The following is a 130,263-nucleotide window of genomic DNA, read 5'->3' as shown; positions in this document are numbered from 1 at the left end:
AAAGGATATTTTCCCGCTGTGAATTATGGGTGTATTAACAGGAGAAAGGCTGTGCAGCAGCTCTGCAAGCGTGGCACTAATGGGGCTGAGGCAAACAGAGCATTTACAGCTGGCGGTGAGCAACGCCAGGGCAAAGCGAGCCCACGCTTTGCACCGTGGGGTCAGGACAGACGAACGGAGCCGCTCTGCTGGCAAAGCCACCAAGCAGCGAGCGTTGCCGGTCCCCTGGTCTGGTCAAGGAGCACCAACACCCCACGAGTGGGCGGGTAAGGTCCCATCCACTGAGCAGACGTGTGCGGACCAGGCAGACGGGCGATGAACTTCACTGGAGACTGCGAAATGTTTCCAACCGAGCTGGAATCCAGGTGGGAGTCCTTCCCGGGGAGGCAGAGGAGGACCTGCTGCTAATTCCCAGCTCGCACCCTGGTTTGGCAGCTTAGTGGAGCCTCACAAGGCTTTGAGACAACCTGGTTCCCGTTTCACACCTGAAAAGCCCACGTCCCCACGCACAGAGCTGTGCTGCCTTGTCCCAGAAGGGCAGCTCACACCGGACCAGCGAGGAACCAGCTCATCCTCCGAGCTCAGGAGACAGCTGCCCACCCTCGAAATGCCCCGGGGCTCAGCCCAGGCTGTCGGGTGCAGCCTCCCCATAGCGTGGTGGGTTCCTGGGGCTTGCACTCACTTTGCTCCTCTGCCCTATCTACTGCAGGGATGCGGTGAGCAGCCTGACCTCTCCAGCCCCTCTCACCTGGCAGAGACCCCGCTGTCACTGAAGAAGGCAGCGTTTGGGCAGGAGCCCCCGCCTGCAGAAATAAATGCACAAAGTAGTGCCAAAAGGCAGGTGCTGGACTGTCACAGGGGATCGTTATTGCTGCTGCTGTTAGAAAAAGCCACAACCATGAGCGATCCTGTGGGACCCAGAGCAATGGAGACAAATCCCAGCAAATGGAAAAAGCCACCACATAAAGTGCTGTGGAGATTCTGCTCATTGCTTCTTTCCTGGTTTCCACTGAAACATCCACTGTAAGTCACTCCAGGCCATTTTCTGGGGTCCCTCTTCTACTTCCCAAATATTCCTGGGGATGTCAGGACAAAGCCTATCAGGGCATACCCATAGCTTGTCATCTGGGGTGCAGAGAGGAAAAACGTAGAGATTTTTAGCTACAGAAAAACTTCTTCGGGCAAAAAAAAAACCATAAAAATTAAAGCAAATCTGCTTTTCCATGTGAATCTGCTCCGCAAAGCAGCTGAGCTCAGCTCTGCCAGTGGCTGGGAGGGGTGGCTGTACCGAGCGTGCAGGCACAGCTTCCGAGGACCAAATTCCTAGTGCTGCCCTTTGCTTGGGGTCCAAGCTCTTTGTGTCACGGGAGAAGGGCAGTGTCACATACGAACCACCCCGGGGGGCTCAGTGCACTTTCTCTCTGCAGTTTGAAATGTTCACGCCGTCAAGTATTGACGGGCATGGAGGAGCAGAGCAGCACTCCTGCAAGCGGCGTACACATCGCCAGCACGGCTCTGGGAGCATGGCAGGAGCCTTGGACCGGCAGGAAGGTTGTACAGGGGTGCGATGGAAGAGCTGCCAAGCCTCCCCACTACAGGCAGTTCTGGTGTGCCAGGGGCACCGACCAGCCCAGCTGTGGGTGGAAGAAAAAGGCTTCTCTCACTACCGTGGCGCGAAGGAAGGGGACTGTGTTGGGTTTATCAGGGCCTCTAGCCACCTTACAGAGGTATTTGTGCAGCCAGTGTGGAGTCAGCAGAGGCAAACAAGGTAAATGAGGATTTTTTGGGGGGTAGGACAGTAAGGGACAGCCAGAAGAGATGTGGGACAAGCAAAGCCCACTTGGGACACAGGGATTATTGCTGAGAGCAGAGGACATCCACCATCTCAGCAAAATAGAGACCCATTTTACCCCCACCCATCTGCCTTCTCCCAGAGGTGACTTTGGGGCTGGCTGAAGCAGCCCACATGGTGACACCAGCGCCCCAGGAGGAGCGATTCTGGCTCCCAGCCTGAGCCCATGCTGACCTCCAGCCAGGCACGTGCATCCTCCTTATCCACAGGGTCAAGGAATGATGTGAAAATGGTGCTGTAAAGCGCAGAAGAGGTGAAGGGCAGGCACAGCCGTACCAGCGGGTGGGGAGGGGACCCCAAGCAGCAGCACCGGAGCACGGCAGGGTCTGAGCAGCAGCATGTTGGAGCGAGTACTGCTTCAGGGCTGTTTGCTCAGCCATCTCGTCACTTGCTTTTCAAGACTCTCAACCCCACTACCACCATCCTGCTTTACACCAGCTCTCCCGGGGAGGACTTCAGTCCACCCCCATGTTAGGCTGAATGGCATTGCCTTGAATGGGGGGGGGGTCTTCTTCAGCCCCTCGAACACTCTGCTGTTTGCCAGGATGGACCAAGCAGAGCAAGAAACAAGAAGTCTCCTTTCTCCTAAACCCCACTGCCCCTTTTCAAAGGTGTTTTTTCACCCCAGTCTTTCGGGTTTGCTTGTTTGCTACCCTGCTGGCCCTGGAAGTTGGCAGCCTGCAAATGTCTGACAGAGAACTGAGTTGCTGCGGCCGTGCTCTGCGGAGCCTCCCGAAACAGTGAGCCACCAGCACCAGGCAGTCTTCCTCCAGAAGGGCTCACTTTGGGCCCTGGAAATGGGTGAGAAAATGCCCCAAACCTCCCCAAGTCTCTCCTGAGAGAGAAGCGGGCTCTGAGAAAGCAAAGTCTGGCAGAGAAGAGGCGTAACATGCTCCCCCTGCATCACTGCAGCTGCGGCTCTGCACGCTGCTGTACCGTGTGTTTTGCCATGCTTACCTTCAATTTTGGTTTAGAGGGAAGGAAAAGATGATGGACAGATAAAAAGTAATGCAATAGAGATCTGCCAGGGGATTTTAAACACCATAGCCCAAAAGGCAAGAACCCGCACCCAGCTCATTGCTGAGAAGGAGAAGCGCTCATCCTGGGTCTGACACTCAAAAATATTTTCTGTTGGCAGCTGCCGGAGACAGGGACTCACCTAGGTGGGCTTTGGTCCGTTGTGGCCTTTCATATGCTTACATTAGACCTCCTCTTCCTCAGCTGGAGCTGCCAGCAGAACATCCACACTCACTTCTCAGCCAGCCATAATGGCTGCAGGGCTGCCTGCCTGCCATCACTGGGAGCGGGCTGAGGCACAGCCAAAGCCCTTCTGAACATCACGAGGCACACGAGAGGAGTATCACCAGCTGCTTAAGAAGTCCAAGGCACGGCACCGATACTAGAAAACAAGGACATTTCTTTACGGAGTAGGGTACCTACAACCTTCCTGCTCCCACACCAGAACGAATCATTTCGCACTCAGCCGGGGTCCTGGCTTAGGTACTAGCTGCTTTCAATTTCTGTATAAAGTATCCCCCAAAAAAGGCATTTTCAAAAAACAAGGCCTGAAAGAACTGAATGGGTTTGGCTTAAAAAGAGAAGAAAGAGGGAACAAAGGTCTCCTGATACATGGAGGACCATCCCAGGAGGATGGATTGGCTGTGCTCCCAAGCTATTGGGAAAACAAAGAAATTGCTGCAAATTGCAGGGAAGATCTGAGTTAGGTCCTAGGAAAGACCCTTAAACCTTCTGCGAGGCAGGAGAAGTACTGGAGCAGGCTGGACAAGCCAGAGATGACTCAGACCGAAATCTGTTAGGGGCGATCCAGGCACACTTGGTCCTGCCTTCAAACCTTTAACAATGAATATCATTTTTTCGTTGACTTCACAAGTCATATCTCGAGCGTATCTCAGCTGTTGACTAGCCAAGTCTAGTGAACTTCAGACCCTTCTGAAAACTTCTGCCCCAGAATCCTTTTGTTTATTGAATGTAATAAGCAATGATACATTTGCATTTCCATCAAATTTTTCTTGCTAAACATCAGCTAAATAGTCTGACATCACTGTGCTGAAACTTACTACTCATAAGTAATTGCTGAGAGAAGGGAAATTATTGCATCTTTTCTTTTGTGTTTAGGTGGGTTTTACCCACTAACTTCCAACTGCAGGATCAGGCTTTTGTGACCAGCACTTTGTTTCAATACCAGAAGGTGACATTACACAGCAGCATTTTCCTCTCCAGTTTGCCCCGATCCTACCCAAGAAAATCCTGCCGTGGTGCCCCCTCATCTCGCCAGCATTCCCACTGCGAGCTGTACTTACGGCAGTGCAACACCACAAATATTGTTCACTGACAGCAGCTGGTGTTCATCAGCATTAATAACTCCTCCGCAAAACTGGACGAGACTGACAGGAGGGGAGCAGCTTCTGTGAGTGAGCACTGGCAGGAGTGGAGGTGAGCACCCTTAGTGTTAGACTGGAAATTAAGACAAGTTTAGAGAATTGCACCCTCCCAGCCGGTGGTTCCAGCGCAGGCGGTGACACGATTACACGCTCGCTACTCCAACGATTTGCATCGGTGTTCGGCCGGGGAGGATTACAAGATGGACAGGGAGAGGGGCTTTGGGAGCGGCTCGGTCGCTGTGCAGGCAGGCATCCCAGTGAAACCAGCAGAGCCCAGCTCAGTACAGCTTGCAGGCACGTGTGTGGGAGCTGAGCGTGACCCTGACGTGGTGAGAAGCGCGGTGTCATTGCAGCTGCTGGAACCAGTTACAACGACATAAAAATCGGTTTAGCTGAGTTTAAGCACTAAGTGAAAATAGAAGTCAATCACCCGACTCGCACTGCTTGTTTTGGTTTTTTTTTAGGAACAGCTTCTGATGTTCACAGAAGCAGAGTCATACCAAATCTTGTTCTTGTGATGATGTTTTACTCCAGCTCAGCAGCTGAGGTAAATGGTTCTTTTTAGCTACCTGCAATAACAGAGTAGGAAATCATAAATAACCTCGATTATGCACAAAAGACTCCAAACCTGATTGCAGTTCCAGACACCCAACAGACACATTAACTGTAAGTGCAAAACTTTCTTTGCAGTCCTGTGAAGATGTACTCAGACCATGCTGCCAAAGTCCTGAAATACAAATTGATTTGCTTTCTGTTCTGTTTTCAGCCAGTGCAGGAGCACGTTTGTTTCCCAGGGACAGAGCACAGCCCACCCTGCAGAGCACCGCCGGGACGAGCCAGCTCCGCACCTCCGCGGTCCCGCTCGCAGTGGCTGTGCCCAGCGACAGACCCCGGGGACAGCCCGGCTGGCAGGGACGAGCGCTCAGCACAGCAGTGACACGCTCTCTGTGTGTCGATGCATGGCCTTGACTTTTCTTCCTTTTTCAGATTTTACACACTACGTAAAAACTTATACCAGGCTGCGAAGAAGGCAGTTTGCTGTGAGGAAATGCATAAGATGGCACAAGCTATACAAGAAACTAAAAAATAGCCTGACTCTGCTATTATCCAAAACACACGATCTCAATTTTCATACGCCGGTTGCGCTCTGTTGTTGGCACAGCTATGTAAAAAGCACTCCATGATGTTTAATTCCAAGAGATGACTTTGAGACATGAGAAAGCGACTTATACAGATAAAGAAAGCCTTGTGACTGTACCGAGGCAAAGGAGCACAGATGCCTCCAAAGACTGAGGCGTCTCAGCATTCAGTCAGTTCTAGCTAGGGACTTGCATCCCACTACATCTACGTAGCAGCACAAAGCACAGGACTTGCATATGCTGCCCTTCATTTGTTTCAAGCATGAACTGCTCCTGGTCCACTTGCACCTCCCCACGCCAACAAGATGAAATTACTGCGAGCTTACCCGCCAGCCACCAGTCCTGCGGCGAGGGCTCCGGATTCCCAGGCTCTCTGCCCTCACGAGCGCTGCCAGGACAGCAAACCAACCAGCCCCCTCCCTCCGGCTCTCCGTGAGTCACGTGCAGATCTTTCGCAGGTTATGCCCCAAGGGAAAAACCACAGACCCCATGTACCACACCGCAGAAATCTGGCTGATGGGTGGGCAGCGCCTGCTTGTCTGCTCACGCAGCTCCAGCAACAGAGACCTGCGAGACTAGAAGAAGCAGCAGCAATTCTTCAGAGGGGAAATTAAAGGCCAGGATGGTGAAAACCTTTACTGAGCATCATCAGGAGGGATCCTACGGCCACAGGCTGAGATTGAGGACGCTGACAAATTGAGTCTGCAATGCTGGGTGGAAAGACTGAATCCTGGTGGGAAGGATGGAGTTCTAAGGAACTATATTGCTTATTTTCATGACAGATGTGGTTTCCCTCTTGGCTCAAGACAACTAGGTCTGGTTGAGTAAGCCTTGATTACATCTAGCAAAGAAATGTACATGTTCTCCAGGTGCCTCCAGGGCCAATAGATCAATGGATCAGACCCATCTCACCATATGGGTCTTGATCCTGAGTTTGTTAACATGTTTCCCTCTCAGGTAGCCTCTCTTCCCTCACTCCCTGCTTTTCCTTTTATTCTTCCTCAAAAGACCATTATCACACTTTCGTCCTACCAAGGCCCACCAAATTGCAGGTATATAGCTCAAAGCGGAGCTGAAGTTGTGTCAAAGCCATTCTTCATAGCAGAAAGCGGAGGACGATAGAGCAGCATCCATCTGAAGCCAGGAGCCTGGTGATTTTGTAGTGATCAAAGGTAACACTTGTCTCACGGTTGCTCTTCCAGGGCCTTCTGGCAGATGGTGGTAGCTACAAGGCAGATGTGTTTCAAAGAACAGGAAATGTTCCTACATCACGACTGGCCCAAGGTTCCAGGGATACGTTCAGAAAACCTTTCTAAATTCTTAATTTAGGCCCCAAGATGAAACATTTTGGGTGGTCTGAGATACTGTACTGACAGCTAACAGAGGAACAGCTTAGCTGAAAGGGAAGGAACACAGCTGGACTCCGAAGTACTTCTAACCACCGCCTGGCACTGGACAGGCCCTGAAGCTACAAGTATTCTTCTAACCTATTAAAAAACCACATCTGCATTATTGGGATTAGATATAGGCCATTTGGCAAGGCTGTGCTAATTCCTGGAGCATCGAATGGAAACCAGTGCCAAGCTCAGTAATGGCTGCAGTCGCACCCAACGTACAGAGGCGGGCACTGTACGCACCACACACGCTCCTTCCTCCAGCAACGGTTGTCCAACGCCGCCTCTGCAAACTCGCCACCACCTCCGCGCAGCTGCAGCTGGCTCCAGCACTCCAGCCATGCTCTGCCATGAGAAGCTTTCCATTCTCCAGCATAAACCAGCTCTGCTGAAAATTCAGTGTATTTCTTCTCGTTTTCCCACAGCAGCCATGCTGTTGCTGATTACACAATCCTTATTAACTCGCTTTTAAGAAAAAGCGTCAGGATGAACCAAGAGCTGATGATTGATCATCCTATCTGTCAGTTCCCAAAAGGTTAAGTAGCCCCTACGGAATGTCACAAACAGCAAATATATTTTCTCTTTTCTGGGCTGACCAGATAATTTAAATCTAAGGTCAAGGCAGATCTTCTAAGGACATAAAACCGGATGAACTAGCCAGCCTGGAGGCGGGCAAAAAGGGGAAAAAAGGTTAAATTTCCCAGAAAGCTGACTGTCTGTCTGGTTTACTGAGTTGCAGCCATTCATCAATTATACCTTTTAGTAGAAGCATAAGAAGTCTAAGTCTGAACCAGCTACATTATAGTGTCACAAATGTATGAAGATAATAAAGCTTTTCGTAAATCTCAGAAAATTTTAACTTTGTTTTCTAAGTTCTAGAGCATTTATTTATTTATTTATGTACATGGATGCAGTCCAGTTTCAAAATTATTCTACAGTGCTGGTGCATCTGATTCCAGGTAAGTCCAAGCACCTCCCCACCTCAACGCAGCCTTCCCCATCGTGCCCCCGGGAGGGAAGTGCTACGATTACCATCTTTCTTTGGAGGCAAGAACAACTGAGGTCACCCAGTAACCGGCAGCGTCTCGGAGTCTCAGATCCCACGCCAGCCTAGTCACTGGAAATATGATTTGGAAGAAGTAAGCTGCTGTCAGAAAGCTGTCACAGCACGCTCAGACGGAACCAACAGAACCCCAGGGAGCACGGACACAGCTTGAACCAAACATAAACAGCAAAGGCTGCCCATCGGTGAATATTTTGCAGGTTCCTGCAACGTGAGAGACTCATCCCCATCAATTATTGCTGTTATTGCTCCGGACTTTTTGGAGTGACTTGACGAGAACCTCAGCTTCAAAAAAGAGCACCAGAAGCATGATTCCATACTAAACACAGTTTCCATAGAGAACAATAAGTTTAATCCCCTACAATCTCGTCACCGAACTGTACCACCGCTGCCAGCCAAGCTATTGAAAGCTCGATGCTGCCCTCAGCAGAGCCAACGAACTGCTACAGGTAGGCGATGACCTTCGGATGGAACAACGCTGCTGCCGAGTTACAGCTGGAAGTTTGTCTTCTCTGCTCCTCGCAGCTGTATTGACCAGGCACGGATAAAAGTGGCTACTTAAAAGCCACATCATTTCCCTTTTGCAGAGTGCAGGGCCACCTCATCTCTTGACAGAGCTCGCCCGCAGCTCCGGTAGCTCCACGCACGCTTCCTCCGGCTGCCAGTAAGCGAGCGGTGACTCACGGAGCGACCGAAGCGTCTACCAGCAAACCGAGCTACCAGGACTGCTGACTTTTCAGCAGAGATAACTTAAACAGGTCAACATATATTGTTTCAGAACCCGTATGTCATTATAATTAAGACCAGACACTTCCACCCAGCTTCAAGCTGTAATTACAGCCGAGCCTACCGGGCAGATAACCCAGTGTACAGCTCGATGCGAGGTGTGGCCGGCAGCCCACCCCCACAGACACCCCGTGTACTTCCTCCTAGGGCTGTCCCGGGCGCAGGGTTCCTGCGGCTGGTGCCAGGCTGCAAGGCCCAGCTCTGCCCTCATCAGCAGCTCAATTACGTGGCACCCGTGCTACGTGGGGAGTGGGGTGGGGAAGAGTCCTCCAGCCCCTGCTGCGGTTAGCTCCTGCTCTCCAAGCACGCTGAGCAGACATGCCCGTCCTCTGACTGCACAGGGGACACGGGGCACCGGGGAGCCCGCTGCACAGCCTGTGCGCTTTCATAGCGGCAACCAAAGAAAGAGCTGCCCATAAAGTCCTATCTGTACAGCCCCCGAAAACAGCTGCCCCGGGTTTAATGCGACACGACCCTGTCACACCTGTTCTACAAAGGACATAACCATTTGTACAGCATCAGCTGAGTTCACTCTCAGCACCGAGACTTTTGAAAGATAATGGACTTAACGTAAGCCTTAGGTGCTTGCTGAAACCCCCCATCCCAGACTAGGCTGCACCGTCACTCTGACTCAACCCGGCGGTGTAAAGTCAGAGGGCCTCGCTGGCTGTACACGCTCACCGCCCAGCCTCCGAGTGGGAGCAGGAAGCAGCTTGATGCATTACACCGAGTGCCACAAGGAATATCATGGCTGTTACAACTTCTCTTAAACCGCATGAGAAATCAGACTCAGACAGTGACCAACCCACTCGTAGCAGACTGGTCCCGACGCGTCACCTACCACACTCACCAACTGCAGTCAGATCGGGACACGCTCCACGCCCAGCCTCCCAGCGAGGTGAAGGGAAGCATACATCTCATCCAGTATCACCGACAAGGTGAGCCTGCCCTTCTTTGCTCTTTTCCTCTCAAGACGGAACCTACTCCTCCATCTCTGTGAAGGAAGCGTGCACAGGAAGAGGAGAACAGCACAGAAACCTGCCTGCAAGACAAGGCTAGCGCTGTTTCAGCTGGAGGAGGGGGGGTAAGTATGCTAGGTGGTTTTACCTGCTGACTGAAGGTACTACAGTAGCAAGTTTCCCTACAGTTTAAATCACATTTTACATTAACACACGGCTCTAGTTACAAATGCAATATTAAAGGTCAGTACCAAGACGGTAAGTACTGAGGAGGATGCCCTTCTTGTTACAGGGCCCAGATGGCAACCATTGACTGGGCAAACTCAAGGCTTTTACTGAGCATTTCAGCCAATTGTTACCAGACAGCTTTGGGCACTCTCAGCTGGAAGGTTTGAGAAAAGTATTCTGCCTCTCCTGCAGCAGAACTCCAAGAGCACTTGCTTTGCTGGTGTGGTGGAAAGATGCCAGTCCTGGACTACCATGGTGGAGAGCAGCTACAGAGACACTGTGAGATGTCAGGACTCAGCCATCTTCACACACACAAAAGCCTACACGAAAAATCAGACCATGAAAGTCTCGACAAGACAAAACACAGGCACTTCTTCTGAACGAAGCTTCACCACGCTGGCCTGTGAGCAGAGGCACCATCGCGGCTTCAGCCAGGCTTTCCCAGCTCACAGGGCAGTCCTGCCTCGCACAGGAAGGTGACGCACAGGCCTCGGTCCCCCTCCTCTCTACGCAGAGCACCTGAGCGCGCGAGCTTTACAGGCAGTCTGGGCACAGCTGTACACCCTGCTTCCCCGAGCCGGAAGGAGGCATTCAGGACAACTCGGATGTGGTTACTGAGTTCAGAATAACCAGGACCTTAAAAAAAAAAAAAAAAAAGCTGCTTGTCAGTTTTGTCAGTTCAGCCCACTTCAGAAGCAGAAATTGAACACAGACGTCACCTCAGTTTGGTAATACAGGTATCTATTTTATTAAAAAAGTTACAAACAGGTGGACTGTAGGGTTGTCTTACAAAATGACAAGAATGAATTCTACTGGAAAAAACTTTTTACAAAGCATTATAGGTAATTGTTCCATTTTTGCACTTGTTATTCCAGATTTCACCTATCACTGATAAAGATACAGTACATTAGATACATGATGTTAGGTTACATTTTTATTTGTAGAGCCCTACTGCAGTGATTTGAACAACTCCTAAACAGATGCCATAGTAAAGACAATACATATTGCATTTATTATTATCCTCAGTCTAATAAGCAACTTCACATGCAATCTATTGAGGAAGCCTAAATTAACTTTTGGTCCCTTTTTCCCCCCCAAGGTGTGCTGAAGAAACCATCTCTCATTTTCCCAGTCCTGCCACTCTAAGCTAGTTCAAGTTTTTAAGGGTTTTTTGTTTTTGTTTTTGTTTCTTTTTTCTGTTTTTTTTTTTTTTTTTTTTCCCTTTTTTTTTTGCGCTGAGGTCAATGAAAATGAACACTGGTTTGGTAACTACCCATAGGAATGAACCACTGATTAATATTAACCAACTTTTTTCCCCCCTTAGACAAAGGAAAACTAAGATCTTTATGAATTATTTTTATTTCCTATCACTTCCTTACAACCTACAAAAAAGATCAGCAAGCACCACTTGAAAGAAAAGAATCTACTTTGAATACAAGGTTTGGCTTAATTCTGATATTAAAGTGCAAACCTAAGTATTAGCCTCAGCCTGTTCCTAAGGTTTGTACAAACGGGGCGGCGGGGGGGAATTTCAAGTAACCCCACTAGAAAAAAAAAAGATAAATCAGGTGTTTTGATACCCAAGCAGAAAACCTGGTGTCCTCTTCTTTTCAGGATTCAAATTCAACATTGGATGTAGACTCAGAATCTTTATTTCTGCTAACACTGTAAAGTCCGCCTGCAGTATTACCAATAAGACACATTAATGTTGAGATACTGTACCGGTGATCTTTTATTGTTTCAAATGCCATCATCCACAATACAATTCGTGAGTTTAAAACTGCTTAACCTCATATATCCATCACTGCTTTTACTGGAGCTTTTCTCAAAGTTACTTAGCTATTACAGGGCAAAAATGTACATTTCTAGAAGCATGTTCAAATGACTAAAGCTGGGCTCCTAAAAACCTAGAACTTTGGTGCAGTAGGTGAGCTGCAGTTATTAAATTTCTGCAAAAAAAATTACACATTTTAAACCACTGCTAGAAAAAGCTCTCATGTATGCAACATGTTAATAAAACTGAACAAAAAGATTTCATCTGTTCTTTGTACATTTTCATTCTGCTCTTTATACCTGTGTTATTGTTAAAATTTTCAAGTATTCAGAGAAAATGTTGATCAGGTAAACAATAAGGAAGGTAATGGCTGTTTAAAGCACACTTGCAGTTAGTATCACTGAAACCTGATGCTTTTCCCCTTGTTACACCAACTTGTCTCTAACATTAAACTTGTTTATTGGGAAAAAAACAACAACTAAAAAGCAATTTGTGACAGTGCAAGAAAAACTTTAACAAATATTGCTTTAAAACATTATTCAGAAAGACAAATATTAGGAATTATAAAATGTGAAGTGATCTTATTTGCATTAGATTTACATGTGCAGAGGTCTACTAGATGTCTCAATGTGCCAGGCAAAGCTGAGCTGACTGACTAGCATTGCAGCCCATTCTGAAGGATACATTATCCCTTTTCAAAGGCATAGAGAAGCTATTTGTAAACAAGCAAGTTCAGAATCTCAGTAGAAGGAAAAGTGTGCTGCCATTTTTCAATGCTACAATTGTCATTTTTGATTAAAGGAGTTTAAGAAACCCATGATTGCAAGAAAAGAGACTTTACACCCCATTCCAAGTAATCCCTGTTGTCAAATCAGACCAGTTACAAACACAATACCACAGCTGCATTTGCCGAGAAAAGGGATACTACATCCACACAACAGAGGTGCCGTCAGTATCTTTTCATGACACTGTCACACGTAAACAAAAAGTCTCAAAGAATGACCAACTACATTGTAGGAGAAAACTTTGCAAATAGAAATAAGCACTGATGCGAGGTAATATACAGAAGTAACCATTTGTTTAAGGCTCAATTTATTCTCCATTAAAACTCTCTTCTTTTAAAAGGCATTGAGTAGGTAATACTGAGTTTAAGTATTTAATAAATACAAGTTCAGAAATTGATTAAAGAAATCAATTAAAATATTAAAAATGAACTCTTGCATATTAGCCATTATATGAACTTAGAAAGCTATAAAAGGACTGACAGATAAAGAACAGATTTTTAAACTTATGGTAAACATGCTAAGCATTCTGATTAAGGTGTGTGGATCCTGGAGGCCACCAACCTTACGCACTTAGATGTATGGCAATGTGCTGTAATAGAGACAGGTTTACCAAGGCTCAGCTCTGCAACCTGGGCTGAAAGTTCTCCAAAGCAGCATCTGTGCAAGTTTCCTCTGAGTTTTATCTGCAATTTAAACAAAATAACTAATGAAAGCCATATTCAATACACATTCAAAGTGAACTCAGCCTCTCCCACAGTGTGGAACAGCTGGTTTTCCATACTGAGCTCCAAACCACTGCTTGACACGGCAGCATTCTTGAAGCTCTCCACTAATTCTGGTAATATAGGAGGCAAGCAGGTAACAACTTACTGCTATGAACTTTGTAACAGCTGCACCTGTGGGACACTAAACTGCTTCTAAAGATCTGAAACAGGCAGGAATTTTAAGTTCTCCTGTACAGAGACACAAGCACCAGGCTTTGCACTGGTGGTGAGGAGGCACTACACTGCCCAGTAACATGAAGCAACAGCATTCTGCACAAGTTCTGGGAACTGGCAGATGAGCCAACTAATTCAGTTTTGACATTACAGTTCTCAGCATTTAGACCCTCTAAAATGCTACTTAAAAAAACCCTTAGCAATCATCAGACAGCCTCAGCAGGGACAGAACTGTGTGGCACTGCTCTCAATCAAACACGCAGAGCCAAGCAGTGTTACCAATGTGACCCATACATCTTTGTATTTCTGATAACTTGCTGGCACTTCATCAGATTTATCTGCAGAGACATCCTAAAAGCCTCAGTGGAAGCTCAAAGTCTGTAGCAACCTGTCCTCCACATGCAGACGCACACTCTTCACTGTGGCTTGATGCTTGGCGTTTCTGATGAGTCTTCTCTATTCTTGAAGTCATCTCGTCCTAGGAGTCAGGACTTTGTTTCCTACTGTATCACTCCTTTTCAGCTGTCGATTTGCTCTCAATTAACAGTTTGTCACTACAGAGTGCTCTGACAAAGTCAGGGTTCCCCTTCTTGCCTAACGGCTGGCCACCCCCAGCATTCAGGAGCAGTACTCCTGTAACTAACGGGAGCAAACAGCCAGGTTCTGCTTGCTTGCCTGTTTTCCAGCTAACAGTATCTCTCACCCGGTCTGGTGAGCGCGTGTCCCTCCACACACTGCTGCTGGTCCGCAGGTTTTAGATGGGGACAGTCCCTGTACTGTCCAAACAGCAAACACATATTTAGCTTTTAATGGGGATGGATTAGACCCACTTAATAGGTGTTGTTGCTCAGAGCAAGGCAGCGGCAAAACACTTGCAGTGCAGCTCCTCATCCTACAAGAGTTAAGACACAAAACTTCACCTAATCCAAGCATCCAGTGCTATGGCCAGCAAAGAATTGCTGGGGTTAACAAGAAGAGAGAAAACAGCTAATGGTATTTTCCTCCACATGCTCTTTCAGCATTTGCAGGTTAGGGACCTCCCAACTCAGATTTCTCATCTTTCCATTTAACTTGCACTTAGTTACTACAATTAGCACCAAATAGTACCCTGTCTGGCTTCACTTGCACATAAAATTTCTATAGCACTCTTATTTTCTTCTGCGAGCATGCAGGAGAGAAGAGGGTGTTAGACAATCTAGTAGGATAAATTTGTCTGTGCTGCGTAGCCACACAGACCAGAAAACAGTATGCTTTCAGTTTTTACCCCTAGAGCAGAGTACTCCTCCTTCAGTGCTTGCTAGTATCAGTTACTCATGAATGGAGGGGAGAGAAATCACCAAGCAGCACCAGTCTTTCACTGGTGTGATTATATTATGTCATATTAAGGTGTTTCCAATCCGATTAGTACCTCTACCAAAAACCTTTAACGCACCAGCACTGTAACAGGTGCCATATTTTAAAGAAGATTTAAAATACAAAACACTGTCATACTGAAAATTCAAGAGAAATACTAAAGCAAGGAACAGAGAGCGCTACTGGAAATCTCACATCTCTGAATGCACTAATGAAATGACAGAAGACTGCTGCAGAAGCAGGAAAGGGGAGGAGGGGGAAAACAGGATACAAGCACAAGGCATATTTTAAAAGGAACTATGGGTTATCCCGATTACATAGCTCTGTTCCATCCTCCATCTCACCCAAGGTAGCTGACTGGAATTGTACTTTAAACACGCGCCACTCAAAAACTTTGTGAAAAAAACCCCCTCCCCATCATACTTGACAGATAGGTTGAGGTATCAGTACCAAAGAGAGGCAAGTGGTACCTGCTACTTAAAACCGACACTGAAACAGTCTTAGATAAAACCAGGTCCAGCACATACTCCACCCCCCGCCCCTCCCATTCCTGTCTCCATCAGAACTGTAGAGACACAAAGCGTTTCCACGTACTTCAGTCTGCGCTAACTGATCCAGACCTAAGACTCCTCCTGGACATGGACAGGTCACACAACTCAGAGATGATGAAGATTACGCCAGGACAGAGCTACAGCTCAAGCCCACTTCCTACACACAGGTTTTCACACGGCCGGTTCCACTTCCTCAGTTTCACTTTACCTAGGAGGGGTCACTGCTAAAGCAGATGCTTGAGAAGCAGCAATTGTTTCCTGGATCACAGATAAGCAGAAGAAATAGAAAGCTGATTACAGCTCTCACAAGACACCAGAGCACATCAGACAGAAATTATCAGGCAGCAAAGGCTTATCATAAAGTTAATGAAATCCCACACCTACCCAAAGAACAAGGACAGAGTGGGAGCCAAGACAAGTGACAAGCAAAGAGGTTCCAGACTTGGTGAGCTCTGGACTGAACAGGAAGCTGCTCAGGAAGGAAAGACTTACTTGTTTGGCACAGGAGACTACACTGCGCATCTCCTAGAAGCAAGGAAGTATTTTGCTGCTAGAGGCTTGATGTGACACTAAGAGCCGTGCAGAACAAAGGAGAGGAAATCTGTATTACAAAAGCTTAGGAGCCTCTAACTCGTGAGATCACAAAGACATAAGAATGCAGATATTTCTTCTGAAACAAGAGCATGCTGAGGAAACTCATCAAATCCAGGCATATGTTCTGATTCAAAGAATAAGATACGGCCCTGCCCCCCACCTCAATTTCACCTTTAAGATTAAACTTGATGTTTAATGCTAAATCCAAGTTACAAGGAAGCCTCCCTTAAAAGTAACCAATTGTGGAAGTATAAATTTCATGGACAAAGGGCCTGATTTTGTCAGAGTTGAATACAGAAACCTGCACAAGATGAACCACTAGTAACCGAGGACACTGCCATAACCTTTGGCATGATACTTCAAGTCCACGTACTCTTGTTTGTGAAGCTGCCTTAGAAATGGCTGAAACACTGCATTACTATATGCGATTCAAAATATTAACCTTGCAGCACACTGTTAAAAAAAGCGGTAATTCCTTTGATTTGCTCCTTCCTATAACCCTAATAAGGCTCTGCATTTGTTAGGAATTAGCATACAAGGAAAGACTTCGTTTGTATTTCTCTCTGCTTCAATACAAGCAGTTTGCTTGCCTTTCAGCAATCAAAACTTGAACTTAAACACACCTCTTACATGGTGACAGCAGCCTTTGCTTATTTCACAGAACTGGAGATAAAAACATAGAGTATTATCTGTAGTATGACAGTGCTAGGGTCATGAGTATCTGAAATTTTACAATCTCAAAGACAAGCTTCGAGACTTCACTCTCTGACCTTGCACTCAAGATTAAAGAGGATACATAGTCCAAAGCTTCCAGTAATAACCCATTTTTCTTCTTGCCACTCAGACACAATAAGCTCCCTTGACTCAAGCAAGAGTTACTAACAGGGCAGTGAGAGCCCAAGCCTCAATCAGCACGGCTGCCAAGAGGGGCAGTTCTCTCCCCTGAATTTTCCTGTCCTCCCTCAGGCCTGCGCTTGCCCTCAGAGACTACATCGAGCTGTTCGCCAAGACAGGCCCAACAGACAACTGCAGGTCTGATGGACCAGCTAGATGCACGCAGAGCATACCAATGATGTAGAAGGGCATTTGGCAACATGGATTCAAGCTGATGGTGAAACTAGACCTGCAAGGGCTACAAGAAAAAAATGAGAGCAGGGAGAGCACAAAACCACCTTGCACAGGAATGACAGCGCTGCTGCGTGCAGGGGAGAAGCCGATCCACCTACACAATCAGGTGAAAAAGGTACTGAAAAAGACCACCAAGTGTCTGAAGGGCCAAGAGCAGCTATCCTTGCAGGAAAAAAAAACAAAAAACCAAGCAATACCCAAGACGTGGGAAGCTTTCTAGAGGCCCCTCTGAACACTGCACTCTTGCCACTCCTCTTATGAGTCACCGGGAAAGGAAAGTGTCATGCATTGGGAAGCCATTTTATAGCATGTTCTCTGCTCTGGAGATTTCAGATGAAGAGCACTTTGCACATGTCCTTGTCTAGTACATGTGGGCTTCAAGCCGCTCCTCACAACTCAGGGTGGTTCTCTTACGCTTATTCCACTGATAAGGCAGAATGTATGTTCTAAGTACATTCAGTTTCTGTATCACACTTTTTTTTTTTTTTTTGAAAACAAGCTCAACGTCTCAGCAAAACTATTGGGAAACTTAGAAACTTAGTCACAATAATCCCACTGAACTCCAAGGTAATTCCCATTACTTGAAAATAATTCATATACCAACTATAACCAATAACGAAACCCACAGCAAGTTCACAAAACATTACTAAGGATAATGAAAGTATAGCACTGACAGTCAAAATAGGTGCAGATGAGATCATGTAATTTGTCTCATTGTAAAATTACTGCAAGTAAACACAGTGTTCCCTGACTAACCCTACTGAAGTAACACAAGAAGTCCATTTGACTCAAGTAATCATGTGCAACCAAAGGCCCCCCAAGCTTCCATCTCCTTCGGAGGAAGGCTACCTCCAGGCTAGACTACTTAGTTTCAGACTGCCCGTCACACTTTATCTCCTTACTTAAACAGCATCCTTATGCACCTCAATTAGTTATGACTGTTCCACCAACCTGCTCTGTATGGCCATGATTGAGGTTTTTCTTAATTTCTCTCACTGGACGATGCAAGTTGTACAACACTGATCTTGTTTTTCAGGCAGGGAGGCATAGTTCATTTGCCTGACGATCTCAGCAAACAGTTCATCCACCATCGTTTTGCTCTTGGCCGACGTCTCCATGAAGGGACAGCCCCACTCCTGAGCCAGGGCTCTGCCTTCTGCAGATAACACCTCCCTCTCCGACTCCAGATCCACTTTATTCCCCACTAGGATCAGAGGAACTTTCTCGTATCTCTTCACCCGGACAATCTGGTCCCTCATCGGCTTGATGTCCTGATCAAACAATCCAGCTGGTTAGTACGTGCGAGTAGTCATGCGAAACTGCTATATAACCACTACAGAAGCACACTTTAATAACGCTCACAGGCAACCGAACATTCAAAATACATCAGGAGCCTTCTTAAACTCATGTGGATCTAGAACTCGAAGGAAGTTTGCTACCCATCTTTAATAAAAGTTATTTTTTCTTTTATATAAATGCATACAGATTTCATAAAATGTATGCATATATACAAACAGAAAGTGACTGCTCTAAGAGCGACTTTTGGTTCAGCCAGAGGAAGATACACTATAGCTGTTTTGAAAGTTGATTTCAGTTTTCTGAAAAAATTGTCTCAAGTCTAATGACCTGTAACATCAGCAGTAGCATGCCATTACACAATCATTTAGGAAGCCTGTGTTTAGTTTACAGCTTGAGAAAGCTAGTAATTTAAATGAAGTCTTCTCACTTCTGGAATGTTTAGAATAAATTATTGTGAACACATTTAATCACATGTAAATAACCAAATTCGATGCTGTAAAGAGATTTTATTACCTAGAAATGTATTTATTCAACTCTGAGCTAAGATTGGGAGCTTATACTTGAAAGCCTGAGTCGGCCTCCTCTGCCCCCTGAGTGTTCTAAGTTACTGTCAGTCCTACTAAGTTCTACAAACTCTTGCATAGTTCTGAAACAAAGCAATTAAGTGTTTGAAGTTACCACTGTGTAAAAACTGTAGAGAGTGGTATAGACCTACAGGCTTCGGAGTAAATACGCTACAGACAGACAAGAATAATTAACTATTAACTGGATGGATTATTAACAGCATGCCCTTTCCTCGAATAATGGGGACTCACTGGTCCCCAAAATCAGCAAAAATGAAAGGAGAAGCATCCCAATGTCATTGCTGTTGTTTTCTAAAGAAAGTATGTCTTCAGCTTGTACCCAGGCTATTTCGAGGCCTCTGCTAAGATAAAGTTTAGCCTTCAGCAGAAGCAAACATACTGCTTCAGTGGGGGTGGGCGGACTTTTGCCAAGCAGCTGGAATACGCCCAACTTGGCAAATGAAGCCAACGCAGAAGCTGCAAACCCCTGCACTGCATGCAGCGCCACTAAATCCACTTCTTCCCCACAAATAAAGCTTCATTTCTAGAGGCAGCTTAGACCAGTTACTGGCTGAGATATTTCCATTTTTTGGAGAGTTTTATAAATAGAAACGAAATCCAGACCCACAAATTATCGCATACGGCTCGCTTCTCCTCTCCAGCACACCACCTACGCTGTGAAAGCACTGAGCCTGTGCCGGACAGGAATACATTTTGGGGGGGGGGGGGGGGGGGTGGGGGGGTGTCTACTTCAGAAGTCACAACTGCAGAACAAGTAAGACTCTCTGCAAGACCAGCTGACAAACATGCCTTTTAAGAGGAAGTCTCGATTTTAATATCGAGTGATTGCTTCATAAAAGGGGATTGCCGAAAGATTTCTGCTGGGGAAGTGGGAGCGGGTCATTGTTCTCCAACACTGCGTGGGATTTAACAATGGTGGCACCCTGATAAGTACCTGCAAAGCAAGCAGTTTTCCATCAGGAAGCAGCGGCTGCTAAAGGCACTGCCGAGAGGGGCATTCTCACTTCTGGCCCCTTGGGAGGTACAGGGCTTGCGGGCACACGTGGCTACCCTAAAACCTCCTCCCGGGCCCAGCGCCTTCCCCGGGGCCGGGCCGGCCACCTCCCCCCGCCCCGGGCCCGCTCACCTGGAAGGACTGCTGGTTGACCAGGCTGTAGACGAGGATGAAGCCCTGCCCGTTTTTGATGTAGAGGTCGCGCATGGAGGCGAACTGCTCGGTGCCCGCCGTGTCGAGGATCTCTAGCACCGAGGGGGACGAGTCCACCTCGATCTCCTTGCGGTAGAAGTCCTCGATGGTGGGGTCGTACTTCTCGATGAAGGTCCCGGTGACGAACTGCACCGTCAGGGCGGACTTCCCCACCCCCCCGCTGCCCAGCACCACCACCTTGTACTCCCGCATCGGGCCCCGCAGCCGCTCGCCGCTCCCCCGCCGGGCCCGCCGCCGCGGCCCGGGCCTAGGGCAGGCGGTAGCGCGGCCCTCGCATAGCCCCGGCCCGCCTGAGGAGAAGGGCGAGGCCCCGCTGCTCCCGCGTCGTCCTGAGGGGGAAGAGACAGCCGTTAGGGCCCGGCCCGGGCCCGACCCCGCCGCCGCCCCGCTCCTTACCGCCTCACCTCACTCCATCCCAGCCGCGGGAACCGCCCGGCAGCGGCCGCCCCCGCCCGGAAGGGTTATGCTGCGGCACCCGGCCGCGCGCCCCGCCCCTCCCCGCCGCCTCCGCCGGGCACTTCCGGCGCCGCTCCCCGGCAGCGCGGGCTGGGCACCGCCCCGCGCCGTGCTGCGTCACCGCCCCGCGCCGTGCTGCGTCACCGCCCGCGCCAACGGCGCCCGGACGCTTTATGCGGCGACACGCGCCGCGGGGGGATGGGTTTGCGTGTGGCACCGAGGCGTGGCCGCGCCCTCTCCTGTGGCGGGGGACGGGTTTGCGTGTGGCACCGAGGCGCCGCCCCCCGCGCGGCCTGACGCGGGGCCCGCCCCTCCATGGCGGCCGCCGGCAGCCCCGGGCGCGGAGCCCTGCCCGGGCGGGTCCCGCACGCCGCCCCGGTGTACCCTCACGCCAGGCCCGGGCGTCCACGCGGGCGATCGCGGCGGGCTGCGGTGAGGCCGAGCCGCGCCGGGGCCTCGCTGGAGCCTCCCTGCAGACGAGCCGTCCCCGGCACGGCAGGGGCTCCACGGAGAGGCCGTTTCCTGAGGGCCGCGGTGGCCAGCTCCCGCCGGGCGCTCGCTGACCTGGGGAAAAGCCGGCCCTGGGCTGGACCCGCGGGGGCCCGGGAGGCGGCCTGCGGCCCAGGCAGGGAGGAGCTGCGGCGGGGTCGTGGCGTTACCTGCCCGCCGGCGTGCTGGAGATGGAGCTGTGGACACAGCCGAGCTGTAACGGATGTTCTCTCGACTGACAGGCGTTGTCCGGTGTCCTTGCGCAGCGGAAGGCGCCGGAGCGCGCAGCTGGACCCTCACGGCCGTTGGCGGGGGCCTGGCTGCTCCCCCCGTTCGCGCTCCCTCGGAGCCCGTTGCCTGAAGAGCCTCCCGCAGCCGGCTCTTGACCCCGCCGGGCTCCCCGCCGCTCTGCCGGCCGACGGCAGGGGTCAGCAAGGGGCCGCACGCCCGAGCGGAGCTGCCGGGGTGGCCGCTCCCGCCGTGCTCGGCCTCCCGCTGCGTCCCCGGGCGCTTTCGAGTCATAGAATCACAGGTTGGAAAAGACCTCTAAAATCATCAAGTCCAACCATCCGCCCAACACCACCATGCCTGCTAAACCGTGTCCCGAAGTGCCACATCTACACGTTTTTTGAATGCCTCCAGGGATAGGGACTGAACCACCTCCCTGGGCAGCCCATTCTGATGGGGAACCGACCCTGGCGTTTCTCCCATCAGTGAATTTCCCCCGTTGTTAAGACAAAGTAACTCAAAGAAATAAACAGCTGTTTTCCTTCTAAAATAAAATCCCTCCATCACTTTGGACCTGACTCAGTCGTTTGCACAAAGCATTCCCACCCGGAGGAGAAGCTGCCCTTTAATACAGCCCAGTTGGTCTCTGGGCACCAGGCTGCTGCTCCTCACGGCCTGCAGAACTGCAGCAGACACGTGTGAGACGCCGGAGTTGTCCCTTTCCTCTCTGCGCTGCTTGTTTGATTGCAAGGCCGAGGCTGGCACCGCCGTCTGTCTGTGCTGTGTCCATCCCGCGCTTCCGGCGGGCCCTGGAGAGCTGCCTGCTTGAGGCCGAGCATAGTCCCAGGCCACAGATGAGGCACTGCAGAGGTGGCTCTGCTTGTGGCTGTGCTCGCAAACAGCATTACTTTATTCACCTTATTTCCATCAAGAGAGTATGTCCATGATGGGGAAAGCTCAGTGAGGACTTCCGGCCACCAGAACAAGTCTTACATAGGTTACACCAAATTCGAGTCGCTCTTCTTTACTACATGTCAGTAATAACCCCTCTCCTTCCTTCGCCGTTGCCCCCACAGTTGTTTTGTGAATTGCTGGCAGGAGGCAGACCTCCCTGGATGGGAGATGCTCATGTGGCTGGCAAATCAGCTCCAAAGTGTAAAAAAGGTGAGCACTAAAACAGGCCACCCTCTACTTCAACCCTGTTACAAACCACGAGGGGTTGCAGAGTACCTAGTGCACTCCAGGCGCTCGGGATGAGGAAAGCTGCAGTCGCTCGCCAGGAGCTTCCCATCTAATTTTAGCCATGACACAATCGGTGACAGTGACAAATGGGGGGGAGGGAGACAAGGGGCAAGGGAGAATGAGGGTGACAATAATAAGATTACACGGTCACTTAGGTTCATTATGCGCATGTCTTTGTGGCGCTGCTGGTCCATTACGTTTGCAATGGGTGGAGGAATGACTAAGGGAGAGGAATCGGGGCAAAGAGCGCAGCGACGGGGCAAGCAGAAGAACAAACAAATACGTTTTTGTGCAATTTGACTTCACCAGCAGCGCCTCACGCTCCGGCTGAGTGGGCAGCCCGAGCCAGCGGGCGCGGGACTGGGAACCTGGGGGGTTTTCTTCCACTGGGTCCTTGGTGTATGCTCAGTATTGGTTTGAATTCCTGGAGATTTATTTCCCAAATCACAGCACTTTATATCTGGCCATACACATCTACAGCTGAAAAAAAAAAGGCCGATCTCAAATTGCGCTCCATGTTCGCTATCCTTCAGACAAGTCGTTGCCTTTGTTAAACAGTTTGCACAGCTCTTTCACCACCTTGTAAGCTACCATGTATTTGGAGCCACAAAAATAGCTGGTAGTATCAAAGGTTTCGAAACTCTTTTTTCTCTGCAAAGAGCTGCTTTGGCCATGAACGGCCGAGCCCGAGCCAGCCACGCAGGGCACCTCCCGCCGACAGGGCTCCTTGGCCGCTCCCTGGCTCCCACCGCCTCCATCCCGGCGAGGTGCGGCACGTCCCAGGTCAAAGGCCTGGTTTAATCTCTGCTGCCACTTTCTCCCCGGCTCCTGCCAAGGAGAACGGCGCAGGGCTCGGCCCTCGGCGCTGCCCTAGCAGGGTTTGCCCTCTCTCGGCAAAACAAACCTCCCAAAGGAGCATCTGGGCAGGGTTTGATTGCTGCCAGAGTGGCTCTGCGCTGTTGATGGACTCAGCTGCTCTATGCCATGCCCGCAGCCAGCAACAATAAAGCAGGCTCTTATTAAATCAACCTGCTAAGACACAGATCCTGCAGGGATGTTCGGGGAAGGGACAGATGGCACAAGCAGAGGCCAGGAATAATTGCAATCCCCATCCACCAACGTGAGAGACGGATCCTGCCCGATGCTGTGTCCGACAGGGAGGGAGGAGGCAGCCCCGAGAGGTGGCGGAGGAGCGTCCCCAAGCTCTGGAGGGAGCGAGGCGTCTGGAGCATCTCCTACGGATGCCAGTGTGGGCCTGCACCACCTCCCCACCCCCGCCACGGCGTGGATGCTGCCCGGCTGCTGCCGCTCGCTGCCTCTGGCAGGCTGTCCGCGCTGCCATGATCGACCGGCTCGCTGCTGTGACTCACGGTGCCTGCCCGAGCTATACAGGAGGCCCTGCTCCACCACGAAGCCTGAGAAAGCGGCTGCTGAGTAGATACGCAGCGGGGATAGCCTGGATTTCACCGAAGTTACCGTCTAGCTGGGCACATCATTTGCGTAAACACATGCAAAACCAGCTTAAGACCCAGTGTCATTTCTTCTCCGCCTCTTCCAGCGGTTTTGCTAATCCACTTATTGTGCCTTATGGTGTTCAGCATGTAAGCTGTGGGGTAAGGACCGGCTCCTCGGGGCTTGTGCGGCTGCCGGAGCACTGGGGGTTGCTCTCACATGCGGCTCTTTCAAGGAGGTCCTGTGGTAGCAGGGTCATAACCGTAACGACAGCTTTCGATGTCAGCTCTGTCAGATTACAGTGAAATGTGTCTTAGGGGTTGGATGTGTTCACCTGGCCCAGACTCCTAATTCTGAGGCTGCTCCAGGCAGTACGACCTGCAGAGATACTGCTCTTCTTCGCCAGCTTTTCTTGCCAACACAGAGATGATTCAGAGGCAAATTCTGAGGACCTTTCTCAGAAATTTCTTATTTTCTGCCATCCGTCAGCTTTTCGCCATTACTTCAGTAGCAACAAAAGGGATGCTGGCACTTAAAAAAAGGTAAAGGACATTTTCCAAAGCAATTACTGATTCTGGAACACACAGATTCTGGGGCTGCACTGAATTACAATTGATACAACAAGGAGGTCATTGGGATTTCTGGGAGGAGAAGCATCTCTGTGGTCCCCGGGCACGGTACCAGATCACCAGGCATTTAGAAAAGCTTGGCCCAGGAGCTGGTGGTTGGTGGCGAGCAGCACTGCAGGGGAAGAGGCTGTTGCTACACCCTGCCACGCTCACAGCCTGCAGCCCCCACCTCCGCCCCAGCCCTCTCTCCTGGGTATCCCGTCCGATGCTGCGTCTCCTGCCTGCAGGATCAGCATCCCGCGCCAGCGCCGGAAAGCGAGTCTCCGGGCAGCGACACATCACCGCTCCGTGCGAGGACGTGGTGCTGCAGCCAGAAAGCTGGTTTCACGGGTCGCTCCTCTTCCTATTTTCTCCAGATGCAGAGCTCTCTCCTCATTGCCCTTCACGGTCCGAGATATGAAATCTGTACCGCAGTGCCTGGGAAGTGCCTCCAGCTATGTCTCACCGTATCCACGTCAGGCTCACGCCGAGCCGCAGCTTCATGGCTCCCAGAAACTGGCCTGTCCTCCACGCGCATGACATGATGCCAGCACGGCACGGTCTCCGTGGGTACCAGCTTCCTCGAATTTCTGCAGAGTTGAGGGGGTGGGTGATTCTGCCTTGTCAAATCCCCAACACTGTGACAGCCTCTCCCTAGAAATATATATATACATACATATTTTAAAGTTTCTAGCCAACATTGTAGTAGAGTAGAACTGAAAATACAGCTCCTTAAGGCTCAAAAGCCAGAAGGCAACAGTAAACACAGAAACAAAACCTGTTGCTTTAAACCTCAAATAAAAATAAAGGAGGGGGGAAGGTAAATACACTGTCAAGATATATTTTTGAGATTTGTGAAAATAAAGCAATTTTAAACTGACATCTAAGAGAAGAGTTTCCATTCGCTTTTAGAATTCCATGGGTTTTCCTTTTTTTATCAGATTCTTGCAGCATTTGCAGTTCAAATGCTACAGAAATGTGCAAACTTGTGCATGAAATGCGTTAGCAAAATGAAGCAGCCAACAATTAATTAGAGTAAAACCCTCTGCTTTACTCCCATTAGAGAGAAAGAGAGAGAGAACACGTAAAATTCAACCCAAATGGAGTACTGAGAAAATACTTTAATATGATGTTGATCTTAATAAGCAAAAAATTTGCTTTCTTCTTTTTAATAAATTACTTTTCACTTGACAATTTCCTCATAACAAAGTGACAAGTATTATCCCGAATCGTTAATTCCCCTGTGCAGGCTGCAGCGCTGAGCTCATTAAAGCACAGTGAATCCCCGGGCAGGAGCTGCCAGGCTGTGCTCCCATCCACTGCGGTGAGCTGAGACCATTACAGCCCCTGTGCGGCCTCGTCACCGGCCCTGGGACAGGCAGCGTCACCGGGATGGCCCAGCGCCTCGCCTTGCAGGACCTGGGTACCTTGGTCTGGTGACGTGGGGACATTTCTGCCGAAATAGCAGTGCCTGTTCCCCAGGGCAACCCAGAACATCCCTCCTGGCTGGGATGGGATGCACATGCACACGAAAACCGCGTCCTGGCAGCGCTCATGGCACGTAGGAGCGACGTGTCCCAGGTGGGCGATGCCGCCGTCACCAGCTGCTGCAGGGTGGCACTTCTGCGTGGCACGGCCTCGCTCGCCCGCTGACGGCACTCGCCTTCCCACCCATTGCTTTCCCCAGCCGCTGCTGAGGACGCACAGACACAGCAAAGTCCCCAGAGCCCATGTGCCAGGCACTGTCCCCAGACGGCCACGCTGCCCGTGGCTCTCGCGAGGGTGGAGGCAGGTCCTGGGCTGAGATGCTTCTGGAGCAGATCAACCCAAGGCCGGAGGAAAAGGATTTCCAGACAAGCGCATCTGCAGAGCTGCAAGCAACAGCCAGCCAGGCAGAGCTTCTCCCCAGACTGCATGTGCAAAAAGCTAACAAAACTGTCTGCGAAGCGAGAACATGGGCGAGCTCATTATGAGACACTTTATCAGCCTTCCTGGCAAGGGAGGCCGACGGTGCAAAGCTGCATGTCCTCCATGCCAGAGCCTGTCACCTCCCCTGGAAACGACACCTGGCTGCTTGGAGGCAATCCAGGCACCAGCGAGGGTCTTCACAACACCCCGCAAAGCTGCAGCCTGGGTAACGTGCGACATCCATCATCAGCACCCGAGGGAGCCGAACCAGCAGAGCTCAGAGGCTGGCTGCTCCAGGGGCCCAGCACCGGAGCCGAGGGGTTAAAGTGCTCAGCTGGGGAAGGTCCTTGAAAAGCCCCAAAAATGCTTAATTAGAGCATTTAAATCGGATGGGGTTGCAAAGCAGTTAATTTCTCAACTTGGAAAACACAGAATTAATATTTGCCAGGCAGGATGAGAAGCAGCGGGGGCCATCAACAGCCTTGCTGGGGCTCCCCGTGCTGGGGGGGACTCCAGAGGTCTCCGCTGTCATTGCCTGGGGCTTTTAGCACTTTGTTCTGCAGTTTAAGAACTTGCTCAAGTTCGTTTTGTGGATAAAAGCCGGTGATGCAAACCCCCGCTGTATCTCTGCCTTCAGCAGCAAGGGGCTGCTGGCTGGCTGGTTTTTGCAGAGCGGCGCTTCGGTGTTTCAAAGAATTTCCTCACTTGTGCAGTCTGGAGAGGATCAATCCCGTGGCTGGTGAAAGCCAGCGTGGCTTGCCAGCCGCCTCGCCGTCCCTGCACAGAGGGACAAACAGACAGAGCCCAGCACGGGTCTGCTGCCTCGCTCACCCACAGCCACGGGCACCTCGGCCCCAGCAGCCCCGGGGAGCCCAGCTGTGCCATGCTGGGGAGCGGATGCTCTCGCCTCTGCCTGTGCCGCAGCCGACCCGGAGGCAGGTCCGGTGTGGGGGTGTGGAGTGGGCATGCTGGGGGGAGAGAGCTGAGGCTCGTCCCTGGGCTAGTCCTCATCCGCGGGCTGGCAGCTCTCCTTGAGCTGGTCCATCTGCCTCATCCCGCAGGCTTCTCTCATCTCCTACTTCTCGCTTTTCTCATCTTTTCCCCAATATTTAATCCCATGCCAAATTCGTCCCCATCCTCTTAGAATTCTGCAAGTCTTTTTTTTTTAGCTTGGCTGCAGAACTGGGAAGCATTCTGAAGCCCTCTGTCTTTAGTCTGCATACCTTGTGCCACTGCTATGTTCCCATCACTTAAACGTGAGGTCTTTGCATACTACGCCAGCTTGACGTGAATTTTCGTGTGTTCCCTAGAAAGAAAACCATCCTCCATCCGCCAGTGCTTTGTGGTGAAAGAGAAGGGGCAGCACAGCAGGACGAGAGGCAGCAGCTGAGGGTCCCCACGCTGTGCTGTGCCGTGAAGTGATGCTGGCGGCTGAGCTGAGCTGGGCTTGCTTTCCCGGCAGTATCCAGTTCCTCTTCGATGGCCGCAAGCGAAAGGCTTCGACGCCCTCCATCAGCACTGCAGCGGGCGAGGGCTGGTGCGGGCGGGCTGCGTGGCTCTGCAGGGTCCCCCCTCGCCCTCCCGCTGGCGAGACGGCCGCCACCGTCCCTGGCGTCACCCGCTGAGTCTCGGCCCCGGGGGAAGGGGGAGAAAAAAGCCGCTTCCTCGTGCACAGAGACGCTGCGCCGAGAGCAGAGAAAATTGATCTCTGGCTGCTGAGCCTCTCTAGGACTTTGCGTTGCTGAAAGGAATAATCAAGCCCAGCCCTGGAGAAGACAAAGGTGGAAAGAAAATAAACGCTTTCCCCATCAGGCTGATTTCTGCCTAGGGTTGGGGCACTCCCGGGGGACCTTGCTCCTGGGGCTGGTTCAGCGCTGGATCTGTGAGGATCCTGCAAAATTTAGGTTTTCCGGCTCATTCCTGCAGGGATGGAGAGAAGGGGAAGGGGGAGGGCGGCTGGCGGGGCTCCCAGCCGAGCCCCCGGCCGCAGGGCTGCCACGTGCACTCACACAGGGCTTGCCCAGGGGACGCTGCCTGAGCCACAATCACAACTTGTCTCCTGTCCCTCTTGCACAAACCACCTCTGGTGCAAAAGCCTGGCTTCCCCCAGGCCGAGGCCCTCGCACGGCTGCACGGGTTGGAGTTCAGAGACGAGGAGCAAAGTGCCAAAGTGCCGCTCGGCGGGCAGAGCGGGGAACAAACGCGCTCGAGCGCTCCTCGCCCACCAACGCAAGCCAAGGGCTGAGCTTTGCCCTCCGCAAGAGCATGGGACGTTTGTGGCAGACACCACCACCAGCAGCTCCAAATCTGGATCTAACACTCCATTGCCTCAACGGTTACCAGATTAAAGGAACAATGCACATCAAAACGGGGAGCCTGCTCCCGGCAGCACACCCCAAGCTGGCCAGCCCCAGCTTCAACTCCGACACGTTTCGGCAGGCAGCCCCCAGCCCCACCCTCGCCGAGCTGTCCGACAGCGGTGGGCAGAGCTGTGGCAGTGCCGGGCGCCTGCGAGCAGGGGTTCAGGGCACCGCTGCGTCCCACGCTGGACGCGGGGAGTGGAGCTGTCGCCCCAGCCCCAGGCAACCGCTGCTGGAGGCACGCTGCGTTGTTTGGCGTCTGGTGGAAGATGCAGGTTGATGATCCTGGAGGTGGGGGGAGGCAGACGAGGAGCGAGGCAGCTCGGGCTGGAGCAGCTCTTCCATCGCCGCCGCAGCCCTGCGCCAGGACCAGCCGGGCTGGCTGGCAGTGGGCGTTCGTGACTCATTTTCCCTGATCACCATCCGATGACACATTTACTGCCAGCAGGACGGGCCTCCCGCCAGCACGGCAGCCCCGGAGCCTCGTGGGAGGGCGGCGGTGCTGATGCCGACGGGCTGGGAGGCCACTGGCTTCACCCCTGGGAACCCCAGCCCCATGTGTACCCCTGGCTGGGCGGGCAATCGGGGCAGAGCCGGTCCCTCAGTCCCGGCAGCAAGTGCCCCGACACCCAGGGTGGGAGCGCAGGGCTGGCTGCGGGCGCGGGAGCTGCATGGGCAGTGCTCGGCAGGGTGCCGGCAGCCCAGCCTCGGGGAGCCAGCTCAGCACCCTCGCCTCCCGCAGCACCCACCCCACTCGCCCCAGCCTCCTGGCTCATGGCGCCGGGCCCGCAACGACAAATGCCTTTAAAACACTTTTTATTAAGTGAGAAATCTGACTCCGCTCCCCATGCCAAGCCCTAATACAGTGCAGACCTAAATACAGCACTAATGCGGAAGCTTAAAGGATTTCCCATAATTGAGCAAAGCTGGCAGAGGGGCGAGAGCCTGGCGGGGGAACCACAGCCCACCTCCCTCCCTGGCCTGGGCCACCCTCTGCCCAGCGCTGCTGGTCCAAATCCGGCCGCAGCCCCACCCTGCGACTGCAGGACGTAGGAAATTAAAAAGTCTTTCAAGGCCTCATCCCGCCCAGCCCAGAGCCCCAAGTTGCCCTCGTTACCCTCTCCAAAATCCCCTTGATTTATGCAATAGCACAAGTAGCATCGCCACATGTGAATTCCTGCCTCCCCACGTCACCCCCATCCTCCCACTGCTGGGGCCCTGCCTGCCCCTGCCCCTGCCCACCCCGAGCCCCTGGTGTGAGAAACGGCGGAGCCAGGGGAGTGGGACCGGTCATACCCAGCTCCCAAAGCCCAGGGGATGGCTCAGAGCAGGGGAGCGGGACTGGTCAAACCCAGCTCCCAAAGCCCAGGGGATGCTCGGAGCAGCGGAGCGGGACTGGTCAAACCCAGCTCCCAAAGCCCAGGGGATGTTGGGAGCAGGGGAGCTGCCGAGCCAGCACCCGCTCCTCCTGCACGCCCCAACATCACGGGGCTGGGGTGGCCGCAGCACCCTGTGCCCCAGCAGATACACAGACTTACCTCTGCATTACCCCCGCCCTGGCACTGCCTCACGCCGGCTCTGAGAACAGCGATGGTTTAAGGGGCAGCGTCCCGTGTCTCCTTACCCCTTGGCAGAGCGTGGCCCTCGGGCAGGATCAACCCACAGGGCAGGTGACATGGCTGGTGGCTTTGAGTCAGGCTTGTGTTTCTGCAGGGGAAAGCAAATGGTATTTTTCTTCAGCAGGAGTTTTCCAGAAGCCTTGCAAAGTACCCGTGAGCACCTTCGCTTTGGTGCAGACATGCACACCCTAAAAAATCCCTGGCACCTCTCGGCACCCCGGCGTGATCATCAGGAGCTGCTCGCCGGCGGGAGCCCTTCCAGGCACCCAGATCCACTGTGCTGCAGGCGTGGGGGCAAGGACGGGGGGCTGCCGGCGGAGACATGGCCGCAAAGCCCTCCGCCGCCTGCCACGGCGTGCGCAGGACATACACGAGCTGCAGCAGAAACGCTGCCACGGAGATCAGCTGAATCACAGTGGCGTAAAGCATGAAAGCAGAAGCCGCATCCATGATAAACACAGGCTTCGAGCACGCAACGGCTGCAAAGGGGAGGAAGGCAGCAGCTCCCTTGGGACGGCGCAGATAGCGTTTACGAGCAAATAATTTACATGCACCATGGAGCAAAGCAGCAATACCTCTGCGCAACCCAGCTGCAGCTGCGAGGAGATAAACGGTGCCTCCTGCCCGGCTGCGGCGATCCTCGCTGCTGCGGCAGCCGGCGCGGGTGTCGTGCCGCAGTGCCATCGCCTCGGGGCTGGATTTACACCTTCGGATCCAGGTCAGGGGCGGTGGGAACAGCCGGGGAGAGGATGGAGCACGTGGCTGCTACGCAGACTGGCAGAGCCACCCTGAAAAAGGCAAAATGAGGGGGAAAGGGCAAAGGCGCTTGCAGCAAACGTCTTCCAGCAGAGACGAGCCCGGCCGGGACCCCGTCAGAGCCGGCTTGATGAGCACCTGCTCCTCCAAGCCCATCCCCACGGCCTTCAGGCTGTGGCTCTTTCCACCTCTGAGCAGGTCCCTCTGCCCGCAGACACCCCGGAGAACTTCCAGGCCTCTCACCGGGATGGCTCTTTGGGATGCGCTGCCATGTCAGAGACGTGCCGGAGGCAGGGTCCCACGCGGGATGGAAGCGGCACATCGGTCTGTCCTCCGCAGCAGCAGCTCGGAGCAAAGGCAAGAGGGGACGGGCTGTTCCTCCTGCTGCAACACGCTCCGACGCGGCCCCTCCTGCGAAGCGCTAACCAGCTGCCTGTGTTGGAGGACATTTTAGATCCACACCTCATCAGGGATTATCCAAATATTTCTTTCTCCAGTCTCCTTTTTCTCATAATAAATAGATCAAAAAGTCATCTGTTTATCCAGCACTAAGTCCAGACTGAATAAAAACTGGCTTTGGACCACAGAGGCCCACCTGAATATCGTGCAAGTCTCAAAAAATAGATTTTTTCCCCCATGTTTCCTACTGAAGCTTCAATGGCCAAAGAACTATATGGAGATTTTCATTAAACTTGGCTTTCCTGTATGAACGTGCCTCAGTGGAGAGGAAGGTAGATAGGCTGGGTGCTGTGATATTTCCAGATGACACATGCAGTAAATACAGTATCACATACAGTTTGTTTAGATCCTTTAATCCAACTTCCTCTATAACGCAGCTTGCAGCAGCTCCTCCTGTGAGTTCTGCAAATGGGCCCCAGGTGAAATCCCACACCCCTGGCCCAGGGATGCTGTTCAGCCTTGAAACACCATTTGAAGTCCCTTGTTAACGGGCTGCCCTTGAATTTCGGTGCTCGTGTGGGACTCCCACCTCAACACTGCCCACGGGGGATGCTTCTCCCGAGTGGAGCCGGTGTCTCCCAGCAGCCAAGGCTCAGCCCTTCCCATGGCCCAGAGGAAAGCAGCCCCACAGGTCCCCATCCCCTTCCCACAGAGAGCACGAACCGGAGGAAAGCTGGCAATAAAAACTCGTCAACTGTTCAGGAAGGAGCCCATCCTTCCACAACATCCACTGCTTGGAAAAGTTTCAGATCTCTTTCTTTGCTGGTTTTAGAAACAATTCAGACATCTAATTGTGCCATCAGCCGAGGCAGGAGTCATTTATAGAAAGCAGCCGTAAGTGGCCTTGACATACAAACGGAGTCAATTAACCTGCAAGGAGAAGTCAGGGGAACAGGCTGAGGAAATAGAAACAGTTACGTAATTCGTCCTGGGCTGGGTCTGTCTTTGCTCAAAGTCAATGCCTTGTCCTACTAAGGGTGGTGGGGAGGCGCGGTGTCTGCACAGCCTCCTCGCCGCACCCCCGAGCAGCTCTAGCAGACCTCCATCCCCTGTAAACACTTCTTTTCAAACTCCTGTTTTTCCCATGGAGTCAGATTTTTGAACTCCCTTGGGAAAATGGCCAGTGATCCCTCCCACACTGTACTCCCCTCGCTCGTGTTGGCACCAAAGCCCTCTCGTTGCACGGTCTGGGCTCGCCCCCCACACCGGTGAGCCCCGTGCTGCGGCAGCCCGGGCGCCGAGGCCGGCTCACCCCTCCGGTGCCGGCAGTGCAGTTACTCACATCGTCAGGGGCCTCCCCATGTCGTCTTCTGCTGTCCAGGAGACGAGCGATGGTGCAGCCCGGCACAGCCACACTGCCAGCCTGTCCTGCAAAAGCCACGCTCCCCGGCTTGGTGCCTTCAGCTGGACCCAATGTGTGCTGTGACCAGCCACTAAAAGCTAAATCCCTCAGGGAGGGAGTGGCAATCGCAGGCCAGTTTAAGGGTAAAAGCCCCCTTTTATGGCAACGCTGTTGGCACGCAGGTGGTGACCAAGGCGGCGATGCTGCTGAGCAATCTTCTTACCTCTAAATCTATTCAACATTAAACACAGAATCGTTAAGGCTGGAAAAGACCTCTAAGATCGTCAAGTCCAAGTGTCAACCCAACACCACCATGCCTGCTAAACCACGTCCCCAAGTGCCACATCTACACATTTTTTGAACGCCTCCAGGGACGGTGACTCCATTAAAGGACAAACTCGGCAAGAAGCGATGTTCTCTCGCGGAAGTCTACACTGAGCTCAGCCGCGGCGAGAGGCATCCCCAGGCTGCGCCGGGCAGAGGCAGGAGCCCAGCAGCGCAGCCCGGGGCAAGCCGGGCACTTGGAGGAGAGCCGGGGAATCCGGGCCGCGGCCAAAGGGAGCTTACTGTTGTATTACTGCACCGGGATGTTCGAAACGGTATCTGACACAAGTGCTGAAAGAGAAAAATTAATACACACATCACTGTGCTACAAAAGCTGCAGGCCTTTTGAATGATACTCGATTTATTCTTCATGGTTATCTCCAAATGAACAGCTCTGATCTCCTCCCTAATCACATCACAGATAGGGTCGGAAAGGAAGCATGGACAAATACAAACGGAGCATACCATGTCACGTGTGTCTCAGAAGGGCTAAGGCACAAGAGAAACCAAAAGGCAGCATCTGCAAAGTTTTACTTTTTATTTTTCTAAAATACAAATGTCTTTCTTGTGTTAGTAACTTTAATATGATAGGCCGAATGCATCCAGTAAAAAGGAGGCACTGGCTACAGAATTCAAAATACTGAAGCTATTTTCTGGAAAGAAATTTATTCTGGTGTTCTACACTTTAGATACAACATTGAATCAAATTCCTTAGTTATAATTTTTACATCAGAACCTTTAAAGTTTGGGACTAATAAACTGGAGCTTGAAAAGTTTTTAAAGTAAACTCCTATTAATGTGTAGATATGGATCCATAAAAAAACATAACCAAGAATTTTATACACTTTATTAAAAGATCAAAAAATAAACAATAACAATATAGAAGTAACATACTAAAATGAGTAGCATTATGCACATTTCTAAAGCACGTACAAGCACTACAGCAATATAACGTGGCAAAAAGAAAAATAAATTCAAAGCGTACACCCTGTTGGTAGCAGTTGAGGGAATGAACTATCGTGTTATGGAACTGAAATATTGCATTAGCCTACGCCTGTCTGGATCCGATGATATTTTAATTTCTTACAATTCCACAGGGCTAACTGTAGTCGTTTGTATATATATTTTCTAAACTATACCATTAAATTGATGTCTAATGTTTCCCTTACTTTGTTTTACCAGAAATGCCTACGAAAAGAAGAATGTACTTCAAAGATCTACTTTACACAGTACAGTATAAATGTTTTTATATATTTAAATTAAAAATTTACAATTTAGGAGAACATTCTCTCTTTGATTTTAGTGATTGCCTAAAATACAACTCTCTGTTTATAAAAAAAAATAGTGATCTGTTGTCAGCTGATACAATAAAGAGTGTGGGGAGTCTCGGTTCGTTTTCATGATTTAAAACAAAGACATAATTAAACCAAAGCTAATCGGAAAGAAAAAAAAAATCCCATAATCCAATCTAAGAATGGTCTTATCATCCCCTCATCTGCTAGGATACAAAAGCCATGGCAACAAAATCATTTGGCTTCCACCACTATCAAATAGCATCTGTGTACAGTAATAAAGAACTGGAACCTTGTAATTCGGTGTCAGGTAATTCTCTCTGTTGTGTGTTTGGAAAAAATAACTTCATCTTATTTAATAGTTGTGTTATTTTTGCATGTTTAAATATCTCATTTGAGAGGCATATAGAGTTATTTTTGAGGATGTCAGTAAAGATCACTAGCAAAGATCTTAGCAGTGTTGTCATGGTCATGCTCACACTCCAATGAAAAGAAGTTTGACCGGCTATGATTCATTTCACATAGTGCAAAATATTTTACTCTCTTAATCCTAGAAATGAGAAAGAGCTCGATTACAAAAATTGATTACGGCAAAGGAAAGCCTTAGCAGCACAGTGGCTTGAATTAGCTGATTATTTCCTACTAAAATCAAAGTTATTGTAACACCCGTGAAGAGAAGCAACATCTGATTTTCCCCCTCCGTTTTCAAGACTCAGACTGCACGACGCTGCGGCTCCGATGCAGCAAAGCACCCCTAAACACACCCCGCGGAGCTGCACAGGCTGGCCGGGCACTCGCTGCCATCGCAGGAGTCGGAAACCTCCGCGAGGCCAGCACGGTCTTGCGATGGCAGCGACACCGCAGCCCCCAACCCTGGAACGGGCCGGACTGGGAGATGGCAGCATCGGGTGCCGCCACTCACCGGTTCTGCTCTGCGGTGCTTGACCCATCGCTTGAGCCAGGACCAGCCTCGCAGCAAGACCAGCCGCCTTTCTGAAGCAAATCTGGGCCTTGGGTTTTACAAAAAAAAAAAAAAAAAACCCACAAAAAAAACCCCACCGAAAAAACCCAAACAACCTTACTCCAATGAAAAAATAAATGGGTCAACACAGGCCCTTCAGCTTCTCCAGAATCCCCCAGTACCGCAGAGCCTTGGCAGTGCCACCAGCACAGCAAAAGGAACCAAGAGGCTGCTCAGCAGGCGGGGGGACCACAGCCACGCTCTCCTCTGGTGGCACCTCAGCGGGGCTTGTCACCCCAGCCAGAAGGACCACGCCGGCCCCGCCGCCACGATCAGCCACCACCTCCCTGCCCCAGCACGCAGCCAGCCGTGCCATCGGAGCGGGCAGCACCGGCCAGCGTGGCCACGCAGCTCTCTCCTGTCAACGCCACGGCTGTCGTACGGCAGGGGACACCAGCCACGCAATCCCAAACCACCACGTCCACCCACTGCTCATCAGCCCCTTCCGTTTCGCTTCCTCACCCCAACAGGGTGAAACAAAAATCACCATAAAAATCAGGAAGTTGCGACATTTCAAGTTCCTTCTGGGATTTAAAACACTCGCAGCGATGACAGCCACCTCTGCCAGATGAACACTTGCAGCTAGAAATAGGATTAGGTGCGAGGAAAAAGGTGTGCGCACCGCCCCGGAGCTCTCAGGCCTAATAGGATTCACTGAGAACACAACCTATCGGAAACATGACCTAGGGTGTGTTTGAAAATGTAGGCCAATTAAAAAAAAAGCAATTCCAATCTTTGCTAGTGACCTCACTAGTTAATTAAGCACTGTTTCCCATTTCTCTGTGCTGCAGGTTGGAGCTGACCTGTTATCAGTCTGCTGTATAATAAGCTATGGCAAACTACAAAGCTTTTACAACAGCAAAGCAACATCATGCTTTCAGATAAGTTTTATAGCAAAAAACTCCTCCTTTTCAAAGCCTTAGTAATACCTATCTCTTTTACAAACTTTTCCTGTATTATTACAGACTTTTTATATTCAAAATAAGTTCCAAGGATTTCTTTCGTGGACTATGTACATAAGTGCAAAAAAGGTGTGTCTCACACATTCGTACACTAACTGAATCAGTTTAACTGCAGCATATTTGTATCTTCAACACTGTTACGGGGTCATTCCACAATATTTTTTTTTCTTATGTACAGTTTTTGCTAATATAAATTAGTATTAAAATAGTTATATGCTTAATTGTTTAGCCCTGATCGTAACGTAATTGCGTGAGTGCTCCATTTCTGGAGAAAAGAAAATTGCAGGCAGAGCTACAGTACTGAAACGGATTGATTCTGAATTCCCACCGTGTGAATGAACCTGAAATGAAAGCAAGACCGGTCACTACGTCGTGAATACAGGCTGTTGCATTTTCGAAGTGAAAATACTGTGGAATAACCCTTGCCACACAACAATTTCTACAAGCTATAAAACCTGACTCTAAATCCATGTGTTGTAAACTTCTTGACTGAAAAAGTGACGTTAAAGACACAAATTCAGCGTTCACATGGGACTTTGGGATTTTAAAAATATTCAATCATATCTTTATCTGACAGTATCGAACTGTACCTTTAACAAGCTCATACTGTTACACATCACTTTTAATTTACATGTGAAAATTTCACAAATAATGTATACAAAGGTAGCCATGTTGTAGTTTTGTTGCCATAGCAACAACAACTTAATATAATTAGTTAACAATGAATCTATCATTGTAGGAGTTACATACAAAGTTAATTTTGTTCTTAAACTGTAAACTATACAAACTAGTTATGGACTGTATTCTATACCTTACCATGCTTCAGTGTTGGTTTAGAATATAACTAAATGGGCTGAATACATGTATTAAAAATTTTAAACTTTCTCTAACTCTCCTTCAAAATTAAATTCATTAGTTACTAAAGATATCAAAAAAAGCAATAATGAAAACCTTAAAAACTAATGGTAGAGAAATGAAAATACATGACATGAATGAATGCGTTGTAGCCTAGTAAGAATGTATGGTAGCTCTATTTACATTTGGATTAGGCTATCAACTATTTTTTTCTTTTTAAAGTTATTACAGTCTTTAACATACAGTATATACTCTAAGGCCTTCAACAGGCACATGGTAAAATCAGGTCAGTATCAAACTAAATCCATTCAACAGGAATGGGAAATTAGGTTTTCCTCATAAATTTCACCTTTTTCAATTTTCACGTCTGTGAAATGTACAAGGGATAAACAGAACGAGGACTCCAGTTTCTCCATCACTGCGTACCCGCGTGTCCCAGGGCTGCTCTGCCGCACCAGCCCGCGGCGGGGAGGAGAAGACCTCTCGCCAGGCACACGCGTCTCCTCCCCGGGCCAGCTGCACCCACCAGACACGCACCCATCTCCATCGCCATTGCCGGACCAGCTCCGGCGGGACGCCCGGGGAGGACCACACCGCCGGAACCCAGAGTGCCGGCGCGGCCAGCCCGGCGGTGCCACCGTTCGGGAACACTCCGAGCGAGCGCGGGGCCAGGCGGCAGGGACGGGTGGCAGAGAGGAGCGGCGCTGCGGGGTGTTCGGGAAGGGGGCCGGCGCGGGCTGGCCAGGGAGGTAACGATTTCTAGAACATCGCGATGCAAAAATACACAGTCAAGAATCATCAGCTAGAAATTTCCAACTAAAAAAACACGGCTGATTGTGAAATCATGTTCCAATTTACTAAAAACACTGTATTTAACAAAAATAATCTTAATAGTTTTATGAATCCATTTTATTTTAAATCCCTCTTTTATTGTCTGCTTATGTTACAGTTTAGTAGTAGTACTTCTTATTGAAACTACTAACAACCTTTTTTCGTGAAAATGATCAATCTCAGCTTTCATTTTCCCTCTGCATGACCCGTTTTATCCAAGTTTCAGCATTTCTTGCATATTGTTTGCATAAGGCTGAGAGAAATGGACAAAGAGAAATAACTTTGGATAAATAAAAAATATAGGTTCATGGAAAGTGGGAAGCTTATAAAAATGTCACTAAAATTATATCGATTTAAACAAACTTACATACATCTCTTGTCAAATAAAGGATGATATTCATGCTTTTATGACATTTATTTAGAGTCACTAACTAGCTCGGTGACTTTGTAATAGTCTATTTAGGAAATTTATAGTCTGGCGACTTTTTTTTTTTCTTTTCTTTCTTGAACAAAGAAAATTAGAGCAAGTCATTGCACAACTAGTTTAAATAGTGCTACCTCAAAATGGCATTTTTGCCGAGATTGTTTTGAATTTGGTGAAGTTTAGTGCTTCAAGCTTTTCTTTCCTTAAACTCATTTACAAATTAACTCTAAATTTGCCAGCAATATAAAAACTGTTGTGGCACCTAATATAACTACCCTGAACATCCCTCATTGAACCTCTTTAATAAAAAATAATCCTTAAACGCTTTTTTTTTTTCAGTGCTTTAAATGTGACATGAAAACAGCTGTGTTCTAGGTTTACATTCTATGCACATCTATGCCAGATGTTTAAGTCGATAAATAAAATAGGAGGTTACATCAAAGTGTCAAGATATACAAAAATCCATTTAGCACTGAAAAAATTCCAACCTCCTCGAACTCATAAAGCCATACAAGCTTGAATGCATCCTTTCTGGCTTAAGAAGATCAGCTCTGTTCTTTGTTGAGGCACTGGCACAGGTTGTGCAAAACCCATTTTTGATACACAAATAATTTCAAACAGGAAGTACTCAAATCCACTTTTTCCACTAACAATGTTATGGTTTTGGGAAACAGAAACTCAGTGGTGAAAAGGACAGGTATGCGGTCGCCAATATAAATGAGAGTCACTGATTTCAGGGAACGCTGCTGCTTGTGAACGCTGACAGCTGGGGAACATCTACGGACACGAGCGACTGTCAGAACACGGGGTTCATAAAGGAGGGTCTCGGAGGGGGATGTTTCCTCCCTTCTCTCAGGGTTTGGTTCAAAGCCTGCTGAAGTGAATGGAGAGATTCCTTCCGGCTCAAGGCCTTTCTGAGCTGGGCTCGTCAAAGGTTCGTGCTCTGAATCAGTCTCCACGGGCAGACGGTCAGAGCCTGCTCTGGGACGCGCTGGCTGTGCCCTAGATGCCCCTCCATTGCCTGCGGGCTGTGGAGATACACGTCTAGCGAACTATCTGCACTCACATGGGAGGAGAGGGAGCAAAGGACATGTCTAACCAAGGCTAAGGAACTTGGAAAAGAAAAGAAAACCTGGTTGTCAGACTTTGGCACCCTACAGGACCACAGTGAGCTCAGGGTGGCCGGCGCTCCACACACTGGGAGCTGGCCTCTCGCTTGGTTTCAGTAATGATTCTCTTTCGCTTTCTCCTTGTATGGAATGGACTTACAGCAGCAAATCCATCTCTTCCGTAATGCCAATGATACTGTAGAGCTATGATGTGGACGAATTTGGATGTATCCTCAACCAAAACGCATTCTGCAGCCACACTGTTCAGCAACGCAGCACAACGACAGGCTGGGCTGTCCAGGCTGCACGGGCTGGAAATAGTTTCATTCGTGCGTATGAAAAGGAGGTATTGAGAACTAGCCCTTGTTGTGCAGCAAACATTGCTCTTGATCAAGTAGAAGGTGCCAAAATATATCCACTGACCCACAGGAGCTCCATTAAGATGAGTGTTTACCTACGGTAGAAAGCTTATGCTGAGCTTTTTCCTGCTTTGTTACTGCTGTGTTTGCTTTAAAGGGCCAGAGATCACGGGGGAAAAAAAATCACCCACTTATGGAAACAGGTGATTAAATAATCGGTGCAAGCTGACAAAACTTCATGAAGAGCCACGTAAGATTTCAGGCCGAAATGTTTCAGCACACTTAGTGGAGCCAAGCCCCTGGGCACGGTGTTACCCAGCTCGGGCTAAGTCACGGCTATGGGCCCACTCCAGCTAACGGCTGCCATTCACTCCTCTCCAACGCAATGAGTCTGTGCCCAACTGAAACTGTCTCATTTCACCACCTATATTTTTGTTGTTGTTGTTTTGACTGCACCATGAGAACAGCAAGAGAGATTGTGCGCCGTTTGCAGCTGAGAATGCACTTCAATGGACAACAGAACTGCAGAAATCCCTTGATGCTTACCACGGTCTGAGCAAATCACTCCTGTCCCCTTACTGAGCCTGGGCTTTTGTGGGGTTTTTTTCCAAAAGTTTCCAGAATCAGTTCATTGTATTGAAGGAAATACCCTGAACTGGACTAAAATGACAGCAGTCCTTTCGTATCACTTGTACTAAAAATTTGGAGACTCTATGTGAAGGCAAATTCTAAATGACAAATGGAGCACTTAACACAAGCAACTTTAGCTGACATTAACAGCAAAATCCAGCAAAGGGCAGAACATTCCTGTGTCGTGATTTTCAAGCACATAATTCCTGTTTCCCACAATAACATTTTTAGTAAAAAACAAACAAAAACCCATTAAAACCTACATTATATGAAAACTTAAGACATAACAATAATGAAAAAATGGTATTGAGTATACTTGATAATGATGTACACTTTAAAACAAATCAATAGACTATGATGTAAACAAAACAGTAAGATAACACTTTAAAAACAAGACAAACATTTATCCATCGATAGTATACAGTAAACCAACAGTCCGCTGTGCAGATGCACTTATCAGGATTGGTAGTCATAAAATGATTAAGTGTGTTAAAGTAATGTGTTATAAAAGTCTATTATAATTCTCTACTTGTATATCTCATATAACAGAGCGCTGTTTGTTAATTGTTTCTATAGTGCTTTTTTTTTTCTTTTTTTCTTTTTTTTTTTTTTTTTTTTTTTTGACATTCCCATTGATCAGTTTTTGGTTAACATGTAGGCTGCAACAGGCTTACTGTAGAGGTGGTAGAGAACGATAGAGGGAAGAGGGGATATATACAGAAAGGCCATGCGCAGCTTCCCACCAAGAAGTCCTGGTGCTCCATAATTTTACTGTTCAGAATTTCAACATGGTCTGCTGCAGGGGAAAGAGAAAAACAACAACAAAGGAAGAGTGAGAAGTTAAGAGACAGATAAACCTCTATTTTAATAAAAGTCATTCTAATAACATACATTTACATCCTCACGGCGCTGCCCGAGAGGTTGCCATTAGTATGTTGCAGAGAGCAAACATTTTGTCCCCTTAATTTTCTGGTGTAGGGTGAAATTGCTAGTAACGGATTTGGCATCCTCTTTAATCTGCACTTTCCATTTCCAGTGCGCTTCACACACGCCGACAAGACAGCTGGTGAAAGAGGGAGGCGGGCGAATAACAGTCTTATTTTTGGACAGGATGGCAGGTAGGGAGTGACTAAGGAGAGGGCCAAAGTAATCCCTGACCCCTGTTAGCTCCTGGTTCCTTTGGAGGGAGCCACAGCCAGCCACAATAAAATCTGATCCCAAGGAGCTGCGAGCCAAAGGCAAACTGGGCCCAGAGACGTAATGCAGACACAGAAACCCTGCGCTCAGGGTACCCTGTTCTGGGAGCAAACTGCCTCCCTTGTGAAGTACTCATGAAACTCCTGCCCTGAAAACCCAACACTTGTCTCCTGCAGAGCTAGGCTAGTCAGCCTGGCTACCAGGACCCCGTCAACCACGGAGGAAAAGAAAAACATCTGTCAGAGCAGCAAGTGTTTCAATTACCCGACTCCCACTCGGGGCAGCTTTGGGAATTGCCCCTCAGCACTGCAGAGTGCCAACCAAGGCCCTTATGTGGCAAAACACTTGAGCACATGCACAATTCCATATGCGCGGGTGGTGGCATGAAACAACGCATCCTCACGAGATTTGCTCGCCTTCAGTTTACGAACAGACACGGGGGCTAACAACCCAGGAATGGGATCAACACACACACGCTGCTGCATGGACACGGTCGCTGGTGTGTCGGTGGGCACTGGGGACATCAGGGGACACAGCCCTTCTCTACCAAGCCTCTGAAGGCGGTTTACGTCCCATAGCTGTGAGGTGTAAAGAGCACAAGGGCTTCTGGCAGAGTGGTGGCTCACGCACGTGCTCACGCTGCCCTCGTGAAGAAGCTGCTCCATGCCTGACCTGAACCCTCACTGTGCCCAGTAGCCTAATCCCCAGGAAATCCCATCGCATTCAGAATGCTGACCCTACTTCTTTCAAGCAAAGGTTTTTTCATGGTCCTTAAAAGCACGGCTGATACTTTTTTGGACAGACCGTGCTGCGCTGCCGATTTACTTACGAAATACATTCCATGGAAGTTCCTCGCCTAGTCTGAAATCACTATTGACAGTGTGCGTTCAAGCACACACACACATAAAAGTGAAAAGAATCCAGAAAAAGGAAGTTTTCTGAAAGAAATGCTGAAAACAATCTCAAGGAGCTCAAGAATGAAGCTCTTCCAATGCAAATGATCTCCTTATCAGGTGGAAGAGGCTGTTTAGCGTGTGTTATGGAAATGGGTTAACATGTGAGGTGTCACGTGTCTGTCTGTTGTTTGGGAGAGCAGTACGCCACGTAACGCAGGACATTTTCACTAGTGGGGATAGATCAGCGTACACCCCTAGACTAACAGGGGTCCACGGCCACAGTTAGTGGGGCATTTATAGATATAGGAGCTTATTTAGGTCAGCAGAGATAAGGGCCACCACCAACATGAGTAACTTCTACTAAAGATATTATTAGAGAACTGCTTACCAAATTCATCCCCAGCATTACCTGCATTACTTCCAGCATTACGTATTACTTGCCTGTAATATGCGACCTAAGGAAGAAACGGGTTGCATATCTGCCTATGCTAAATGGCCTGCATTGGGAAAATCTGGCGACCTCTTGTAAAATTGGCTGAACTGCTCTTTACTTTCTTGGGATAAAAAAATACAGTGATCAACTGAAACCCTCAAGGGATTTCCTCTCATGAACATCAGCTAACACTCACAAAGAAAAGCAACGGAAAAATGACACTGCTGCTATGGCTGTGAAATAATACTCTGTAAGTCAAAGAAAAGGACAAACTCCTCCATCATTCCCACGCAGAGAAACCTAGCAGCCTAGAGAAGCGTGGGATCTGCAGGTAGGGTGAAGGGTATGTTGTTTGAAGCATTCGTCCTCGTCTTAAATACACACAAGGGCCTCTGAAGAAACCCACCATGAGCCAGGGCCCCACTGCAGCTGCACAGCAGATCTCTGCTCAGACCGAGCCAGCCTTGCGGATGCACAGCAGCTGATGACAACCCAATCCTGCATACCCCAGGAACGGAAAGATGCCACTAACAGCAAAAGAGAAGTTACACCTTTTCAGCTGACTCATTACCAGAGAGGTCTTTGCCATCAATAGCGCAAATCCCTGAGGCGTCTGCAGGCAGCTGGGAGCCGTGCAAGCAGGAGTAACCTGTAAACACAGCCGTCAGGCTCAGGGGGATGCAAGAAGGGAGGCTGCCAACACCGTAAAACAGGTATTTTAGACAAAAGGAAACAGTGCTTGTTATAAACCATCGGGCTGGTCCGTATCTGTGCTGCAGCTGCTGAATTTCTGTTGAGTTGGCAGAGTTTGAAGCCACTGGGGTCCTGCCAGCTCGGTCCCTCTGCCCGAGCCAGCCCCCCTCTTGGGGGATGCAATGCCCTTGTACCAAGCAATCCACCGTAAAGAAATACCGGAAAGGAACTTACTGTTCTATCGGGAACTTCTACATCTGTGAAACAAACATGCTGCTACTCAGTTCATCTACTGATAACTGGGATATCTACAGCAAAAAAAACAAAGAACACAGCACATTAAAACATTGTCTTGAGATCGGGCTGCTCATTCTGTCTTCAGTATCAAGTTAGTAAGTACATCAGTGTCTTATAAAACAGGATCCATTCCCAAAGTGTCTTTATTTTGCCATACATTAAGTACAACGCAGCTGCATCACTACTGATGCCTCATGGAGTACGTGGTGATCGTACTGGGATTTTAACTCCACAGACTACACCTAAGACAGAAATGCCCTGGAACTACCTGGCTGAAACGGGAGTCATACAGCCACAGAGCAACGCTGCACAGGAATTTCTGCCTTCTTTTCATGACCAATACCAGTATGAATAAGACCTGCTCTACCTGAAAATAACAACAAAGCACAGAAAAAGACTAGCGGTCCCTACTGCGAGCAGTAAAACACTGCCTAGGACTTCAGCAGGCAGAACTTCTGAAAGCCTCATGACCTTGTACTAGCAAAAGACTAGAGGATGCCCCCTGAGATATTACTGACATTCGGCATGGCTAACAGCCTCCTACAGATCAAAGTGACACCTCGTTTTCTTTGCAATAGCTCTAAACCTGAGAGCATGACAAATAAAAATGCTAAAATTAGTACTGGGGGGAGGGAGATAAAAAAAAGGGGGGGAGGGTTGAAATGTCTCTGGTCTAACTGGGAAAAGTTGTGGCACACCGAATTATCAGGAAGCATCACTAGGACAGGTTGTGCGTATACAGTTCAGGACTGGTGCGGAAGCAGCCATCACAACTCAGTATTTTCAGAGGAAAGTTCTGGAGAGAGTTATGGCTCGGCAGACATGCATGAAATCCTGTACACTTATGGCAGTGCTACCACGGCACGTACTGCACATCCAGAGTCATTTCTGTAGGGATGGGTGACATGCTACTGGTGTAAATAAGCTTCACACTTCATAGCCTCGCCCCCGATTTTTTGATTTTCGGTTGTTTTGGGGGTTTTTTGGTAGTTTTGAGAGTCCAGTCTTGCGGTGGGGGGAGACCGCTTTGTGTCTCCACTTCCACTTTCCAGCCAGGAGAGGACATGCCAAAATACCACGGAGAAGGATGCTCAGGGTGGTATTTCTACTTGAGACTGAAAGCAGAAGTGCTGCAGGTCTTGCGCGACAGTATGGCCGGGAGTTTCACAGCGCCTTTTTTCAGGACCCAGGGTGGGGGTGGGGGGTTTGCTTTTGGAGAAGCGCCTGCACCCCTGCCAATCGCCCATCCCTACGCCCCGGCCGGGCTCGCCGCCCATCCCGCAGGTGGCAGGACCGGCCGGTGCCCCCGCACCAATCCCCAGACACACACGCACGCACACGCTGCCTCTGCGCGCCCGAGCCTGCGCCGAGCCGAGCCGGTCAGCACAGCGCTCGGCCCCGCGCAGGATCCGGCCCTCGCCCGGTCCTCGAGATCTGAACACGTGAAAGAAAGCCATTGAAAGGGCCAAACCTGATTGGCGGTAGCTGTTGCAGCGAAGGGGACGCTGGTGGCAGGAGTTGTTGCTGCAGACACAGTGGTGGGCGTAGCACCGTGCATCATGGGCACTTTCAGAAGGGAACCATGGAAGCGACATACGGGAGGGTGGAGCGTATATATTTTTTTTTGTTTTTTTTTGGTGTTTTTTTTTAATGTAACCATGGCAACATGTGGTGGATTTGGGGGCGTGGCAGGAATCACAGCAACAAGCCATGTGACATCGTCATGAAGGACACATCGGGGCGCAGCATGCAATCACAGTGCAAAGCAAGACAGCGTTGGGAAAAAAAATAAACAAGAGAGAAGGGGAAAAGCCAATTACAATTATAATTAAGGAAAAAACCAAAACATTCTCAACACTTAGTACATTTATAAGCAGAACAATGATGTATTAGACTCTGAGGGCCAGATTTCCAAAGGGGGGAGCGGGCGGGTGTGCTAGCGAAAGCCCACGTCAGCTCGCACCCGTGGGGAGTTAGACACAGCCAGTGCACGTTCCTTTGGGTGGGGACATTCTGGCAAGCGCACCCTCCCGCCCGCCTGGGAAAGCCTGTCCCCTCCCCTCCCCACCCCGTCCCCGCCAGCACCCAGAGGTACATGATGCACTGTGCAGCGGCTGCCGCAGCCCTTTCACCGGGTTTTCTTGCCTCTCTCTAGCGGGCACGACGTTTTGGCACGGGACAGAGCTGGAGGCATGGCAAACGAGCGGCTGGCAGCCTGAGCTCTCTCCGTACAAATTCAGCATGCTTCTTTTCAACCCTAATTCTACGAGATTTGGCAATACTCCCCTCTTGTAGGGTGGGGGGGATGGAGAGGGGAGGGGGCAAAATACACAAACAGCTGAACAGCTACAATCTGCAGAAAGAGCATCCAAAGGGACAACACGGCGGCAGGGAGCTCGGCAGCCTCCTGAAGTTGTGCGACCCGCAGAGCACGGTTCTGGAGGAGGTGCTCCGGGGCACACACGGGCATCCCCCAGACACAGGGTGGGTTTGCAGGGCTGGGGAGCCCACGGGAAGGCCCAGCCGTCCCCGCAAACATGCGGCGGGGAAGCAGGCTATAGGGATGGGTTGGTTTGAGAGCAGAGTGCTTAGCCATTCCTGCCAAAGCTTTCAGCCCTGCTCCCCGAAAGCCTTGCACCCTCCCGGGGGCTCCTGCTCCCTCTGGCTGAAGCAAGCACACACCTGGATGCTGGTAGTCTTGTATAACCTTGGCTGCAGGATGACAGCTCGGCTTTCACCCACCCTGTTGTCCTCAACGACCTGCACAGGTCCCCAGCAAGACCCAGACCCTGAGCCTGAACATACTGGATCCCTGCAGTGGCAGCGAGCAGGTACTCTGCCCTGCTGCCCACAGCATCCCAGGCACACCAGCAGCAGTATCTCCCTACGGCTCCTTGTACCTGCACAGCTGATACTCCACTAAAGAGATGCATCTTCAGCCAGTCTACAGTGTAAGTCCTGCTTCTCTCACTGTACAAGCAGCACCCTGCTCTGGCAGAAGGGCTGACCCCAGATGTGTCCCTCCTCAGTGCTTTTGTTAAACCAGTCTCCTAAAACATCCTCAGACGGAAAACCAAAAATCCAAACTCTAATTCACCTGGTGCCTGATACAAAAAATATAAAACCCAGAAGAATCCTCCCATTGCTATTTCCTTTTGTTGGATTATTTAAATGGGTTGTAAAGACATTTAAGTGACAAATTCTTTCTCTGTAGCGGAACTAAATAAGGGTGGGAACACACCACCTTGCATTCTCTTATTAGTCACACGAAACACTGTACTGCACAGAAATTAATAGAGATACAACCATTTAAGCCTCAAAGAAGACAGCAGATAGACAGTCACACCACTCAGCCACCCAGGTTCTCACTGATGCATACTAACTTGCTGTCTCTTTCAGATTAGGAAAAGTTGAGAAGTTTGTGTAGAAAAACCTACCAACGCTTGCAGTGGGTGTCATGCACAGAACTGACCCTGCACACCATGCATTGAAGCGTGGAAAGATGAACAAAAGGGATATTTCATTAGTGAAGCTTCAGTGTTAGAAATAACTTTAACTAAAAAGCAGGTATTCTCTTTGCAGCATTCAGTATTTAAGCACATGCAAACAGATTCTGCACTTTGGTACATAAATAGTTTAAACTCAGTTTTAAGAGATCATAGCAAACCAAATTAATTCTTCAGTTCTTGGGTAGTAGAGAATATATTTCTTCTCCCACCCAAGTATTAAATGATACAACTACCCTAGAAATCAGGCTTGTTTGAGGTTTTTTTTTCATATCAGGTATGCTGATATCTTTCTGATCATGTCAGCAGAAAACAAATTCCCCTTAGAGGAACATCACACTCATGTTAAAACTGACTTTCCAAAAGAAATTTACTCCCGCAAGCAGGGACTGGGATTCAAAGTCTCTAGTTCAAGCTGAAAGAGGCAGGTTTTTTCCTGGACTGGAAACAATTGTAGTGATGATGCCATTCGCAGCAGACACCCTGACTTTCCCCGCCGCGGGCAACCCATGATGCTGATATCTCAATAACTGAACAGGAGAAACTAAGAAAAGCCACAGCTCGCTTCCCCTCCCCACGGTGTGAGCTGCTTCGCCTTCCAGAGCGCTGCAAAGGCTGAGACCAGGTCTGCAGTCTGATGCACAGGGGGAAACGGGGATGCGTAACGTAAATTCATCAGAGATCCGTCCTCTGACTGGAAATTTGCTGCTCTGCCCAGCATTAATGTCCTCAGACGAGAGCAGGTGCCAGCGAACAGACCTGTTACGCATCAGCCCTGCGCATAATTACATTGCCACAAGACAGGGCCCAACAGCACAGTGCGAGTGCTGGGTAAAAGCCAATTTATGGCGCTCGCATCAGCAATGCGTGTCCTTATGTCAACTCTGGCAACCGCGACCTCGAGGAAGAGGAGCGCGTAGCCAGCTTGGGGACTTGGCGTTCTCAAAAGGTGTCGGTGTTTCCTGAAGAAGGCTGTCGCTTGGCACCTCAGAGCTGCGGGAAGGTCATCTCAGCCCACCCAGCCCCTCCAAGAGCCCCAGGGGAGGCTGCTGCCTACTCAAGTCCCTCCTTCTGTCTCTCTGTACAAGGCTCCACTTTCCTGGAAGAACATCTTGGCAACTGCTGAGCTTCGAGTGTCTCCAAGTGCTCTTGTGACAGAAAGGCCACACGAGCACAGGATTTAGGTCTCAGGTCTCTAGACCCACGCTCCCACCTGGGACACAGTTTGGTCTCAGTATAGGACTGTCTCTAAGACTTTTCCCCTGACCCCAACGAATGGCAAGGCCAAGGTACAGGTCCACTGTGTTCACCTTGAGGGGCCAGCACAGAGAAATACTTTGTATATTTTGTAAATATTATCTGGCAAGTGAATACAGCATTAAACATTAAAAACATTGAGCATTCATTTTCTTACGATGCTCTGCAATGATAATAATGATACTAAAAAAATCAGCTATCAACTCTAGAATATTCCTAATTGAGCCACTTATAATACTTACTACTCTAAGCAGGTTTTGTTTTTTATTTGGCTGCAGTGAATAGAGGTTAATTGGCTAGTCAGCAGTCACATCTGCCACATCAATATTTCCAGTCCTATATGAATTACTGAACTGCATCTTTCAATTTTACTCTGAGACCTTACAGGTACAATAAAAGCTGGGAGTTAAATTGCTTTTAAAAAGCTTAGGCTATCGTACTGGTCAAAAGACAAGCAAGAGGGAAATATGTTCCTTTAAAGAGGATTATCTAATTTGTGTTTACTAAAGATGAACATTCCCTCTATAAATATCATGGCTGCTGGAATACATAGGTCACTGAGATAGAAGCTCAGAAAGATACCTGCAGCTTCAAGTGAGCAGGCATAGAGGTCCACAAGACATTTTAACATGAGTCCGTAAGAGTGCTACGCAAGAGTCAAAGAATTAATTTGGGATTAACCAGCTGAACCATAAGGAGGAGAAACAGAAAGTATGAATTCAAGAAACATGCAGATATTTTTTAGTTTGACCACTTAAAAAAAAAAAACCCAAACCAAACAAAAAAGGCTAAGAAGGGATCTTTGCAAGTGAAAAGCTCTGAATTGTAGCAGGTGAAGGCAAAAAAAAAAAAAAAAAAAAAGTCAAACAACAAACATTTCATCCATTTTTAACACAAAACTGCACACCGACACTCTTTTGCTAAGGACTACAAATCTGCTCATTAACTCAACGCTTAGGTCATAAAATAGACAACTGTGATGCTGGGGAAAACAAGGGGACACTTACCTGTAGGGATGAACGTAGGCTGTTGCAACTGCATGTTGGCTAGAGCCTGTTGGTAGTGGAAAACGCTTGGGTTAAAGACTGTGGTGGCACCATTGTTTTTTTCAAGTGCTGGCCTCTTTGGTAAAGGTTGAAGTGCACCAGGCGGCAGGGCCTGTGGATAAGGCAGTCATTAAAGACAGGTGGAGTGAAAAAAGGGGCCCAGATGTAGATCAAGCATGCAGTAAATAATAGGGGGTCTTGGCTGCAAATCACCTGCAATGGTATCGACTTAGCGAGACAGGAAAGAGAAGAGCAGCTAAATCACAGTAGAAGTAGTAGGTGAAACCACAACTTCACTAGGTAGGCAGTTAGTAAATGGGGCAGAGTCGAGAAGCAGGACGGGTGCTAAGGGAGCTTTTCAGCAGGACTGACTTGGGCACACAGGAAAAAAAAAAAGCACGAGGAGGAGGAAGGGGAGAGGTGATCACCTGGACAGGATCCTATGCAGGCAACAAGCATTTAAAAAAAAAATACCAGGTAAGAGAAATATAGTGGATGACTATTTAAAAACAAGAAGATAAGCATAACAAATGCCATGGAAAAAAAGGGACGCTTGCCTCTGCCTGTTCCAACGCCTGCCTACATGTGTGTGTGCACGTGTGGAAGCTTGCACACCTGTGTGCAACTGACCCATGTGCCCAGGTGGCAAAGCAGCAGCTGTTGCCAATTACTCACATAACGTTATATTCACAGTAAAACGCATTTCCACTTGTTAGTAGAGAGGCTGAGCAACACGGTCAATAACAGACCTGATTCTTCACCACTCGCACCAGTGGCACAGGTCACCACTGGCAGATTCGGACTTGCCCCCGACTTCTAGAAGGTGGCCTCCAACAGTTAAATGCTGCTTGCTCTTTATTAACAGTGGAAAAAGCCATTGACAAATCTGGTGTTCGAACAAGATTTGGGTGGGCCTTGCTATCAGGCAAATCCTTTCTTTTCGCTCTATCACACCACCGGGCTTCTTCCAGCCCATCAAACCTGTTTCATGATCAGACTTGGTAAAAAGCATTAACCCAACTCAGGAACTTTTCTCAGTGAGTTACTCATCATTCACCCAAGCATGTCTCAACAGCAAAGTAGTATGTCAGGTTCTTAGGAGACAGGAATGTTTCTAATGATTTACAGCTTCTCATTGTACCCAAGCAGAAACCACATTTTTTTCTCCACATTGTGATAGAAAAGGGTCCTTTTTAATTATGCCCTGCAGTTCTTTTGCACGTAACGCTCCCATTGACGTCAATGAGATTTACGCACATGGAAGTCATGCAGAATCAGGTCATTTCTGCCTAGTTGTGTAAGTCTGTATCACGTAGCAAAGCAATGGCTGAAAAATAGGGTTATCATTCCTATTTTTTTTTTAATAGGTGACAGTGAAGGGTAGGTAATGGAGGAGGTTTAGCTAACGAAGGGTTAAGGCTACAAACACACAGTACTCGGAAGAAAAGAGTAAGTAAAGATATTTTAAAGGGTTATGAAGATCGACACACAACAGAATATAAGCGAAAGCTTGCAACAGTTTGTCACCATCTAGGAACAGGTTTCACTTTAAATTTAAATTGCTATAGGAGACTGCTCATCTGAGAAATGTTAAGCAAGATACATCCAGGCAAAACATCATTCTATCCTATCTCTATTCACGTGGTGGCTTTTGGGTGGTTTTAATATTAAAAAAAAGAAAATTAGAAGAAGAAATCGCATTTGCAAAACTGCCCTCAGACATGCACACATCATCTGCTAATGCTAGCAGGCATCCAGCGCCAGCATTAGGACTAATCTTTCCAGATTTGTGCTGTCTAGTACCAAAAGACAGCAGTCAAACACGGGACAACATTCTCAGACACAGACACCAAAATCTTTTGCTTAAGATCCATATTTTAGGATGAGGTCTTTTAGGTAAAGATCTAAGAGTTTCCATTTCTAGGGAAGCCCTCATTGATAGCCACGTTACATACCTACATCTTGCATACTTAATGATGGCTACATGAGTGTTCCTCCAGGCATGGGACAGAGCAGCAAGCTTGTAGAGACTGGAATAGCTCCACTTACATCAGAGGTGTTTTACAGATTTACAGTGACTGAAGAACTTGCTGCTTAAATTCATGCTCCTTACTGTGCATGACTGCAAAACATTCTTTTTCAGATGCTTCCAAAATCTGCCTCAGAAAAAAATGTCCTAATTATAACAAAGCAACTGTGCCAGGCACATAATGGACTTTTCACTCCTTGCTTCTTGGCCAAAGGCTGTCACCACACCAAAAAGCCCATTTATCCCATAATGGCAGTGCCAAAAGCAGAACAGCTGAAAGCTTTGAGACCTCACCGTGATGTCCTGGCTCTTTGCAGGACAATTCCTCAGCCCAGTGTTGCAGTCACAGGGAGTATACAAAACACCAACAGGCCACGGGCATCTCAAGGCACAGTGGTCTACCCCATTGCCTCTCCAACACCACCCTTCCTCCTACCCTGCTACAGCCCCTTGGGAGCCAGGGAGAGGAAGGAGCTACAGCAGTCCCACTACTGCTCCCTGAACAGCAGCTGGGTGGAGAAACCTGAATAAAGGCAACATTTCCAGTCTCCTAAGAAACAAGCACGCTGCAGTAGCTGCTGTGCAACCTGAAGGCCAGCTCTGCCACGTGGGCTCTGTGTGCACAGCAGCCAGGAGCCCATCTCAGTCTGCTTCTGGTTTGACACAGCCTTCTGGGTCACCTCTCCCACCCAGGCAGCCAGGGGAGCATCTGGACAGGAGCGTGCCCTGAAGAAGCGCTCCTCCTGTTGCTAGTATTTTAGACATTAAGGTGGAGGAGGGCCCAGGGACAGCAGGATCTGGCATCACCACCTCTCCAGCCCTCATGTTGAGGCAAAAGCCTCAGGTCAGGTGCATACTCACTGAAAGGTCTACATAAAAATGCCTGGGAGAGGTCTCTAAAATTGTATGTGATGAAGTTGGGCCAATATAGCTCCTGCACAGGGATCTGGCAGGGGCACGGGAGCAAAAAAGTGGTTCTCATTTGAAATGGGACAGAATTTTTGTATCGGTCTCAGGACCTGCAGGAATTGTAACAGCTCGTGGGTTACAACATGTTGTCTGTCTTGCCCTGGTTCTGAAGGAATCCCCCAAGCATGTCCTGCAGCACCTACAAAAGGCAACGGGAGACCCATCATCACATTTTGACCTTACCAAACTCTGTAGCAAGTGGCTCCCCACTGCAGGACAGGAGCTAGACTAACTCTTGGAGCAAAGAACTAACTTGGTGAGTTTACCTCACCCTGCTGCTTGTGATTCCTCTCTGGAAGAGAGCCTTTGACTACCTTTTTCTGATGCTCCCTTTTGCCTCTGCGTTTGTGTGCACACATGGGTATGCAACCTATGCAACATGACCAGACCATCTGCACCAGTGAAAGGGTTAATTCAGCTCAGTATCCATGTAATAGCCCACACTGATCCCAACGAACAATTCCCACTACAAAAATGCCAGGCAGCCTCCCCTTTTTGGGCTGGGAAAGCCACATTCCTGCTGGAACACAAGCATCTGAACAAAGAGGCTTGTGCCACGGCTCTGCATGGCATGGAAAGCAATCTTTCAGCATGACTGACAGATAAAAATGCACTGCCTGCCAAAGTCAAAATCTCCCACGTGCTGATTAACAACCCTCTCTTGTTATTTTTTGCCAGACAAGAACTGGATTAAATCTTTGCAACAAACAATTTAATTGCACCTCAAAGTTCCCCTCAGATCACTATCTCTCGGGAGCAGATCACACTTTCACCCCTTCGCACTCAGCAAAGAGGGGCTGGAACTGCATCTGGCTCCCTGCTTCAGTCCAAGGCTCGACAAACACAAACCCATCCGAGGGAGGGCAGCGGCAGCGCCCATTCCCCAGCAAGCGGCAGAAGCCATCTGAGCAGTCTCCTCTGAAGATTATACGCACTCTTATCACCGCTGTGAATCCGTCTCTGGCACAGCCTTCCCAAAGGGTTCAGAGAAGGTGACCTATTCCAACGACGCAGCTGCAAACCTTCAGATGTTTCGGAGCAGGAAGGCTACTGAAAGTAACTGATCTGATGGGGTTTTGTTAAGCAGGGGAGGTCAGGAAGGTTGGGGAAGTAAAGGGCTTTCCCATCCTCCACCAGACCGCACCTCCAGCTCCCGGCTCTGGCAGCAAGGCACTGCGCAGGTCCGTGCCCGCACCGGGGAGCCAGAGGCTGCCATGCCATTGACAGCGTGATTCCACGGCTGCTGGCGGGATATGATCCCTAGCGGGATTTCCTACTGCCGCTGTCTAAAGCTCCAACGGGGAATCCTCCTCACTACTCAAAAAACCCCAAAACAAGTTTTCAGAGGAGAAGGGGAGCAAGATCAGCTCTGGGAATGGGGAGCGGGCAACACCGGCTTGAAGGCTTCAGGGCTCCTCTGTGCCCACTCCTCGCTTTCCTCTCCATAGCTGGCCAACAGGAGCCGTTTTTTGTAGGACGTATCAGATCCCTCAGTATTTGTGGTGAACGGGAAAGAGCTGTCTTCTAAGGAGCCAGGACTGACAGCAGGCTGGGAGGATGGCTTTTGCCTCACTATGAGCGTCATGAAGACAGGTAAAACTTATTTGAGACTCAGAAAATAATCAAATGCAGCTTATATGAAGACAGCTTGCAGACTGAAGCCTGGGGAGCGGATCCCGTGCCTGAAGCAGAAGAACATCATTTTACAGGGCAGCACCAGCATGCCACTGCCAGGCAAGGCTGTGCTGTTGGGTGTACCATGAAAAGTTGCTGGATCTGTCCCGTGCCACCCAGTCCTCTAGCATACCCAACACACTGCAGACCTAATGAGTTCAATTCTCACCACTCCAAAGCTGCTGTTGTTTGCAAAAACATCTCAAAACCCAGCGCTGCCTCCCCCCAAGATTACAGTCTCCAAAATGCATCCGGGCTCTGGGCGTCAGAGCTCAGACGGTTAATGGATGGTGTGCAGGATCGGCATGTCTGAACGGACACTGCAACATTTCTGGCTGGGATGGGCAGTCTCCCCAGGCACTAACACACTAGACCAAGTGCAGAAGGCTTTCATGCAGACTAAGATGGTTACATGCAAAGCGAGAAGGCGAAAGGTCCAAGTACCAGGTCAAAGGTTGCCTCGAGCGGTCGCTTCAGTGATCTGACAGCTGGCTGAGTCTTAATTAGCAGGCAGCGAGCACATGATGGCAATGGGCCGGGGAGGGGGGTCAAGCACAGTAACAGAAACAGCAAGCAGAGGTGTGTCAAGAGAGAGCAACATTTTGGGGAGGCGAAGAGAAAAAAAAAAATTAAAAAATGAATGCATTATACAATACATTAAAAAGACGAGGCATGCGCAACATGGAGTGGCTGAGTAATCACCTGGCCTAGAAGCTAGTCAGCTATTTCGCCTCAGTAAACTTTCAAAGTAAAGCAGTATCATGACGGGACATGTGCTTTAGAGCATCTTTGCTGCGGCTGGCACAGCGGGTGAGGAGCGCTCGGGGATTAGCACCTGCAGGTGGACTTGCACTGGGCTTCGGCCCCAGTTCTGCAGCTACATGCCATGCGGAGGTCAGCAGGAGGGCTCGTGGCAAGGGAAGGACCACCAGTGAAGAAGGGAGGTTCAAGCACATTTTGCAGTGCCATCCCGAACCGAGCATGGAGCCTGACCCAGTGCATCTGACTTTGCTGCACAGACAGCAGCCAAGCAGGAGGGAGTAAAGCTACTACTGGTGCACGTCAAGTAACTGCAAGATTGGGTCCCTCAGAGACATCTTCTGAATTTAGATTTGAAGTAATTCCAAATCTATTTTAGAAGGTACACCCATTTGTCAGGCATATGTTTTTTGATCCAAGAAAACTGGGCACCATTCTTCCCTTTATTAAAGTCTTACTCCTCAACAGGTACAGTAAATGCATCAAACCTTGAAAAGTCAATGAATAATGGAAGCTGTTTTGGTAGCAGGGGTGATACAACAAGCCATCAATAAATATTTTAAAGGTTCTAGTTAACAGCATACAAATAAGGTTAATTACATTTTTAAGAGAAGCCAGCAGCATGAATAAAACATGTACGAGCTTTGGTGAAGTAGCAGTGTCCTAGATAATTAGTGAAAAAGTAAAGATTCAATTGTAAAAAACACTAAGAGTTTCGTTTCAGAAGGTTCTTTTTCAATAGACCTGGGGTCTTGTTTCAACAATAATACAAATAGTAGGAAATCTAATAAATAGAACTCTGCAGAACAAATAAATACTCCAATACAAATAAGGTCTTCAAATTACATTCCAGGTAATACTGACGCTACAAGGAGGGCAGTTGTTTGATTTCTAGAATCTTCCTGGTTTTGCATTATGTTTCACCATGAATGAAAAGCAACCTCTTTTACTGTCTTAAAAAAAAAAGTTATTTAGAAAAATTTTAGTAGCCTTACTTCTAAATCAAAAAGGAGGCAAGAACCTTTTAAATATTAGTTATTTAAAAAGAATTTAAAAAATAAAAATCACAGAACAGATGAGGTTGGAAGGGACCTCTGAAGATCACCCTAGGCCAACACCCTGCTCAAAGCAGGGTCAACTAGAGCAGCCTGCTCAGGACGGTGTCCAGGCAGGTTCTGAGTATCTCCAAGGATGGAGCAACATGTTGTAGTGTTTGATCACCTTCATGGTAAAGGTAAAGAAGTTTTTTCTTATGTTTAAAGGAAATTTCCTGGATTTCAATTTATGCCCATTGCCTCTTGTCCTTTTTTTGGGCGCCAAAGAGAAGAATCTGCCTCTGTCTTCTTTACTCCCTCCATCAGAATTCATACACGTGGGTAAGATCCCCCTGGGCCGTTTCTTCCCTCCCCAGGCTGAACATCCTACCTCTCATCTCTGGAATAAACAGGTGCCATTTAACCAAATTCAACAGAATGGCAAACATTTACTCCAGCTAGGAATTCGATCTGCTAAGTGTTCATTGACTTGTCTTCAGAACCGTAGGTATCAGAAATCACGCTTCAAATTAAAATGCCGGTGGGATCATGTCTACCAGGTCTAAAGTATCAAATAGGTCAGGAAGTCACCCTTGGTTTGAGCCTTGTAGTTTCACTAAGCCTTGGCAAAGGTATTGGGCACAAGTCTGCTGAACTCGAACAACTGACACCTTGTCTGCTTTTAAGTCAGTGGAAATTTTGCTACTGACTTCCACAGGGCAGGATCTCCCTGCAAAGGATGTATTATGGGATAGACAGTCTCTGCTTTCTTTGTGTACGGTGGAAGCGAAGTTGAGACCTACGACTTAGCCAGGGAAGGTGTTGGTTCCAGGTGCTGCTGTACTTGCATTCATGTCACGTCATGATGTCATGTCAGAAAATCACAGCATTTGCCACCATGTCCCTAACTGGCAAGCCGTACTGTGCCACTCGGGGCTTCATGCTACAGTGAGCACACAGAAAGGATGAAGAGATGGGATTCATATTGCACATGCTCTCGGCTCTCTAGTCAGCCATTTACAAAGCACTCTGCTTTTCCACAAGTGATACATGTGACACAAATGAAATCTCTCAGCAATGGAAATACAGCTTGGTAAGAGCTCTACTTACCATTGCAGCTGCAGCTGTCTGGTTCACCTGGTGTTGAGCTGCCTTGATTTTGGCTTGCAGGTGTGCAGGGGGATGAAAGTACTTGCATTTCTCCCTAGAGCATCGACCTTTGATGTAATCCATGCAAACTGTAACAGTATTTTCATTTGTGTCTATCATTGCAATATCTATAGGGTGAGCATAGCGGCAATCATTCTCACCACGTGTGCAATTTCCACGCTGAAACTCTCGACAAACCTTAAAAGAAAGTCACATTGTTGAGCAGGACAACAAGTTACTCTTCATTCAGTATTTTCAACACAGAATACCAGTTCAGTTGGCCCCATTAAACTACTTGTGTATGCTAAATCCATGCTCATCTTGGGTAGCACATATACCAACAGTCCCGGGGCAACTAGTGCTACTCACGACTGGTTCAGGGTATGAAAAAACCCACATTACCGAGGCCAATTATCAAATGCAAGTGAAGTACAGAATTTGTGCAGAATGGGAAGTGACCCCAGGAAGTCAGCATCATTTTGTCAAAACTTAGGGAGCTCAGGATTCCTCCCCCGACTCTAAAGCTTAAATATTAATAACTCTGCCACTTGTGTCTCAGCTGGATTATGTATTTGTTATGGAGCATACTTTCAGGTACACTTAATTCAAGACGTTGCATGCTGCTGTTACTCACAACAAGTACCTTTCCTTAAATATCAGGAGCCTCTTTCACATAAACAGTCTCACTGCCTTCCACAATAAAACCCTGACCCTGGGGTTACAGGACAGTGCATTTGATTACACTGCAATGTGTTTATAAGGTGTTAGCAATATTGCTAGCTTTACAAAGACCTTGCAGATCCTCGTAAGTTATGCGCACTGAAGCATCAAAGGCAGAGAAAAAGGTTTCACAAAATGAATCTGCAAGGTTTCCTTGTCTGAGGAACTAAGAGAATTTGTTGAAGACTATAGCCGATAGTATAGATCACGTACCAGTGCACTATGAGACCGAGTACGGGCAAAGGCGAAATGTCATGTGAGAACAGAAGCAATCAGCAAGGCAATATATAAAGTACATAACACAAAACAATGTGTTTTGAAATTACACCCTTCTCCACTACCTTCCTATGTTATAATTTACACCTGCAGGGGCCTCTGAATTCAGATCCTCAGCCCTTATCTCCTGCAAAGCCTCTGCTTAGGGTTTGAAAGACATTTATGACTCCTCCAACACTAAGTCCCAGCATGCCCAGCCAACTGGGAGGGGAAGGAGCTGTCTTTCTAATGCCCCATGCCCAGCATTTCCAACAGCGTAATGCTTGCAGCTTTCCATAAAAGCCCAATAAGCTGATTTCAAGACAAGCAAAGTGTCTGTTTCTTCCAAAAGATCTCCCATTCAACTCAGTGAAAGAGCAGACTGTCTACTTGCACTTTTTTTTTTTTACCAAGTGTGGCAGATCACACACAGAAAACAACCACCCTATCCCTGCCCTAGCACCCACTGAAATCAGAAGAGCGAGTGCTCCCGAAGTTCCAGTGCCTTCCAAGGATTTGGGATCAGGCCTTGCACGAGAGTCTGCTCAAGCAGAGAGCAGCAGCCCAGAGTTCAGAAAGCTGCAAGTCACGCTCTGCGCTGGGCTGCATCAGGTCATTCTAGCAGAGAGCAACAGCCGGGCCCACGAGCCCTGTTCATTCCCGTCAGCAGTATCGTATCAGACATCCAAATACCTCCAGTTTATCCGTACGCATCAGTTTCTGCCCAGCAGAGCCTCCTGGTACTGTAACAGTAGGATTTCCGGAAACCAGGACAGGAGTATTTGGTAAAAGCTCTGCAGGAACCAAGCCCATCCCAGGAGAAACATGACTCAGGTAGGGACTAAAAGCCATCGTGGGGCTTGTTGCAAGCGATGGAGTCACAGGAAAAGTTGTCTGTGTACAGAAAGAGGAAAAACAAAACATTAGTTAAAAATCTGTGTCCTGGATTACCTGTTACCTTGCAGCATTTCAATCCTTTCAGACACTTTAACAACATCAAAATGCTGTGCTCTCCAATCTATTCATTTACTGCCATTTTCTGGCGATCCATTCGTTTCTCCTGACTCACAGATTCGTGACTCATCCTGAACACCAGGCATCTTTATTTGCCAGATCAAAGCATATTGATGATCTTTATAGTTTAATGACACAATTAAGGATTTTGTGCCAGCAATTAGGGCAGGCCCAAATTAAACAGACTTCTCATTCCCAAATAAATGTCTCAGCTTCTCTATGTCTACACTGCAATGCTGTAGAGAGACCTCAAGGTAAGCTGCAGCTTCAGGACCTGGAAGCCCGTCACTCCATTAGCTACATGGCTGAATTCACTATCAGCCTGCACTGAGCTCCACCTTCTCATGGCTAGCATGGCTCAGGTAGACAAATCGGATCACTTAGAGTCAGGAGAGGCATCTCCGCTGCAGTACGCTTGGAGGTCTACCATTCTGCACATGTGGGGTTTGTTCCAGACTGTCATCTACCTCCAGGCAAAAGCAATTCTGCAGGAGTACCCCGAGCCTATGCCCCACGTAAATGACACCAAGGGGATACCAAACTCACTAGTGTTACAATGCGCCAGACCTCGTGGCTTTGGCAAGAGCAGGTGGGTCTTGGGCTTGGAAGAACCAAGGACAGAGCATACCAGATGAGATGGCCCAGGTGGACCAGCACGAGGTCCAGCACCCCAGCTAAGCTGTGAGAAGCGATGTCCCCATAAGGAGACAGAGCACTGAGCCATAAAGATCTTGACTGCTGCTGCTCCTTAAATCGCATCCGGCAAGCCCTGAGAGCGCGGCAGAGCTCCAGCGCCGGCAGCCGGACCAGCTCCCTGCCCCGAACTGCTCCAGCAGCGCTGGTCTGGGACAGGAGCTGCTGTTCTCCAGGCTGGAGAGATCACACCAATCAGTTTAACGTCTGTGAACAGCCCCTATAGCCAGGGAGTCTGTGAGATTTCAAAGCACCAGATCCGAGGTGTGTTTGGGAATGAAACCAATTCCAGCTGATGAAAAATCCCCCCTGCTCACCCCGCAGACCAGAGCCCGCAAAGCAGCACTCCTGCTCCTGTAGCAGGGGCTTCGGTAGCCCCCAGGGAAAGATGCCTTTGACTTGCAACCATTTTTATTCTCCCTCTGCCACCTGCTCCACTGTGAACTCTGGGTTGCAGTTAAAGCTGCTCCCCTATGCAGGCGTACGCGATGCCATCCTCGATAGCTCTACTCTACTCGGCAATAAATGGAAGTGTGCTTACAAAATGGCCTGGGGTGATTTTTTGGCCACACATATCATCCACTCCTTGCTTTTATTTTTGTACCTCTAGTCCTGTGGGTTTCTAAAAGAAATCACACACAGACAGCACGTTTCTCAGCAGCATCTTCATGCCAGTACTTTCAAAAGCTAGGAAACACTTTACTGCTTATGATCTAGAAGAAGCTAGCCCACAGTAACACCAGCCAAGCTGTCCTAACCTATCTTTAGCTTAATGATGCTCCCTTCCTAAGCTCAGAGTGACAGCAAGCAGCTCCCGAGCTGATGGGAAAGGAGATGACAGGTCACTGCCAGCCCATGTCCCACTTTCTCCTCCACAACAAGGGGACACGGCCTCCTGAATCAGCAGCGCTGCATCCTTTAAGCGTAGCAGAATCAAATAATCCTCCCTGGGAGGGATATCCAATTTTCCTTCTGTTGAGTTTAAGTCAAGCCCCGCTTCAGCTGATGGGAAGCTTTAACCATTAAATCTAGAGATCCTCCAGGTCCATGGCCCTGTACTAAATCATTTTCTTCTCTCTTTTAGTTCTCTGTTGCTCCCAGACATTTTATACCTTTTGCTGCTAGAAAAGCTCTTTAAGGATCTTCAAACACTCTGACTCCCCGAACACTTTAGTGAGAAGGCAGAATCCATTAGACCACTTTCTTTTGTGCGAGCACCAGTAATTACAGTGGCATCTGCTGAACTTATGCCACCATCTGCACTATAAATGCTACTTTAAGGAGTTTCTCCAGCCTGGCCAGTCTGCACAGGGTTATGCTGGGGCCCAACACAGGTTGTCCGCACTCGTTTTGCACACCCATAGTAGTCCAAACCTTGCAGCACACGTGGCTTGCACAAATGCATGGGCAAGTCTACCCTATGTATTTCCAGCACCCAACACAGCAGGAGTCCTGGGCATCCTGACAGAGCAGGTGTGGCACAGACATTGCTCCAAAACTTCAGGAGATTCTTTAAGGCAGACTTTCCCTGCCTGGGCTCGAACACAACTAGGAGCCAGCCCGAGGACCTAGCTTGTTTCCAAAATGGAGGTGAGATGTTCCTCCTGCTACTCAACCGGAGAATGCCAGGGCTATTGTGCAGCCAGGGAGGAAGGCTTGCAACACCCCACACTGATGTGAATTCACCAGAAACCGGTGGGAAAGGGTGCAAAGCATTCGTGAAGAGGTGATACACCAGCCCCTCCAGCAAAGCCACTACAAACGGAAGGCAGGTCCTGCTCCCTGAAACACAGTCCCCATCTCCAAGGCTGTTCCCTCAAGAGCAGCTCCTCTCCTCACTGGGAACAACTGGGATCTGAACCCAAGCTGAAGAGAGCAGAGGAAGGATGTCCACGAAAAGCAAATGAAGGTGTACCCATGACCCCGGAGACCTGCAGAGGGGTGCACGAAGGAGCAGGACGGGTTTTTATCACTGCCACTGGTTGTTCACCCATTTCCATGCCCTGGCATCTGCTACCACGTTCCCAAGGTTTCAGAATTGCTTCTTCTGCCCACCTGAACCGTGTGCCCGGTGCCACTGGCTGAAGCGACAGCTCTGCTCCACACCCCGCCCACGGGCAGCAGACCAACCCTCGGCAGCCACGTAGGCATCTTCTGCAGATGCGCAGCGAGAGAAGGAGCAGCCCTTGCTCAACACGTTCAACCTAGCAGCACTGGGGTTTTTCAAGTGTGAAGTGTGCTAAGTGCACTGACAACTGCTCCTTTGTAAGCTGGCATCAGGGAGCTCTGTATTTATTGTGGCTGATGAGGGGAAAAGATGGGCTGCGCTCACTGCCAGCCCCGACTGCCTGTCTTGGATTGGGAAATCCAGTCTGGCTCAGGCATCAGTACCAGTAATAAAGACGCTGCCAGCCAAATCTCTCCTCCCTTTACGTCTGTGCAGGTCCCCCGTGCCAGGCCTGTCCTGAGGGAATATGAGTGAGCTTCTTCCTTGCAGACAGAGCCCAACTGTAATTTTTTACTCCAAACAGCACTGCTCTCCTCAACACGCCTCCCATCCACCTCTTGCGGTAGCACCCAGCCAGGAGACCTGACAGATCAATATTATGACTGTACACTAAAAAAAAAGTCTCAACTTTGTTGCTGGTGTGCTCTAGGGCAAAACAGATGGATTGAAAGTATCAACACTTATCCCTGCCGTCCCCCTTCAAGCTCTTGCAAATTCAGGAAATACTGGGGCAGGTTTCCTTGCAAACTACCTTTTACCAACCACAGCACATGCAGACACTACTGGTAACTGCTGAGCAGAGGGAAACAGGTTACGGTGCAACAGCAGAGGGTTTCAGAATGGTAACGGCTCTCGAGACTGGTTTACTGAGCATTAAAATTATTGTAAAAATTTAAAAAAAAAACCCACAACAAAACACAAAAAAATGAACAAAGAAAGAAGCTGAAATGGCTGTTGTGAGAACACATCTCGGGGGGAGGGTTGCCAAGGTCTTGACAGCTCTGAGCTCCTCACAGACCCCGAGCACAGGAGCTGTCGGGTTGAAGGTGTGAGCAGAGAGAAGGGACCGTTTCAGGGAGGGGCATTTGTCACCACTGGTGGTGACAGAGCCTGGAACAGCTGATTTTGTTAACAAACTAGAAGTTGCATTCAATTTGCCTAGCAGAAATCATGCTAAAGCTAGACAAAAAACACAGAGTGAGTGCGAAGAGGAAGGCAGAGGAGCGGCTGGTGTTTTGTCAAACACAAGCGCTGTCTCAGCCAGGAAGTGTTGATTCCGAGTTACCGCAGCCCCTAAAAAGGGAAAGCCTGAAAATGAGAGACCCAGTGTAAATACAGAGGTGTTAATAGCCTAGAGGAGAGGAGACAGGTTGCTGCTAAGCAGCTACACACGGAAAGCACACAAAAACCAGTGACAGCTTTTATTATAATCTGGTGATAGAAACATAGAGGATAAAGATCTCGTACTGACAAGGTTGAAGACCCTGATATTGAAAACATAATTGATGCTGTTCAGAAAAAGCAAAAGCCTGTGTTCCCCTCTAGTGTAACTGCATGGGGCTGGCTGTAAAACTACTGCTCCAATGTGAAGGCTGAGCACACTGGACTTGAACCCAACTGGCCACAGCATCCAGCCACCCATCACCACAGACGCTCGACTCCCCAGACTGTCCACAAAGACACGCTCCTAGCTCAAAGGGTATCTCACTTGTAGGCTGCTGTAGTGTGAAAGTCAGGTGTTAATGCCCCACAGCACTGTCTCTTGGCAGACACCAGCTCTTCAGTGGGCCAGGGGATGTGTGTTTCTTCATTCCTAGTGTGTCTTTGACTGGAGGCTGAGATACAGATCAGGTTTTTGCTGCATGGAACAAATACGTGCCCAAAACATCTGTCGAAATCTGCTCCAGCATTTGTTCCATGCATCACTGGCCAAGTGAGTTGGTCACCCTGTGCTTTAACCTCTCCATCAGCACCAAGGGGCAGCAGCAGGGTCCCCAGGAGGGACGCAAGGCTGAGCTAAAGCCTGGACTGTCTTCAGGGGTACGGGTGACTCAGAGCTGTCAAGACAGTCCTGGCTACAGAGAGCTTGACAGGAAGAAAAGATGAAGAGCTTGAAAACAAAGAGAGCTTGGAGAGGGTAAACCCCTTCCCAGGGCAGCAGCAGAGGCAGCAGCAGGGCAGGAGGGGAGGCAGCTGCCCTGCTCCACCAGCTCAATGCAGAGCCGGTGCTGAAGCACCTCCACAGCCCGCTCCAGAACTCTGTCTCACACTGCTGCAACGGGATAAAGCAGAATGGAGCGAGCAGGCACCAGGCCCTGGTGCAGCACTGTTTGGGTGGCCTTGCTTTGGCACATGCATCGCTCAGAGTGACTGTATCTGAGACACCAGCCACAGCACTGACTGAAATAGCTCTCCATATTGATGCCAGAGCCCACCTCTATCCACCTTCAACCCGACCTTTACCCAGACTAACAGAGACAGAGGCAAAACCAGCCCAGAGAGCTTCCAGCACAGCTCAACCAAAGCCAGCAGTCAAGGTGAATTTGGACTTTTGAAAGTCAAAACATTACTAGTCTTCCCACTTTGCACCTACACCATCTCTCCAAGGTCCCTGGGAGACAAACACACCGTGCTGAGTAAATACTCTGCTCTGTGTCCTTGTCTGACTTGTTTTAAAGTACTGTACGAAGCAGTCTGCTTAAAACTGCACCACGAGCACTAAACATTCATGTGATTCTCAGCTTTGCATCAACGGTTATCAGCAACATCAGAAGCAACCACAGACTTCAGAGAAATAAGCTCACACTAGCAACCATTAATTCACACCTAGCAGGCTTCTGTGAGCAGCGTGCAGCAAGCAGCCCACCTGGGACACGGTTCTTCTCCGAGCAGCACCTTCATTAAACAGCCATCATCAGGGTCCCGGCTCTTGGTTCAATGGGAAGATGAGCTCCTGCTGGATGTCAGCAGTGGTGCAAGATGATCTGGCAGTGAATGTTTAGACACAAGCTCATAGACAGACATATTCAATGCCACTTCAGGAAGCGTGGTGAAAAGCTGCTATGGCAAGTGCCTTTTTTTTTGTTGGGGGGTGTGAGGGGGTGTGTGTGTGGAGGGGGGGAGCGGTTTGTTTTTTTTAATCATGGTAGCTTTTCTGGTGAAAATGCACTTTAAAGTGTCTAAGCATTCAGCTATTGTTTGGAGCTATTAAGCACGCTGTTCCAAATCTCATCTCTGGCAAGCATCCCAATTAAGCAGGCATCCCGTTGATCAGCTTTCTGATCACATAGGATTTGTTCTGCTGCTGCATCTGATATAATACTTTCTGCTTTGAAGAATTTCATGTGTAGCCAGAAGGAGGCCCCACCCTTCTCATTCACAGAGAAAAAAAAAGAAAATTCTCAAAGCCTGCTTCCACTGGCAGCATCTTCAGGAAATTAAAGGCAGGTGAAAGAGCAATCTCTTGTTTGTCCTGAAATTGGTGTGGAGCAAGTCAGGCAGCAGGAATTAGAGCAAGAGCTCATTTACTCTGAGCAAAGTGTGGGAAAGCGGGAAGGGAGCAGTCACTGTGGAACAAATTTTTATTTTTCTTCTTTGCCCATGTCTCCCTCATGGCACAATTTAGAAACCAGGGACCTTTCTCATCAGATAAGGTTACCTCTGAAATGAGAGCACTAACCAGACAAGCCGACAGATTCAGTTTCAGAGGCAATTTAAAAGGCAAGAGTCAAATTGCAGGAGTGAACTGGACCTGCAAGATTGCAAAATGGGAAGATGGGAACTTTCCAAAGAGGAAATCCCAAAGGTGTTTTGAATAGCCAGCCAAAGAGTGTCCACTGTGAATTCCCCACAGAGGAAAACGCCAAACAGGAAAGGTTTGCTTTTGGTACAGGGCTAGGAAGCCAGTGCTACCATTTTGTGGGAATTCAGGATTTCCTTCTGATGTGCACGTACTTTTGAACTCCACTAAAAGAGGTACAAAGATTACAGTGGGTTAGAGCTTAAGGCGCAGAGCAATTAAAGACTTTTTCCATGGCCCATTTTTCTCTTCTGCCTCACTCTTCCATCTTCAAAATGGGCATAATAAATAGCATTATCCTAGGTTACACAGCAGGGTGAAGACAAAGCTGCTAATGCACACGGGATGACCAAAGCGACGGCAAATGTGGGAAAGCCTTCGCAAGACAGGAGGAACCTGCCAGACTGGGGAAATGCCCCGGTGTGGTGGCAGAGCACCATCACGAAGGGACGCTGGCCAGCTGTCCCTGCTGAAACACGGCTCTTGCACCAAACAGCCTCCAACAAGGAAGAACCCTTCCCTGGTCTCTTGTGATGATACAGCAGCGATGCCTGAGCTTTTCAAAGCCGGGGTGACAGATGCTGAGCCTGAAGCCTCGTGTGGGCACAGAAGTCAGGCGCCGTAGGTGGGATACCAGGAGCCCAAGAGCAGGCTGGCTCGCAGACTCACACATCTTCAAACTGAAAGAGCCTGTCCCAGGGGTCCAGCCAGACCTCCCATGTGGCACAGCACGAGGAATCTCCCCCAGCAACTGCACAGCAAGTGCACGTTGCCCCAGGAAGACATTCAGCCCTGACTTTAAACAAAGAATTCCTAATTAGACTCTCCGTTAAAAATGTGCAGCTTATTTATGTCAGCACCAAAGAGCTGCTTCAAGACCTCTGACATTTCTTAAGATACACATAGTGACAGACTCAAACCCAGCCGACAAATGTGACTTCCTCCCAGATACACCAACGAGCAGACACAAGCCGTCCTTCTCCCTGGTGTAACAGAGTTCCCCAGCCTGAAAACCTGTTTTAACTGACAGGCTACAGCAGCACAGGCAGTGAAGGCTTCTCTGAAGTACCTGCTCTGCAAACACCCATCTCCCACAGGCTTTCCTCCCCACCTGAAGAGAAGTGCATCTTTCCCACTGTTAGAATAAACAGCGTTACTGTGAAAACCAAGTGACAGGGCTGTGACATTAGCGCAACTCTCTGCTGGGACAATGGCAATGAAAGGGGTCTTCATTCCATGCGTAAGAGTCTTACGGTCTGGACAAGATTCATCTTCCCCAATTCTAGCCCACCAATGCATCTAGTCCAAGGGAGTCAGCTGGCCTCTTGCCACACATCATGGAAGAACCCCAGCATCCTCACCCCCGTGTAAAACAGCTATCTGAAGTAGGATCCGTTGGAATCGAGCTACTTGGGACTTCCGGGATGCACATGAATCACCTCGCCAAAAATCCACCTGGTGCCAAGACCTTCCACATGATGCCCTGAGCCTCGCAGCCCCTTACTTCAGAGGAAAGGGGAGCCACAGCTTGCAAGAAGATGCAGAGGTAGCATCAGCCATCCCTCTGAAGATGCTGCCCGACTTTGTGCAGCACGAACAACCACGTAAGCCAAAGCACGGGGCTGGGGCCTCCGAAAGCGAACAGGAAAGAAACGTGGAGCAGCGTGAACCCAACTCACTGCTGTAACTTACAATTGGCTGTAGCTGCGCGCCTGGTAGCATGAACTGCATTTGCTGAGCAAACATGGCTGCGGCTGTCTTCTGCTGGATCAGGTTGTTGCGTCCATTTATTTCAAGCTGTGTTTTTAAGTGTGGGGGAGGGTGGAGATATTTGCAGTTCTCTCGGGTACACCGGCCCTAAAAAACATAATGAAACAGCATTTCAGTGAATGTAACACTCAGGGCAGCCAGGGAAATTTAATTAAGGATTGTTTCGGTTATTGGAACAACACAACCATGTAGGCAGAGGCAGTTTGGTAGCTACCGTGTCTCTTTTGTGATTTTCATATAGCAGTTCAATACTCAGGTGAAGAGAAGAGCAACATGACTTCTCCCACAGTAACACTTACCAAATACTATCAGGCTAAACCCAAAGTTAGGCTTCCTGATGTTAAAATGATTGTTGCAAAGAAGAAGAAGAAAAAAAAGAGTAACACAAACACCAATATTTTTCAGAAGCTAGTGGCAACAGTTCCAGAAACAACAACAAAATTTTCCCATTTTCTTGCGTGGGTTGTTTTTCCCCTCCCTCCCAACACCAGACAACTTAATTAACTGGCCCTGACAGCCAGACACCGAGAAACAAAACTGTCTCCACCACTTCCCCGGCTTCGCTGGGTAAAACACGAAGAGGACGGCTCCGTAACGCAGCACCTCTGATCTTCAACCTGCGTGTACCAAGATGCTGAGAATGCGTAGTCACAGGAGGAAGAACTGAAATAATTTTCCCTTCATGCTTTCACTTCTTAAAAGCCACAGTATGTTGCACCACTGCTTCCCCCCCCCCCATAAACATATGCACCAGGGAAGCCCGTGGCTCCTAAAAAGCAAAGCATCACTAATGTTACAGATCACCTCCAATCAACTGACACCATCACTTTTAAAAAACACCTATAAACCATGCCTTGCTTTAATAGCGTCTGCAGGTAGACAGAGGGAGATAAATAACAATAGTCCACTGAACACAGAAAACTAGTAACAGATTTCGTCATTAAGATGAAATAATTCTTGAAACATAGGGTTTTTTCCCCTTCTTTCTCTGTGTGTTTCCTCCTCAGGACAGAGATGCATAGAAAATACAGGAAACACTTTTTGCAACTTTATGCATAAATTTTATAAATAACTTATAGTGATTTTTTTTTGGAGGAAGCAATTCTTCTGTAGCTATTCAGAGCCCAATAAAACAAGGCCAGGCCTGGGGACCATGGAGCTGTATCTCTCAGATAACTAGCAATTGTTCCTGCAGCCAGCAAAGGCGCAGGACCAACCACCACCCAGCCTGTCCCTGGCAGAGTTCACAGGCCCAATATAACCAAGTTTGCTTTCAAAAAAAGGGCACATGGGGTGACCCCACTCACCTGCTCCTGCCCGCAGGATCACACGCAGCAGAGCCGTAACCCCATAACCAGGTCCACATGGGTACACCCGTTACACACCACTGCACCCAGCACCCAGACTGGTGGAAAACCCCGGGGATGGGTCCCTGCCTGCATCCAGGATGCTCCCCTGGGGATTTTTTAAGACCTGTCTCTGCCTGTAGGAATGTCCAGGTGAAATCACTGGACAGTCTGGGTACCACCGCACAAAGCCAGCACCGTGACCCGCTGCAGGGGCTGCTGTTGAACCCCAGCCAGGCTCCTCAGCATGCTGAGAGAGGGGCAGGTCACTGGAGAACAGCCTCCGATCTGCAAGCTTTGTGCCCACCTTCCTGGCACAGGTAATGGCTTCGCTGGGTAAAGGGCTGCAGAACGCATCTGCAGCATGGAAGGGGCTGTACGATGGAGTGCTGTGAGAAACAGGCTTCTCTCTTACCTGCTCCAAGGGCATCAGAGGGTTAAACAATACTGCTGGCTCCCTGCTGTTGTTTAGAGGCAAATAATTAAATGCAAGAAGCGATGGGCTAAACACGCTGGGACAGGAAACAAACCCTCCCAAACTTCAGCCGCCTGCCTTTGCAGACTGAAACCCTGCCCAGTTCCTAGAAGAGCCCCAGTGGCTCCCAACAACCCAACTCAAAAAGAAAGAGGCTTTTTAATGCTATTGTTTTGGCTTCGCAGCAATCCAACAGCCTCAGATCCCCAGCAGCGAGTTTATTGCTCACAGGCCCCCGAGGACATGAATCTTCATCACCAGACACTTTCTTACATCTGTGTAAAGCGAGGGTAAAATGGCACCACGCAGCTGGCTGGTGCTCAGGCAGCCCAGCACTGCTACAAGGTCAATAACTGCATTAGTCCAGAAGCAGAAGGAGACGCACCAACACCAGGTAGGTCTGGGTCATCCTTCTCACAGGATCTTTCCAGCTGCATGGGACCAGGTCCCTCCACAGCCCTGGCCCTCACCTGGGACCCAAGAAGCATCCAGCATTCAGGCTCAGAGCACATCTGCAGCCAGCATCCCGTCTCCACAGCTTCTATAGGGCTGCTCAGCTGGCTGCAGACCAGGAGCAGAGCCCGCAGAGCAGCGGGCACTCGATGGCCAGGCAGCTGCTCTATTCTAGGCTCCAACCTTCGAGGGCTTACACATCAGCCTTAGAAATTCCTCCTGGTTGAAACTTGGCACAAGTGCTTTGGGTTGGGAAAGAACTGACTTCTACCAAATTTGGAATAAATCTGTGTAAATGTTTCTACACCGCAGGAATGGAGAAGATGCAAAAAGAGCTACTATTCTTCGTAAACAATACTTACAGGGCCTTCTTCAACTTGAAAAGGACTTCGCTATTCCAACTGAAATTTTGCATGTCATTGATACCAGCCACCCCAGCTTGGTGTGAAGCTCTGTTCTACTTTTTTCTCAAAACAGAGTTTGTTTAATTCCGACAGGGGGTTCTATAAACAGTACGTTTTTACTACCAATTAAAAAAACCCCCATACAGCATGAGGCCTTGATCCTGCAGAGCTGTGAGCAGAAACCAGTGCCCACAGAGCGCTGCTGGTTTCAGCGAGGACGCGTATTTGCAAGGAACCGAGAGCTGCGCAGACGCCGCTGCAGAGCGAGGGCTGCGGAGTGCAGCACGGCTGTCAGTCAGGCCTTCCAGCGCTCCAGCAAGACTCAACGAACCACCGCTGCACTCGGATTCAAAACCACACCTTCAGCCTAGCTCCTCCTCGCCATCATTCTGATCCTCAGCATCATCAACCACTGCCTTTCAGCAGGACGGGTTAGAAGCTACAGCTGAGTCAGGCTGCCGTCTCCAACACCACAGCAGGTTCTTCATCTCTTAGACAATGAATTTTAGGAACTGAGGATGTGACTGAGCGACACAAAACATTCCCAGTTTAGAAATCCAGCTATGAACCCCAACTTTTAAGCTGTCTCTCTCTAAAGGGATGGGCACCTCTAGTATCCTCTGAACTTCAACACTGGTAGGGGTGATCCCTTCTTCTACAGTTCCATCATGCCACTCACAGTTATCGGTACTTCTCACCAACACATGCACTCTTCAAGACCAACTTCAGCTCTGAAAGCTGCCAGAAGGACAAAGGAACTGCCATTACTTACGTCTCAGTAGCAGCTGCAACACAGCATGGAAAACAACAGGGAACTGGTAGCAAATCTGCTGTGCGGATACTGGGCTGGGGACAAATAAGGACAACTCCATTTTACCCCTGGGTGGCTTAGGAATACAGTATGAGAACACACATCAGGAGTCAGCCCCCAAAGTTCCAGATAAGCTTCTCTACACTAAAAAGCGCATTTCTGCGGCAGTGACTAGCTGTGGCCCCAGCACACCCAGCGCTCAGCACAGGGCACAGGACAGTCCCTGCTGAGACACTCTCCAAGCTGAGCGCTGCACCAGAAAGCACCATCCTAGCACCTGGAGAGGGTCGCTGCACGTGTTGGGCAGGGGCACGGTGCTCAGAGACAGACCTGCGTCAGCGAGCGGCGCGCTGAGCCTGCCGGGACCAGTGTAGCCATCCTGCTGTAACCGGAGGAGTGTGTTGCTGTTAATTTAGCATGAGTACTGACCCCAGGGAGGCCGCATTCCCACCCTGTCCTGGGTGGCACGCAAGCCTGCAGCCAGGGAATCACCACCCAGCAACAGACTCTGCTGCTGGCCTTGGTAACATGCTAAATATAGCCGTATTTTCTGGCTCCTCGCAAAATGGAAGGAGTCTGAAGGACCATATTCGTCAGCTGCTTTGCCAACTACAGCCAGGAGGGAAAAGCATATGGACTGCACTTCCCAAGGCTTTAAAAATGGATATTAAAAATAAATCATTAAAAGATTTTATACAAGTACCTTCTCCCCCCTTCTTCCCACACGCCCCCCCACCCTTACAGTAGGCTGCTGGCATGTGACTGACTCTGTGTTGCCAACTTAAGTCATGCTGCGATGGCGCACACTGTAAATGGCTGGCATCTGACACGAGCTAACGTGACAGCAGCTTGCAGTGCACCAGAGCCAGCTGTTTCAAGTGCAGCAATGATGGCAGCACACTAAAATCCAGCAGAAAAACCTGCATTACACCTGCTTGGTTGGAGTCTGCTGGGCTGCACCTTGTCATCCGCATCCAAACTCAGAGGGAAGCAAATAAGAGCACACCGAGTGCTGCACCAGGCTGGACGAACCTACTCTAAGCACGCTGCGCAAGTTCTATTCTCACTGACTGCTGAAGCGAGCTGAACCGTGCTGCAGAAACAAGGCTTCCAGCACAAACCCAATGCTTGCTCACGTTTGCACCAGTAATACAGTTTGTTACAGCCTCTTTAATGCTGGCTGCCAGCAAGGGGTTCCAGAGCAGACACATGTTTCTGGTTTTAACGACTGCACTGTATGTCCTGTCAATCACCAGCAGTTCTCATGTGAAAATCTTTAAGCTAATGTTGCTTTTCACACACTGGAGGCTGCAGTGGGCTTGTGCCTTGGCTGTGCTGTCTCCTCCACAGACACTGCTGACATGTGCAATGACTGACAGCAAAAAGAATGAAAAGAGACCAGGCAGGAAAGGATTTCCATGTTTTGCACAAAGCCAGGCACCAAAACACAGCTTGTCCACATAACTTTTCCCTGCATGAAGCAGCAGATTTCCACCCCCCAGGAGGCACTCGGTCAGGAGGCACACTCAGAGATGCGCTGGCCCTGCTTACTCAGTGCCTGTCGCTCCAGCGCTGAGGCACAACACGCTCTCTGCTTTCCCTCCCACTCAGCACATGCACAGAGGCCTTCTCCTGGCTGGGGATCCTTGCTCCTGCCAGGGCCTTTTGTGGCCTTCACACGTGCAACCCAACCTCAGCCCCCATGGTGCCTGCCCCGCATCTGGAGGGCAGGCAGCGACCAGGCTGCAGAACTGCCCACAGAGCGGGAGCTGCCACACGGCAGCGGCGGGCAGCAAGGAGGGAGCTCTGGGCTTCATCCCTGTGTCCACGCAGCACAGCACAGAACACGTACTGAGCAGCACGTGCTGCTCCAGGTCCACCCCTACTGCCATCTGCTCTCTAAGAAGAGAGAGATGCTGGGAGGCAGACTTGGTATCTGGTAATGCCCAAGCTCCAAGTCCTTTGCAAGTGACCTGCAGCTTCAAAACTACCCTTCCAAGAAAGCATATCACCAGTGTGTTGGGAACGCTGCCCATCCACCATCCCAAGTGCTTCATGCTCACTACGGTTTGTCCCTGAGCAATTTGCTCCAGGACTGAGCAACTGGCATGCTGGTCACATTGCAGAGCTCACCCCGCCGTCCCCAACGCTGCATCACACTCCTCTTCTGCACAGGTCGAGAGCTGCGCTGCAGGCAAGAAAGGAGACGGCTGTCCATCACACTGCTGGAGCAAACACCTTCCACCCAGCAGACAACACCAAATGGCATGGCAGTAGCATGTTTTCAAGGGGAAAACAACAGAGGCTGGAGCCGACAAGCCAGCCTGATCATTAGCGAGCGTTCCGTCTCACAGATAGGTGTTCATGCAGCCAAGCTGTCACTCGCCGCAGTTCAAAGTCTAGCCCTGTACGTACCTTATCTGCAATTCCCTTCTACGGGCTAATGAAACGTTAAAAGTTCTGCTGCCAACCGAGTCAGTGAGAAGTACAACCTTGCAGCCTCCCTTGAACAGTGACCCTGGCACAGTGTATCATAGAACTTCTGCTTAATAGCAATGCTTTTCTCCTTGCAGTGTTGGAGCTGCTCACTTTTACAGAGAGGTTTTACAGTGTAAGTATGTACAAAGCCCTCCTCAAATCTGTTTTCACAGAACACTGCTAGCCCACCTACAAGGATCCTAAAACGCAGGTCTAGGAGGATGTAGAGAAGTCATACATCACCCCTGGGTCTACACAACTCATCTTTACCTGTTTTCTTTGTACCTATTACTTCTTTATTTCCCAGACAAGGGACTCCAACACATCACTCTCCCCGCACCTCTAAAGTTCTTTCTGACTCTCAACTGCAGTTTTGCTCCTCCTGCAACCGAATTATTGCCCTCCCTGTTGAGGAAGGGCCCATACTTGCAGGCTGCAGTCACATTTATTCCCCTTCCTCACACCTCTCTGCTCCAGACGATGCAAACCATGCTCTTTCAACGCCGTGAGCATGGTCTCCAAGCCTTTCCTGCGGCTGCTGCCCCCGTCAGCCTGCACCCTGCTGACATGTGTGCATGCACGGGGCACGGCGCTCCAGAGAACCCCTTACCAGTGCTGTGCAGGTAGGAAGATTTTTCACATGACCTGCAGATGACACTGCTGCTTATACATCCCTGTGTGACTTTTTTTTCCTTCTAACAGTGTAACATTTTTGATGCACTCACAAAGAGCCTTTTCCAGAACTACAGCTTACCCAGCTATGTTGCATCCTGTATCACGCCACTGATTTGCTTAAATGCAGTATTGTGTACTGCTTTTACTGAACTCACCCCCCTTTTTTATGGACTATTTTTCCAACCTGTCAAGATCATCTGTAACTCCTGTAACACATCTGGTTCTCTAAAGTGCCTGTAGCTCCTCCCAGCTTGGAGCACCCTACCAATTTAACTAGCATACTCTCTATTTCATCATTCACGTCATCAGAACAAAACAAAACAAAACCCGAAGAGTCTTGCCAAGCACATCCTTCCAGACTGCCACTGAACTCAGTTTTCCAAGCAGTTGCGGGCTGCCACATAAAAGTTTCTCCTGTGCTTTGTTCCCCATGTTGTCTGGAAACTGATTTGTGCCATGTCAAAGACTACAGAATCTAATGCCAGCACTCCATCCTCCGTATCTCTCTGAAATAACCCACCTCAAAGGCTTTCTGCTTCTACTGCTTTTTCGCTCCTCTCTAGCCACCTGTAGGGACGCTGAAGAGTTAGTGCTCTACATCCCTCCTGTGCCAGCACTCCTATCAAGTATGCATTTGTACACAACATTTGGTACAAAAAAGCTGGTAATCTGAAGTTACTTGCAACAGCAATAAAAAAAATACAGCACAGCTATTTGCTGACATTTTTCAAAAGCAGGTGTAACACCCATTTACAGAGAGCCCAAAGACTGCTGTTACGGTGTGGATCCTGCTGTGAACAGATCATAGCTGAAAAAAAAAAAGCAAAATCCATCTTCTAGTTAGCATTACCAGATGGCAATCAGCCTCAAAGGGAAGGGAAGCAATGTGGACTTCCTATCATACAGAAGTTTCAATTTCAGTGTATGTAGATAAAAATGTGAGAGTTACGGTTAATCGGGTAGCTCCCAGGTACGGACAACACAAAGCCTGTGAAACGCATGTTCTCGCTAGGAAAGACTACGGTACATGAATACATAATTTGCTGGAAATAGGATTCAAACAGCCCATAAAAAACACAGTTCTGCAATGTCTCTAGGATGAGCTTTGCCTAACAACTTTGAACTTCCCACCTCTGGGTCCAACATGCCACTTTCCTGAGCCTGCGCAGACAGCCGAGAAGAAAACTGCTAGAAACCCCCCAGGTGTTATTTTGGCCCAGCTCAGCTCCCCTGCTGTCGCTCAGGAAACCTCTGCAGATTTTATGCTGTTCTGAACAAGGCTCTGAGCTGCGGCAGCAGCGTGTCAGCTCCGACCCGGGGCTGCTCAGGTGAATGGGGACATGTCTTTTGTCAGGGTACAGAGGACAAGAGTCAGACCTGCCTTTCCACACGGCTTCAGTGGAAAAACCTGAATATCTGTCGCAAGCTCCCAGGGCTACCAACGCTCCCAGCACTCTCAAGGCAGCCCCAGCTTGTCGCTGAAACAGCGACTGAATTTCATGGCTTCAATGAATGTCAGGTCAAGCCCTTTCTGAGCAAGCCCAGACTTGATTTTGACTGAGATGAGTGAACCTTGCTGTTTTGCATGATTTCAAATGAAAGCAGGTGACATTCAGCAGCTGCGACAAGAGTTTTGGGTCCCTGTGAACTGAGAGCTCAAAGCAAAGCTCGGTGGCACGCGCAAGTGCAAGGCAGCTAGAAAGCCCTGGGAGCAAACCAAGCAGACACGCTGCGTTCACCTCGCTGAAGTGAGCCTGGTGCATCCTGCACACTCCCAGCCTGCCCAGTTCTCCTCTCCCTACAGCTGTGGGGCAGAGCCCTGGGAGGCCAACCAGTAAGTGAACTGCAGGTGTCTGGGCTTAAAAAAGTTATATTCCCCTGCAACTTTAACAAAGAAGGTCAAACACAGCACTTCAGTCCAGGGAGGGTCTAATTCACTTCATGTCCAGCGAGTTAGAAAAATGCAGAAGGAATAGGAAGTAGAGACAAAAATCCCTAGCTCTAGGACACCACTGCTGCTCTTCAACCTCCCCGTCTCACCCATGTGACTGCTCTGCTGGGATATTTTTGCTTTGCAGGGAGAGGGAAGGAAGGGCAGGAGGAAGAAAAATGTCAGCACCATCTCTGCAAAGGTATTCCGGTCCAGACAAAAGTTGCCCCCAGCCAGCTGAGGGGACTGCTGAACAAACACTGCTACAGACCTGCAACACCTCCATCTCCCTGTCATTCCGGCCTCTGTCCATGAAAGCCAAGCTCTGTCACAGACACAAAGCAGGGCTGAAGAGGCTGTGCCCCGCGTGCCACCGGCTCAGGGGAACACGCTGTGCTGAAGGCCCCCCTCCATCACAGGGCTGGAAAGCAAGCTGCCCCTTGCCACCAGATGCACACCCACTGATGCTTGTGTCCAAGCTGATGGGGCTTCAGTCATCTACCCATCATACACAGCTGGACAGGTCTCCATCAGTGGGCACTACGGGAGCAACAGCAGCACTTTGCCCAAGCAGGCAACATGCTTCCCATCAAGCGGCAGAAACAGTTTCGCAGCTGGACAACTTCATCAACACAATAACAAAAAAAACCCCCCCATAAACAACAAAATGAAGAGATGTCTATGGAGCACATAACATTGCTTCACTCGCAGGGTAAAGAGACAGTCACCAGATGCAAAATGCTGGGAACAAACAGATGCATAGCACGGACAAATCCTGCTGCGGCGACCGGTCCTTTCAAACAGCGTGCATAAAACAGCAAAGCACCGGGACAGGGGGCTTCGTCAGATCGGATGCACTCAGCTGGCATTCAGACATGCTTATCTAGGGCTCGCTTACAAAGTCTGCAGCCTCAAAACGTTTGTCAAGCCTGTTTTCGTTACACAGCTCAAACCAGAGCAGGAGAGAAAAACAAAGCAGACAGCAGCGTTTCTACATCCTCGTCTCCCTTTTTGGTATCACCTTAACCAGTGACAGCTACTCACAGCTATTGCCAAGAACTTCAAACCACTGAGCTCAGCAGGCAAATCCAGCTCCATACAGAAAGGATGGCTTGTTAGCATGGAGCACAAGTATTTAAACAAGTACCATCACCCCACTATTTTTTTAAATTTTAATTAGAAACAGGGGGGGGACGGGACATGAAACTACTGTATTCCAGTAGACCCTGAGAGCAGCCACAGGCACCAGCCTAAACTCCCAAATCCTCATTCACCTGGCAATTAGGGAAGCCGAGAGCTGCTGTGAGTGAAGTTTTACTTTTGCACATTGCTGAATACAGCAATGTTCTGCTGAATTTCCCCTGGACAGCACAAAGAGGTCGTGGCTGTCCTCCTGCTTTCATGCGGGATTTTCATTCCAAGCTGTTTGTTATACTTGAAGGTTCTTACAAACTCAGAGCAGTTATTTTGTTGGGGAAAAGCCCTGTAGCTCCTTCATTATATTTTTACATCGTGACAACTCTTTCCAGCTCTGTTCTCCTGCCAAGCTCTCTTCATTCAGGCCAATGGTATGCTCTGTTATGCTCAATGAAAAACGTGTATTGATTTCAACGTTTTTGGTTTGTGGAACATTTTTGATTGCTCCAAGCAATGGACAGTGTTTACCCAGTCTAAGAAATATATATTAAAAGAGTACAGCACTGTCCAAGCATACCTTTATTGTGAGCTGTAGAGCCACAGAGCAGAAAAACATGTTTATCTGAGAGATTGCTGTTCATTGCAAGTAGCAATCTCATTCCACAAAAGAGAGGAATAAAGACTTCATCGAGTTCTTTCCTTTTGTATCCACCAATACATTCTGATTAGGCTACATTTTGTGAACCGCATCAGTCTGTTACCACCACGTATCTGAAATGAGGTTAAAACAGAATAGAAGTATCATCAATTTAGAGTTCTGAGCTGATCATTTTTAATGTCTCCCAAGCATTATTCCACCAGTCTCCCAGGTTCAGCAATGTTAAAAGCACAATGAAATAGGTTTCTTTAATACAGTATCAAATACAGGCTCTCTCTCCAAGCAAAAGAAGCTTTTAGAGACATCCCTGGCCACAGACCTGCTCAAGCAACTGATCGATAACAATTACAAAGGCAGGCATTTAGTGCCCGGTAAAGAGCGCGCGCTTAGAAGCGTGTTTAGCCCTGGGATCACTGCACGTATTTAGAGCAGGAGGCGGGTGGCATCCTGCAACATTAATATTCCTGCGGGTGAATGTTTCAGTGTGGGACGATTTGTAAGTAAAGAAATCAGTTCTACCTGGAAGATAGAAACACTAGCATATCATTGATTTTCATTCTGTAATAAATCACAAAAAACCCACGCTAGTTTCTGGAACAATACTGCACAAGTACTGTATTAAAAAACCACTACAAAACCCCACAGAAAAACAAATAAAATAAAATTCCTAATATGTCTTCTTCCTTTCATCTCCCTCAGTTCTCTCCCTCCTGACTGCTATTACACCAGGCCAGCTTTTGAAAATACAAAGTGTAGCTTCTCTTGCCCCTTAAACCACTTTTTCATTGCAAATCCCATAATCCAATTCCGCAACTTTCACCAGCTGATTGAATCTGTCAAGGTCACATGGAAAGTTGATGCTTCTGACCTTCCTCTACCTACAGTGCCTGTTGAATATTACAATGGCAGCAGGCAAACCACACGTAGACAGAACCAAGCAAAGTACATTAAAGCCCAGGAGAATAAATGTTAAAGCAGTGTGTTCATGAATACAGATATCGGACGCGTGACCAACTCCAGCGGCCTCACTCCTCGAGTTTACACAAGGGAGAAGGCAAACAGGGAAGCGCAGAGATTGACAACTACGTGTCCGACCCAAACCCTCCCTCCTGTCCTCTGGAGGGCAAAGCCATGCTCAGAAAACCTCATTCTCTCTGCATTTTGGAGACCAAAATCGAACGGCAAATGAAACGAGATTTGTGGGTGGCAGGGTTTTGTTTTGGTTTTTTTGTGCGTTGTTTTTTTTTTTTTTAGAACTTGGCAGAATATAACAATTTACCAACTGAGGATTAGCCCAATTTTTGTTTGTGTTGTTGCTTTGCTCAGAAAGCAACAGCTTAATGGGCATAAACAGATTCCTGGTTTTCAAAAAATAAAAAAAACTTTAAAAAAAAATTAATTCCATCTGGGTTGACAATTCCTAGGGAGAATCTTCGGTCTGGAAAAAACAACTCTGCAGGCTGTGCGTCAGCCTCAGCTCCTGAGGGGCTGCCCGGGGGTGAGGCAGCAGCACCCCGAGCAGGGAAGGATGCTGGCTGTGCTCTGCTAAGTATGCTGATGGCTCCTGCTGGGGCACACCATGGCACTGCCACCATGGCTTTCCACCCTTCGCTGGAAACACCAAGTGGTGTCAGAACAGGACACGAGAGTCCTTCTGCGCGTCAGCTTAAGCCCCTGAAGGAGGTGACTGCAGGGGAGCAGATACGGCAGAGGGTGATGCCCTCCATCGCCACTGCAAACCCAAATTTGCTCCCAGACGTCCATCCAAGCCCAGGGGTCTGATGCTCCAAGACAGAGGACACCCTTCTGCTCTTGGCTGAGATCTGCCCAACAGCAGAGAGGCAGAGAGCAAAGCCAGCTCCCCTTCCCTTCGCCCCGATGGCTGCCCACTGATGTCCCCAGCTCCTCTCCCACTCTCGCTCCTTTCTGTCCCATTGCTTGGCTCCCTTCACTGCTTCCCATCCGTCTCTCGCTTGCTGCATGTCGAAGACCACCCCTCCAGCCACTTTATACCACAGCAGTGCCTCTGGCTAGAGTTAGGTCCACCAAAGCCCAAGCTGTAGCCTTGTGCTCCTGCTTCCAGCTCAGTGGAGCAGCCACCAGACCACCCGCAGAAGAGCTGACCGTGTGCCCCCAGCTCCACATGCTCTCACTCATCTCCAAGCAAGCACCCCAAATCTCCCCGGTCCGTGCCAGGCCTCAGATTTCACAACCATGGTAGAATGAACTTGCTGCTGGTCAGAGGATTAAAGGTGCAGACACAAAAAGCATCTTCAAGAGAGCTCTTGCCGCCTGCTGAGCACAGCGGGCCAGGACCACACATCTCACACAGGCCCCGGCTTCCAGAGAGGGCATCCAGGCCACGCAGCGTTGGATCACAGCCCTCCTGCATCTAGGAGGCAGCAAGGCTTGAAGAGAAAGGAAGGACGAAAAACAAAGAAAAAAAAACAAACAAAAAGAAAGCCTGCCTTGCCCTGGGCAAATATTCCACCTTGGTTAGCTTTTGTAGACTGATTTATTTTAGTGTGTTGTTTATTACAGCTGGTAACATATGCACATTTAAGTCACAGAGGGGATTTCTCTTGTAAGAAAACACCTTCAGAAGCGCTCTTTAAGCAGCGCCTGGCCCCAGAAAGCAGAGACGTGACCGATCTCAAGCAAAAGGGAGGTTAAACAGTGTCAATGTTCGTCAGGAGCCGGGCCCACCGAGCAGCGCAGCACGCTGCGGCAGCAACAGGACGGGCCTTTGGCCACGCAGGTAAACACAAAGGGCTTGCAACGCAACGACAGGGCACCGCCGTCTCTACGGGCGAAAGGAGAATTCTGCAATAGCACAATTCTGGGCTAAAACTGCCAACAGCGAGACACATTTAACTGCAGTTCACATGCACTAGTCACAAGTGCCACCCAGGCAGCCAGCCTTAAGAGACAGGATGACAAATTCTGAAAACCTGTTAATTTGTGGTGGATTTATTAAAACAGCCTCAGCCAGAGCAAAATTACTGCCTGTCCTAATTACAACGCTCCTCGCAGACCCCTGTTCCCCTAAGTCTGTTCTCAAGTCTCGTGAGGGTCTGTGCAGATCCACACTCCCCACCTTGCTCAGCCAAAGCACACTCTCGTCCCTAACCGCGTACAGCCAAGTCCTAAACCCTTCCCAGGACGTAAGTCAGCACGGAGGCTGCAAGGCAGCCTGCTCAAGGAGGTTTTATGCTCACCCTGCACTCCACGCTGACCTACAGACCCAGAATTCAGAGTCACTATGTGATGGATAGCCCAAGGACCCCAAAAACCTAGAAACAGAGTTCTGTTTTCTCCACACAGGGCCAGGAATGGGGATTAACAGATCACGCGTTTTGTAGAAATCACAATTTCAGATGCTGAAAGGTTAATTCCATGTAGCTGCTGATTAGATCTGTTCCCTCTCCTGTAACAGGAGTTGTGGGACAGGACACTTAAAAGGTTGCACAGCCTTACTGTGTGGATGTATCCACTTTCTCCTGCAGGATGCAACTTCTGCGCTGCCAGAAATCCTGATCTAAATTCTCCTCTGAGTGGCACTGATCTAACTGCCAGAACAGCTAAGAAAGGAATGTGTCGTGTGTTGGCATGCATGTGTGTCTGTTTGTCTGCCTGTCCCAGCAGACCAACAGGAACAGAAGTGATCAGGGCTTTTGTTTCATTTGCTTGGGCTTCTTGAGTTTGTTTTCAATAACTGCCAGATTCACTTACTCAGGTTTGAGAGCACAAGAGAAAAGCTGAGGGAGGTGGGAGCAACTAAAGCACATCCATGTGGACACTTATTCAGGTTTCAGTCACAAAAAGCAAACTGATCAAATTACTGTGGGGGTTTTCTGCCCTTTCCGTATTACTGCTCCGCTTTCCACACTCCTGCGCTCAGCTGCTACTCTGAACTGCTTATCCTTGCCCCGGTCACTGGTGCAGCACAGACCGCCTGATGCTCAGCCTTTTGTAGACGAGGAGGAATGCGAGGATTAGCTTTTAAAGGCTGTTTTCTATTAGAAAGCAATCTCAACAACACGACTTCCTTAGGCAGGCACCTGACCTCGTGTATTCTGCTTCTGCCACTGACAGAGATACCTTTGGACACAGCACAATCCCTTCCTGAGAGGGCAACACGAAAAAGACCTTTGCTGCCCTGATCAGGTACAGCCAGCGTGAGTCAGCTGTGACGCAAACCTTCACTCGCTTTCAGGTGACATGGGCCCATGCCGGATCAGGCTAGGAGAGGGGGTTTTTCTGCCAGGAAGAGTGACCTTTCCTGAGGACATCTGCAGCCTCTCCAGCCACGTGAGAGGAGTAGCCGCAAAGAAGCTCCAGCGTCATTAGCGAGTCTGGAATGCAGCATGACTGGTGCTGAACACCCCACTGGAAAAAATGCTCACTGGTGCTGAACACCCCGCTGGAAAAAATGCTCTCACTCCTTAAATAGAGATAGATGGACTTCTGAAAGGGCCCCAGTGGAAATCCCTGCGCAAGCTTCTGTGCAAGTACCTCTAATAGAAAGAAATAAGGAATATTAAAGGAAGTGCTAACATTTTTCCTCTGGATGGGCTAAGCTTTGAAAGGAAGATTAAAATTATTCTCTGAAAATTAGCACAATCAAGACAACAAAAAATAATTTTCAGTGGTGCTTCTGTGCCAGCTCATGTGAGCTCTATTCCAAGTAAAGACTTCTAAAGATTTGACATGACTGTGGACTCTTCACAAAACCCACATGGACACACACAACAACAATGAAAATCCTCTTAATTCAGTCAGTGCTTTATCGCTCAAGGCCACAGCAGGGGATTTTTGGCTGTGGGAATACAAATACTCATTGATGCTACAGCTCAGGGTCCTGCTCCGATTACTACCCAAACACAGAACGAGACACTCCCAGCCTGAAGAGCTGTCAGTCTAAATAAACCAGACTTGGAGGAAAAACCCCAGGTGGCTAGGGGAAGCCTCAGCAGCACGGAGCCTGCACACCAGCCGCTCCGAGCTGCGCTGCTGCGGGGCTGTGGCTGCGATGCCCTGGATGCCCGCCGAGCTCCTGCCTCCCGGCCGCAGGCAGCCTGCCCCCACACCACCACCTAAAAGCGACCCTGCCTCTTTGGCCTCTCAGCCCTCAGCTCTCCCACCCGCAGCGCAAGAGCAGTGCGAGCGGGCTCCGGCGACAGCAGCGTGACATGGGGCTGGTAGGGAGGCTGCGCTGGTGCCGCGGGGTGGTCCGTGCCCCGCTGCGCCAGCCAGCAGACGCTGACGAAGCCGATGAAGATGGGTGGCAGGGGTCCTTGCCGCATCCCCGAGCTCCCCCGTCGTGCAGGAGAGTGCCCTGGGGAGCCTCCCCGGAGTCACCCCCACCTCCCTCCCCTGTGGGTCTGTATCTCGCAGCTCGGTGAAGGTTTCGGACATCCCTGTCCTGGCTTTTATCGACCCCGACGGCTCTCCCGCTCCGAGCGCCTCCCAGTCACTGGGGCTGCTCGCCTGGCTCCAGCTCCCACCCCGCAGCATGCCACCGCGGCTTCACACGCAACACGGCTGACACGGCAGGGAGCCAGGCTCTGCAGAGAGGTAACCGTGATGACGACGTCTTCATCTGCAAGTGCACCAGATGCTCCCAGAAATAAAAATGACTGCTGAAGCAACAGGAGAGGCGGGGGGCAAGAGACGTCCCCGGTTGCCTTGTTCAGTCCCCGCAGACAACGTGCCTAGCGACAGGGATGGAGAGGACAGGGGAGCTGCAGGAGGGCTCGGGGATAAATAAGCCCAGAGGGGAGGAGGAAACGGAGCAGAACGGAGAAACAGGGCATTGGAATAAAGCTGCAAGTCTTGCACCACAGGAGCAAGATTTGGGAGGGCCCCTGCAGGAAGCAGCAGGTGTATCTTTAATGTGTTCCTGCACAGCGTTTGGGAAGGAGCAACACCCCCCCAAACACAACTCTCTGCCTCGGAAATCTGCTAGTTTATGAAACAAGACTCCCTCACAGGGAGAACAGCGCTTTCCTTCCTACAGCTGACCTTGAACACCACCACCTCTGCCGTACCTGGATGACCTTCCAAGCTCTCCTTGAAGGCTCATCCACGTGTCTGGCCTCCTACTCCCCGCTGCCCTGGCTACTCCAGCACTACTGCACGGGCTGAAATGTCCAACCCTGCAAGGCTCTTGCCTCCTCCTGGCAAACTCACCCAGCACTCGGTATCTGCAGCATCATGCGGAAGGGACCCCGGGAGCAGAGCCCAAGCACTGCAGGCAGCACGACGCTGCACAAACCGACCACACAGGATCAAGCAGCACTTCACGCCAACAAAGCAAGCTCTACTCACACTCTGACCCTTCGGCAGCTGACAGCAAGAGAAAGAAACACCAGTCAGCGGGACCAGGCAGCGCAGTTGGGATTACACACTGAGGTTCTGTTTTCAAACTTTGCTCGGTTGCGGCGGGGCTCTGTCAGGACCCAATCTCCGTGTGACTGGTCCCAGCACCAGCCGTGCCCCTGCAGATAACAAGGACTTCAGGAAGCACTGTCTAATGACGGCTGGGCTCTTGGCAGGCTGGCTGCAGCTCCGCTGTGTCGGTGCTGCCCTGGGCCATCTCCTCCACCCCAGCCAGATACTCCACGCCTTCCCAACTGCCCCTCAGTTTGAGAGCTGTTTCCTCTCAATAAGCACCCAGAGCTGATCACAGCACCCCAGAGCTGCTCACTCAAAGCAGAAGCAAGGAGACAAATAGAGTTAAAGCAGCACAGTTTGGCTAATGGCTTAAATCGTCATCAGAACCTGATATGGGTACTGCTGAGCAGAGATGTGGACAGCAGCTCAGCTGATCCCAACACTCCTGTCTGCAGTGGTTTTTGGGGGCTTTTTTTGACACCAGTGTAGGAGACACCAGCTAAAAGTGCGTGCTGTGTTAATACAGAGTATGTTCAGAGGCATGATAAAACTTGGTGCACATCACTAACCAGTCATCTGACTGGGCAATGCCTTCTGATACCATACCCGGGCTGCAGGACTAGCTGAACTGCTCCTGGTTCCCATGCTCGGGACGGGTAATTAATGCAGAATTTGTCTCCACTTCTTAATGGTGCTCTGCGCATCTACCTCAGCGAGGGGTGGGTGCCAGCAGCATCCCCAGCATCCCTGCAGCAGGCGTGCTGGGCTGGACAGTGGGTCCTTCTCTCTACCCTGCCGCCAGATTAATATACAAAATAGCTTAATTTAAACATCCACATTCCACTGTTCTAAGAGAAAAACTTCTCCCCCAGAGCGCAGGCTGCCACCTTTCAAACAAGGTCAGACACCAACCTCCTCCCCCATGGCCGATGACCTTATTAGCACCGATCATGGTTCTAATAATATCCCACACTGCAAGCAGGCCATCTGCTGTAACATTTCACTACGAACCTGGGGAATTGCTTGGTTTGAGTATGCTCACATCCCAGCAAGCCAACTGTCCCCTCTCGGGAATACGCACCTTCCCCCCAGCTGTAAGCTAAATGTTGCAGAAAGGCACCTCCAGCTCCCAGCTTTCCAGCTCGGAGCTCCAGCACGCCGAGAACAGCAGAGCCATGCCCAGGCGCTGGCTTCAGACAGAGGAGGTAAAAAAAAAAGCAGAGTTAGAGGTTACAAATCCATCACTCCAGCATCACAGCCTCCAACTCCTCTGACGGTGGGGACACCGAGTAACCACGTCACTGAAACCCAAAACCAAGGCCAAACGCTAACCAGATGTTCAGAGTCAGAAGCAAAGCACCAAGGCTCCCGAGAGCAGAGACCAGCACCACTTCTGTGCCATGGACTTTCTACTGCGTGGACAGCAGAAAGGTTTTACTACGCTTTAGCTATGGTTAAGCTGAATGTTTTCACTGCCATTACAGGAGAGGGGGCTTTCATAACAGACAAGCAAGCTTGCAGAAGAACTAACCGTGCTTGATAGCTATTCATTTAGACGGAGTCAGGGTTTGAAATGCTCACTCAGTTCGGACAGCTGTCTAAAACACCCAGAGTCTTGTTACTACAGTAGCTCAGCTCCACTCAGCCTTCAAAGACATTTTCTTTGTACTGCTCCTGTGAGGTCACAGAGTGCAATTAGGCATTTAAAGCAGCCTGCATCATCACCAGGCTTTGAAAGCTGGTTTTCCAAATCCTTGGCCCTTCCTCTCATCTAAAGGCCATCACCAGACATGGCGTGAAAGGCTACATGGGGCAAGGAAGCAGGTCAGTGTCTGGTTCTCTGCTGTTTTACGAACAGCAATAAAACAACATTAATAAGCCATAAGTAAAACCGTGCCTGTATGGGGCAACATTCACCCAAGTGCCTCAAAGCATTTATTTTAACACCAGCATAACAATATGTAGGGGCAGATTTGCAAAGAGCTCAGCTCCTCACTTGGAAATCTAACCACTTATTTAAATGCTCTGCAGGAGATGTCAGATGATGGGCTCTCCAGAAAGCCTGGTACATCTTGTTTATATTTGTTTTAAAGCTTCCAAACAGCTCAATTACATAAATGCATGTTACTGCACCCTCCTTCAGATGGGTGAACCAAGCGGCGGAAAGCTATTGTCAGCAAAGGGATTACATCAAACTGATGCTACGCTGCTGAAGAAATCCACCAACTCCACACGCTCAGAGTCATGCTCCTCTAAGGCATCTTCCACTGCCTTTCCCCCAGCTGGCTTCGCTGGGCTAATGCAATCATGAGCAAGAGAAGTAGTTAGATAGCTTCTACGACACAGCAGCCAGACAGGACACCATGGCCAAGCGCGGCTCCACGTTTACAAGTACCCTTTTTCCCCCAAACTCTCTCCAGGGAGCGAGACTAACAGGTTTGGGGCATCTATCTGAATCCCAGTGTTAGCTACCGCTGTAGATCAGGGCTGGAAGATGTAAGGCTTGAACCTCCTTTCCCAGGTGGATCTGGCAGTGCCATGGCTTGCAGCATGGCACCCACCGAGCTATCAGAGCTCACTGTACAAACACACCCCCCACTCCACTCCCTCGGCCAACTTCTGACTCACGGCAGCCGCACAAGGCTGAACGCGAGCGCTGCTGCAGCTTGCTCACTGGGCTTCAGCATCCCACCTCCCTCCTTCCAGCGCGGAGCAAATCCCTGTGGCTTGCAGAGCATCGCGCTGCGTTTGCTTTGGGTCACAGGCACAGAGCTTGTGCTTGCAGATCCAACAAGACTTGGCAGGTCTGCAAGCTCCAGGTGCGTGCGCTGAGCATGTGCGAAGAAACTCTCCTGAACTGCAAAGCCGGAGGTGACCGAGCAATAGACCACGGGCAGTTCTCCCCCTTCAGCAAATGGCTGAGGACCATTTCCCTCCCTCAGAATTTGATGCCACAGCTCACTCCAGCACAAGGAGCTCTTTGCTGCCCACAGGAATTCTACAGTGCTTAACATCAGGATTAAGTATTTTGCAGAACCGGAACCTCAGTCTGAAGGGCTTTGCCCTCAAAAAAGGAAAGTAAGCCTCAGGAGCAGGAGGTGGCATGCCACGGCCCGTGCAACATTGCAATATGCCCATAAAAGGTTTCAAAAATGTATCTGCTTAAACGCACCCAGCAGCTCAGAAGGGTTTAGAGTCACATCCCAAAAGAATTTCTCTCCTGCTTTTTTAGGCAAGTGTGAGCAGCAGTCAGCACTTTACCATCATCTTCCCAAACAGAAACCCAAGGTTACTCTTGGCTGATATTAATAATGTAAATGCTGCTGGCTTTATCCTTTGGGGATGGTGGTTTGCTCACGGCACAGGGAGAAGACCAGGGCAACGGGAGCTGCAGACAGGAGCGGTGGCCCTGCGTTGCCAGGGCTGGCTGGTGAGACGAGGAGCGGCTGGCAGGAGAACGCCGCTGCTGCATTTGCTTGGCCTGCCTCACCGCAGAGGCTGGCCTCCAACGCGCGGTCACAGGACAAATTTGTGGCCGTTGCTCTGCTTTCCAACACGTTCAAGGGAACACGCACACAAGTCTGAGGCCCAGCGAAAAGCTGTCATAAATAAATTCATTAGCGGCAGGAAGAAAGCAAAGGTGGACAGTGGTGTCCTGTCCCTTGCACCAAGTGCCTCCCAACGTGTCGGCCCCCACCCGCACCTCCGCCAGCCTCTTGAACCTGACCCGGGCACAGCAGGCACGAGACCGGCACCCCCAAACGCTGGGTAACACCAAAGGCAGCTGCTCCTTTGTGGGCAAGCAAATCAGGAGCTACGTGGGGCCAGGAGCCCTGGGGCACGGACAGCACTCTCCATCTTCAGGAACACAAGAGGACATTTCTACAACCCCAAGGCTGGACCTGATGCTGCCCTGTGGTCATGCACTGCCTGCTCGGCGTGCCCCTGCTGAGCCAAAGCCCACCCCAGCGGGAGGTGCCCACCCCTCAGGCACCCCAGGAGGGCTGCCCAGACACTCCACTTACAGCTACCCGTGGGAGGGCAGAAGAGTCCCAGTCGCTTCACCTTGCAGCACCAGAGACCCACCAGGGTTCCTCCCTACTGACACTCTGATACTCCTCAGGCCAAAGGCACCCCAAAGGCGAGAAGACCATCTTGGAGAGTCTCACTCCCCGGCCTGGTTTGAGCAATGCCATGCACTGGGCAGGGAAGAGTCACCTTGCCTTGTGCCATCAAAGGATGTGGGACAATGCAAGAGATATACCAAAGGTGGGAGAGGACCGTGGGAATAGACACATTGCTCTCTACAGGGCATCACGGTGGACATGAAGAAAAGTGTTCAGAAGTGACTTTCAATGTTATTGATACTAGTTGATGAACGTGTCCACGTTGACTATGCCTGTACAGCAGTCCTACACCTTAACACGGCGAAAGCAACACAGATGCTTGGATTTGCCAAGCACCCACTCTAAAGCAAACACTCAAATTCATCTAACATCCACCCTCCGCACAAGCAAGAGTCTGATGGCTGCAGGTAGGCCAATCTGCCATATGAGGGACCAACACTTTCAGGAAGTTACCCAAGCCTAATCAATTAAGAAAACGTGAACCCCAAGTATTTAACTACTGCTACAACTGTCACACTGATGGCTTTAGCAGGCATTTCCCCCTCAGACAACTCCCTGCAAGCTTCCCCACAAGCTCTTAACATCCACCCCTGTAGCAATCTCTTGATGGCAGCAGCCTCTGTACTGACTGATCAGCAGTTAACATCGTGGCTCCTCCAGCCCGTATCTCCAGGAGCCCCCAGGAAGCCCTCTGTGCTGGGATGGCTCTCACCTCTCACAGCTTCCATCAGAGCTACACAGTACTCCCAGGGCTTCCTCCACTCTTCTAGCAATGAGCTAATAAGGGAGCATCCCTCCAGGGTGGCACCAAAATTAGACCACGCACAAGGAAACCTAGAGACATAGCATCCTTCTTACTATGTCAACCCTGGACAACACCAAAAGGACCTCATGGATATTAGGACAGGGCCAATCCCTTCTCCTTCCACATCATGCCTCAAAAATCACCTGCTTGCTTTGAAGCACAGACAAGGAAAGGAGTTCCTGCCAAGGACCCTGCCTTACATCTTTGCAAGTAGCTGCAATGGGTAAGATCCTCCTGCCCCTTGCTGTCTGTCACTGTCCTGGCAGCAGAGTCATCAGGCAGTGCCAGTCTGTTTCCAGTTCCACGCGTTCATCACCCAGCACCTCAGCACAAGGCCGGGACCAAGGGAACTTTGTACTCAGCATCGCAGGCGCTCTCTCCTCCTGCTACCCTGCTGCAGAGGCAGTAACCTGGGACAGCGAAGCAAGGGGACAGCTCAGGGCAGCAACCTTTTAAACCACGACAGCAAGATTCACCAGCACTCACCTGTCACGGTTCAGCTGTCAAAACCAGCCACAGGTAAATGAAGTGGGATTGCTGGGACATCAGAGAAACCCATGGACAATGATCAATAAATCAAACAGGTTCTGCACAGACCTCTGTCCTACAGAAAGATCAGTCAGGCCGATTGAAGTAATAAGGTCTGTCTTTCCCCGGAAAGCTGAACGTGCCTAGGGAGGTCACACACCATCCAGCCTGACCCCAACAGAGAGCATCTGCAGCCCAGCCACCAGGGCAGGCCCAGGGGATGCTCCACCACAGGTACCGCCAGGTGAGCTTCTCCATCAGTAGTCTCCATCCCACAGCTGTGCTAAAAACCTCCTGGAGACATCGCAGAGAGCATACGCACCCCGTGCGCCAATTAAATTAAGACATGAAAACATGGAGCTTGTTGTAACCCATCAATAAGAAGAGATTAAGCCTAAATTTTTTTTTTTTCATTTGAGCTCTTCTGTTCTCCTTGAAGCACCACACTACTTTCAAAGAAATACAATAGCAACAGTTCTTCTAAATAAAATTGAGTCTAAACACATTTTTCCCCACTTTGCAATGTTTGATTCAGTAGTTATAAAAAGCACTTATGATGTGCCATAAGACACATGAGCATCCAGACAAGACAGAATGCTTCTGCAAATCTACTTATCACCAAATGCTGTTGCCACACAGGTAAGTACATTAATGGAAATGGGAAAAAAACCCCCACACCGATGGAAAAGCAAAGGTTTCTCACAAAGGTGACTTGGCTTAACATTGTTCATCTGGCTTATTTGCATCTCCATTACACTGAGCTGAGACATGCAGTCAGAGTGTCTCCAAAAATATCTCCATGGCTTTGTTTGCTTTCTTCTTCCTCTGTAAGAGCGTAACCATATGCTAAGTTTAGTGGGTGTTTTTAGTTGTTTCCTAGTTTGGAGTTTATTTAGATTTTAAAAAAATAGATTTGCTTGCAAACCAGTAACTGTCAGAAATAGTTCTAGTGAAGTCAGCATAAACCAGGTACAAATTAGCACGAAAACTATAAGGAACCACCTCAGGTACACGAGTTTCAAGATCATATGGTATGTTTATTGCCCAAGCACAGCAAACTTCTCAGGCTGCTGTGGTACTTCAAATGCTATTACCAGATAACAACACTTCTTTTAGAAAACAGACAATTTAGACAAAACTGTCATTGTAACTCCTGATTTTATGCCTGTTCACAGACAAATCACCTTTTTTTATATATAGAAATGCTTTGAAACACACAATAGCTTACCAATGTTTTTTAAATAAGACCTCCCAAAGTCAAAATTCATATCCCTGAAATTTCCACCGCACTGTTTTCTGTCCTTCAAAATGCTCTTCAAAACTTTGATTAGGATATGGAAACATCTACATTCATAAACCAAATGTAAAAAAAAGGAAACAAAAAACCCTAAAACAAAACCCCACCACACCCCACAACGCTGGGCTTGTAATTTTTTTGGTTTTTTTCCCAACCATGAGTCCACAGTGCAGATACCCAAACTGTGAGCAGTATGAATCAGAGCCTCCGTGCACACCTGGCGTGCACTACCTGCGTTTTTATATAACACGTCACTATCTCCTACTGCCCCGGCTCCCAGCCTACTGCTCAACTTGTGTTTCTAGTGACCAAAAAAGGTGCTTTCTTCCTTCCTGACATCTTTAGAAACTGAAGAACACAACTAACGATTTTTTGGCCAGGGAATTAAGAATCAGACAGGCTCATAATGCACCCGCCTGATCCAGCCTGAATAGGAAAGTTAATGACCTGATGGGCACTTCCAGACAGCAGTGCCTCAACAAGCCTTCGTACGCATGGCCATGAACCAGCAAACCGTGTCCTGGCCCTTGCAAGCAGCACCAGCTACGCACACGACGGCGCACGCCAAGCCCAGGAGAGGAGCCAGTGAGTGGATGCAGAGGCTGCCCAGCTTTACACGGTGACAGTACGCAGCTCCCCTTCGCTCAGGACGTCTCAGAGGTGCCACGGGACCTGCCCAGGAGGTACCGCAGAGCATCGGCTGCTGCCCAGTGGCCCTCACGGTCGCTTCTGGAAGGGTGATGGCCCAGTGGTGGCTGGCTCTCGTGCCTCTGGACTGCCCTCCACCAAGCAGTGCAGCCCTGCCCTTCCATTCACACAAATTAATCCAAACAACACTCTTCCAGAATAACAAGGGGGGAAGTGCGAGCAGAGAGTGAGAGAGCGCTCTCTTGGCATCCAAATCAAATCTGTGAACAGCTCCTCACAAGGAACTATTTTTAAGTTCTGTACCAATCTGCTTGAGAAAGATTCCTTCTGCTGCCTACAAATATGCAAACTGCCCCTTCGAAGAACCACAGCTCAGGATAGCAAGATCCAGCCCTGCACTTGCAACCTAGTCAAGACTCAACATTTCATGACCAAAGCATCGCACAACCACACGACACTCCCGCAGAACATGTCCTGGCGAACCCCACCCGAGCGTCGGCGAAGCCCTCCCGTTACCTTCAGGAGTCCCGCGTGTTCTTCACAAGCTTACGGGCAGCACACATTCACCTGCAAAACAACCCACACTGAGGCAGCCTGGCTGCTTCTGGAAGCAACACTGCTCTTCCCACTGCAACAGAGGCAGAGCCACTGTGTCAGATTGGGGGGGGGGGGCGGGGGAAGTGAGATGCAGTAAGTGTATAGATGCTGCGCGTGACCTGACCAGCGAGGTGAAACCATTGTATGCTGGGTTATCAGAAGTTCCTGTATGAAGGCATTGTTCAGGCTTAAGAGGTCTGTGAGAAAAAAAACAAGCAAGGGCACTACACAATGGATGCAGATAAGCAAGCTCTGAACAAAGCCCTGGGTGACAGCAAGACAACGGGAAAGCCTCCTATATCCTGTCTCCAATAAAGCAACACAGACGTTCTGCTAGTGCAGGGCGTGAAAAGATGAAAAGAGCTCTAAGCAGCTCTGGAGCCCTTCGCAGGAGAGAGGGTCAGTGTTCAACAGCTGTCGGAGGGAAGCAGTGGCTGAGCACAAAAAGACGGCCACAGGATGGGCGTGAAAAGCCTCCTCTTAACAGGTCTGAGAATGGGACATCTCTCTTGTCACCAGTAAGGGAGGCCACTGTTATGACCACGAGCACCTCGATACCATGGCAAACAGGGCTTTGCAAGCCCAGCTCCAGCCCGAGAACAGAAAGACCGTTGTGCGAGAGTTCAGTCACCAGGGCGGTTATCTCCACTGGGAAACGCGTGGTGCACAGACGCAGACTGCGCCTCCCCACAGCGCAGCGGGACCGCAGCCACGGGGCTGCAGGAAGGCCGGGCTCCAAGACCCACTTCTTGTTTGAGAAGTGGGGTGCAGAAACAACCCCATCGTCAGCCCTCAGCCAAGTGCTCTGCACGCTCTGATCTCTCCTCCCAGTGCACTTCCCAAAGCCAGAGCTGTCGGCCCTCCACGAGGCTTTTCTGAGCCTGGAAAATATGGAAAAAATCTGTTCACTAGAAAATTCAGGCCACTTAACTAGCACATACTGGGCACCTGCTCCTGTGTCAAGAGGAAACTGCAACAAGAACATTATTTAACAGCCAGTTACACGGGAAACACGCTGAGCTCTAGAAGATCATATCCTACTCCTTTGGCTTTTTTTTTTTGCGTTCTCCAGACGGCGCTCCCCGCTGCTGAAGCAGGAGAAGTGTTTGCTCACGCCCGAGGGTGGGATCTGAACCCCAGCTGCCCCCAGGCTTGGGTCCTGCACAGTCTGGCGGTGCCAGCTGTGCCGGGAAGGGCCGGCTCGGAGAGCCTGGGTGTGCTGCAGCCACCGCGCCCCGACCTGCACCCGCGGGGAAGCATCACCCACCGGTGACAGCAGACAACGGCGCGGTGCAGAGCCCAGCCAGGCTGGGTGGCTGCGCAGGGGGACAGCCCCGGGACGCTGCAAACATCAGGCAGGTTCCACACGGGGCACGGTACTACCCTCCGCAGGATGACGGCACCGCTTTACCCTTTCAGCTCAGAAATGAATGCTATAAAATGTAAACACATTCACCTCCTCAAAGTGTCTGCACTGCCACTGGCTACAATTCAAAAGTTTCAAGGGCACAAGGAACACGACTTTTTTCTCCTCCGATAAAAATATTTTTGTCTCTCGCTGTCAGCAAACCGGCAATGTAAATGAACATTTGAAAGTCACTGTATAACTAGCGTCATTGCACATAATCAGATTAATAAAGAGCAAAACCGAATTCAAACAGGAAGCTTGAGCTTCTTGGTAAAAGGGAACAGAAGTGAAAATATGAAGAAGCCACAAACAGTAATAAAATGGGTAAACCCATGTTAGACCGGATCCTGCCCCAGTCTGAACCTCTGCATATATAATTCCACCAGTTCTGTTACTCATTATGTTCGTAAAAATAAACCCAAATCCTTTCAAGCAGCAACTGAAGTTCAAGGAAAAACTTTTAAGCTTGTAAAATTTACCAGATTCCTTCTAGAAACTCAAACAGGTTAATTACTCTGATCAAAACATTAAACACAGTGTCAAGCGTTCTCAAAAGCAATCAGTTATCCATACTGTCTCAGGGCTTTCACCATCCTCTGTAAAACACCTTTGAGGAACTGCACTTTTGGGAAAAAGAAAAAAATAAAAGTGGATGCTCCTTTCCTGACAACTGCGGTGAAGCGACCCTGAACAGAGGTGCTCACCCCCTCCCCCGTGAGCCCCCCGTCCCCCTGCCCAGGCCCAGAACCCGGCTATTTGGTAAATCCTGAAAGTCACCCCTGGAGCTCCGCCAAGAAACCAAGAGCCATTCGCTGCCTGCAAAATCAACTCTGCAAAGACCAGCACCGGCAAAAAGGCTCAGCCGTAACTCAGACAGGCCCAGCAGAGCCATCGCGTTCGCGTGCCCCTCGCAGAAAGCGTTTCCCCAACGCCCATTTCTCTAGGAGCCCTGCTCTCCAAATATTTCGGCTGTTTCTCATCTCCAGGACAGCATCCGAGTGCATCTGCAACTCTGTCTCCAGGAAATACGCATAAAGCTGATTCATTATCTTAAAACGCTGCTTTCCTTTCTGCTCATTAAAAGCACGTTTCAGATCCCCGCGCCGCATGCACAGCCGATGTGCTCTGGACACAAATTAAAGCAGTGGGTTTCAGTTCTCTACTCTTCTCATTTCGGTTCCATTTGCTGCCCGCAACGTGCGTTCTCCATTTCGAGGACAGCTCTGCCAGACCCGAGCGACCACCGGGAAACGCTCTGGATCCGATCCTCTCCCTCCCCAGGCACCTGCACCTGGTGCCAGACTCAGCCAGACCCCAGGAGCTGCATCCCGCACCAGCATCCTCCTCCCCGCAGAAACAGAGCGGCAAGCAGCCGTTCTGCACACCCCACACCCCGGCACGCCGAGCCGCGAGGAGGAGGAGGAGGAGGAGGAAAAGCAAGTGAGCTTAGGTAATGCACGCGTTAGACAGTCCTCACCTTTAGGGAGTCAAAGCAGGCAATAACTCGACCATTTTCCACATGGCAACTCCGTGACGGATGGGCGAACTTGCACTCTGCATCAGACCGAGAACAAGTACCTCTCTGAAACTCTCGACACACTTCTAACGTCAGCCATTTTGTATCACGAACCAGGGAAACGTTCACAGCCATATTAAAAAAACAAAAATTAAAATGCAAGCAATCGCACCCTTCTTCAGGGCAGTATTTACTGCCGATCTTTTTTTTTCTTCTTTTTTTTTTAAAAAAAGGGTAAAAAAGTGAATTCAAGTTAAACGTGAAGAAATAACTAACTTGTTGCTTTGGTAGAACTCCTATTCATCAGCACTTAGGTTTTCATTTAAGTCAAATCGTGTTTGTTTAAACAAGAATTAAACATAAAGCCAATCATAAAATAGAAATCTTATCAGAACAACTGAAAATCAAATTAGAGGCCAGCTCCTAAAAGTGCAATTGTAGAAGTTAAAATATAAGTGTTATATTTTGTGCCACTGCCGAAGTTACTTGCAAATAACTGGCAGACTTTCAAAAGAATTCTGTGCTCTCCAGTTAATGGTTTCAATTATTCTTGCAAAAAGCATATGCTGCTGGCAGCACTTCAGTTTGTGGAATGGTCTCGGTCCTTGGGGAGAAAACTTCGGGGTGGTTTTTTTTTTTCCTTCTATTTCTTCCTTCTAAAAATTACGGTTCACGAGCATCAAAATGAGCAAAAGGACGTCTGAATTTCTCTTTCTTTCTTTTCTTTTAAATATTTGCTACATAGTCAGGGGAAGGGGAAAAAAAAAAAGAAAATGGCTGAGCAAACTGCGTGTAAACGGGGAGAAAAAAAAAAAACCAAAAAAAAAAAAAGGGCAAGGCTGGAGGAGTTGCCGTCAGGGCAGGAACCGCAAGCAACGCCGAATTAAAAAGAGAGGGGGGTGAGGGGCAGAGAGAGGCAGCCCTAGACAGAAATCCAAGCAGCGGCGGCTTCAGGAAAGGCACTTTTCAGCAACCTGCAGGAAAAAGAGAAATAGAATCAGCAACCAGCCGGGGCCGGCGCTCGGGCGGGCGCGGGGCTGCGCGGCACGGCCCCGGCAGCCATTGTCGACACCGGGGGCACTGCCCGCACCAAGCTGCGCATGGGAGGAGGAAGCGGCCAATGGCGTTTACCGTTGCAGCAGCAAGCCCGCGCAGCCGACCAATAACAGAGACCGTTTCATAGGGCCCAGGCTTGGTAGGCGCTGGGTTTCGTGCCCGCCGCGCGGACGAGCGCCTGGGCCCGGCGGCGCGGCCTGAGGGCGGCCATAGGGCCCCGCGGACGGGCCGAGCCCAGCCCGGCCAGCGGTCTCGCAGGGCCAGCGGCCCGGGTGGGCTGCATCCGCTAAGCCGCCCCCCCGGCCTAGGGAAGGATATTTTCCTCTTTAGTCTTTTCCATTTCCCCCTCTCCCCTTATTAACCGCCCCCCCCCCCCCCCCCCCGTAGGAAACGCTGAGGCAGGAAGAGCAGGCCGTGGCTTTCTTGTGTACAAAGCAGGAGCCGCGACAGCTCAGCCCCCTAACCGCTTCGCATTTTCAAGGTGCTTTCCTTAACCCATGGCTCGCTGCTGAGCTGTTCGGCAGCAGCCTGGGATGCCACATGTCGCTGCTCTACGGATCCAGAGCCCACAGAACTAAAAGCAAACCCGACAGGGAAACCCGAGCCACACACACACGGAAAAAATTAACTCCTTGCTCACAGCTGCAGTTTTCCACCAGCCTAAATGCAACTCGAATTACTCCGACTCCAGCAACTCCTGTTACACAACAAGCAACTTTCAGTGCGTTCCGATGCAAGGCTTCCTTGGCATCCACTAAAATGTTAAGCTGTCCCTAGAGTTTCCCGATCTAATATTAGCTGTACCGATGCCGCCTGACAGGACTGGGCTGCTTCCAAGCTCCCCGAATCCAGCCCTTCATCTGCCTGAAGCACGGCCGCCCCGTTCTGCAAACGCTTGACAGGCGCAGGATGTTGCTCGTGTGACTGTTATTAAGACTTCAAGCTTTCGCAGGAGAAGAGCCTTCAACTACAAGAAGAGGAAGCTTAAATTCCTCTTTTATTATTGGTGTGTTGTTGCAATTACACTGATCAGTAACTGAAACCTACTGGTGCTGGAACAGTCAAACAATGCTACCAAGGCAGAAGTGTGGGAAGAGGCTGTCAGCGGCAGCAAGGGGTGGGGCACAGAGGCTGTTTGATTCACAGATCACATTATTTCACATTAAAAAACCAACATTTATTAAACCTACATTGCAAGTATTTTCTAGGCTAATCAGAGTCAAGTTTGTAATGAAAACTGCTCAGACCCTTGCAATCCAGCTTGCAGCACCAGCACAAAGGTTAGTCTGACCCATGCTTCTGGAAGGACCTTTGCATTTTGGCACACCAGGTGGGGAACAGAGACTGCAAACATCAGATTTGTTAGGCATGTTTTAAACTTGAAAGGGAAGGAAAGAAAAAAAAAAAAGCACATTTAGCCATGCTCGTGTCTTCTGGGTTTCATAAAGGAACAGAGACGCTCTAAACCAATTCCAATTTTGCAGAAAGGGCGAATTTATACAGAAATCCCATTCACTGATGTATGGGCTCCCAGTCCGAATGAGCTCAGCAAGCAGCAAAAGATGTGCGGAAACCCTTCTGCAGGCAGCTAGGGACTGGCTGGGCGCAGCTCTTAAAAACGAGCTAGAACAGGTCAGATATGGGTGGGGATTAGAAAGAATGCTCTCTCGGAAGCTGCTCTGAGCAGACTGAAATACAACCATCTTGTGGCTAAAGTGCCTGTTCCCGGGGAAGCAAGGGTCTGTTAACGCTGGCGCCTGAATACAGTGGGCCTGAATTTAACACACAGTTACGCCAAGACATACAAAGAGTATGGTAACATTTGCCACTTCCCAGCCCTTACACCTTGAGAAACCCCGAAGAATCGAACAAACCAACCACTCACCCTCTCCCCCGTGTAGCTCCAGAGCACCCACGTGCACACACAGACACACAGGTACATGCCCGCCCCAAGCTGCTCTGTCCCCAAGATGAAGGGACATGTTAATGGAAGATAAGTCAAATGAATCCTACCAAACATTAAACTACAAATATCGAGACATTCAGATACACGTAACATGGTTAATATTTTTCTTTTACAGCTCTTATGGGGGAAAAAAACAAACAGAAAACTCTGAAAAAATACTTGCGAATGTCCTGACGGAAACCAAGACCCCCTGCCCCACACCCTGTGGAAGGGCACACTCATCTGTTCAACACATGAGAGTGAGCCACAAGGAATATTCTGTGCTACGGCAACAACTGCCTTCCTGCAGAAGGACAGATTATCATCTCAGACCCTGGGACTAAGGCTCTTGTACTGGGGGGAGCCAAACAAATGAATACATTTTTAATACCGGCGGCCTCAATTCTGCAGCAGCACACGCTGCCCCCGTGACTTGTTTGCTGTGTGCTCAAGGAGAGCACTTAAGCATGTGCTTAACTTTGAGCATGCCAACAATCTCACTGGAAAGAAGAAAACCTGAAGGATGTACTTGAGTGCTTTGCTGAATCAGGGCCTAAATAAATGAATGTGCTCCACAGCTTTATCGGGGCTGGGAGGGCAGCAAGCACAGGCACCAGTCACTGCGTTTCGGCTTACGTGATCACAGCCCAGAGGAGCACGAGTTCGGCTTTTCTGCAAGTCAACAAATACAGTTCGGTCAATGTTTGGATTACTGCAAATTCCCCTCTCCTTGTGGCCACGGGGAAAGCCGAAAAAGCGTGCGCGCAGGGCTGACATCCCACCCAGCGCTGCACACTGCTGCAGCGAGGCTCCGCGCACGCCGCCACGGGGTAACACCTTGGACAGACACCCCCACCAACACCGCGAAGCCTCACTCCGTATCTCAACTCCTACCAGCAAACAATTGTAACTGCTCTCACCATGATGGATCCTTACAACTCCCTTGAATGATCCTTTTTTTTTTTTTTGGGGGGGGGGGGGCAGGAACTGGTATTTTATTCACGTTGTTCTCCCGCTTATTTCAAATGGAATAAAAGCATCCATGCCAAAACCAACGCACAAGGATAAAAAGTAGCTTCAGAAAACACAGGCTTTGTTAGACTGCAGGAAATACGACACAGGGCAGGCGCTGCCTTTTGAACCCTCCCCAGCAAGCCCCATCCGTCTGGCAGAGCTCATCTCCTCCGCTACCAGATGGGCCAATCTCGTTTCAACGGCAGCGGCATCAAAGCCAGAGAAAGCAGCAGAGCAGCGAGAAAAGCCCATGGCCTTTATCCCTGTAAGGAAGCTATAATACTCCTGAAGCCCCTGCTCCAGGGCCACTTGCTGGGCCAAGCTCTAATTGCTTGAGAAGCAGGAGGATGGGGCTTCCTCCAGATGTCAGACCCAGCCTGGCATCTGCCGAAGCGAAGGGAACAAGGACAGTCTGAGGAGTGCAGGTCATGCCGGGGCTCATCTCCGTCGGGACTGAGATGCCCTCGCTGCTTGAGGTAACGTGAGGACGAGCGTATTCACTTGACACTTGAATTCCTCCTGCTTTCCATGAAACCGATCCCCTTCCACTGACACCCCCCATGGATGTTAACTCGTGAGGACGCTTCCTGACAGCCGAGTTCAAAGATGGTAATTTATGTGACAGGGTGAATTCAAGCAGCTCCCAAATGTAAAGGATGCTATTTAAAAGAGATTTTTTTGTTTCTTGGAGGGGGGGGGAAGACTCAGAAGTTGCGAGGTGTGTTCCTTATTTATTGTTCCTCACAGACTTCCGGGTCACGACTGCTCAGATGCAAAGCAAAAGTGCTGTTGCCCCAGCTGACAGTCCTGGTGGGCGAGAATGATGGCTACTCCCCTTCGCCTGAATAGGGACAGTGCAGACAGCGAGGGGACACTGGAGCTTTCTCAAAGCCACGTTCCAGCTGTGACCCTTCTTCAGCATACGTGATGCTGCCCATGCTCCTCTCCTCAACACAAACCACCAGCACACAACAGAGGAACTGAGGACCCGCTCTCCTGAGTCCAAGCTCAACTCTGTACTGCCAGGCTGCAACATGCTTTACCCAGTTTCACGAGTTATGGTCAACGAAAGATCAGACCCAGCCAGCCTGGATGGATGGATGGACACCCTGGGGGCACAGCAAGAGAGAAACTCCACTCTTAAGCAAAATTCAGACCTCAAATATTTCACCAATTCTACTACAGCTTACATCCCACCCCTGAACTATTAATGTTCTCTGAGTGTCTAAATACTGTCAGAGCCAAAACTAGTTGTTTTTTTTTTATGGCCTTTCCTCAAAGCACTCAGTTCGTCTGGCAGCACAAATAACACTCTCACTCATCAGTTCTTGCACCTTTGAAGAGATTCTATAACCTCGGCTTTTCACTGCACCTTAATGGGTGAAGAAGAGCTTGGTGCACCCATCACTGCCTCCTCGTTAAGCCAGAATACGGGAACTCCTCACTCAAACAGCAGTGAGATGTTTCCACTGTCAAAAAATCTTGAAAATGCTGTGTTCCTGGAAACACTGCATGGTGAAGAGAAATGGGAACAATGAAAATAGCACATCGAACTGTTTTCTTCTGAAAGAGAAACAGAAGTCTTTAGGAGAATACCACCACTCATCCAACAGCATTTTCACATTCCCATGGAAAACCAAGTCTATGCATCTTCCCCAGTCCTTTCTTTCTCTTCCACTTTCATAGCAGTAATAAAGAACACATGAAGCTGCATCCTTACTTTTCAAAGGAACCAAAAAGATGTAGTCAAGGGCAAGATTTTACTGGGGGCTGTTATACTGGTACCTTTATTGGCAGCAATGCACAACAAAAGGTAGCCTACATTTGTGGGGACCTTTCAGTCAGCGACGAGGGGAGAAAAACAACAAACAGTCGTCTAGGACTCACGGAGCCAGGAACACGATGACATTAGTTCAGTTGGCTGACATTAGAGAAGCTCATTTTGGGCCTCACAAAAGCCCACAGCAAGTTAGGTGCTGCCATAATCAAATCATAGAATCATAGAATGAGAGAATCACAGGGCAGTTCTGCTTCACTTGGGACTCGTTCGAAGTGGAATTACCAAGACTGTACAACAGCAAAAGAAACCACAAAAAAAACACCCATAAGGTCAAGGCATGGATCCTCCACTGCTGAAGTCCTGATCAGCAAGGCTCTTACCCTGCATCACAAACCCCAGCAGCGCTCAAGATTCCTACAAACTCCGATTCCTCTGCCATTGCAACGCCGACAGTTTGCACGCAGCGGGGCGGCCTCCGACGTGGGCTGGCTCCCACCCCCTGCGCTCACACGGGCTGTGCACTTGGGACAGGAGCCATCTCTGCAAACAGCGCCTTCTCCACAGCTTCGCATCGCCTGTGCAGTTAGTGGGCTGCAGTATCAAGCCCAAAGAAGGTCAATTTATTTTCTGCCTCCTGCAACAAGTATTTTTGCTTTCAAATTAGAAAATAATATTCTATTTTTCCACTCTGGCCTTCATACTTTAATGCAAACACTTTACGGACATGGTAGACATTTTGAATATTTCCTTTGTGAACATTCTGTACCTGGACATCTTCTCCCTCAGGGAACAGTTTACTTAATTTAAGGTAGACCTTTACAGATAGAAGAAAATAAACCTTCTTTTGTTCTACCAGTTACTCAGAAAAGGAGCAGGTTTCCTCTACCACAGCCATGCATGAAAAGTTTCTGTTCAAGGTCTAATCGCAGATGTTGGGGGCCGTGAATCATCAGGGATCACACTGCGTGCCAAAGAGTCAGCTCAGCCCTGAGTGCCGTCTGCTCGGAAGAGGACAGCAGAACCCAGAAGCCACACATGGAAATAAAACAACCCCCTGATGCTCATGCTGCCAAGGAGAAGCCTCGCTGGCAGGACACAAACCCACTACAGAAGGGGCTGTGTGCACAAGGTGGATGCTTGGGGATGCAAATACTACATATCTCTGTGCTGAAGGAGCCACTAATGCTTGTCCTTCTTCCTCATGCCACTGGCTCAGAGCGACTTTGCAGAGCATGGGTTACCAGTTGTGACCTCCACGGAAAGAGCAGCACGAGACAAATCCTCCCACTCCTCACTGGGCAAGGCTGGAGTTGCCCATACTGCGTCCCACCTCTCAGGAAGCTCGCCGGCCTTGCTAGAGCTCCTGGATTTACGGCACCCCAGAAGACACCTGTGGTGCTCCACGGGGACAGCCACACTGCCATCCCCGGGGAAATCCACCACTCGCCTCTGGGAGCTCCCCACTGCTCTTCGCTGCCCTGGCATGACCTAGGCACTGCTCTTACCTGGAGAGGTGGCAGCTGAGGCAGGGAAATAAAAGAAAAAAAAAGATAAAATAAAGCACTGTGAGGGAAGGAAGCCCCCCGATTGCAGGGAAAAAAAAAAAAAAAGAGAGTACAAATAAATTTGGGGAACTTCATCCTCCCTTGCATACATGCAGTTCTCCACATTTACGCCCTGCAGAAAACAATCACAGGAAAAATAAATGCCAAGTTTAAGGAAATATTTGAAAAAAGTCACTTTATTTCTGAACTCTACCACTCTTCACTGTGGACTACAGCGCTCCTATTCCCTCCGCCGCCTGAAATCTTCGCAATCTGTTTCCCTTCTTCATCAACCTCCACCACCTCCTGTCCACCAAAGTTCAAAGAACTCCTCTCCCCTTCGCTCCCGAGGGACTAGCTCTTCTCCAAAACGCTTCCACAGGCAAATGGCTGGGAACTATTTGCCACTATCTGTTGGGGATTTCTAAGCCAAAAATGCATTACAAAAACCCTGCAGTTTAAGGAGCTTTTTTGTTTATTTGTTTGTCTTCGAACAAAGTCGCAGAAGCTGCTGTGCTGGACCCACACACGTGCCTGGGCAGCACAAATACCTTTCCGCAGGGTGTTCCAGGGCAGCATGCGGTGCGGTGCTTCAAAGGGAACTTCCCTGTTCTGCTGAATAGATTTGTTGTTAGAATAACCACACACGCACATTTTTGCTCTTTTGGGCTTTTGATTTCCTGCCACCAGCTTATTCGGGACCAGCTGGAGGTCAAGACCCCTTTCCTATTCCTCTGTTAGGAGCGATGGCGACCCACTGCGACCCCACACCTGGGGCGTACGGCCATTCCTGGGGGATGCTCTGCTGATCAGGCAGCCAAGCGGGGGTTTTGCTTGAGCCAAGCTCCAGCGCAGCGCTCGCTGCTCCCCAGACACAGATACCTGGAGAAGGATGCTCCCTTCTTGTGGGACCCACCTGGCAAATCCCCTTCCCGGTGCCAAGGGCCAGGGAGCCGTGTTAGGGCTGGGCGGCTAACCCAAACCAAGCATCTCCTCTGCCGTGCAGAAGCAGCTACTGCACTGCTGTGAAGCGGTGCTAAAATCCCCTCCAGAGCCAGCACTGCTTGGGAGGGGTTAGGACCACAATTACACCAGCTGCAGACACAAAAGGGGGGGAAAAAAAAAAGTTGGCAGAGATCTCTGGAGGTCAGCTAATCCAAACCCCGGCTCAAAGCACAGCCCGCTTCAAAGGTGGATGCTTCCATCTCCAAGCACAAAGAGAGCTGTCTCGCACAAAGAGAGCTCAATTGAGTCAAACAAATTTACAGAGGAGACAGGAAAGGCCAAGGCTCATTAAGGCTTGTTCCCCACCACGTAATCTAAGAAATAGGATCAAGCAGATGTATCCCACGATCTATCTGATTATCCTACTCAGTGTTCAAGAAACCCCCAAGGTCCTTGCCAATCAGATAAGTGTCCGCGCGTGTTTGGGCAGGCCGATGGGGATGGCTGAGGGGAGGGAATGCCTTCACCCAACCGCCCTTCGTGGGATCCTGCCGGCAGGAGTGACCTATGGGCCTCTCCTAAGCTCCAGGCATGGCCCTAGCCCTTGAGCCAGGCAATATACTCCGTTAAGTAGGAGAAATACTGGAACAGGAGCCCAGCTCAGCCATTCACCATGCTGCAGAGGAGGCCTGGGGTTTTGGGGAGGTAGCAGACTGGCTGCATACACAGAGGAGACCTGCCCAGGTCTGCAGCTTCGTAGCTGCCTCTGCCCATGCGCACATACTTGTGCCTGGAAAATTCTCAGACTTCTCAATCACAACGCCTGCTGCTCAAGGAGACACATCATCTCCAACAGGAAGGCATTTCCCATCCAAGTCCCATATTGCATCTCCTCAAAGCACATGTGTGCTCCTACACACACGCTACAGGTTCACGCACTCACGTATTAGCTGTCCTACCTGGTGACCACAGGCCTCCAGAAAGAGGAGGCGGCATCTGGGCAGTGGTTTGAATTCTTTCCCAGCTGGAAGAATTCACAGAAACCAAAAATAGTTTTTCTTTTAACATTCTTTGTACTGAGCGCTTGGATAAGCCATAAGTAACTTGGCAGCAAACCAGTTTGGTACAAACACACACCACCAGAACACAAAGCAGTCATCACAAAGCCACCGCTCTGGGCCAGACAGTAATTTTCCCCTTTGCGCAGGGCAGGCCTCCAAAGTCTTTATGCTACTACATTCAAGTCCATCTGAATTACACGATGTGTTAAAAATGAGGACTCATGCACGGTAACAAAAACACCTATCATTTCTGGAGTACGCAGAAGGGCGTACCACGTACAAAGGTACTAAACAAACATTTGTGAAATGATTCAGGACTCGGGAGAAGGGAAGCTTTGACTTATTCCTCAACTCAGACCTCTCACAGCATCCTCGGGTTGCAAATCAACTACGTGATGACAAAATGATCAGAAAGATCAGTAACAAAAACATCCAATGTATTCAGGTTAATTTCTTCCAGGATTAAAAAAGAAAAAATGGAACATGCAGGAAATCAGGAAAAGCAAACATAGCAACAGCTGAGAGCGTATTTTCCACTTCCACACGCCAGTAAAAAGCCAGAGCAGCCCAGCCCCAAACCCCAAAGGCATTACTGTTGCACAGCTCGTCACCGCAGTCACCACTCAGACAGGACAGATGCTTTAGTCTGTACGTGCCCGAGCGAGACCCTGGAGACAGGGGCTCAAACCCTGCGGCAGCCACGGCTGCCCCAGGTGACAGGTGGCTTAACCCCTCCGCAAGTGCAGGCTGTTACTCACCTATCTCTCAGTGATGTCAGGCAGATAAAACTCACGGATGGCAACTGGGCATTAAGAAAAAAAGTCAAAGCTGTACAAAGGCCAGATGAACAGATCTGTCTCGGACCCTGTGGTCACTACAGTATGAAATAGGTTACAGGTGGGGGAGCAGAAGGCACACACTCACACATCTGCCCCATTAATCCATCAGGCTGCAACAGGGCGAAAGGCATGTCCAGCAACGCCGACCTTGCTTGCGCAGCACCAAGCACCCTCCCAGCATGGACGGAAAGCACCGCTGTAGTACACGCGGGGAGCAGCCCAGCTGAGGGGCATCTGGAAGGTCCAAGGGCCAGTTTTGGGAGCACACTTCAACACCAAGTGCCACTTGCTCAGCTAGTGGCCAGGGGCTGTCTGCCTGGTGCTCCTGTGGGACACAGAGGGGTTGGGGATGCAGGTGGAGAGGAATCCAGACAGCCAAGCCCTGAAAAAGGCAAGGGAAAGTCAAAGCTGTGCTCGAGGCACTTCCCAAGCCATTCAGAGTTAGCGTGTTGCTCTCTCCTGCCTTCCACATGCCTCAAAAACTATTATTCATTGCTCTTCATCTCACTGCCAGGTGGATGAATCAACTTTTCAGGGACTGAACATCCTCTGTTCTCCATGACATGCCCGAGTCATGGACGCCAGCTGAAGTTCTCAGATCTTCAATTCTCTCCTTACCTTCCCGCATCTGTAACATGACAGCCTCCAACTTCTCTCCCCCATGGAAGTCTTAGTGACCTGAATTACTTCCAGTTTCCCACTTAACACCCACGGCATGCTTTTCTTCCAGAAAGCATCTGACTCGGCATGAAAAATATTGAGTCAAAACCAAGAGCCGGATAAGATGGGCTCTAGCTAGCCAGGGCAGATGTACACACACACGGTGCCTTCCATGTGTCCTGTCCTTCCTGCCACCACCCCACAGCCCCCAGCCACCCACCGCCAGCAACATGCAAACACACAGGCACCCACCCCTGCCCGGCTGGCTGTCTGTCTGAGCTGATTTTTAAAGCAGCATGCAAAAAAAAAAACCCAAATATGGATATACTCCCTCAAACCTTGAGCGTACACTCTGATCCACCATCCATCAGTGCACTGATTTCCATCCCCCTCCGCCCAAGGGAAGGAGCTTGGGTTGTGGCAGAGGGAAGAGGGGATAGATGGCAAGTGGAGTCTTTGTTTTAATTGGCTGCTGTTAAGAACATTAGAAGGATGTTTGAAGGAGAATGATTACGGGCAGAGTGCAGAGGAGGTAATCAAAGGTGTCCAACAAACTGAATTTACGATGTGGCTTAGCAATCCATCACCTGGCTATCATTCCTACCTACATGCACATACATAAGCCTCAAAATATATTTAGCTCAGGGGATCTGGAAAAAAGCAGCTGTTCTTGCAACCCAGCTAACAGCATTTTGCTCCTTATAACATTACAGAAGCAATTTATTTCAAATCAGGGAGGGAAATAGTTCAGATGTAAAGGACAAATTGTTTTAAATTCTTCTAAGAGTGAAGACAACTTTGTTTACTAAATGCATACAAGGGAACACACGCATACAGCACTAACTCAGCAGGGGAAATCTGGCTCCCTGCAATCCCCTGCAATACAGATGCATTGTTTCCAGAGGAAGCCCAATGGTCTTGTTTGTTTTCACCACCAATAGAGGAGTTCAATGAAATTTTCTATTGAGAAAGTCTAACGAGGTCAGAACAACAGAACAGAGTAACTAGGAAGGAATGTCCTTGCATTTTATTTTTAGAATAAGGATAAAGGTGGGGCCTTGCAAGAAGCAGGGGATGGGCCTGTTTTGACACACACGGCCAGGCTGGAAGGCTTGGTCCCGTGAGCTTGAGGGAGTTTTGAGCTTATTTTTGCAACAGCGAATCCCCTGCCGCAACCAGCAGCAAGAGAGTGGAAGGGTCCAGCTGGGAGCCGAGCAGAGCGATGCCTGGGGCGCTCGGACAGCGTGGGCGGCAGCAGCCCCGGGCACCGGCTGCAGCCGGGCAGCTCTTGGCCACACTCCCCTCCTCAACCTGTTGCCCCTTCTCTGCTGGGAAGGTGAGTAAGGACTCGGGGTGAGCGTTACGGAGGGAATCAAGAGCCAGAAGAGCCCGGTGCAGCGGCGCAGGGGGGCACGCAGCGCTGCCAGGGGAGCGGCCAGCAGCACGACAGGACCAGGATTTACGCTGTTGTTAAGGCGGGATGGCAAAACCCAGCCAGACAGCCTCAGGGAGAGACCAGACAGGCCAGAGTAAGGCTGTGAAAATGAAAAGGAAGGAACAAAGCTAAATAAAAGAACCGAGGCAGAGCGGGAAGTGGCTTGATTGGGATAAACAGGTAAGGAGGAAAAAGGGTGCATTCAAGAGCAAGCAGGCCGTGGTCTGTTTCCTGGCACCAGCTAATCTGATTGGCACAGAGATACAAGAAACAGAGGCTTAAATAGCTCATGGGAGCAGATCTTCAGCTGGGGAGAGCCATCATCACTCAGCAATTAACTGCCTCGCAGGCCCTGCCCTCAGCCCGCAGCACAGAGCTGACCCTGCCGAGCACAGCCAACGCAGAACACGACGACGCGTCTTTGGAAGGGTTAACAGACAGCAGAGAACAAGCTGTTCCATGCATTCAGGTCAGGAAAAACAGGACTGGGACTTGACACAGGCACCATGCACACATTTGCTCTGCCAGGATCACCAGAGCTCAAGCAGAGGAGCAGCCAACTGTGCCTGCTAGGAATGAGATGGCAAGGAGCTTCACCTTAAAATCGGCACGGCCAGAGCAAACCCAGGGAGTATCTGGTGGAGGTAGGTGTAGTTTACGGAGCATCAAGGCATCCAAGAAGACCACCGACTAGCATCTCTGCTCTGCTCCTTGATAATCTCTCTAGGAAAGGAGGAAGGGAAGGCCACCTACGGGGGAAGCTAGGTGTGAAGCACCTTTTCACCCCTCCTGTGCTGCCCAGAGCTGCAGGTCTCCTACTTGTGCTGAAGGTATAGGTGGAAACAACCCAGCAGACTGGAACCAGAACCACAGGAATGGTTCAGGGAGAGGAAGAAAATGCTCCTTGACAGGCCGTCATGGGAGGCTGGGCTTGCCTTCCAGCATGCAAGTCCTCTAACACCATGTTTCAGAGTGGTGCATTGCCTGCAAGTCCTTCCTCTGCTCCATCTGCAGGCAGGCATGGGCAGAGAGGGCAAGCCCTCCAAGGAGCAGGAGAGCAGAGGAACAACCCTCCTTCCAGCCAGAGACAAGGAGCCAGCAGCACCCACGGATGCCCAAGAGTAACAGCAAGGCAGGCACGCATGCTCTCCCTTGACGCTCTCCAGCCTCCCACCAGTCCCAGCTCCGAGGCCCTCCTGAGCCTGCTGTGGTTTGCCTGCTCACTATTCCCCAACCAGCGCCTCGCTTAGCACTTGCCCAGTCTTCCCAGCTTCACGTGCCCACAACACCCTTCGGCGAGGACCTCCACAGCTCCACCATGCCTCATGTGAAGGAAGAAGGTCTCCTTTGGAGTCCTGGGCCACAGTCACTCCGTTATCTCCCTGCCTTCCCCCTGGGTAGTTTCATGGTATGCTGCATACTGAGCATTGGTCTCTTCCCAGAGACACATCCTTTTAGGGACTTCTGGTGTCAGTGATGAACTTAATCTATGTACAGCAGTTTACAAAGCTTATTTTCCTCTTAGATAAAGGGGAAGGGTCAGGGTGACACAGAGTAATCGTGGGATGAAATGCCACAATTTCCAGCCCTTTCTGGGAGCTCGACACAGCAAGTCTCATTTGCAACCCCAGACTTGGGAGAAAGCTTGCAATTAAAAAAAATTAACAGTCACCTTGAATAAAAGGGCTATGATTTAACTAACCCTCATTCAAGCTTTGTTGATAAAGAACCTCTTCTGTAGGCTACAGCACAAAGGCGCTTTTCCAAAGATCAGGTTACCTCTGCCCAGCTATGCCATGGTGGAAATTCTAGAGACCTTCATATAAAAGCTCCAGGGGAGTGCTCCCCTGCGGACACCTCCCTGCCCGCTCTTCACCCTCTGCTCTGCAAGGAGCAAGGTAAGCTCCAGCCTGGCTGGGTAAGGCAGGGCTTGCAATTAAGCAATAACGATCACAATCACGAGGCATTTTCAAGGGACTGCTGACCAGCTGGGTGGGGTTACATTACAATCCATTAACCTAATCAGCATTTAAACCTCAGGAACTACACAGCAGAGGCTGCCAACGGGATTATAAAACAAAATGAGAACATACTCTTAAAACATGCGTCTTTCAAGGCTCTGGAGAGCCTTACAGCTGCGTCTTCACAGATAATCACATCACAGGTACAGGACAAGGTTAGCAAGCAAGTGCCCAGAGCTAATGAGCCAGTTTATTCATCTTATCTAGCAGAGAAGTGTTTTTTACCCTCCATCCCATGGTAATGTTACCTTGACAGGTGTAGTGCCCACAGTAAATACTATGTCTGTCCCATATTCTGAATTATCCCTTTAGGGATGAGAGCAAAGATACATATTCGGGGAATGGATGCTTCCTACAGCCCCCTGCACAGCTCACAGCATCAGAAAATTAAGCTGACTGGAAAAGCAAAGCCTGATGGCTGCCCCTAAAGCAGAACTTGTTTGGTGTCATTACTCATAGGCCAGTTAAACTAGGGAGTTGCTCCTCCGGAGCCTTTTCTGCTTGTTTCTTTATGGATTATAGGGCAAGAGAAAAACAAGAACTTCAAAGAAATGTCCTGGAAATGCTACGTGCCCTAGGACCCCCCACATATTCCACTGGCAGTAGCGCTGAGCCTAACTTCACCCCTTTCCTTCATTGCTACTCCTTAACAAAATATCAGTTGCATACCTTGGCTCTTATTGACTAGCTGGGATATCACTGAAACATGGTGGCAGTTCTAATTAGTATTTTTAACACTTGGGAAATCTTTTGTATGGCAGCACTTCCTGCTGGGGTGGGTTTTAACATGCTGTCCTCACTCCTCTGGAAGGCTGACTCGCCAGCAAGAGGACCTCAGGCTCACATGTCTGTGCACATGGATGGACCAAGGTCTTAGAAGCGCTATCAGACCACACCTCTCAGGTCCAAATGGTCTCACCTCCACCCAGGCAGACGTTCCACACTGCAGCATGAATTCTGCAGTTTTCCCACCCTTCTCCTCTTTTTGTGGTTTTAGTCGCTAGCCCCAAGCTCCACACTGTGTCTGCCCAGCCAGGGGCTTTGCCTGCAGACAGCAGGGCTCCTTTTGTCTGGATCTTTGTTCTTTCAACATCATCTAAATATCACTCCTTTAACACCCAATTTAATATTTCAACCCCTTTAATTACACACAGTGGAGATTTTATCGGAAATCTGATTATTGTTTGAAAGTCTGAGCATTTCATCCCAGCCTCAGAATTGATCTATTGACTGTTTTTAAATCTCCCGTTTTAACTTAACATTTAGCACTTTATACCTGCATTAATTACATTTCCCATGATCAATCTCAACAAACACGGTCTCTGGCCCTCTCCCGATGGAGAGACCTCAGAGACCTTGCTCTGCCAAAACTCTTAAGACAGCTTTGGTCTTGAACATGGGCATCTACAGGGCTGACCTCTCCAGTGGGAGCAGAAGAGAAAGAAAAAGCCCATGAAAAACAGCGGTACTAAGTAAGTAGCAAGGTTTAGTACGCAGCATACTGGCAGCGATGCACAGGCACAGACCCGGCCCCAGCAGTGGCACGGGGACTGGCCTGGCCCCAGGACATGGGGAGCAGAGCCTCCAGCCAGCTTGCCGTCCATCTGTCCCACCTCCACCTCGGCTGGAGGGGGACTGGGCTCTGACACGGGGAGCCACGTGTACCAGCTCCATCCTCCTGCCCACGCTGAGCAGCGGGCCAGCTGGGCTTGGCCTGCCCAAGAGCTGCACGCAAGTTACTGGGGCACAGGAGATGCCAACGGATCTCTCAGGGAAAGCAAAGCTTCACCCACTCAGCATCTCCCAGCATTTCACCAGCCTGCAGGTCTAGGTCCCTCTGCTTGCCTCACCGCGGCACAACATGGAGAGCAAAGCACGTCTCTGGTCCCCGAGTCTAGCAGCTCTCTTATTTGCAGACACAAACTGCACAGACTAATTAAGGAAGACACCCATCACACTGCCTTTATGTCCAGCCGCTGGCAGCTCTCAAAGGTGGCTGCTATGAGGTCCTGGAAGGGTCCAGCTTTGGCAGGAGGACAGTACCAGATTCCTTCTCCAGACCACAGGAAGCACATGTGGAAGTGCTTGAGGGGGGTCAGGTGCTCCTCTTACCCTGTCTGCAGTGCATGTGTGTTTGTGTGGCAACTGGAGATGGAAGAAGACGATAGCGTCCCCAGCGCCACAGAAAACAGGAATATTTGTCCCTGAATAATTTCTCTAGTATATTAAGCACAAGTCATTCTTATGCAAAGGCTGCCCTGTACAGCTACGAAGGTCAGTAAGACCTTGCTTTATTTGCTGCATAAGGGCTGGCTGCGCAAGTTCTACCTCGTACATATTTTTTCCATGCACTCTCTTGTCTTAGATTTCCCTGCTGCTAGTGCCCATGCATCTCGCTGTCTGTTCAGTAGGTCGTGCTACCTTCTCCGGCTGTTCATAATGACTACCCAATATTCAACCCTCCAGAACAGTCAAAATTCCAGCAAACTGATTCTTACGGTATGTTTAATTCAAAAGGCACCAAGGACAATATTGAATAACAATTTTCAAGGAAAACATGCTCCACAGCTTTTGCTAACGACATCAATATGTTTCTATTTTCAGGGGGTCTTGACCCGCTATCCACTCACACAGCCATCACTGTTCACATTCTAGTATCTACATACAGATGATTTTTTGTGCAAGGATTGCATTCAACCAAATGGCACTGCCTGCACACACAAGCCCTGGACTACAATACCAGCAAGTGCACATTTCAGGAAGCAGCCAAGTGCTGAACAGCCTGGATCTAAATAGATGCCAGGGTCTGAAAATAAGGCCTTATGCTTTTTAAACTGCAGCCACATTTTTACAGACCACAGCCAATGGTTATGCCCAGATTGAGGGCTGTCCCTCTCCCCAGTTTACTAAATCCTGTGACATTGCAGGGGCAACAGTCAAATTTAGATGTTTGCACAAGGAAGAAAAACAGTATTTTGTAACTGTACAGCATCACGATACTGCAAAGGACTCATTTAATGTCAAGGAACTTTAACCCAAGCAGTGCCTTTGCAGACGAACAGAGTTAGTGCCCTACCCGAGCTCAGTGGCCAGGCAGGGAAACTTCACAAGGGTCTGCCCTGCTCAGGAAGCGTGCTGCCCTGCCCCAGCCTCTAAACCCAAATCAACGGGGAGATGGCAAGCAGAGAAGTCCAACACCTCCCCGATCTGCCAGGAGCAGTGCAGCAGAGTCCCCCAGTGACAGCAGTTCCTCTTTCTTGCTGGTTTATTTCAAGCTACACCTCACCTGATTGACCACAGCAGCATTCAGTGACGAGCACTTGCTTATCGGGGTCTGATGCAAACAACCTTCCAGCCAGCACGGAGATGTGGTCTGGTGGAAACAGCAAGCCAGGACTCCTGACGAGGGCTCCCACGTCCTTCTTCTAGCCCAGAAACCAAGCAGTTTCGGCCATCTCACTTTGCCCCTCTGACATTGCTTGAACCCAGTGCACAAGTTACAGTTGGTAACACAAATGTCACATCGCTCTAAGGCCTCCTCAGGGTAGAGACTCTCTCCCTCTATTCTGCAGCTGACTCTGACCTTGGTAGCACCCCACAGCCACTGCCGTGACACAAACCATCATTCAAGCTTAAAACACACACTGGTGCCAGAAGTCTCTCAACTGGCGACGGGCAGCACGACAACGGGGCTAGCAGAGGGGTGAAGAAACACTGCTGAGGAGGGATGCAAACACAGACTTCAGGCTCGGAGCAAGCACGCTCTGCCACACACGCAGCTCTAAAGGTTAGCATCACTTGTGAGCAACAACTGCCTGGGTGAACATACTGCCTTTGTTAATGAGAACAGCTACATGACGGAGTGCGCTAATTAACTGCATTTTACTTTTGGGGACCCAGGTTTAAATCCTGGCTCATCACAGCTGAAAATGAATTTAGGGACTACAATGAGAGCCGAGATAATTTATTTCCCACAAAATCATCAAATAATTGCCAGTCTCCTCACAGAGCGGCCCAGAACTCTATGCAAGGGCACCAGTGCTTATGCTGTTATTTCCCCAAGTATAAGAGTTATTAGCGGATTGATGCGAGCGGTCTTCATCGCTATCAGCGCTGCTTAACTGGAATAAGCACCTGAATGAAGAACCTCACTAAGCAACATGGTGTGCACTTCATGATGTAGTGCCACGCAGACCACATGTCCTACAGGGAAGGAAGACATGCCTGGCAGGATTTAAATCTAAATTTTCATACAGATTCATATATTCTTTAAACTTAGAGGGTCAAAACGCAGCCCTGGTGTAACTCCAGTTACTTCGGTGGAAACCCAGTAGGGCTGGTTGTGGTCCAAGGGAGCTGAGGGTAACTTCCCCACTTCCTCACGGCTGAAGGCCACCCAGCAGAGCCAGCAGGGAAGTACGTACTTTCCCCATAAAGTAATCCTCTATTTTTATCTTGCTAAGAAAGTGTTTCATTTAGAAACCAAAACTCCTGTTTCAGGGAGAAGTCAAGCACCCTTTTCTTTTCAGATTTTTACCACATAAGTTTTCATCTAATCAAATAAGCCATTTTTCCACTGAAAGGAAACATTGTGGAAAAACCAGAGCAGCAGACCAGCCCCTGAAGGTCTCCAAGCAAGAAGTACAGACAAGCTGCGTCCTTGAGGCTGGTGAGCATGCTCCCTCATACTACTGTTTGCAGTGTCACCTCACCCCTCTGTGCCTCCAGTCACCCATCCCAAACAATGGTGTCAAAGCACTCTGAGAGCAACATGCTCAATGTTTACGCAGCAGCTAGCGATCACTGGACACGATACGCTGCTCCACTAAAGCACAGCGGCTATTGCTTCTTAAATGCCATCATGCTCCTTTTTCCTCCTCTCTCAGCAAAGAGAGAGTCTCCAGTACCCTCAGCTACCAGCACAACTGAAGGTGGGCAGGAAGACACAACGGAGGTCAGAAGGAACAGAGAAATGGCACATCACACTCAGCAACACAGCACATTTCATCTGTAGCAAGCAAGAGACCCGGACACTTAACCCTGCAACACAACAAAGTGAGGGGTGGGTCTTGCCTTCATGGTAGGGTTTTACAGCAAGCTAAAGGTTTGTGTGGAAGGCTTCCCTTGAACAGCAGAAGAGGAAAGCTTAAGTCAGACTTCTATCCAGAAAGTCACACTTGAGGGGAAAGGATCAGCCAGAAGACATCCATGAACTGGGGAAGAAGAGAGCAGCAGCCACAGCGCTGTGGGGGCTGACGAAGAACCTGGGGACCAGGAGGTCTCTGCTCCCAGGCAGGGCAAGATTCCCAAGGCCAAACCAAATTCTGCAACCAAGGGCCATGCATCTCCCCCCACCACTATCTTTAAATCCTCTTTACTCCATGGGGCTATTCTCCACCCTCCTTCCCTTTTAATCAGGCCTGACCTACAGATGTCTGCCTCATTTTGGCTAAGTCAACACAACTTCCACATCTAGGATGCTGTCACAGGAAAAAACTTACTTAGACTCTTGGCTGGATTCCAGAGTCTACTTCTGGGTCTAGACCTGACCTTGTTCCTCTTCTGCAAGCTTAATCCTTTACCTTAGGCACAGCAAACACCCAGGGACTCCAACGTGGGCCTGTCTACACTCAGTCTCCCCTTCAGCCTGCAGAGCCAGGAGACTCTCTTGATCATGCTGCACAAACACTAACGATTACTGACAGGAGGCTCCCTCAGAACTGCATGTTCTTCAAAAACACACATAGGTTCAAGAGCCAAAAAGCAAATGTAAAACACACACGTTATGCTCTGCAAGGTAAACCTCCACCCTAGAGCTCACCCAACAGGACACAAACCTTTAACCAACAGTCCCTGAAGTTTCCTCAGATGCAGCCTTGGCCTCACACCGAAGCCACAGCCGTGTCTGACACATCCAGCTTTATCTAAAGGCTAGAACAGAATAGAATAGTTTGGGTTGGAAGGGACCTTAAAGATCATCTAGTTCCAACCCCACTGCCATGGGCAGTGACACCTTCCACTAGACCAGGTTGCTCAAAGCCCCATCCAACCTGGCCTTGAGTACTTATTTATCCTTCAGCAGGAACACAACACATCCATACAAGACACTAATTGAGGACAAAGGACTTCAACCAGCTACCACATCATCCTCCAAGAGTACCTTACCAGGCACAGCATGACTTGCTGCAATGGTATGGTCAAAATAAAAGCTAGCTTATGGCTCTTCTAGTATGTGACACTTGGCCCATTCCTTGTGTGACCAACATGCAGGAGTCACAGGCTGGAGGTGGATGGACAACATCTTGTCCTGTCTTGCCCAAAAGCATCATATAAACAGGGTATTGAGACTGAGCGGGATCTGGCTCATGCACTCCACCTCGTGACCTGAAAAACCTTGACCCCAGTCACATATCAACAGCAGCAGTGGAAACATCAACCCACGAGACGTTAGAAACTAATCTGTTATCACCTGATTCCAAGAAGGCAGCTAGCTGTGGATTCAACCTCCAGGCAATGACACAGGTGTTTCTTGGCTCCCAAAGATATTTGCACAGTGTTTTCTTAAAATGTTTGTGGAGGATGTTCAAAACCCCAACTATTCATATCTGACACGATGCTGAACCAATACCCTCCTGGTTCACAGGAGCTGTAAAAACAAAACCCCACCAAGGCTAGGAGGAGCCTCCGGATCAAATTCTCTGAGGTCTGAAACAGACCTTGAATGCGTGCTGCAAGAAATCCTCCACACAGACACACCTTTCACATGGCGGGAGAAGAGGGGAGGGAGAGGAAGAGACATTAAAAACAAGACAAAAGGCAGATCCCTCAGGTAACAGAAAAAGCAGAGGTGCTCCCTCAGTTTACTCTACCACAGATTTGAGCCAAAGGTGCTTTTAAAGTCCTTTTAGGAAATATTTTAATCTGCCTTTCTATCTGCTACATGTGCAAGATAGGCAGTGCTTTTCAGAGAAATTATTTATTCAGTTTTACAGTGACTAACCTGAATTTCCAGACTGCTTCAAAAGCAAAACTGAAGCTCTTTACAAAAGGCAAGGAGCATTAGGCTTCCTTCCCCCTTGTTTTTCTTCTTTTTTCTTCCACCTCTCAGCTGAAACATCTCTACCTCTCATCTAATAAACAAACAAACTATGTAACCTTCCTCCAAAAAAATGCTCCTCCCTTCACCTCCATGCCAAAAATGTGCTGACAATTTTTTCACGTTTTTTCTTTGCTGAAGCCACCCAAAGTGGAATAAATTCCTTTTCTTTTTTTTTTTTTTCTTTTTAAATTGATTTTTCAGCTAGCCTTACATCGCTGGCTGCAGTCTTACAACCTGGAATAAAATGAACACGATGCTGAAAGCGTGGGACTACCATCAGCTTGACGCTAGTGGGGCACCCTATGAAAAACACCCACCAAAAGCAAATTACAGAGACAGTGAAAGTGGCCACACTGTTGCATGAACCGGCTCAACGTTCCTTCCCAGATTAAAGAACAGAGAGTAGCAGCACAAAGCTTAAATTAAACACAACTAAGGCTTTAATCCAAGCCCATCAAATTAAGGACTAGTTCCAGAAGACATGGACTCACCGGGATGCGCTTCTTGCACCCAGAGGAGGTGTCCTGGGGACGGGGAGCTCAGGTAGCACACACCTATCTTCACCCAGGCGCCTGCTACGTGTCTGCCGCAGGGCAAGCAACGTCACACACAGCGTGCTCCGTCTAAGGAAAGGTTTAAGGCCCTTACAAGTATATTTCATCACAAGTAAGCTCTAATTCAGGGAGGCGGAGGGAGGATGTACATTTTCTTGTGGGGAGATGCCCTCTACTCAACCCAGCCTAAGACCTTCACTTACGCGAGGCTGTGATTAGGGGATTCGGGTCACGAGCAAGCAGATCTCGTGCTTTAATTCTCTCTCCCTCATTTCAGTTGCCCAATTCGCCAGGATGAGCAACAGCATATTCTTGCAGAAACCTAAGCAAAGTCCCATGCACCAGCTTGCTCCCTCAGAACAGGGTCACTCGTGATAACCTCCCACCCAGAGGTGCTGGATATTGCTGCTGTGCCACAGCACCCTCTCCTCACATTCAAGGCTCAAAACAATCCTACGGCCAGTCTCACCTCGGTCTCCACAATCCAGCCAACAACACTGCATGAAGTACATCAATACTGCTGCGTTTTTATCTCCTCTCCAGTACATCCCCCAGAAAGACGTACATTCAAAAATACAGCAGCCCGATACAGCAGCCCACACCCTCTCTTGCTCTCCCAACTCCATGAGCTTCCTCCCGAGGTCACTCTGCTGAGAGCCACCTTGGCAACGTACAGGTTTAAGACCCCCCTAAAAATGGCCACGCACCCAGTGTCAGGCTGCAGCCCTAGTTCCATCCTCCGGTAAGCATCACGCAGGATCAGACCCTTGCTAAGTGATGTGGGACTGCTGTAATACACTCCTAGCATTGCTATTTATTTGTGGCAGCTTTCACTACCTGCAGATGCCGTCTAAAAATACAGAAGAAAAATTTGTGCTCTTGGGAGCTCGCAGTCTAAAGGCTCAGGAGAAACATTCTGTTCTTACTATTGCAGTTCTATGGAGAGGAAAAAAAAAAACCCAAACCAGTCAAGCCTGTGTGCTTCTCAGAAGCAGATTACGGCTAATAATACAAAGATTACTGACATGAAATGAATTTAAATCCATTCTCCTATCATTCATAAGTTTTTTACCTTCCTCCCAGTGTCGTGCCCATTTGTAGTTGAGCTTCACTTTCCGCCTATCACAAAGATGTTATATTTGGACTATAATCACCGTCATGGACTTCTCCCCCTCAGCAGTTTTGTTGTACTAGTCATCTTAAAAAAAAAAAAAGCATTTGTAGCATTAACAAGCATCTTTTTTTTTTTTTTTTTTTTTTTTTTTGAGGTAATTGCTGCGTAACTCTGAACAAGTTCTGCAGCCCTAATGGCTTTTTTCACCTACCAACAGGCAAGGGGAAAGCCTCACCCCACAGCAGCGGTGTCACCCCTGCTCAGCCCAGGGCTCTGCCGGCGACAGGGAGCCGACAGCGCTCACCAGCCCGGCCACGTTGCAGGCACAGGGGACAAACAAAAAGTGTCTGTCACTGGTGACCAAGACTCAATTTTGATTTCAGGTTGCTCCTCGTGAACATTTGGACTCCAACTAAAGACACCGCTCTGCACTACCCCTCTGGGAACGCAGCAGTTTTAAAGCCAGCACCAGCGAACTGAAGGTGGAGCACAGTAACAGGAGCGAAGCCAGCCACAGGTTGACCCTCAGGAGGAAAAACTCCTTCTGACACTTAGAAGTTCCAGTTCAGCTGTAGGATACCTCTCCCCAAAGATCCGATTGACAAACAAGTATCTAAGAACGCTTAGAAGAAAGCCATCAGCCAAGCAAATCACCAGCCACATGTTTGCTATTGAACATCACGAAATTTCATGCTAAAAGTTTCTCCCACATTTGCATCTATGTTTTACTGAAAGAAAGGGAACTCCAAGGGAAACAAACTGCAAATCCCTGCCTGTTGGCCCCCGATTTGGAGTGCTCGGCTGGGCTGCAGCCCCGAGCTCCAGCCTTCCCCGTTTGCTCTCCCGGTCGCCACATGGGGAGCGCAAGCCAACACACCGCAAGCCTACAGAGCAGGAACCTGAAATGAGAGGCAGTTCTCCGAAATGCAGTTGGTGGTGAATTACCACTGCACAGGATCAATTCAACTCAACTGTCTGGTCCTTTTGCTTCCAAAAGGGAGTTACTGCTGGTAAGAGGCACCTGCCCCAGCTCACGGCCTTATGCAATGGCTGCATTAAGCATTACTCTTGGTAATCAGTACGTAACTACAATAGTTAGCCTTTTATTGAATTAAAAAAACCCAACACCTTGCAAGAGGCAGTCCGTGACCAGCTCAGCCCCACCTGTGCAGACGCTCTCCTGCAGGCCTGGGCACCCTCCAGCTCTGACCTGACAACTATTTCCAGCTGACCCCAGCACAGGGGGCATCGGCCAGCGCAGCTCTGCCCTCCCGTGGGGCCCAGGCCTTGCTCCTGCCCTCTCCCTCAGCCAGGACAACGTTCATGAGACCAAGCACAAGGCAGAGGAATGAGGACAGCAGCAGGGAGCAAAGAGAGTGCACCTCTCAGCAGGAAAACCCATCTGAAGGACATGAAATGGCAGGCTCAGCTCCTCATGGTGCCTTTAGAGGCCAAGGGCATTGGGCAGAGCCTAGGAGCTTCAGCAGCCAACGGCTCTGCCCGCCCTCAAGAGGCTTCCACAGTTCCTCCACATTCCCCACAAGTGTGTTTCTCTCCTTGCGTGCACTGAAAGTCATACACATTAGAGACACAATGGGACGAACCAGGTGCAGACCTACAACAAGGATGAATCCCACAGCACTGTGCAACCAAATGCTCTTCCCATCCAGAAGCTGCCAGGTACTGCATCCCCCAGGCTGGCTGAGCAAGTGGAGATGCTCCAAGACCTGGGGGAGAAACTGTTTCTCATGTAAGCTGGCATGCAAAATGGTGTAACTGCTCAACTAAGAGCTTCTAGGACACACTCTGCAGCTGGGCTGAATTTACAGATCCTGGTATCTCTAGAGGAATAAAATGGTGGCACTATGCAGAAAATAAATAAAACTGCTAGACACATCAGAAACGTCCCTATACCTTATGAATGGATCTCAGGGTCTTGTCAGAAGGATAATCTTCCACCTAACACAGGACACAGAATGAAATTGCCTTTCAGCAGCAGCACCCTCATTCCAACCTTTGTATCTGAGCATCAGCTGCCAAATGCATCACATTACAACACAGTCACCAGAGCTGGAAAGCCCCCAACGCAGCAGGTCTCTCCCTTCAGCAAAGCTGATATAACCTCATGCAGAATCTGCCCCACACGCCCGACTCCTCTCCTCAGTCTCAGAAGAAACACGGATCACAGCTACTCAACAGACTGCTCTGGAGACCCCAAAAATCACAGTGAAGGTGGTCAGTTCAGGGTGAGAGCCACCCAGGCCAGCTGCCCTGGGCAGGCTGGTCCAAGGGGCTGCGCAGAGCGGGCCGGGGAAGAGTGGGGACAACCTGCCTGCACATGTGAGCGAGGTGGAGGAGGTTGGTGGCACCCAACTGCAGCAGCGGAGGTGTCTGCTCGCTCCAGATATGCAGGAGGGAAGAGGTTCGCTGCTCCTCCAGCCTCTTCTGCATGACCTGCAGCGTAGCCTCCTCAAACACCACCTGCAAGGTGCTGCTGTATTAGCCAGACCACGCCTGGGGCACAGCCGGCCTTAGCTCATCACCAAGGCTGTGCTCAAAGAAGAGCACCACGGATGTTGCTCTGAGCATTTCACAGAGTAATTAGTCAAGCTGAGTAGTGGACTCGGTCTGAGAAATGAGCCGAGGACCTAGAACGGAGGTGTTCGGTTGTGGATCCAGGAGTCAAGTGCAAAGGCAAGGTGGAGACACCAGGGCCAAATGCTGGGCAGTCTGTCCAAGGGCACGGGCGTACATCACAAGATACCTCTGTCCTCTGACTTCCTCGGTCAGATGCATCGCCAAAATTTGCAGGCTTCAGAGAAAGGACAGACCACTTGTAACCCTACTGACGGCTCCATGCTACTGTTTCCTTTTTGTACCTCAAAGATAACTTCAGCGAGATATCTTCAGATACAACACAAGCCCCCTGGCCCAGCACTGCTCATCACCATTTATTTAACAACATTCAGACTGTATTTAAACGGATCCCACTGATACCTGGTATGGCTATAAAAAGATCTATCCATCCTGACTCGCTGGCTGCAGACAGGGTAGGAGATTCTACAACCAAGAGGTTTGATTAAGGAGACTGGACAGCACTGATGAAGAGCATTGCCCAGACTTTGGGGAGAGAAACCCAACGCCCTTTTGCGGCCCAGCCCAGGCGGGGAAGAGCCCGATCCCCTCTTCGCTATCAGTTTCCATCTCGCGGCCTGCGGTAACGCTCTGCATGCTGCGGACTAACCCAGTGCTCTGCAGAACAACTCCCAGCAGCCAGCCGCAGCACAGAGCGGGCGATGCTCTTTTGCAGGAGCCGATTTTCCTTTACAGGGCAGGTTTCCCCACCAGTGAGCCAGTGACATTTGGCAGCTCGCCATTCCAGCCTTCGGGACCGCTTTAACGACCGGTCTGTCAACCCACAACCACCACACCCCGTCACAGTCCCAGGACCTCCCACCAAAAGAACACCAAACACTTCACAAAACATTAATGAATTACGTCCCAGCACCCCAATTAACTCCGGCAGCATTACCCCCTCGTGACCAAGGAGTGCAGAAGCGGGCTGAGATGTCCCCGTCCCCCCGAGAGCCTGCCGAGGAGCCAGCCATAGCACCCAGACCTGCCAGCTCCCTCCCTCTGCTACAGCCCTGAGAGCTATTTCAAAGGCTCTTTCCAAAACAGAAAGAAGAAAAAAAAAAAAGTTCTCTGTTTTACTTGAAAAGCAGGTCTATGCAACAAAAAGGTACTAATAAAGGTTTCACCATCCAAATTAAAAGTCAAAGGCAGCAATAAGGAGTCTCTGAAATATAAGAAACGCGTTGTGCACGGTGTGAAATTTATTGCTGCCTTGCAGAACGAAGCCAAACGTCTTCATGTGGAAAAACACCGCTACTTCTGACCCAAACAGACTGGGAACAGGAAGCAAAACCAGATCGCCCAACTGCGGCCTCCCCGCGCTCCCTGCCCACGCTGGCCCGGGTCTGCACGCCGCCTGCCCGGGGCAATCCCACCCAAACCAGCCGGAGCTCGGCACCAACGCTCTGGCAGGCAAGACGAGGCCTCATCCGAAGGGGGATCCGCCCGGGAGAGCCAGGGAAAGCGGGGCCGCAGGCGTCACCCCGGACGCGGCACCCGTTTGCCAGGCTCCCCTGCGAGGGATTCCCCTTCTTTCCGTGGCTCTCTCGATTTTCACCACCCAAACTCCTGACTCAGGACAGGCATATTTCAGGAGTTAGTTTTGGTTTTACTCCATCACCACCAGCAAACCCTGAGAAATTAAGTCAAGCCTCAATTGGCTCAAAATATAATTGCATTTCTTTAAAATAATAGCTTTGTGTGATTTTGTTTTTTTGACTTTTTTTTTTTTAGCTTGTGCACATTACATCCTAATTATATTTTCAAGCTTTCATTTGCAGCTACAGGAATAGCCCAGAAAGACATGCAGATGAGCTAATTTTCAAATCATCACTTGAGTAAGTAGCTGGAGCTTTAAAAAAAGTGACAGATAGAACAAGGGACCTGAAAAAAACCCCAACCCCGCAACACGCAAAACTGACAGTCCGGGATCTCTTTTGTTAAAACTGGTAACTCGGTGCCAGAGAGAACAGCTTTCAGACCTTAGCAGAGCAAACACTGAATATCACATATGTAATGTAACAGAAAATTCCATTTACACAAACGCTATAAAGAGCAGCTCAGAACCAGATATTCTGATTAAAACTCTGCCTTCAGGAAATCTCATAAGCATCATTTTTACCAGCTCCAGCAGATTTTTCCTACAAGATTTTAAAAGATTACATGCCAGGTGTAGAACACTTCATAAATCAGAATAAGATTTTTGACTTGCGTGAATTTTTTTTTTTTTAAATAATAGCAACCAGCAAATTACAGCCATTAGCACAACACTGCCTTAACAGCAGATTTATGCCAGCATTACCGAAAGCAGAATTTCACCCACCAGCGCTTCTGGTTAACACAGACATCTGCAGAACCGAGGGAAAAACAGCACCCGCAGACACCCAGCCACGCATTCTGTGCGTTGCCACCCAAGGCCAACAAGGAGGGGTGTTTGTGCCACCGATTTGCAAGCAAGCACCCTCGCCAGTACGCTCTCCCACACACGCTGACTTCCAGTCCTACCTCAAATTCTTTTAAATCCATCACCTTCGCGTTCCCAAATGCTGCTTTGGTGGAGGGGTTGCACTGTGAGGATGGAAACTTCCCCCCCGCAGCCCCGTTATCGTGCTGCATGAAATCCTCCCTCTGCCCCAGCAAAAAAAACACCGCAAAAAACCCCCACCAAGTTTATCACGCCAAGGAAAGAACAGTAAGTGGGAGGCCGAAAAGGCAGTCAGAAGTGCCGCCAAAAAACCGGAGCCCTTTCTCCAGAAAAGGGCCCTCCCTTCGGAAGCCTGCCAGTCCCGCGCGGTCACGCGGCAGTTTTCCGAGGGAGAATAGAGTTCTTATTGACACAGCTTATGTCTGCGGCATGCAGCCCTCCGCCAGGCTTTCAAGAGCAGATCGGATTACACAGACGCATTCTCTCTGATTTTCTGCATTCAGAAGCCCTCAGACATAAAATACCCAGCTCCGAAGGCCACCGGTTTTTCAGCTCGCTGTCGGCCTACATGCTTCTACCAAAAAAAATCCCCCGCAAAAAAAACAAAAAAGGAAGCAGACAGATCCTGGCACCTTTACTCGGGCTCCAGAGGACCTCACCCTCGCTGATCAGTGCCATATAATTCGGAGGCCAAGCCACAGATTTGCTCCACGTGAGTAATCCAAGACGACTCATTCCCATGGTGGGTACTTAGCATCGGGACGGGAGAAGGGAAAAAATAAGTATCTGCTGACACCACTGAAAACGGGGGAAGATAACATCGCTCTGGGTAGACAATCCTTCCTGGAAGGTAGCATGGAAAAAGGGGAGGATACACACCTAGTAAAAGAACATCAGGCACTGCCACAGCTTAGCAGGCAAGAGGTGCCCAACTGCAAAAGCATGGCCAACACAGATTCAGGCAAATCATCTATCCAGAAGCAGCAATCTGCACACACAGAGGAACCTACAGAAAACAAGCTAAAAGGATCCATTGATACCACTTCTATATTTAGAGAGCACAGGCAGGAACTCCATTCCAGGGGCAGACACACATACAAAGTTTGGGATATCTGTGACGGTGCATTAAAGGTGAACAGAGAATTATAAAATGTTTGGTTATTATAAATGCTCCAGCTTACAGACTGCGCTTTAGCAAGAGAAACAAGTCTGTGCTTAAACCATACGACAAATTAGGACCTGAGCGTTGCCCTAGAGAAGGATGAACGCACTGCCCAGAGGTCTGGAATACACTGATCAAAAAGAAACCCACAGAACAGTCTAACAAGCAAACCAGTGCATTACACATGAGTAACTGGTTCCCCGTCACCTAAAAGGGAACAACTCCAGCATCAACTCATCCACACTGAATCGAAACTTCTCACTGAAATATTACATATGGCAAACACAGCAAATCAAGCAAGCTTGAGCTTCAGAGCTTTTAAGGGATTTTAAGAGCAAACACACACTGTTCAATAAGAACATCCTCTTCCCCCCCCCCCCCCCCCCCTGCTTCCAGGCTGCAATTATTAAGCGTTTCTATCACATTGCAAAAGATTTTTCTCACATTTTCCTGATGATTTCTCAGAGGCTGGATCTGGGTAACCCAAATGTGGGGTGCCATGTCCGTCTGTGGTGGCAGTTCTTCTTCAGTTAGACGTTTGCACTCTGTTTTCAGAGCACAGCAAGAGAGCCACAGCTCCTACAACTACCTTTGGAAACCGAGACCTAAGTAAACTCCGCTTTTCAGTGCACAGCCTCCCTCCCAATGAGCAGCCTCGTGTTTCTAGTACTCATTTTAGCTTCCACACGTGACTTCTAGTATGTTCCTGGTCAGAAAAGCCTCCTCCTATGAAGGCTGCGTACTCTTTCCCAACACGTCTGAGTCACACAATGGTTTGCTCCACTGCCAAAGCCAAGCTCTCACCACGGGCACGTCAGGGGTGTCCTGCTGCAGGCACCAGTCACCAAATCCTGACTGCAGATTCATCATCACATCACCTGTGCCCACATTAGCCACAAAGAAAATCTTCTCTGGCTTTCAGGCTCCTGACTAAGCTGCAGGCACTGGTGACTAGCAAAGCCGTGGTTTGACTTGTGCATGAAGAAAGATCCATTTGCAAGACACGAGCAACGCAGTTTTGCTGTTAGCTTAACCCAGCAAAAGCCAGTGCTGCTAATAAAAGCAGCAGCCCAGCCTCATCCTGTCCTGCCTCCGCGCCCCAGGTCCTCGCACCAACACAGCTGTTTCTGTGGCCACATGGAGAAGCGAACCAAGGAAGCAGTGACAGCTAAAATGAGCATCGCTTTCTTTCCTGTTACTCTGCAAGGTTGTTCTTAATCCACAAGGATGGTGAAGAGACTGGAGCAAAGGGCTGGAAGCTGGATCGTTTTTCCCACCACACCACCAGCTTCAAAACTGATTTGCAAGCTATACTGCAAAAGTAAGAAAGCTAAACACTCCTCTCCCCCTCCCCCCACCCCCGACAGTCACAAGTCCCACTTTGCGATTCCCTTAAATGTGCAGAAGAGCCTCACAAAACCTCACTTCTGGTGGCAGCACAAGTGCAAAACTCCAAGGTCCACGTAAGACAAGGCAAGCCCAGGAGAAAACTTCTAGGTCCGTAAAAACCTAAGAATAACAGTTAAGCCTCACACCAGCCATTCCCCAAAAGAGGGGGAGGAGGCAGAGGAGGCCACTGCTGCTCGTGAACTGCAACTGGGCATGAAAACCATTCAAAAATCCTCTACATGGATGCAATACCCCTGCTAGACAACTGCCCAGCATCCCTGCCCATCAGTAACCTTCCTGCAGCACGTGGGCCAGCACCAGGAGGGAGGAATGGCGGCCTAGATTCCCCTCCACGCTCCACGGGGATCCCTCACTCCCCACAGCAATGGGAAGGATGTGGCACCCTGACTTCTCCCGACCTGGCCAGATGCTGCAGGAGGCCGAGCAGCACAGAGGTTACAGCACCGAGGAGCCCGTCTCCTTGCCGAACTCCAGGTCTGCCTTGGACCCCTGTCAGTATACCCCAAGCCGTCTGGAGGACGGCACCAGACCCGCTACAGACACACAGCTGCATACAGGCTGCACCAGGCGCGTTCGTGACACTCGGTCACTTCTGGGAAGGCCGACTGCACCTCCTCCTGCTGTAAGCACATCCCATAATACCTAGATGCTTCTGCACAGCCCATTGTCTTTCAAAGAGAAACACTCAGATGCTGAAATAGCTCTCAAACTTTTCTGGGCCATCACTACTTTAAAATGACTTCATTTGAATCTGTACCGTATCTATATATACACACGGGCGCACACCAAGGGAAACCGGCACTCGTGCGCAGGGCTGGTGCCCACACACCCCGACTCTGCCTGCGCGCGGCTGCACCGTCCCCGCTCCTCGCAGCTACAGCCCCACTGCAAACCGCTGCCGCCCGAGAGCCCGGCGAGGCTCCTGGGCAGACCGCGGCCCGGGGGCTCCCCACCAGACCCCTGGCTAACACACATCTTTTCTGGGGTATGGAGAGGGGTGGGCAAGTTCGAAGACCAAATTACAGAGTCGTTTAAATCCTTCAGTTCTGCACAAAGCTGAACTCCTCAGTCCTTCCTTCAGGAGTTCCACCTCCCCCCCGCCCCAGGCTCAGACCCACAATTCGGACCTTCATTTGTAAATAAAGCTCCAAGAAGCAGGACTGTGCCACGTCAGGCTTTTCTCCAACCTGGAGAGCAGCACATCTGCTGCCTCCACGTACTACCTTAAAAGCAAAATACCCGCAAGGAGGACCCATAGGGGGAACAACATCTCTACAACCCCACAGAAGCTGCCATATGGAAACTTTAACTGCGCTACTTCTGCTTCTGCCTAATCCCAGAAGAACCAGCTTAATTCAGACCGCTCCAACTCAGACACTCGATAGTTTCAACATGGTACAGTCTATTACCTCGCTCTAATTACAGGATCACGTTACGTGTCCAACAACTGCTGCAATTCACTCCTGCCTGATACACCCCAGCTCAAAGTCGCTCACCCCACCTCTCACTCCCATGCTTTCTGGCATCCTCTGAATAAAGGCAGGGATACCCAGCAACCCCTCAGCATCTGGCACACGCGCGCAAGCCCCCCAAAGGTGAAGCCATTACTTCCTTGCGGTGAACGGAGGAGGGACTTTCACCTGCGCGGAACAAACCGCAAATCGCGCAGACACGACGCCGCTGCTCACACGTCTGCCCGTGCAAACGCACCGCAGCATTACCGCTGACAACCACCGCCACGCAACAGCACGGACCCGCGCGTCGCCCCCCGGGCCAGGTGGGGATCTCTCACACAGAGTTTCCGGAGAAGCAAAAGCCCGCAGGATCAGGCCCTCGGAGTTTCACTACCTCAGAGGCAGGGGACGCTCCTTATAGCAGCCCTCGGAGCTCAGATCTGCTCCCGCTGCCGCGAAAGGTTTTCTCCCCGCAACCGCCCGCCCGAGCCGAAGGCCAACAGCTCTCTGACTTGCGTTGTGCCTCGCCACCGCCTCACGCTCCGCGGGGGAACACCGCGCTCCCCGAGCGGCCGAGCTGTCCGGCCACGGCTCGGCGATGATTCAGCACGGGGTGGCTCCCGGTCGCCAGGCACACCCACCGCCGCTGCCACTCGGCGGGCCGGGGGAAGGGGACAAGTTGCTCTGTCTGTCATGGCTGCACTTTCGAAACGCGTAGGCTCGGCCCGGCAGGGTCGGGGGGGGGGGGCGAAGGGCGGGTTTCCATCCGCGGGCGCACGGGGATCATTCAAGGAAAGATCCCAAGGCTTTTAACCATAGCACGAGTAAATGAGGAGAAAGAACGGGAGAAAAGAAAACAACAACAAAAAAAAAAGCAGCCAGACACTTTCGGAGCCAGCATCAACTTCGCCAGGCTGTGTTCTTTGTTTCTAGGCAGACTCCAGTGCGGTGGCACGAATGAACAAATGCGCATGTCTTCATTAGAGACCAAAAAAAAAAAAGGGGGGGGGGGGGGGGGGGGGGAGAAAATCCCCCCTCCCCTCCGTCCGTCCCCCCCCCGCCCCCCCGGGCTGCGGCAGGGCAGTCCTCCCGCCAGCCTGGGCTGCTTTCTCAGCAGTAAAAGTCCGCTCCCAGCCCGCCCCGAGCAGGCACCGCGGGGAGCGCTGCCGGCTGCCCACGTTAGTTCTGGTGCGGGGTCATTTCAGTGTTTTCGGGGGGTTCTGTTCGAAAGAACGGACCGACGCCGCGCCAGCCGCCCGCTCGCCCCAGCCGCCCCGGCAGCCGGCGGCGCGGGGCCCGCAGACAAAGGAGCGGGCCGCCGGCAGGGAGCCGCGCCGGCACCCCCCGCCGCTCCCGGGACCGCCGAGCCCCGCCCGCCGGGCGAGCCCCTGCCGCCGCGTCCCCCCCCCTCCCCGCAGCGCGCCGGACCCGGACCCGGACCCGTCCCCGGGCGGCCGGCGGGTCCCCGCGGCCAGGCCCGGCCTTACCTCGGCGGCGGCAGCAGGCAGCGGGCGGCCGCACCGTGCCACGCGCGGCGGCACGGGGCGAGCCACGGGGGCCGGTTTAGCGCGGGGGCCGGCTGCGCGCCGCCATTTTAACGCCTCCCGCCCGCCCTCCGCCCCCCCCCCTCCTCCCTCCCCGCCGCGCGCTCCCCGCGGCGTGGAAATGCCGCTCGGCGGCGCCCCCCGCCCCGCGCGCCCCCCTCCCCGCCGCCGCCGTTACATTGATGCAGCGGCTCCTGGTCGCCGGGCCCGCCGTGGCGGAGCTAGCAGGGCAGCAGCAGCCGCCGCCGTCGTGGCCCGTCCGCCGCCTCCCGCCGCCGGGCGCACATGGTACGCTCCGGGGCCGCGCCGCGCCGCGCCCCGCCGGCCGCGCGCGCCGCCGCGCCGCCTGGCTGCTGCCATGGCAACCGGCCGGCAGCGCCGCGCCGAGCGGGCCCGGCCCGGCCCGACCCGACCCGGCGGGGAGAGCGGCGGCCCCGGGCCCCGCGGGGGGCTCTGCGGACCGGCACGGCCCCGCCGGGCTCCCGCACGGCTTCTCCCGCAGCCGCGGGCGTGACACGGGCACCCGAGGGGAGCCGGGCCCAGCATCCGCGCCTCTTCCCCGCCGCGGGACCCCAAAGCCACGGCGCACCCCGCCACCGAGCCCGCCCTGTCCCCACAGGCACCGCCACAGCCGCCTGCTGGGGGGCTGCATCCCCACCGCCCCCAAAGCCACCATCGCACACCCCTGCCGTGTCCCCGCTGCCCCCAAGGCCACCATCGCACCTCAAGCCTGTCCCCAAAGCCACCGTCACACCTCCTCACTATGATCCCGCTGCCCCCAAAGCCACCATCACACCCCTCCTGTGTCCCCACTGCCCCCAAGGCCACCATCACACACAAATGCTTTGTTCCCACTGCCCCCAAGGCCACCATCACACATCCCTGCCATGTCTCTTCTGTCCCCAAAGCCACCATCAC

General features: G+C 49.9%; 2 protein-coding genes and 1 long non-coding RNA gene across 18 annotated transcripts; all 3 read right to left on the bottom strand.

Annotated features, from left to right (window-relative positions):
* Window positions 1-10,547: 10,547 nt before the first annotated feature.
* RAP2C (RAP2C, member of RAS oncogene family) lies at window positions 10,548-21,332 on the bottom strand. Of its 2 annotated transcripts, none has more exons than XM_075435430.1 (4): window positions 21,152-21,332; window positions 19,956-20,365; window positions 17,898-18,217; window positions 10,548-13,065 (listed from the first exon to the last, which is right to left on the bottom strand). In XM_075435430.1, exons 2-3 carry the CDS (start codon window positions 20,226-20,228, stop codon window positions 17,939-17,941), a joined length of 552 nt encoding a protein of 183 aa, XP_075291545.1. In that variant the 5' UTR covers window positions 20,229-20,365; window positions 21,152-21,332; the 3' UTR covers window positions 10,548-13,065; window positions 17,898-17,938. The 2 variants fall into 2 exon arrangements, with proteins under 2 accessions (XP_075291545.1, XP_075291544.1); XM_075435429.1 differs by lacking the exon at window positions 21,152-21,332 and adding an exon at window positions 20,441-20,531.
* An 8,930-nt stretch (window positions 21,333-30,262) lies between these two features.
* LOC142363135 (uncharacterized) lies at window positions 30,263-31,523 on the bottom strand. Its single transcript, XR_012765520.1, has 3 exons — window positions 31,398-31,523; window positions 30,974-31,186; window positions 30,263-30,486 (listed from the first exon to the last, which is right to left on the bottom strand). It is a non-coding gene; the product is annotated as an uncharacterized LOC142363135 (long non-coding RNA).
* Window positions 31,524-34,109: 2,586 nt separating this feature from the next.
* MBNL3 (muscleblind like splicing regulator 3) lies at window positions 34,110-129,616 on the bottom strand. 15 transcript variants are annotated; one of them, XM_075435862.1, is made up of 10 exons: window positions 129,524-129,609; window positions 95,611-96,623; window positions 67,883-68,047; window positions 59,370-59,570; window positions 57,663-57,899; window positions 50,049-50,199; window positions 47,716-47,751; window positions 45,750-45,844; window positions 44,216-44,289; window positions 34,110-41,558 (listed from the first exon to the last, which is right to left on the bottom strand). In XM_075435862.1, the coding sequence occupies exons 2-9, from the start codon at window positions 95,782-95,784 to the stop codon at window positions 44,233-44,235; spliced, it is 1,116 nt and encodes a 371-aa protein (XP_075291977.1). In that variant the 5' UTR covers window positions 95,785-96,623; window positions 129,524-129,609; the 3' UTR covers window positions 34,110-41,558; window positions 44,216-44,232. The 15 variants fall into 15 exon arrangements, 14 of the variants coding, with proteins under 14 accessions (XP_075291977.1, XP_075291976.1, XP_075291979.1 ...); XM_075435861.1 differs by lacking the exon at window positions 129,524-129,609 and adding an exon at window positions 129,289-129,375; XM_075435864.1 differs by lacking the exon at window positions 129,524-129,609 and adding an exon at window positions 128,196-128,375.
* Between the last annotated feature and the right edge of the window lie 647 nt (window positions 129,617-130,263).

Source organism: Opisthocomus hoazin, chromosome 14 (assembly GCF_030867145.1).
Source record: "Opisthocomus hoazin isolate bOpiHoa1 chromosome 14, bOpiHoa1.hap1, whole genome shotgun sequence".
Taxonomy (NCBI): Eukaryota; Metazoa; Chordata; class Aves; order Opisthocomiformes; family Opisthocomidae; genus Opisthocomus; species Opisthocomus hoazin.
Note: the sequence above shows the minus strand (reverse complement) of the source record. Positions and strands in the feature narration are given on the sequence as shown.

What these genes read in the sequence shown, in the direction of transcription:
- MBNL3 (XM_075435862.1), bottom strand. Translation starts at nt 95,784, where the DNA reads ATGGCTGTGAACGTTTCCCTGGTTCGTGATACAAAATGGCTGACGTTA. An exon ending in GCGCGCAGCTACAGCCAATT is followed by an intron (nt 59,571 to 67,882) that starts GTAAGTTACAGC and finishes TTCTGTACACAG; the next exon opens with ACAACTTTTCCTGTGACTCC. An exon ending in GCCTACGTTCATCCCTACAG is followed by an intron (nt 47,752 to 50,048) that starts GTAAGTGTCCCC and finishes CATGGTGTGCAG; the next exon opens with GGTCAGTTCTGTGCATGACA.
- RAP2C (XM_075435430.1), bottom strand. Translation starts at nt 20,228, where the DNA reads ATGCGGGAGTACAAGGTGGTGGTGCTGGGCAGCGGGGGGGTGGGGAAG. An exon ending in TCAACCAGCAGTCCTTCCAG is followed by an intron (nt 18,218 to 19,955) that starts GTGAGCGGGCCC and finishes TTGTTTGATCAG; the next exon opens with GACATCAAGCCGATGAGGGA.